This window comes from Cricetulus griseus, chromosome X (genome assembly GCF_003668045.3).
Source record: "Cricetulus griseus strain 17A/GY chromosome X, alternate assembly CriGri-PICRH-1.0, whole genome shotgun sequence".
Lineage (NCBI taxonomy): Eukaryota > Metazoa > Chordata > Mammalia > Rodentia > Cricetidae > Cricetulus > Cricetulus griseus.
In genome coordinates, this window is record NC_048604.1 from 69,764,662 (window position 1) to 69,908,840 (window position 144,179).

General features: G+C 42.0%; 2 protein-coding genes across 4 annotated transcripts; both read right to left on the bottom strand.

Moving 5' to 3' along the window:
* Window positions 1–18,785: 18,785 nt before the first annotated feature.
* Window positions 18,786–51,703, bottom strand: Dgat2l6 (diacylglycerol O-acyltransferase 2 like 6). Of its 2 annotated transcripts, XM_027431717.2 has the most exons (8): window positions 51,163–51,703; window positions 41,354–41,416; window positions 24,667–24,777; window positions 24,338–24,408; window positions 23,772–23,976; window positions 22,296–22,470; window positions 19,922–20,133; window positions 18,786–19,481 (listed from the first exon to the last, which is right to left on the bottom strand). In XM_027431717.2, the coding sequence occupies exons 1-8, from the start codon at window positions 51,239–51,241 to the stop codon at window positions 19,327–19,329; spliced, it is 1,071 nt and encodes a 356-aa protein (XP_027287518.1). In that variant the 5' UTR covers window positions 51,242–51,703; the 3' UTR covers window positions 18,786–19,326. The 2 variants fall into 2 exon arrangements, with proteins under 2 accessions (XP_027287518.1, XP_027287519.1); XM_027431718.2 differs by lacking the exon at window positions 51,163–51,703 and having other exon boundaries at window positions 41,354–44,131.
* Window positions 51,704–52,279: 576 nt separating this feature from the next.
* On the bottom strand, window positions 52,280–76,390 carry Igbp1 (immunoglobulin binding protein 1). Of its 2 annotated transcripts, XR_003488138.2 has the most exons (7): window positions 76,176–76,390; window positions 75,535–75,828; window positions 67,611–67,806; window positions 64,856–64,935; window positions 64,062–64,174; window positions 61,660–61,795; window positions 52,591–52,727 (listed from the first exon to the last, which is right to left on the bottom strand). XR_003488138.2 is itself a non-coding variant. In XM_027431719.2 (6 exons), the coding sequence occupies exons 1-6, from the start codon at window positions 76,364–76,366 to the stop codon at window positions 52,579–52,581; spliced, it is 1,023 nt and encodes a 340-aa protein (XP_027287520.1). In that variant the 5' UTR covers window positions 76,367–76,388; the 3' UTR covers window positions 52,280–52,578. The 2 variants fall into 2 exon arrangements, 1 of the variants encoding a protein (XP_027287520.1); XM_027431719.2 differs by lacking the exon at window positions 61,660–61,795 and having other exon boundaries at window positions 52,280–52,727; window positions 76,176–76,388.
* Window positions 76,391–144,179: the final 67,789 nt, after the last annotated feature.

A 144,179-nucleotide genomic window follows, 5' to 3' on the forward strand; every position in this document is an offset into this window, starting at 1 on the left:
TGGAGAGATGGTTTAGAGGTTAAGAGCACTGGCTGTTCTTCCAGAGGTCCTGAGTTCAATTCCCAGTAACCACATGGTGGTTCACTGGTGCCCTCTGCTGGCCTGCAGGCAGAATACTGTATACATAATAAAGAAATATTTAAACAAAATAAATAAATAAATAAATAATCTTTGTGGCAGAAATTTTTTTCTAATAACTTTTTGAGGATGGGGGAGGTTATACAGCAGAAGCCTGCAGCCAGGCTCTCTGATTCCTAGGTGTGGTGACCAGGGTGTGGTACTAAAACCATTTTAATGTAAACTCATTTCTCAGATGACAGATTCTGGCTCCAGGAAATCGGTAAACTAGGGACTCACAGGCAGTGTGTCAATAAGGTGCCTGTCAACATCTGTGAAAGAGAGAGCTGCCTGAAGTATCTTGGCTTTAGCAGCAGCTAGAGTCTACCATTACATTCTTACAGAGAGCAATACAGGAAGACACTGCCTGATGTTGACTGCTGGCCTCCACATAGGCCTATATACCTGTGTTACACACACACACACACACACACACACACACACACACACACACACAGAGGCACCACACACATGCATACACACTCATAGGCACAGACACACACAATGAAAAAAAAGCCACTCATCATCTTGACTCCTAGTTGCAGTGATATGAGCACATTTGAAGGAGCATATTTGTACTAGAATGATTTATGTGAGTTAGAGTGTAGGCTGAGTGCACGTAACAGCTCCTTTAAATAAGATAGAGATGTATTTTGTCTGTGTTATGAGTGGTAGCTTAGCTCTGTGGCTGGGCCATCTCACTTTATGGTCTCATTTTATCTCCATGACCTAAACTGGCTGTATCATAACTCTCTAGACCACTGTAGTAGTTTCCCTGCTTTAGTATTTGTTTCTTTACATTCCATTTTCTACAAGCAGCTAGAGGAAGGTTTGTAAACTCTGAGTTAGTTTTTGCCATTTCTCCGCTCAAAACTTCTTCAGGGATGAAGGTTATTTCTAGATGATGACATGGATGGATAACTTCCCAGGACATTTTTTCTTGCTGCTTTAGTTCTTGAGACAAGGTCTCACTATGCAGTCTAGATTGCACTTGAACCTGTAATCCTCCTGTCTCAACATCTTGTGTGCTGCTGGGATTTAGGTGTATACCATTATGCTCAGCACTCTAGGACATGATTAAGAAAAAAAAAAAAGGTATTATACAAAACAGCATGCAAAGTCTACATTTTGTGCAAGAAGAGGTAAATTGGAATATGTACATATCACAAATATACACAAGAAATGCATGCATATATATTAGAATTTGTATACATACAAATTTGTATATAAACAAATTCCTATGAATATATCCACACACATTCTCACGCATACATATAAATTCTTTTAATTGCTAAAAGAAACTTAGAAGGAAGAAAACAACAAATTAACAAAGATAATTAGCTGTGGGGAGTGAGTGGAAAGGAACCAGGTAGGGAAGTTTTATTAGAAATGAGACTTTTCTGAATATACTATGTCAGCTAAGAAGTGTGGAGATAATAACAGAAATAGAAAAACATTACTGTACAATCTCTGAAGAAGCAATGTATGGTCCTCATTAGTGACTGCTAGACTCATGAGGTGAACAGTATCTTTGGAATGTCACAGGGAAAAGTGTCAGCATGGCATGGTAATCCCAGTACTTGGGAGGCTGAGGTGGGAACTTTGGGGGTTTGAGGTCATCCCTAGCCCTATAGCAAATTTAAATCAAGTTCGGGATACATGAAACCTTGTCTCAGAAAAAAAGAAGGGGTGAAGAGAATACAGACTCCCACCATGACCATCTGCACTACTGATGAAGAGATAGCTTTGTGCCTCCTCGGTTGAATCTGAATCTACACGGGCCTCAGGCTGACTTCTATTTCACAAGAACAGGGAAAATGAATGAACAAGTTAAAATACATCACAAGGAGGCAAACAGACAAAGCAGAAATATAGAACTTGCTTTTATAGGGAAATTATGTGGGTTTCTTTTTTCAAGAAATCACAAACTGAACAAAGTGGAGTGAAAAGGAATAACACTAGACAAATAGTTTATATGACACCATAAAAAAAACTGGGAAAAACAGTTTGAAGGTGACTGTAACAACTCAGTTACAGACAGAGCATTAAATTATATGGAGAAATGGTTGATTTTGTTAGGTGTGATAATAGATTTATTTTTATGTAAGAAAATAGGCTTAAAATGTATTGATTATATTTTTAGATGTGACTATCTAGAGCAAGTGGTAACAGTAAAATTTGGCTAACTGCTGAATCCAGGTGGCAAGATCAAGGAGATTTATTATCCTGTCCTCCCTACTTTGATGTATGCTAAAAAGCTTTAAACTGTCCATTCCTTATTTAGATAAGAAAACATATCCAAAGTCACCCCTGGGTCTAGGAGGTCCTACTTGATCAAGCCTCCATTTACCTTTGACCTTCTGTTCCATTCTTCCCCTATATGGTCTGTTCCAGTTACTATCTGTCTGTTCCCTGACACTTTCATGGCAAAGAGACTCTTCTGGGTGTTTTGATTCCTCTCCCTGGACTAATCCTTCCCCTGGAGTAAGCTTCATGACAGTAACCGATAGTAACATGATAGTGTTGCTTTCTTGTCTGCCTGTCCAGTTATATACCAGCTCTGGGAGTGCTGGTCCTTAATTTATTTGAGCTGCCAGCCCAGGATCCTGACCAACGCCTGCCACATAGTAGGAATTCTACAATTCTGTATTTGAAGAATCTTGAAGACATGGAGCACCACTTCAGGACAACACGTCTGCTAACGTGCTAATCCTCTAGGAACACAGTGTGCTGGCCTGACCCCTATATGTCATATGGTATGGGTGATCTTGGGGATAAAGATAAGGCATCTAGCAGACTCTGCTTGTCTTCAGGGAGGATTTGTTTATACAGATGCTTTGTGCCTATTGCCTGGCTGACCTCCAGGCAGCCAGGTTTGTAAAGGAGGTGGAGTTCTCCATCTATCAGCTTAACTCCTGCTTCCTGACTCACCCAATTCCTGTCCCAGGCCATCCCTAAGATCTATTTTCTTCTAGTTACTATGGGAAACAAGAAAGCTGGTTGTCTAGAAACTCTTGGCGAGTCATACATACTACAGGCCCTAAATTCCCTTTGTGTTTTTCTGTTTTAGCGTGTCTGAAGATTGTGGTGTGGAGATTTATGCTCTGGATAGTTTTCTTCATGACAGTCTGGATCTGGGGCCTGATAGTAAGTTTGAAGTCATCTTCTAACAAGGAATTCTGCCCCCCCAACTACTTTCCCTGCAGTCACAGGACAGAATTCAACTTGGGCCTTTGGCATCCTAGGGATACCTGTTGAGAGATACCTGGGCAGAGACTCCAGTCAACTATTTTAAGCTCTACACATTCTAAAGGATATTAGCCAATAACTGTGCTGCACACATGGGTAATAGTGTTGTGTCATTGAAATTTGGAACAAGGATGTCATGATTTCCTGATAAATGTTGTCAAGGGCATTCTTTATTACCCCCAGAACCTTCCAAGTGCATTTCAGATATTTTTAATGTTACACTTTTATTTTTCGCAAATGGACATGACAAGTGGCAACTTACTATTGCAAAAGACATTAAAGAATCTCAGAGTAATAAAGTGTATATCTCATAAAGACAACAATGTAAGAAATATTATATAGCTATTAAAGAAAATCTTATTAAGCAGCTCAGCCAGTAAAATGCTTGGCAAACAAGCATGAGAAGCCGAGTTCGATCCCCAGCACCCATATAAAAAGCCAGGCAGCTGATATGTATAATATCAGAACCGTGAAGGTGAGACAGGAAGCTATCTGTAGGTGCCGGCCAGCCAGCCTTGTTGAATTGCTAATAATTCCAGGCCTTGCTTTGTGTTGTGCCCGAGTCACAAGGATGCCCAAAGAGACCAGGGAGACAGACGATGCAAATGTATAAGGTTTATTAAATTGTTTATCCTACACGGTAGGAGGGATCCCATCTAGCAAGCTGACACAGCAGCCTCCAGAGGGGGTGAAGTTCCCTGTCTATTGCTAGGTTTTAAAGACAAAAGTTACAGGTTTACATCAGTAGGTACTGGTTGATTTCTGATTAGTTGACATTTGGGGAACAATCAAGAAATTTCTCAAAGTCATATTTTGGCATGAAATACCTGTGTACCAGGTATTCTCATTGGTCAGTGCTGAGAGGGAACATTCTGTGGTTTCTATGGCTTTGTCTTGTTACTTGTAGGTGGCCTGTTGTTCATAGACATCATATAATTTTCAGAACCATATCCTGGAGACTATAGGGGAGGTTTTGGTCTCCCCTGGAGTTCCTTTTGTGGCCAAACAGTTCCCAGGAACCAAGTACCTAGGAGGCTGTGAGGTGGAGGGATCTGGAGTTTCTTTGTGTTTAGTTTTGGCTCTAGGCTCCAGGAGGCCAGAGGATCTAGAGTTTCCTTGTGTCAGAGGCCTACCTGTCTTTTCTTTAGCCTGTCATGGCTGCTAAAGCAGGGGGCTGAGTGAGGATCTGGTCCCTTTATTTTTAAATTATTAAAAGTGAAGCCTTTGAGTTTAGTTTTCCCCTTTCAGTTTGTATTTTTCAGCACTGTGAATTTGTGGTAGCATTAGGTAACAAAATGTTCAATTCAGTCTTATTGATACTTCCTTGCAAATAGCGACCTTCTTGGCCGATTTCTATTAACCTTGCCAGAATGACAGTGATCTCTGCTGGGGCCTGTGAGTACTCTTCCTCAGTTTTGATGTTCTACCCAACAAGTTCTCCTGTAGCTGTCACACTAGATGAAATGCCTTCCTTTGATAGCTTACTCTGCTTATTTTTATGTGCTCAAAGAGAAACAGTGTTTTTGCCAAAATAGTTGCTTAGCTCATTATCCACTAGTTGAGTCCAAAAATCAAAGGAGTGTATTTCAGCTTTGTCATAAATTTTGTTTATATTCTAAACTGATTAGACATTTCTCATATATTGGAAAATTGAAAAGTTGTTCAATTTGAAGGAAACTGACCAAAATGGCTGAAGAAGATTGTAAAGTGGATCAGATTTCATGACCTCTCCCATTTCAGACTTTCAGTGGTTTCCTATTCAGTAAGTTAGAATAGGGTCTGGGGAGATGGGTCAGTTGTTAACAGCACACACTGGTCTTGTAGCAGACCTAAATTTTGTTCCCAGCACAAACTCAGTCAGCTCACAACTACTTTTAACTCCAGCTCCAGGGGATCTGATATCTCTGGCCTCTTCAGGCCTGCACCACCCCCTATACGCATGCACACATATACATAATTAAAATAAGAAAATAAATCTTTAAGAATAAGGTTCCAAGCACTTGCCCAGACCTATGAAGGTTGATACAGGATTTCCCTATCCCTAAACCAGTCTCGTATCACTAGTTCACCTGGACCTCAGCTTGTAAACAGTTGCTGTTATTAGCACAAACAGGGCATTGAACATAGCATACTGTGAGGATTTTACTTGTGAGTAAAAGGGATTGCCCATAGACATAACTCTGTAGCTCATATTTCTCATTTTATCCTCTCTCTCTTTCTCTCTCTCTCTCTCTCTCTCTCTCTCTCTCTCTCTCTCTCTCTGGTGTGCGCTACAATTAGAAAAAGGTGTAAGTAACTGTGTCGACACACATTCTGTGTGTGCATGTGTGGGTGTGTACATTTGTATGCACCTATGTGGAGGCCAGATCTTGTGCAGGCCTGGTGTTGGCGACCATTAGCTGCTGTGATTTCATGAGTAAAACGACCATGTTGCGTTCAGAAGACAGTGTTTCTCAACATTCCCTCCCATCCTCCGGCTCTACATGTTTTCTGGCCCTCTCTTCTACAAGGTTCTGAGCCTTGGGGATAAGGGTGATGTAGACGTGCATTTGGGACTAAATACTCAACAGTCCTTGTTCTTAGCACCATGTGTCTTTACATTACCTGTTGCCTGTGAGGAAACAAAACTCTTTTTTTTAAAAAAGATTTTATTTATTTATTACATATATAACATTCTGCTTCCATGTATATCTGCACACCAGCAGAGGGCACCAGATCTCATAACGGATGGTTGTGAGCCACCATGTGGGTGCTGGGAATTGAACTCAGGACCTCTGGAAGAGCAGTCAGTGCTCTTAACCTCCGAGCCATCTCTCCCTCCCCGGAAACAAAACTCTTACAAAGACTGAGCAGTACTAAAATCTGTGGGGATAAATGTTATGTATTTATGAGGATGCCTGACAAGGTCTTCAATTAGGAAACCAACAGTAGCTAGCTGTCCCCTAAGGTCTATGAACTTTTGACTCAGTTTAAATACCAGGTGTGAATTCCCTCCTATGGAGCTGGATTCAAATCTAATCAGAAATATACATGCCACTATTTCAATGGTGGCCATATCTTAACTGGAAGGTTAGTATTGCTATAGAATTCAGGGTCCAACATTGGATGAGAACATTGATGATTTTACCCCCACATTGGCCTACATAGCATCTTTCAGCGCTATTAAAGCAGAAAGGAAGTTTTCAGGTTAGTTCTAAGTTGATTTTCCTTTGTCCCAAAACAAAAGTGTTTGATGTCTTCAGCAGTAGGTTCCCTTTTTGTTTTTCAAAACAGGCTTTCTCTGTGTCTAGAACTTGCTGTGTAGACTAGGCTGACCTTGACCTCACAGCGAACCACCTGCCTCTGCCTCCCCAGTGCTGGGATTAAAGGTGTCAACTACCACCACCTGACTCAAGCAATAGGTTCTTATCATCTAGTTCTAGGGGCAAGCAACAGCGATAGCCTGTATTGCTTCGGTGGTGGGAGGGCTCTGTGATCAACTGCTTATAGGAAGTGATCCATGCTTGGCACGGGGATTTTTGTTTAATAAGCCTTGGTTTCTGGTAGTAGCATTATCCACCTATCTAGGGTACCTTCATTCAAACTCCTTTGAAATATACATACGTGTGTGTGTGTGTGTGTGTGTGTGTGTGTGTGTGTGTGTGTGTGATGATATAATTTTTTTTTATTTTACTGAAGTTTACATTTTTAAAATGTCTGAGTAATCCTTGACTACGAGGTCCAGGTCCAGACATTTCAACACCAGAGATCATATTCCAGGCAAGTGGCTGTTGATCCTAAAAACCATTCAGCTCCCTCACTGGGGAACTTCTGTGATGAACTGAGAGGCCTGTTAATGGCTCTTACATGCAATATCCAATGCTTAAACTTCTGATGGTGTGCTTCGGAGTATGCCAAGAGTAGTTGCCTTTCAAATGATATATATTAATATTAATTAGCTTAACAACTTATGCGTTTCTATAGGCTTTTTGTTTTGTTTTTTTCGAGACAGGGTTTCTCTCTATTGTTTTGGAGCCTGTCCTGGAACTGGCTTGGTAGACCAGGCTGACCTCAATCTCACAGCCTCCTGAGTGCTGGGATTAAAGGCATGTGCCACCAATGCCCAGCTTTCTATAGACTTTTCATACATCCTTAGTTTTGGTTAACTCTCCCTCAACCCCTCCTCTCAAGTGTCTGCCCCCCCTCACATCCCATCCTATCCCATCCCCACTTAAATCTTTCTGTCCCCAGTATCCTCTTCTCCTTTCTTCTCTCCCTATACTCATCCCTGTCTCTGCTTAAACCTTTCTAAATATCTTTTTTGATGTCATGGAAGTGTGTTCTAATTCTAGCAATCTTAATAATTCAATTATTATTGTTTCTTTTTATTTACTTACTTTTATTTTTATATATCAGTGTTTTGTATGTCTATATAAGGGTACCACATGCATGCAGAAGCTGGGGAGGCCAGCAGAGGGCATCAAGTCTCCTGGAATTGGAGTTGCAGACAGTTGTGAGCTTTCATGTGGATGCTAGGAACTGAATCCAGGTCTTTAGGAGCAGCAAGTGCTCTTAAAATCCAAGTCATCTCATCTTTCCAGCCCACATTTAAGTATTTTTATCATTATTTAGCATATAACAAATATTAAGTGGTCAAGAGCATGTATTGCTCTTTCAAAGGACCTAAGTTCAGTTCCCAGCACCCATGTTGGGTGGTTCACAACTGAAAGGCCCAGGCCCTCACCCGGGCCCTGGCTTTGACAAAGACCCAGCAGGACATAGGACTGTGCCCCTGACCTTGCCCTAATTACTGAAAAAAACCCCACAAGATATCCCCAATATGGTAAAGAACCAACCAGAGGCTAGGCTAGCAGCCTCTGGATGCACTTACTGATAAGGAAGGAATTCAGTAATTACAGCAACCACCACCAAATATGGCAATTTTCCTGCTACTGCTGCTGACCAATCAAGTTAGGACAGGTACCCCCAGCCTGGAGGTACACCAATCCTGAGACTGTTAGTATGCAATTTGCAGACTCCCTTGCTGTACCCCAATAAATGCCCTTTCCCCATTGCAGTTGGAGGTCTCTCCTGCTCCACAGCTGCTTTGGATGGACAAGAGACCTGAGATTGAACTCACAACTAAAGAGACTCTGGTTTTTCATCAAATCTGGTCTCTTGGTGGTCTGGAATCTGGGCACAACAACAACCACCTGTAAACTCAGCTCCAGGTCTCCAGGTGACCCAATTACTACTTCTGATTTCTGTGGGTAACAGCACTAACATGGCATACACCCACCCATACAAATATTTTTAAAATATATTAGAGAGGCCTGTATAGTGCACTCTGTAATCTCAGCTGCTCAGAGGCCAAGGCGGGAGAATAACATGTTCGTGGTCTACCTGGATTATAGAATGAATTCCAGACCAGCCTGGGTACATTTGTAAAATCTTGTCTCAAAATCAATAGTAAAAAGAGGGCTGGGATTCAGTGGGAAGACACTTGCTTAGCTCGTGGGAGGCCTTAGTTAAAACCCCAATATAAAAAATTGTGCAGTTTTTCTTTGTTAGCTAATATTGCATCATAGACATTGTTTTTCTTATTTCAATAATTGGATAAGACCTTACTAGTGATGCAGAATTCTGTAAAGGACTTATTTTATCTGTATATATTAATTGTATAAACTAGTGGGTTTCTTTCTTTTTTATTTGCAGATTTTTTATTTGAATTAGAAACAAGATTGTTTTAATGACAATCCCAGTTCCCTCTCCCTCCCATCCTCCCCTACCACCACCCCCCCAACTAAAACCCTACCTATCACATATCCTTTCTGCTCCTCCTGGATGGTGAAGCCTTCCATAGGGTGTCATCAGAGTCTTTCGTTTCCTTTGGGGTAGGGCCTAGGCCCACCCTCGTGTGTCTTGGCTCAGAGAGTATTCCTCTATGTGGAATGGGCTCCCAAAGTCCATACCTATGCTAGGGATAAGTACTGAACTACTGCAGGAGGTCCCGTAGATTTCTGAGGTCTCCTCACTGAAACCCATTCTCCTTGGGTCTGGATCAGTCCCATGCTGCTATCCAAGCTATCAGTCTAGGGAGCAAGAGCTCCCCATGTTCAGGTCAGCTGTTTCTGTGGGTTTCACCAGCCTGGTCTGGACCCCTTTGCTCATCACTCGTCCTTCTTTGCAACTGGATTCCAGTTCAGATCAGTGATTAGTTGTGGTGTCTGCTTCTACTTCCACCAGCTGCTGGATGAGGACTATCGGGTGGCAAATAAGTCAGTCATCAATCTCATTATCAGGGGAGGGCATTTAAGGTAGCCTCTCCTCTGTTGCTTAGATTGTTAGCTGGTGTCATCTTTGTAGATCTCCAGACATTTCCCAGTGCCTGATTTCTCTGTAAACCTAAAATGTCTCCCTCTATTATGGTATCTCCATTCTTGTTATCTTCTATTCTTCCCGTGACTCAGCCTTTCTGCTCCCTCATGTCCTCCGCACCCCTCCTCTTCTCCCCTTCTCATTTTTCTAGCTCGCTCCCCCTTCTTCCCATGCTCCCAATTTGCTCAGGAAATGTTCACCCTTTCCCCTTCCCAAGGGGACCATGTATCTCTCTCTTAGGGTCCTCCTTGTTTACTAGCTTCTCTGGCAGTGTGGATTGTAGGCTGGTAATCCTTTACTCTATGTCTAAAATCCATATATGACTGAGTACATACCATGTTTGTCTTTTTGTGATTGGGTTACCTCGCTCAGAATGGTTTCTTCTAGTACCATCCATTTTCCTGCAAATTTCAAGATTCCATTGTTTTTTCTGCTGAGTAGTACTCCATTGGGTAAATGTACCACATTTTCTCTATCCATTCTTCAGTTGAGGGGCATCTAAGCTGCTTCCAATTTCTGGCTAAATAATGAATTTCATTATGACATCTCCATACATATAATGTATGCATTTTAAGGGGATTCTAACTTTTTATTTTTTCCCAGATTTTTTAATTTGAATTAGAAATAAGATTGTTTTACATGACAATCCCAGTTCCCTCTCCCTCCCGTACTCCCCTACCACCTCCCCAACTAAGACCCTACCTATCACACATCCTTTCTGCTCCCCCTGGAGGGTGAGGCCTTCCATAGGGTGTCATCAGAGTCTATCATATCCTTTGGGATAGGGCCTAGGCCCACCCCGTGTGTCTTGGCTCAGGGAGTATCCCTCTATGTGGAATGGGCTCCCAAAGTCCACACCTATGCTAGGGATAAGGACTGAACTACTACAGGAGGTCCTGTAGATTTCTGAGGTTTCCTCACTGAAACCCATTCTCCTGGGGTCTGGATCAGTCCTATGCTGGTATCCCAGCTACCAGTCTGGGGAGCAAGAGTTCCCCAATGTTCAGGTTGGATTCTTCCCTTTTTGAGATAAGGTTTGTCTGTGTAGTCTTGACTGTCCTGGAACTTGCTCTGTAGATCAGACTGGCCTTAAACTCACAGAGATCTTCCTGCCTCTCCCTCCCGAGTGCTTGGATTAAAGGCGTGTGCCACCACGGGCCCGCTTTAAGGGGATTCTGAATTCAACTTATTCTTACTTTGGTTTAGATGCTTACATGTTAAATATATAAGTGATATTGTTCTATAGCATCCTTTTTTGGCATGTGTGCTGTTTTTGTTTCAGACTGCCTGCTATCATTAGTGAAAACACGTGAAAAAGGATGTATCTTGGTGGCCTTCTTTGGGGTAGTTACATTGGTTTCACAGGATGATACTTTGTACATAATCAAAACTGAATTGATTCCTCATACCTTATATAATAAAGGAAAGACAGAATTAAATATAGAACATAAGACAGAAATTTTTAAGGAAAAACACATCTAAGAGAAAATTTTGGCAACCTAGAACTCTGAAGTTCACAGACATGACACCAAAAGCAAGATATTCTTAGAAGGCTGAAGAGTGACTCTTATGAAGATAGCCATACCCCAGGTCTCAGAAATGCTGAACTAGCACCTTCCCGAAAGACACACCATAGAAGTGATTCATTTAAAACTCTGGAGATTATACAGGATCTTCTGTGTGGAGGTCCTGTGTGTTATCATGTGTGTTATCACATGGGTTCATAGAACATAAAGGCAGAAAGATCAGAGTTAGAGGATATCTGATGACGATAGCAGAGGTGGAGTAATGTCTCTGCTAGTAGAAAGCCAAGAGCTGAAAGATGTGAACAACCATTACAGACAAGGGAACAGATCCTCCATAGAGGGCCCAGAAAGAATAAAGCCATCTTGATTCTATCTCAATGACATCCATTCTGAGGTTTTTGGCTTCCAAGACTGGCAGATCAGTTGTTTTAAAAGTTGCTAAAGCTGGACTTGGTGGCCCATGCCTGTAATCCCAGGAGTTTGAGGTAGCCTGATCTACATAGTGAGTTCCAGGCCAACCAGGGGATACATAGTAAGACCCTGGTTCAAAAAATAGTCATTAACTTGGTAGCAGTTAGTAGCAGCTTAAGTAGGAAACTCATACAATTCATGCAAAAGAAAAAAAATTGTAAGTGGGCTTCAACTTTTTTTTTTTTTTTTTTGCAAAAGGCCCCATTAAAATGTTGAAAAGAGGGCTGGAGAGATGGCTCACTTTTTAAGAGCACCAACTGTTCTTCCAGAGGACCCAGGTTCAATTCCCAGCACCTACATGGCAGCTCACAACTGTCTATAACTCCAAGATCTGACACATTCACAAAGACATACATGCAGGTAAAACACTGAGGCACATAAAATAAAATAAATTATTTTTTAAATGTTGAAAAAAGGTTTTTGGCGTGAAACACACCTGTTATCCCAGCATGTGGAGGAGGGGGGCCGAGACTAGGGGGATTGCCAGTTCAAAGTCATCTTGGGATACATAGGGAGCCCCAGGCCATCTTGGGCTACATAGCAAGATTCTTTGCTATGTAGCTGAAAAGATAATGCACAGACTAGGAGAAAATATCTACAAGCCATATGTCCAATGAGCAAATAGTATCTAGAATTTATAAAGGACCCACAAAACTCAGTATTGAAGAACAAATCTATGGGCAAATGAGATGGCTCAGAGAGAAAAAGCACTTGCTGTACAAGCCTGACAACCTGAGTTTGGGATCTCGAGAAACCAACGTGGAACTGACTCCTACACCACACACACACACACACACACACACACACACACACACACACACACACACACACAAGCGTGCCTGCAAGCAAGCTAAAAATAACACAATGTCTTTCAGTAAATAAATGGTTAAGCAAAGGTGGCACAACCAGGTCATGGAACAAATCCTGCTCAGTCAAAGGAAGGCTACTTTGATACATGGTAACTTAAATCGTTAGGGCATTGTGCTTAGCGAAAAGAGCAGATCTCAAAAGATTGTATATTATATGATTCTACTTGCATACTCCTCGAAATGACAAAGCTTTAGAGATGGAGAAGACAGTAGTAACTGCCAGGGAACAATAGTAAAGTTGGTATTTTACTGGGTAATATGGGGCCATTTGTCTGTGGTGATGGAACATTTCTACATTATGATGGATATAATGACTATACTAATCTATATAGAGAGCAAAGTTGTGCACATACATGTGCTCACAGACACAAATTATGCATGTGAATATACTTAAAATTGAATGAGGCCCACATCTAGTTAACAATATTGTACCATGTTAATTGCATGTTTTGGTACTGCACTACATTTCATAAGATATCATCATTGCAGGAAGCCAGATAAATGTTCAAGGGATTCTACTCCTGTGACTTCTGGTGAATTGACAAGTTACCTTAAAATAAAAAGCATTAACATTTTACTATGATTATATTTCCTTTAAGACTCCTTTTATTTTTATTTTTTTTTGCCACTAGTTGAACCCAGAACCTCATTAAACTAGTCAAGTACTGTTCTAATGAGCTACATCCCCCCAGTGGTAATACTTTTCTTTAAATAGGCCCATTTCTTTGAGACAGAATTCACACAACACAAAATTCACCATTTTATGGGAGACTAAATTAGGAGGATCATGGATTCAGAACTATCCTAGACTACGTAATGAAGTCCTTCTCAATAAAGCCATTTTTTTTTGTTTTGTTTTTCGAGACAGGGTTTCTCTGTGTAGCTTTGGTGCCTATCCTGGCACTCGCTCTGGAGACCAGGCTGGCCTGGAACTCATAGAGATCTGCCTGCCTCTTCCTCCAGAGTGCTGGGATTAAAGGGGTGTGCCACCAACGCCCAGCTGCCAAATATTTTTAATGGAGAAAAAAAGGAACTACATATAGGCTTTAAAACTTTTAAACTAAGATTTCACCATGGCTTCCTGAGCCTGTTTTCTGGTTACACTCAGGACCACCAGCCTGGGAATGACAACACTCACTGTGAACTGGTCCCTCCAATATCAACCATCAATCAAGAAAATGCATCACAGACTTTGCCCACAGGCCAGTTTGGTGGAGGCATTTTCTCAGTTGAGGTTCGTTCTTCTTAAATGACTCTAGCTTGTATCAAGTTGAAGTAAAATACATAGTAACTCAATTATTTGCTTAATTATTTGAATATAGTATTTTCTTAAAGTAACTTCATCATTTTATATTTTCATAAGCAATATCCAAGAGTTTCAGTTTCCCAACATCCCAACAAACAGCTAATATTGTGAAAACCAATTAATTGATGTATATGTGTACATTTGTTTCTATACTCTTTTTTAAAAATAAATTTGTTTATTTATTTATTTTACATCCCAGCCAGTGTCCATCTATTTGCCTTTAAGTTTCCTGGTGACATTGTTTTTAACAGCTGTGTAGTACTCCATTATGTAAAAGTACCATGTTTTCTTTATCCATGAGTGTTGATCCTCTCATTTCTTTTTTTAAAGAATTTATTTATTTATTATGCATACAGTATTTTGCCTGCATGTATGTCTGCAGGACAGAAGAGGGCACCAGGTCTCATTATAGACATTTGTCAGCCACCATGTGGTTGCTGGGAATTGAACTCATGACCTTTGGAAGAGCAGTCAGTGCTCTTGACCTCTGAGCCATCTCTCCATCCCCTTGATCCTCTGATTTCTTTCTCTATCCATTTATCATTTGTATATAAGAGGGCTATGTAGCACGAATTCTCTTTGGCCTTATTAATAAAACTCAGAGTCAGTTATCAGGGGGTGATAGCTGAGGGATCAGATTAGCTGAGTGAGCAGCCAGCAACTAGAGTGCTTACCTCTACCAATGCTCAGACCAAAGAGGCGATCCTGTCCTCAGACTGCATCTCCAGACTGCACCCTCAGACTGACTGCTTCAGACTGCCTGAGCTCCTGTCTCCTCCTCATATACCTCTCTTCGTCCAGCCATATCATTCCTGTCTCCACCTCCCTAGTCCTGGGATTAAAGGCAGGTGACTCCAAGTGCTAGGAGCTCTGTTTCTCGTTTAGATTGGATCAATTTATGTAGCCCAGGGTGGCCTTGAACTAACAGAGATCCATCTGCCTCTGTCTCCCTGTTACTGGGATTAAAGTTGTGTGCCACCACTGCCTGGCCTCTATGGCTAACTAGTGTGACTAGCTCTGCACTCTGATCTTCAGGCAAGCTTTATTTGTTATAGAATAAACAAAATTCTCACCTTGGGATTTTTTAAAGTTAATCTTGTATAGGCAACTTGATTAAGGAGTTCCCTAGTAGAATTTTTGGGGTACCTTACATATACTACTATATCATCTTCAAATAATACTTTGACTTCTTCCTTTCCAATTTGTATCCCCTTGATTTCTTTTAGTTGTCTTATTGCTTTAGCTATTTCAAGTACTATATTGAATAGGTATAGAGAGAGTGGACAACTTTGTCTTGTACCTGATTTTAGTGGAATTGCTTTGAGTTTCTCTCCATTTAATTTGATGTTGGCTTTCTGTATATTGCTTTTATTATGTTTAGATATGTCCCTTGTATCCCTGATCTCTCCAAGACTTTTATCATGAAGGGCTGTTGCATTTTGTCAAAGGCTTTTTCAGCATCTAAGAAGATGATCATGTGGTTTTTCTTTTTCAGTTTGTTTATATGGTGGATTACATTGATGGATTTTTGTATGCTGAACCAGCTCTGCATCTCTGGGATGAAGCCTACTTGGTCATGGTAGATGATCTTTTTGATGTGTCCTTGGATTTGGTTTGCCAGTATTTTATTGAGGAGTTTTGCATCGATGTTCATGAGGGTAATTCGTCTGTAATTCTCTTTCTTTGTTGAGTCTTTGTGTGGTTTGGTTATCAGAATGACTGTGGCCTCACAGAAAGAATTTGGCAATGTTGCTTCTGTTTCTATTTTGTGGAATAATTTGAGGAATATTAGCATTAGTTCTTTGAATGACTTTTTGAATTCTGTGTTAAAACTGTCTGACCCTGGGCTTTTTTTTTGGTTGGGAGTCTTTTAATGATTGCTTCTATTTCCTTAGGGGTTATTGGTCTATTTAAATTGTTTATCTAACCTTGATTTAACTTTGGTAAATGGTATCTGTCCACGACTTTTATAGTTTCCAATTTAGTGGAGTATGGGTTTTTGAAGTATGACCTGATGATTATCTGGATTTCCTCGGCGTCTGTTGTCATATATCCCCTTTTGTTGCTTCTATACTCTTAATTTCATTTAACTGACTTTTTTTGTTTTGTTTTTTGATAGGGTTTCTTCCCCCCCCCCCCACAGCGTTTCTCTGTATTGTTTTGGAGCCTGTCTTGAAACTTGCTTTGTAGACCAGGCTGGCCTCAAACTCACAGAGATCTGCCTGTCTCTGCCTCCTGAGTGCTGGGATTAATAGCGTGCACCACCATTGCCCAGCAATGTACTTTTTTTTTACTGAAAATTTTTCTTTGATATACATTGGACACAATTGTGATGGCTAATCTTACTTGTCAATTTGAGAACATCTGGAATCACTAAAACCCAAAATGCTTATCTAGCCAATGAAGGATTTTGTTAATCAGATTATCTGAAGAAGGAAGGCCCAATCTAAATCCCGTCCACACCTTCTAGTGGCGGTTCACATAGAAGTACAAGGAAGAAGGAAGCTTTTGCCTGCTTGTACTCTCTTGCTGGCAAATTTATCTATCCTATTGCTGAGGCATTCCTTCATTGGTATTTGGACTACCTTCTTTGTGATTTCAACATAGACTGAAGATCAGAAGCTCTCTAGGAATCCGAAAGGACTCCAGCACCAGACTGGGACTGCTGAGACATCCAGTCTCCAAGATTGAAAAACTGTCAGATTCTCTGCCTTCCTGTTGTTAGACAGCTAGCTATTCTATTGTTGGATACCCAGATGGTATCTTGTGAGCCAGTCTAATAAATTAATAAATCCTGGATGAATATATATATATATATATATATATATATATATAATCACACACACACATACACACACACACATATGTGTGTGTGTGTGTGTGTTTATGTACATACATTTGGATATATATCTAATAATGGAGTTGCTAGGTTATATGGTGTCTTAGGTTGATAAAATGCCTATCTATAATCCCAGTTCCTGGGAAAGAAGGCAGGAAGATCAGATTTTTCAAAATCATCTTCAGTTATCTAGTGAATTATAAGCTAGACGCATTTTTGTTCAATGTACAACAATGTATACTTGTGTAAAAGTGTTGAAGGAACCGGCTTCCCTTTTGGCAGCCATAGCGGTCGAACATGTGCTTCTATGACCTTGACCTAGTCACTAGAAAGTCAGATGCCTGTCTCGTGACAAGGAACCAATCAGAAGTTAGCTGGTGGCGCTATGCTTTACGACCCTGGGTGTGCTTTACGGACTAGCGCACAGCAATGACGTAGAGAGCATAGCAACCACCCTGGGAGGGCCTATGAGCCATAACAACCAGTTGACCAATCAACACAGGGCAAGCCCTCCAAGCCTGGAGGCACACCAATCGTGAGCCTGTGCGTGCCCCTAGACACTCCCCTTACGCTGCCCTATAAAGATCTATGCGCAGCAGCTTCAAGCCGTCTTTCTAGCTGTCCGCCATGGCGGGTGGGTGAAAGACCCGAGCTAACATGGGGTTAGCTCGTTAAATTACAATAAAGCCTCGTGCAATTTGCAGCAAGCTCTCGAATCCGCCTGGTGATTGGGGTGACCATGAACGTGAAGGAACCAGCTTCCTTTTGGCAGCCAAAACAGCCGAACACGTGCTTGCCATAAACCTGCCTTGGTCATGTAGAGGTCAGATGCCTGTCTCGTGACAAGGAACCCATCAGAAGTTAGTCACTAGAAAGTCAGATGCCTGTCTCGTGACAAGGAGCCAATTGGAAGTTAGCTGGTGGCGCTATGCTTTACGACCCTGGGTGTGCTTTACAGACAAGCGCACAGCAATGACATAGAGAGCATAGCAACCACCCTGGGAGGGCCTATGAGCCATAACAACCAGTTGACCAATCAACACAGGGCAAGCCCTCCAAGCCTGGAAGCACACCAATCGTGAGCCTGTGCGTAAGCCTGTGCGTACCCCTAGACACTCCCCTTACGCTGCCCTATAAGATCTTTTGGGAGCCCGTAGGAGCCATCTTTTCTAGCCGTCCGCCATGGCAGGTGGGTAGAAGACCCGAGCTAACATGGGGTTAGTTCGTTAAATTACAATAAAGCCTCGTGCAGTTTGCAGCAAGCTCTCGAATCTGCCTGGTGATTGGGGTGACCGCGAACCTGGCCTGGGACCCCGAGTTTTCGGGGGTCTAACAGTGTCATATGTGACAATTCCATGACAATGAATATATGCGATGAAATGTTTTAAAGAAAAAAATGGAAATCAAGCTGATAAACATGCCTCTGGAAAATGAGGGATGAAACTTGGTAGTGACCTAGGCATGTTAGAGAGAACTTTGCTTTGGAATTAGTGAAACATGTGTTTGAATGCTAGTTATATACAAAATCGTATGGCTTTGGACAGATTACTAAATTTCTTTTGTTTTTGTTGTTGTTGGTGGTGTTTTCAAGATGGGGTTTCTCTGTGTACTCCTGCCTGTCCTGGAACTCTCTCTGTAGACCAGGCTGGCCTCAAACTTAGAGATCCACCTGCAAGTTACTAAGTTTCCAAGGACTCTTGTTACTGGTAAATAGTGATGACAGTGAATACAGTCTCACAGGGAATGGTGTTAAGACTAGGACAAAGGGTATGAATACAATGATACGGCACACAGTAGGTATTTGACATCAAATTAAGTTTTGGCTGTTGAGCGGTGTTGTCATTAGCTCCACTGTGGCCCACTGTGGTTTCTGCAGTTGCTCTGTGGCTATCTGGCCCACTTGCTGGGTTTCTGCTCCACTGTGAAACAGTTGTGCTTCCATTCCTTTGCCCTTTATATAAAAAAAAGCATAAAGGATGGTTGAAGAAAAGAAACAGTTTGTCTGTACATTAGCAGAACTACAGAGTGACTAGGACCGAGTTGCACAGTGGTTTATTCTAGAGCTTTATTTTTGTGGGTGAAGCAATGTGATTGTACTGCCATCTGAAACACTAGTGTACTTGACAAGAGTCCTGACTGTCTCAGTTAGGAAGCCACAGTTCAGGCTCCCAGTTTACCCAGTCCTTAAATCATAAGGTAAGGGCCTGGCCTTGGGGGGATCCAAACCAGTCCTGTTCTAAGAAAAGCTTCTAAGCTTAAGCCTAAATATGAATGAACAATGCCACTAAGGTTTGTGGGGAAGCGATACAGTTTGTTGTCTTCTCATTGCCTTTATTGGGGAGTTGATGAGTGACTTACGGGACTCCTAAACTGGTTCATTGTCATAAAACAACAAGGCGTGACAGAAGTGCCCCCTCTGCTAGTCAGCCTTTGCCAGTCTTGTCCTGTCTTCCCTTTACCCAATTCATCTTGGCTATTTTGGGGGTGGGGGATTCAATTCCTGGATTGCCAATTACCAAATTCTCACTTCCCTGAGACTTCACTTGGATCTCTTATGGATCTGATTTTTAGTTACAGAGATTTTGATTTGTGTTATACAATTGTCAGCTCCTGGGTTTCAGAGAAGCCATATTTAGTTTTGTGTTGGTCAAACAGCTTTCGTAGGGCACTGATGTAAATCTCAAAGTACTTTGCCACCGTCTCCTTGTCAGGATCACAGATCTTGGGGACTGGAAGGGGTTCTCCCACTATGGAGGAGAAGAGACAAGTATCAGAGTCCCTACCCCAAGCAGGCTACCCACACCTCAGCAGGGAAGCACATTCCAACAGTATCTAAGGATGTTTCCCCGCCCCCTTCATTCTTTCCCCTTGTTGCAGCTATGTTCTGGAGCTCACTTCCTGGTCACCTAGGTTCCACCAATATTCCAGAGAATGAAAGCAAGCACAGGAAAGAGCTGAGTGAGTATACTTGAATAATGGTGTTTTCCTCACAGCTGGTGAGCTCTGGCCTACCTATGAATGGCCCCAAGTGCCATCTATTTGGTTGTCCTTCCCATCCTGCTTTCAGCGGCACCTATTGCAATTCCCTTAGTGTATCCCAGTTGTGAGCCAGATTGCCTTGGGATTGCTGGATTACTGAGAGTGGGGACCAAGAACTTGAGTGGCCCAGAAAAAGTAGAAAGCTCACCAACGGTGGTAATTGGATGATTGAAAGGCAAAAAGCCCCAGGAGGTCCGAGTGAGGCCCCTGCCATGGAAAGTACAGAAATTTAATCCTAGGATTTTTTTGCCAATTTTCTGGAAGTTTTTTTGGAAGAACCTTAGCCATGTGCCTTCAGGGAAGGTCTCTTGGTTGAAAATATTATTCTCACCAAAGGAATAAGAAGGAACAAGGTATGCCCTGTAAAGAGAGGGACAACAGTATGAGCTTTCTATTGAGGCAACGCTCCCTCAACAATGCTTTGAGGTGGGAAACACCCCCAACCTCTGAACAATCGGACAAGATTTCAAGCACCCCAACATCCCCAGCCTCATGTTTCCTTCTTTTTTAAAAAAAAAACAAGCTTTTCTCATTTTACATACCAATGCCAGCTCCCTCTCCCTCCCCTTCTTCCACTTCCCCCTTCCACTACCCCACCCCCCATCCACTCCTCAGAGACGGTGAGATCTCCCATGGGGAGTCAACAAAGTCTGTCACCATCACTTTGTAATGGGACCAAGCCCCCACCCTGTCCCCCGCCCCCACTCCAGTTCAGTGTGGCTGCTGCACCTTAGCCCATGATGGGAAGAAACTCAGTAGACTTAAGCACCTTCATTTTGCATCCAGCATGATCTCCCCAAACTGCACATGCATGCACACCACTCCTCTCTTCCAAGTTCTCCCATGGCTCCTCAATGTGGCCCTCACAGTGACAAGCTCAGTGTCCTAGCCCTTCCTTTGTGGCCACTGCTTAACCATAGTAAGTGTGCCAAGTGCTCTCTCACCTCAGCCCTATGCTCTATTCCCTCTGCCTTCTCTCCTCGCAGCAAATCCAGTACTCTGTTCTAACCACATCTCCTTAAAGAAATCTTTGATCACCTCTGATTCCCGACTGTGGGTTCCTTATCCCTCAGCTAGTGCTTCCCCCTATCCTGCTTTCCCGCTTCCATGCCCTGCCTTATAGTCATCTCCTTACCTGCCTGATCAGTCAGAAGGGAAAATCCTGACCGTTCTCACAGAATCCCTGGGGTCTGGTCTAGGATGGTGCTGCATATATCATCTAGTTCCTCACTGAATGCCTGGGTTTTCGCTTTTGTTTACTATATTGTTTTTGAGGTGCTGGGATTCAACCCAGAACCTTGCACATACCAGGTAAGTACTTTATCACTAAGAGGAAGCCCAGACCTTTTTCAATTTTTTAAGCTGGAGACAGAATCTTGCCAACTTGTCAAGGCTGGTTTTGAACTTGGGAGTCTTCCTTCTTCAGATTCTAGAGTAAGGGGGATTACAGGCAAATGCCACAATGTCTGGCTCTTTTCCCATTTTGGTCTGATTGGCAACTCCTACTCATATTTTAACTTTAGCACAGTTCAGACGTCACTCTTCAATGAAACCTCTAGTCTGGGCCAAGGTCTTTCCATAAATTGGTGTTCCCATAGCAATTTGCATGTCTCCATTATCATATGTCATTCACCCAACACATTTTCCATTGAGTTCTTTTTTATGTGCCAGAACTGGATACATCAGTGAACACAAAGGATGAGGAAAAATATCCAAACTCATGGTGTTTCCTAGCAGCATAGGAGTAGGCAATGGGGTGAATGGTGAGGAGTGAGGTCAGGGAAGTATCTGAAGATCAGTTTCTTTAAGATCTTTTGCTCTGTGTGTCATGGGAGTCATTGGAGCACTTTGAGATGTGATACAACTTGACTCATGGTTACCAGGATCATTCTATCTACAACTGGGAATAGAATCTTGGAGGTGAGGGAAGTAGGGACCTAAGCAAAAATAGCAGTTCCAAGTATTGTAATGATCCAGTGGAGAGATAATAGGTACTTAGACCATGGGGATGGTGGTTGAGATGGTAAGTAGCTGGATTCTACATGGTTTGTTATGATCTGTGCATGTGTTTGTCATCTACATTAGACCGTAAATCCACAAGCACCAGGTATTGTGTATTTCTGTATTTCAATGTTCTATACTAAGCCTATCACACAGTAGGTATTTGACAACTGCTGAAAACATTCTCTGAGGGCATCCTCTAAGCATCCATCCCATGATAACCCAGCCAGTCCCTTGACTGCCCTCAGGTGGTTCTCAGTGAATGAGTTAATATAGAACAAAGCCACTCTCTCCTAGAGCCCTAGACTAATGGACTTTTTCTGCTCTTCTTTCCCCAACTTCAAGATCTAAAAATGCCCACCATGTCCAAATACTCACTAGGCATAATGTGAAGGGTAAAAGGAAGTAATCAGAGGAAAGAAGGGTATCTAGCAGGTTTCCCAGAGAGGGTGTCATTGTAGATAGAGCTCCAGAAGGACTAAGGCACCATGACAAGAGAGTCCCCCAACCTAGGGACCCACCCTGTCTTGAGTGCTAGCTTCACAAAACCTTTATGATTTTTGAGGTAGACTGTGGAGGCTCCTGGGCGGCACAAGAGGGCTTCAGAAGCTCCACCCACCACAATGATCACAGCATTGCCTGAGCCTTTCTGGGTCAGCTTGTACTTCAGGGCCAGTTCACTCACTGGACATATACCTGTGAAACCAAAGAGTCAAGTAGATAGAATGAACTTGTTGCCTAAGTGTGGGAGAAGGGTTCTCCCAGGGTCTTCCTGCTGGAGACAGCTAGTACCTTCTGTCTTTGTTCTTCATGGCTTGGGTTAAGCCTGTGAAGATAACCTTAATGGCAGCTGCTTGCTTGCCTTGGTAGGACTCTGGGCTTCTACAGTAAGGGCTATACTGATTTTCTCTGCCTGCCCATTCATAGTCTCCTGTCTTCCAGATGAAACTTTTTCATTTCTACCCACAGACTGTAGAGCTATCTTTCTCTCTCTGTCCAGGATGACCACTCTGGAAACCCTCCAGAGGTATTTCTTCTGGAGGTCATCAGGCTAGCTACCACCTGTGTGCTTCCTCTCTAAGATCAAGATACCAAAAGGATCCAGTGACTGGGATTTTGGGTGAGCAGGCAGACCAAGCCAAATTGAAATGTAGATGAACAATGGGATGTGGATGGCATCTGTTGTTCAACAAAAGCTGCAGATGTTCATCACTTTGAAATCCCATTTTTTGCATTGAATTCATCTTCTGTTCTTTACTGGGATGGCAGAATTTGCATACAAGGTCTAGCCACTGAGAGAAACCCTTGCTCCATGGCCATACCAACCTAAGAGGGGAACTGAAATGTCATCTGGGATTCCCCTCAAGATAAATGTAGCTTACCTTTAGTTTTCCTTCGGTTGCTTTCTGATGTTCAGAGAGATAAATATTCATCCAGAGAGAAGGGAATCTGTCACAGTGCCCTGGTTTGAAGCCCGGCACTGGGAAGTTGTCGTCAATTCTGATAGATGATTGTCCTTTACCCTTTGGCATATTTAGCAAGGATGAAGAGGTTCCCAGGAGATGAAGGGTATGGACCAAGACTGTATGCACTAACTGGTATGAAAGACTTTATAATGTCTTAAAAGGTGCCTTGAAATGAGAGCTGAACGGAGCCAATCGCCATCCCAGAAAAGAATCTGGCATGATTTCCCTGTACTCATGTTTAATATGTTGCTTTTACTCCCTGCTTTCCATTTAGGTTTGATTCTGCACTTGGCCTTCTGATTACCCCTTGTAAGGAATCCTAGCAACTTGTGAATGTCTGTAACTTGCTCTGCTGCCAAATAAAACTGCCTCTCACACTTTTGTACAGAGACTGATGCTAGGACACATACTCCTGATACTGGCCAGTCTCTAAAAAAATCAATCAAGTTTTCTAGCACAGAGTGTCTGTTGGGACTTATTGGGTAGGCATTTTGAGTTGGATTTCAGAAGGGGATGATTTCTTGTACTCACCCATGGACATCACATAATCTCGTACAATTGGGATCCAGAAGATCCCTTCCAAGGTTGCTAAACAGGGAGTGATAGATGGGAAAATCCTGGAAAAGCCAGTGGCTTCAGTAGCAAAGTTGATGAAGGCACCATGAGCGAGAATACCATGGGGGTGGGAGACAATGATGTAGTTGTGTTTGGGAGAAAGGTCATGGGTCTTCACCAGCTGTTAGAGGAAGATTGAGGGAAACTGAGCAAGCAGAAGAAAGAAATGATGTGAAAACCTAGATCCAAGCCAACAGCCTCTAGATCCTTGCTCATTAGGATGTCATTGTCATAGAGATCCCCAGGGATCATGGTACTAAGAGATGTTGGCCTGGGTTTGACACTGTGGAAAGGTGTTGTTCATCTGTCTCCCAACCTGCACATCTATTTTGGGTTTCTGTTCTACCTTTTCCTGCTAGGCCTTCTCCTTAACTGTTGGCCATCAGAGTCTTTGAAAACCTGGCTCTCAATAGGGAGTGGGAGCTCAAGCAATAAGGAGCAAGGGCATCCAGAAGAAAGAAGGACACCCAGAGGAAAGGTACCTTTACTGGGAAGTAACTTTGGAAATACTTCCAGAGGGTCCAGTTTCGTATCCAAGCTGAACGCCTACCATCTGTGGACAGAGGAAAAAGAGAAGAACAAGTAGGCCATTGCCAGTCAGTCCCTCTACCCCTCCCAGAGGTGAAGAGACTGGCCTATGCTCTGCAAGCTACAGAAGCAGTGTCCTTCTTAGTCTTTTAAAGCTCCATGGGCAGTCAGCCAGAGACCTTTTTGCTTTTCTCATCGCTCCATCCACCTCCCTCTTCCCTGTCTCTATAACTCCACCCTTACTTAGCACAGAAGGGACCACAATTCTGCTCACATCTCTTACCTTGACTGTGCGTGTTCCAGTCATAGGCAAGCCAGATTAAGGGGAGCACAGATAAGGGCCACAAGCTACTGAACAGCAGGCAATAGGGTATACCAAGGATGGGAATCGCTCCTGAGGAGACACAACCGATATATGCCCTTCAGTTTCTTTCGAGGCTTGTACACATCTCACAACCTCATCTCACCTCTGCCTCTACACTAAAGGAGTAGGCAAGGATGCTATGGGGACCTTCTTTTCCTTTCCCCTCAGCCATTGCCTATCTCTTGCTCTGGCTTAGGCCGCTGTCCAGGGTCTTGGATCTGGGTCCTCCTGAAGTCTGAGATCTTATCCAAGGAAGCAGCAGAACCATGAAGTTCTCAGAGTAGGCCTTCAGCTGGAGTCAAAGGGCAGAACTGCTTGGCAAAAGGAAGAAGAAACACATTGGGCTGGTGGCTGATTAGCTTCACCCTGGCAGTTCAGAAGGTTTCTTATAAAAGCTAGATTTTCCTTGCTTTGTTGAACTGATAAGACCATACATTCTGAGGGTAGAGGCCTACCTGCGGTGTACAGGCAGTTTGATGCTGAGAAGAAAGTGTAGATTAGAAACTGCTTCATTGTATTTATTTTGTCCCCTTCAAAGGGTTACTAAATGTCCAGAAGAGGGAAAATGTGACTCTATTAGCAAACAGACATGGCAGACTACAAAATGCAAACATGCTGTGTCTTACAGTAGCAAGGTAACTATTAACTACCTAACTAACTAAATAAATAAATAAATGATTTAATTATTTATTTCTCCTGGGATGGGACCCAGGGCCTTGTTCATACTAGACAAGTGTTCTACCACTGAACTACATCCTCAGTAATGGGTTCCACTTTGAATCAACAAAGTCTTAGGACAGTTGCTCTGAGTACCTCCAGTGTGAAGCTCACAGAGGCCCTTATGTTATCAAGACATCAACACAGGCCTGGCTTAGCAGTACATGCCTTTAATCACAACACTCAGGAATTAGAGGCAGACAGATCTCTGTGAGTTTGAGCCCAGCCTGGTCTACAGAGCAAGTTCCAAGACAGCCAGAGCTACATAGTGAGACCCTGTCTCGAACAGACAACAAACAAAAAAGACACTAACACAGCAAGGGTGTTCTGAGATGGTGTCTTGTTTTTTGGGTTTTTTGAGACAGGGTTTCTCTGTGTAGCTTTGGAGCCTATCCTGGCACTCACTCTGGAGACCAGGCTGGCCTCGAACTCACAGAGATCCACCTGCCTCTGCCTCCCGAGTGCTGGGATTAAAGGCATGTGCCACCAACGCCCGGCCTGAGATGGTGTTTTAGGGTTAGTCGATGAGTGCTGAGCAGTATGAAGAGGAGAGGGTTTTCTGGTGTTTCCTTCAGCTAGTGCTGCTGTGGTTTGGAATACAGCCTTTCCCACTCTTCAAAATGTTCACGTGGCGCAGATTTTCTAAGCCTCCCTGATTTCCACAGCACTCTGCTTCAGTGTTCCTACTCACAGGGAATGGGGAGCTCCCTAGATCACATCAATCCCTCTGATACAGACTCCAAACTACCTCCGCTGCTTTGGGAAGTTCCCTATTTGACTTTGCTGTTTAAGCTAGAACTACCAGGCACTGTCCACCTCTTCTGATAGCTATTATTTAGCTTTCTCCAGTTTCCTATCTTCTTGTAGACTCTAGCAGACCATGTCTGCATGTTACCACTGTCTTCTGACCACAAATGTGGGATTTATAGAGGTAGAAGAGCTGGTGTGGTGGTGTGCACCGGTGATCTTAGCAACTGGGAGGCAGAGGCAGGAGGACCAAGAGTTTAAGTGCATCTTTGGATACTTCATGAGGCTGGGCTACATGAGACTCTATCTCAAGGAGAGAGGGGAGGGGGAGAGAGGGGGAGAAGAAAAGGGAGAATATGTGAAAATGTGGAAAAGCTAAAGATCATGGAACAACAAGTTCCAGGACATAGGGTATCTGAGGAAGTGATGATGGATAATAAGTGTGTGTATGTGTGCATATGTGCACATGCATGTACAGACACGAGAATGACTTTTGGGAATTCTCTACCACTGAGGAACACTCACATCTCTGTTTTCATTTTAAAATGAAACATCTTTAAGTTGCCAAGGCTAGCCTGGAACTCATTCTGTAGCCTAGGCAAACTTTGAACTTGTGATCCTCCTGTCTACAGAATGGGTGGGATTATAGGCCTGCACCACCAGGCCCAGCTCTCTACTGAAAACTGATAATTTTCTTTTTCACATTTAGATCTATGGGCTATTCCAAGTTGTCTTTCACACATTGCACTGTGGTACATGCTTATCTACATGCACAAAACTAAACTTTTAATAATAAAAAGACAGTGTCTGTGCATCACCACTCTGTGAAATTTCTTACCTATATGATTTCTTCCATCTTGATTTTGTTTAGTAGACAAAAGCTTTTCTGGCTGGCTGTGATGTCATCCACCTTTAATTTTAGCACTTGGGAGGCAGAGGTAAGAGGATCTCAGTGAGTTCAAGGCCAGCCTGATCTACGTAGTAAGTTCCAGAACAGCCAGGGCTATGTAGACAGACCCTGTCTCAAAAACAACAAGCCAAACAAACAAACAAACAAACAAAGCTTTTCTAAAACTCTGAATTCTGTTCCTCTCATACTTACTAGGGATTGAAGCTAGGGTCCATATGCTATATAAGCACTCTACCACTGAGCTATGTCCCTAGGCTGAAAGTCTGAATCTTCTAAGGATGGCTCATCTCCTCCCTAAGAGTTAGAGCACTCCTCCTACAGTTAAAAAATGTGATTTACAGCACCTTTCAGCCCATTTCAACACACAAGCCAAACAAAATCTCCAAAAAGTAGCTAGAGGCCAAATTTTCCAGTCTTCTCACTTTGTAGAGCTGTGGTATCAACCAGATTTCTCTTGACATGAAACTTTTGGTAGCCTTTGATGGGCATGACCACTGGTAGTTCCCCACCTCAACCAAATCAGGATCCATATAGGCCCTGGCTTACAAAGCCCTCTCAGGAAAAAAGTTACGTGCAAGAAGCAAGTACTACCATGCGACAATGGTGTGATCCAGGAGCAGCTCTCCTGCAGCACCCAGATATCCTGCACAAAATCCAGGGGCAGGCTACTGAGGATGTAGGCATGCTAGGTAGTCAACCCAGTCAGTGCTATGAGGGCACATCTGGGCTCTGGGTTAACCTCTCTGGTTTGGGGAGACAGAAAAGCAGGCCCTGGGCAACTGCACTGGTATACCCACTTCCTGGGAGGCTTCACATCACCTTTTATTTCCAACTGTATTTTGTTGGAAATTTTAGAGTTTTCTCTAGATAAGATCATGTCATCTACTAACATACAATTCCACTTCTCTTTCAGTTTTGATGTCCTTTATTTCTTTTCCTTTCCAGTTGCCCTAAAAATTATAGTACTCTGTTGAATAGAAAGGATAAGGGTATAAAAAGAATTGCCTTCTCATTGTACATTGAGTATGATTGTAGCTGTGGGCTTTTTATATGTGGACTTCACTATTCGGAGATATATTCCTTCTGTTATCCAGGTTGGTGAAAAATTTTACCTTGAATGAATATTGAATTTTGTCAAGTTCTGGTTTCTGAATTTATTGAGACAACTCTGTGATTTTTATTTTTCTTTGTGTTAATGTTGTGACTAGCATTTACTGACTTTAACATGTCAAGTAATAAACTCACATCCAAGTAATAAATCTCACTTGGTCACGGTGAATAGTTTTGATTACTATTGGCTTTGTTTGCCGATGTTTGCTGAGGAACTCTGCTTCTGCGTTCATCTGGGATATGGGCTTCTACTTCCCTTGTAGTATCCTATGACAGTGAGGCTTGTAGGGAGTCACCCTAGCCCCGCCCAATACCTGCCCCAGGGCTATTGGGCGGGGCTAGGGTGACTCCCTACAGAGGCTGACTTAGTAAATGAGTTGGGAAGAGTTTTAAAATGTTGAAGTAACTCTTCTTAAATGTTTGGTAGAATTCAGTGACAGAGTCATCTGATTCTGGGCTTTGATTTGTTGAGAAGTTTTTGACTACTGACTCAATCTATACTTTATTATCATATGCACATTTTCTGATTGGTGTTTATATTTCTGTTTTCCCATGATTCCTACTTGCTAGAGATTTCTCCACTTCATTTAGGTTATACAGTTTGTTGTTTGTATGAGACTTTTCATATTAGCCTCTTGAGATCCCCGCTCTTTCCCTGGTGGCAGTTATGACACTTTAATTTTTAAATTTCATTTAATATTCTCTTTGTTGTTACCATTTGTTAATTTTATTTTTATCTTCAAGATACTAATGTTTTCTTTTGCTGATATTTTCATTTCATTTATTTGTGCACTGATCTGTTAGTCCTTCTTTGTGTTACCATCAGTTAACCTGGCTGGCTCTGCTTCCAGCTCCCTTGAGGTATAAACTTAGTTTTCTTGTTATTTGAGATCTTTATCTTTTTCTTTCGGTAGGTGCCTATCAACATAAACTTTTTGTTGGATTTATAAGTATTTGATTTGAGGAAGTATTTAATGCTGTTGAGTTTTAAATGTCTATTTTCAGCTGCTTCTTATTTTGATTGGCCCTCCCTCCTTGCCTCCTTTCCTCCCTCCCTCTCTCTTTGTTTCTCAAATGGGATCTCATTGTGTAGTCAGTCTAGACTGGCCTTGATCTCCCAATCTTCCTACTTCAGCCTGATAATGGCTAAAAAACAAACAAACAAAAGAAGAAAATCAAAACCAAAAACATACAACTACATGAATAGGTCACAAATTCTTTAAGAATTTTTTTTCTGAGTAATCATGGTATCTGCAAACATTTTACTATCTTGTTGCATTTGTTAGAATTTTTAGTGAGTTGATACAAGTACTGAAGGTACTTTTCCCCAGTTTTAGAGATCGGGTTCTGTCTTTCATCAAGTGTAGTGATGATAGCTGTGGGGGTTCTTTTTCTTTAGTTTGACAATGTTCCTTTCTATTCCTACTTTGCTGAGAGGCAATTTTTTTGTCTTGTTTTTTTCTTTGTGTGTGTGTGTGGTATCCATGCATGTGCATGCATTTTTACATGTGTACAGGTGCAAGTGTGTGTGTGTGGTGTACATGTGTGTGGGTGCATGTGGGGGTGCAAGGTTGATGTCATTTTTTTCTTCCTTGATTGGTCGAAGGGTTTCTCTCTGAATCCCGCAATGTCTAGTCTAGCTTACCAGTGTACTCCAGAGACTTCCTGTATCTGTTTCCTGAATGCTGGGATTTCAGGCAGCTGACACAACTGCCTGGCTCTTATGTTGATTCTGGGGATCCAAGTTTTAATCTTCATGCCTATGCAGCTAATGCTTTATCCTCAGAACCCTTTCCCCAATTCCTTTGTTTTACTTGTTTTATTTATTCCTTAGATTTTTTGAGACTGTAACTATCTATAATGACTGAGTTAGAATCATAGCTTCCTGTAGGGGACAGTGTAAGCCATGCCTGCTAGAAGCTGGCTACAGGTGTGCCTGACCACTCCTGTCAGTGGTCAAGATGAGGTCAGGATGACTCACGTTAGGGTTTTAAGGGGCTGCAAGGCACAAGGGAGCCCCTTCTCTCTGGCCTCCCTGACTTGCTGCCTCTGGCTGGTGTTTTTCTTTTTTTCAGATTTTTTATTTGAATTAGAAACAAGATTGTTTTACATGACAATCCCAGTTCCCTTCTCCCTCCTATCTTCCCCTACCACCACCCCTCAACTAAAACCCTACCTATCACATATCCTTTCTTCCATTCTTCCCCTGACTCAACCTTTCTGCTCCCTCATGACCTCTGCATCCCTCCTCTTCTTCCCTTCTCATTCTCCTACCTCCCTCCCCTCCTTCCTGTGCTCTCAATTTGCTCAGGGGATCTTGACCCTTTCCCCTTCTCCAGGGGACCATGTATGTCTCTCTTAGGGTCCTACTTGTTTCCTAGCTTCTCTGGCAGTGTGGATTGTAGGCTGGTAATCCTTTGCTCTATGTCTAAAATCCACATATGAGTGAGTACATACCATGTTTGTCTTTTTTTGATTGGGTTACCTCGCTCACAATGGTTTCTTCTAGTTCCATCCATTTTCCTGCAAATTTCAGGATTCCATTTTTTTTCTGCTGAGTAGTACTCCATTGTGTAAATGTACCGCATTTTCTCTATCTGTTCTTCGGTTGAGGGGCATCTAGGCTGCTTCCAGTTTCTGGCTATTACAAATAGTGCTGCTATGAACATCGTTGAACATATGTCCTTGTTGTATGAATGTGCTTCTTTTGGGTATATGCCTAAGAGTGGAATTGCTGGATCTTGTGGTAGACTGATTCCCATTTTCTTGAGGAGTCGCCATACTGATTTCCAAAGTGGCTGTACAAGTTGGCACTCCCACCAGCAGTGGAGGAGTGTTCCCCTTTCTCCACATCCTCTCCAGCATAAACTGTCATTGGTGTTTTTGATTTTGGCCATTCTGACAGGAGTGAGATGGTATCTCAGGGTTGTTTTGATTTGCATTTCCCTGATGGCTAAGGATGTCGAACACTTTCTTATGTGTCTTTCAGCCATTTTAGATTCCTCTACTGAGAATTGTCTATTTAGTTCTGTACCCCACTTTTTAATTGGATTGTTTGGTGTTTGGGGGACTAGCTTCTTGAGTTCTTTGTATATTTTGGAGATCAGCCCTCTGTCAGATATGGTGTGGGTAAATATCTTTTCGCAGTCTGTGGGCTGCCGTTTTGTCTTGCTGACTGTGTCCTTTTGCCTTACAGGAGCTTCTCAGTTTCAGGAGGTCCCATTTATTAATTGTTGATCTCAGTGTCTGTACTACTGGTGTTATGTTCAGGAAGCGGTCTCTTGTACCAATTAATTCAAGGGTGTTTCCCACTTTGTCTTCTAATAGGGTTAGTGTGGCTGGGTTTATGTTGAGGTCTTTGATCCACTTTGACTTAAGTTTTGTGCATGGCAATAGGCTTGGGTCTATCTGTAGTCTTTTGCATGGGCTGGTGTTTTTCTAATAAAGGATATCCTTACCGTAAGCTCCTTTTATGTCTCAATAGCTTCCCTTGAGTCAGTTAATGATTTCTACCAGTTCTAATATCGCTCAAATCATTCTGCTCCTCACTTCCAGGCTACCATCTGGTCAAAGCCATCATTATCTCTCTAGGTGAGTACCAGTGTCTTTGAAGCCAACTTCCTACTTTCACTTGGATCTGGGTGCAGCCAGTACAGTGAATTTTAATCTGATTCTGTCAGTGTGCAGTACATAACAGGGACATGTGTCAAAAGGCATGTCTGACTCTGTGAGTACTCATTGGCTCCCACTTAGTTATAAATATAGAAAGTTAAGAGACTAAATGGCCTAGGCATGGTGGTGGTATGCCTATAATTACAGCATTGGGGAGGCAGAAGCAGAATTTATGAATGTGTTAGGAAAGTGTCCATTCTGAAGGAAGCTGGGGCTCCTGAGTTCAGTCTAGAGGGCCCTTTGTCCTTTGTGATGCAGTCCCTGGCTTTTCCATTACCGTAAACTACGGTTTAGGCCCTTCAGTTCATCGTGCTACAGAGCTTCTAGGCTTCTGTGAATGCTGGCTTCTTTGTCAGCATGCCATTTCCTTATCTGTGTGCCTGGCTAGCTCCTAATCACTTTTTAGACCTCAGGATAAATGTCATATGCTCAATAATTTGAGTCTGCCTTTGACATTTTTCCTTTTCCTAAATAAAACTCTTTGTGACTGCTATGCTCTAGGAGCTGATTGCTTCCAGTCTCCACTGTGGTCTTCTGTCTGTCTTCAGCTGCTGGTAACCCCCTACCAGTTTTCTGAAGCTGCTCTTCAACATTTTTGAAAAGCACATTCCCATGTTTGGCTTTTCCAACAACGAGCAATACTTTCCCATTGCTGAGCAAATCAAGTCTCAGCATATTTACTGAGTTCTCTCCTGATTAGCCCCAAGTATTTCCTCCCCCTGCCTCTCAGTATCTGCCCTCACACTTCCTATGTTTTTTCTCAGTGTTTCTCAGAGTGTAGTTCCCTCACCACTTGCAGGGACACTGGGTGATATGAGGTGGTGGTGTATGGATGGGATGGGTTTTTTTTGAACATATAATGACTAAAAGTGAACTCATGGTAGCGTTATAAAGACTTCAGTTAAAACAAATTATTCAGACCACAGAAATCGTTCATTTAACAAAAGCATTATGTTAAGTAGCATAGATAGTATACATAGCTGTGGAAAGAACCAGAAGGCTGAAGTAGAGGAATCAGGTGCCCAACCACCTCAACCCATTTCTCATTCAGCCTTCAACTTCCCAGATCATTCCACATTTATACGTGTGCACCCATTGTGTTCTTTTATTTTGATTACCTTCTCCCCAACTTCCTGCCCATCAAACTTCCTTACAAGATACTTCCTTGATGATATCTTTGATGATTCCCCAGGCAGAATAAAGTTTCCTTCTCTGCACACTTGCAACGTAATACTTGTGCCTCTGTTTGTTACTGCTTTATTGTGCAATTAGTACCACATCTGTCTGGCCCTCTCCCCATTAGACAGTGATTAGCACATTACCAAGCATGGGGCGATGGCTCATGATCAACTGTTGCTACATAGAGTTGTATAGTATCACCTGGATTTCCACATTCTCCAAGTGGCAGGTGAAAGTTAACAGGATGAAAAACACCTGTGACCTTATTCTTACAAGGAAACACTTTCTGTGGCTTTGTGTGCTTGTCAGGCTATAGCAACCGGCTATTCTTAGTATTAGCCCAAAACCCTTCTAAGGTGGAAACATTATGCTTCAGGGAAATTGCCAAAGACTGAGTGTTGGTGGTTGGCTCAGTGCTTTCAGAAAACCAAGAATGTAGTTAGATTACCCGAAAGAAAATTCTGTGCTTTAGATTTTTTTCTTCTTCTTCTTTTTTTTTTTTTTGTTTTTGAGACAGGGTTTCTCTGTCAAACACTCCTGACTGTCCTTGAACTCACTCTGTAGACCAGGCTGGCCTCAAACTGACAAAGATCTGCCTGTCTCTGCCTCCGGGAATGGGGAGTGTGCCACCACCGCCCCGGGCTTCTTTAGATTTTTTTATTGGAACTAAATTAATGATAAATACTCTATGTGTCAGAGCAGACATGAATAAAATAATTGAACAAGCATTGGCTGAGCCTACCCCTTAGGAAATCTCTGTGCTAAACATCAGGAGGCATTTGTTGGGGACAGGAAGAGAAAGGTGAGGACCAAATGTGGAAGGGGAAATGAGCATGGTCTGAGATGCAGAGTGCTGATTAGTGATTAGAAAACAGAGTGCTATTTGGCATCCGTTGTGCATTATTTTATTTAATCTTCTCACTGCCTTGGGAGGTAATAACTTATTATCTTATTACAATAAATGAATAACTTAGAACCTCGCTTCACAGATGAAGGAATGAAGGCTCAAAGAAGACACATACCTTCATTCTAAGTCTTGAGAAAAAAATGAGATTACATTTGTCAGGTTTCTATTAAGTGTCTGACACTTATGTGACAAGAGCTATTTTAAGTACTTCTCTGTCTTAACACATATCAATAGACATAGAAAACAAAGTTCCTGCCTCCCAGAACCTCTAGTTCTTGTGTGGGAGACACCCCCAAAGACAACCTTCAGTTGGTAGAGGAAATGAGCAAGGAAGAACTTGAGTAAAGTACTGGAAACAGTAATGTCCTAACCTGCTGAAGTACATAAAGGGGCCATGGAATGAGTTAGATCTGGGAAGAAGCTGGAGAGATGAGTCCTGACGCTCAAGGGCATATGTCAGGAAAAGATAAGCAGAGGAATAGTAAGGATCTCATTAATTTCGAGAAGAGTTTGGGATAACTGTGGGAACAGGAGAAACTGTAGGCAGGGAGTTGGGTGAAGGGGTTCTGTGATTCATATGACTGGGAATGGAAATCTGAACAAGGCTATGGTTTCTCCAACCAATTTGAAAACTGCCAGGGAAGTCAAATGTGATGATTCATGCCTGTCATCCCAGTGCTTGGGAAGCTGGGATTTATACTGAGTCCCTGTTTCAAAATAAAACAAAAAAAGAAAAGGAAAAAAAAGGTGCCATGGAGATTGAGAATTTTCAGCCCAATGCAGTTAATTGGATGTAGGAATGCTAGGGCACAGTGAAGGCTATCTTGTCTGGGCCCTCGGGAATGCATCAAATGTGCTCTGTTTTCTAGGACCCCATTATCATTCTTGAAGGTACAATGAAATCAGTCTCAGTTGCTGTGTTTGAAGCACTCATCATGTCTCTGTGGATCAAATGGCAAGGCTGACAGTCTTAAAGAGGCCATACTGTGGTCTGAAGGTACGCCTGAAAGTTGGTGTGTTGGAAACTAGATTGATGTACAGGTCTTAAGAGACAAGGCCTTTAAGATAGATTAATGCTATTATTTCTGGAGCAGGCTCCTGATGAAGATTTTACTTTCTCTTGCTCCTCTCTTTCTTGCATACTCTCTCACTCTTCTACTTTCCACCAGGGGATGATACAAGACTGCCCTTTTCCAATGCTGGCACCTTGATATTGGGTGTTCCACTCTCCAGTACCCTAAGCAAAATACTATTATGCATGAATTGCTCAGAATGTGGTATTTTGCTATAGCAACAGAAAATAAAGACAGATGGGAGCTCCAAATGATGTCAGTTTCTATAATAAAACGGAAGAAAATTAACATGGATTGAGTTTTTTCTCACCTTGTTGATTTTCGGAACAGCCATAAGAGTCAGGAAGTAGGCATTGTTCTATGGTAGAGGGGACTGTCTGACTCCCTTGAGGTCATATAGAAAATGACAGTCTTCCACACATGGGATCTTGTTGCAAGTAAATGGCAGAGCTGATCTGTCTGACACCCAAGATTATGTCCTATTTTTTGTAGTATCAAAAACCAGAAGAAGATAAGCACCCACACAAAAAGGATGACTAAAGAAGGGCAAAAACATGGAGTTAATGGTTTCTATCGGGGAAGATGAAATCTAGGAAGATAATATATTTAATGTCACATTTGTTTCTATGAAAAATAAAAGAATCAGTTCTTGTTCAGAGCTTATTGAATAGAGGGGTAAAACTGGGGTCTGCACCCAGTAAAGTCCTTGCATGTCACAATTTAATGGATAAAGGGTAGTAGGTTCTGGTTAAACACTACATACCTTAGTAACTTATTCTTTAAACAGTATCTTTGTTTTGAGACAGGGTCTTGCTATACAGTCTTAACAGGCCTGGAACTCATAATGTATCCCAGATTAGACTCAAACTCATGGCTCAACTGTCTAAGTGCTGGGATAACAGGCTTGTGCCTAGATGGGTCACAACCTTTTGGAATGTATTGATTTGGACATCATGCTTTTCAACTTCAATGCCCTGCAGAATGCCATAGTGAGAAATGGGGTTTCCCTGCTCCTTGTTTTAAAGTTAATTCAACTTCTAATAACTAAAATAGAATGTTGTAGGGTTAATTTTTTAAGATATAAGAGATGCTATCCAGTTTATTCTTGAAAAGTACCTTAGGCCTTCAGAAGTGGCAGTCTAGAAAGCATCCCAGAGAAGACATGAGTCAAGTACTTTCCCTAAGTAGAGGCACTGACAGTCTAGGAAGGACATTCATCATCCAGTCAGGGAACTAGGCAGAAGTTAAGGGGTATGGATGGCCTCACCCCATGAGTAGATTGCTTGAAATGCACAAGGTTGACAAAGGGAGATGAGCTGATGCAGGGTCAGAGCCAGAGAGTGGAGATGGTCAAGGATGCCCAGGTTACTAAACTTGTACATCATCAAGCTAGCCACAGGAAACCATTATTTTTGAGCAGGAAACATATATGATCAGTTTTTTTAAGGTTCTTGGCACTAGGAATCTAGTTCAGTATGATCATGAGAGAGAGAGACAGCCAGACAGCCAGAGAGAGAGACAGAGAGAGAGAGAGAGAGAGAGAGAGAGAGAGAGAGAGAGAGAGAGAGAGAGAGAGAGAGAGAGACAGACAGACAGACAGAGAGACTTGTGGTAGATTCAGTAGGATAGATTGGAGACGGTGGAGACTAGAAACTAGAAGGCCAGAACTATTTTTCATAGCTCTGAGAGATGGCAACTCCAAGCCCAGAAGTGGAGTGTTTTTTTTTTTTTTTTGTACTCTTTGCCTCTTTGCTTTTTACTCTTTGGGGACCCACTACCCAGCTCCTAAATAAATATGTAGAGGCTTATTCTTTCCTATGAATGCCTAGCCTTAGCTTGGCTTATTTATAGCCAACTTTTCTTAAATTATCCCATATATCTTTTGCCTCTGAGCTTTTGCCTTCCTATATACCTTTCTTTTTACTCTGTGGCTTTCTGCGTAGCTGTGTCACTTTCCCCTGGAGTCCTCCTCTCCTTCTCCATTCACTCCCCAATCACCTTCTTTCCTCCTGTTTATTCTCTCTGCAGGCCAGCACTGCCTATCTTTTCCCCTGCCTAGCTATTGACCGTTCAGCTCTTTATTAGACAAATTAGACAGGCAAAATAACACAGCTTTACACAGTTAAACAAATGCAACATAAAAGAACACAACATATATTTGCATCATTAAAACAAATATTCTGAAGCATAAATCAATGTAACACATCTTAAAATAAAATTCCACAACACAGAAAAGACACAGAGAGCAAGCCTCAGAAAGAAAGCCGGACCTCAGAGGGCTGTCAGAGCTTCCATCTTCCCTAACTCATCTTCTTATCCTCTCTTCTCACTCTCTCCATCCTACTTGTCCCTTTGCCTTTCTGCTCTCACTTTCCCGTCTTCCCTATTCTTCCATCTAACATCTCACAGCGGTTGATATTGGCTAAGATTCTGCATATCATTCAGAGAGAAGCACTGGGGAGGCTCAGAGCACAGAAGGAACAAAGGAAAGAGAAAAAGAGGAAGGAGGGAGACTTTTTTCATGCAGAGCATTGCTTGTGAACCCAGCTAAAGTGATGATGATACTAAGTCTTATAGGAGTCCCAAAGTCACACAGTGAACTCTAATCCCACTCTGATGGACTCCAGGACTCATGACCTGCTCACCATGCCAGTCTGCTTCCCTTTTCAGCCTCCTCAACCTGCAAGATTTTCTTTATCTGGCCTCATATTTCTTTATCATGGCTCTTTCAATTATTTTTTTTATTAGTTCAAATTAGGAACAAGCTTGCTTCACATGTCAATCCCTTCTCCCTCTCCCTTCCCTCCCCCCAACATCCCACCAGCCCTCCACCCCATCCCCACTCCGCTCCCCAGGGAGCATAAGGCCCTCCATGGGGGCTCCCCAAAGTCCACCACATTATCCTGGGCAGGGCCTAGGCCCTCTCCCATGTATCCGGCTCTTTCAATTATTATAGTCCATGTTACAGCATAGTGATTTGGGTCTCTGCCCAGCCCTAGTATGTGAAATGTGTACAGTGGCTGAAAAGTTTGTTAGTTGATTGAAACACATGAACATATGCTCAGTACCATTAGTCATTAGGAAAATGCAAATCAAAACTATGGTGAGGTTTCACTCCACACCCATTAAGATGGTAATAAACCCAGAAGTTAAGGGTATTGGTGATGATGCAGCGAAATCTGATCCCTTGTGCACTGTTGGGAGAAGAAAATGGTGCAGCCACTGTGTAAATCAGGTTGGCAGTTTTTCAAAACATTACCAAATAGAATTGCCATACAGCCCATAAATTCCTCTTTTTTTGTATATCCTAAAGATTAGAGAACAGGGTTTCAAAGAGGGTGGTAGACACTCCTACTGAAAACAGCATTATTCCTAATAGCTGAGAGGGAAGTGTGCTCATTAAAAAACAAACGAATACACAACATTCAGTATATCCATACAAGTGATGTTTGATTTAAAAAGGAAGGACATTCTGACACATGCTACCATATGAATAAACTTTAAGGTTTTATGGTATATGAAATAAGCTAGTGACAAAAGTGACTATGACATAATCATCTACAATAGGAAAGTTCATATGAACAGAGATTAGAATGGTGGTTTCCAGAGCTGGGGGAGAGGAACCTACGAATTCAAGGCTTGATGGGTACAGAGTTTCAGTTTAGGAAGATGAAAAATTTGGGGCATGGCTGTAGAACACTACAGAACACTGTGCAACACAGTAGTTAATGCAACTGAACTGCTGCTTAAAACAAGGAATTATCTCTATATTTGTCATAATAATAAAAAAATTAACAATGCACATGAAAAAAATCCACATTATGCTTATGTGTTTTCACTGGTGACACAATGGTGCCATCATGTGTCTCTAGCATTCCCATTCCACTCCTCTAACTCTTCCAGGATGACTGGGAGCCAGTGAGCTTTCGTGGGGAAGAGGCTGCTGCCCCTTGCCTTCTTGATTCCTTACATACGGCATTGCCTGATAGACCCTCTACTCTAGTCCTGCTGAAGACCGTGTCCTTTGAAAGGGAAAAAGGAGTAAGAAAAAGAAAGCCCGAGAGTTAACTTCTAGAAGCAAAGTAAAACCACTGTACTGAAAATAGCTGTCCAGAGTAGCCAGAATGATAGGAGCATGTGTGTTCAAGTGTCATACCAAGGTGACCTCAAGCCTGAAAGCACCCATGCCCCTACCTCTCCCCTCCCCCTCTTTTCATGGTGCTGGGGTTGAAGCCAGTGCTTTACACTGAACCATACCTGGTGCCCACAGCGCTTCTGCTTTCCCTACTTCCTCTAATCTTTCCCTTTCCCTTTCCCCCCTCACCCTTTCTGAGATCTAGACTGGAAACAGTGGCTGTCAACCCAACACTACATCTCTTTTGACCTTCCTCTGTCCTGTATTTTTCTACCAGAGGGGAAGAACTTACCCATGGGGGTCATTTTGAGAAAGTTAAATAAAATGCAAAGGAAAACAGAAAGAAACTATGAAGGAATAAAAACAAAAGTTCTGCCAAAAATAACTTATTTTTCTTTCCTGTCCCATCCTCCCTCCCTTTGTCTCCCTCCCTCCCTCCATCCCTTCCATCCATCTATCCTTCCTTCTTTTATTGTTGAGAAAGGGTCTTATAGATCATGTTGGCTTATAACTCATGAGTCCCTGTGTAGCCCAGGCTAGCCCGAAAATGCAATCCTTCTGCCTAGGCCTCCTAAGTGATGGAATTACAGGTGTGGGCCACTAGGCCTGCTTGTTTTTAACTTCCTTTTCTTTAAAGTGTATTTATCTATTATTATTATTATTTACTATCATCATTATCGTTACTTGTGTATGTGTATGATGTGTGATGCACATGAGTGTAGGGGCACATGTACCATGTTGTTTGTGTAAAGATTAGAAGACAACTTGAAGGAGTCAGTTATTGCGTTCAGCTCTGGGCTCTGGGGATTGAAGTCAGGCTTGATCAGCAAGACCCTTTTACCTGCTGACAAAAAAACTCACCAGGTTTAACTTCCTTTTCCTGAACAGCTAAAGTTAAACAGATGATGAGCTCAGCATGATTTGATTTAGTGAATTTTTTTCAAGTCTGCACCTTCTAGGGACTATGGATCCCTTCTGACAGTCTGATGAAGTATACAAAACCCTTCTTTGAATAATATTCCTAAGTCCCTCAATAACATACTCAACATACAATGGCAGGACACTATATTAAGACACAGCTATTACATTACTCACAACGTGATACAGTAATTTCTTGCTCTATGAATTAAGAAACTAGCCTGAATGGCAGTTCTAATAACTACTGGAATTTGGAAGTAATCATCAGCATAAGCAAAATTTTGAGATGGCTTTAACAAACAACTAGTTGAATGAAATGCAAATCTCTGCCATGTCTGCTACTGACAAAATCAGAGGTGCTGTTATCACGCCTAAGGCTTATTGCTTCCATTCATCACGGAGGGAATGGCTACATCTTACCTAGAGATGAATGACAGTAAAGCCACACTTCTTTCCACAAAACTGAAAGTTCCCAAGCTACCCATGAATTCTTAGTCTACAACCCTCTGTTAAGAACCTCTGTTCTCATTTGGGAGGCAGATGCAGGCAGATCTCTGTGAGTTTGAGGCTAGCCTGGTATACAGAGTGAGTCCCAGGATGGTCAGAGATACACAGAGAGACACTATCTTGAAGACAGAACAGACAAACAAAACAAAACAACCCCTCTGCTCTAACAGGTCATACAGTTGGCTGCAATTTGGCACTAGCTGTTTCCTACCCATCTCATCACTCAGGGTGCCATTACTTCTCCCCACCCAGTTTCTAAGCTTGCCTCTATAGTTGGCCTCCCAGAAAGCCTTGGCTTTTGACTTGATTCTGTGAGCCCATTAGCCCAACACTGATCATCGAGTCCACTGAACATCAGCTAGCTTTTCCTGCAGATCTAATATCACTCACATAGCCCTTGGACTTTACAGAATTCTTTCACAACATTCTGATAATAGGGAAATCACCATACATCTTTCTAGTAACACCAACCTATCAGGCAACCACCACTCTGGCCTACTCTCAAATACGATTCTTTTTCAGATAATGTGTAGGGGACAACTCCTGAGAAGACTGGGATAATCTTTAAACTAGCACAGATATAGGCTCCCTCCTCGCCTCTGGCCTCCACTCCAGTCCTTCCCACAGAGGGGGTGGAAAGGACCCAAGCAAGTGCTGGCACCAGAGCCTTCCTAGTGTGGGATGCCTGGCCTCTTTTTGGATCTGTTCTCTGGCCCTTGAAGTTTACTTACCTAAAATCACATAGACTGGAATCCACTGTAAAACGGAGAGTGTTCGGAGGCCTTCCTGCAGGTCTAGTCGGGAGAAAAAGGCCATGGTCTCAGTGCTGCTCCACTGTGGCAAGAAGCCCAACCAGAAGCCCCAAGCCACTGAGATGCAGCTGATGTCAGATGCTTTGCTTTAATCTCTTATTATCAGGACTGCTTAGCTGCTGAGCTTTTGTCAGACTTGACCTAACCTTTCCTCCAGTTTTCCTGACTCCCTGCTCCGCCCCAACTTCCTACACGAGTAAGGTTGCACATTAGACTGATACATTTCCTTTCTGTACATGAAACACTGATTTTGATGAGGCAGCAGTGACCTTAGGTAGATTTAGCTGTTGGATGGCTTCTAAGTAGTTGAGGAGAAAAGAATGGCTTTGTTCACCTTACCTAGAAACTCTGCAAAGCAGCCTGCTGATAGGACCTGCTTCAGAAAAGGGACCTAGAAGCCACATTTGTTTCTGCTCTAGTGGCCAACCTGGCTCCTTCAGCTGACAGCTACCCAGCCCAATAGAGCTGTTTTTCAGCATGCATATCTGCACTTCCTCAGTTCCTCTTTGTGCATCTGTTTTCAGGGATTCCAAATCAGTAGCCAGGCACCATACAGCAAAGCAGGAAAAACACTGCTTGAAGTCCCAGTGCCACCATACCCCATGCCCCCTTTTGAGAATTCATGTTGGAAGGCAGTAGAGTGGGTAGAATCACAGACTTCAGAGCAAGACGATAGGAGTTCAGATCTGAGCCCAGACACAAGTTAGTTACTCCCCATGCCTTGGTTTACCCATCTGTAAAATGAAGACAATGAGAATGCCTGCCTCACAATGTTATTGTGAGGATTAAATGAGTGAATGATCATGACCTACTCAACACAAGGCTTTTCCTTCTAATTAATGGCTGTTTGTTTCTGGTTAAGGGTCATCTTCTGCCTACTGGTCTTTGCAAAATCAAAGATGATTCCAAGGTCCAGACCTCAGAATTTTTTTTTTCTGTCATTATCTATTGAATGATATTGCTTGTAAGTCACTGTGGTTATGTACTGGGAGTTCAGTGAGGAAGAAGACAGACATAATTTCCGACTTCAATAAGCTTAGGGTCTAACAGAAGAGACAGACATTAAAAAATTCTCAAAAATGTGTATATACTTGGATTTGGAAAAGATCAATATTCCCTGTGTAAGGCCCTGAATACAGAAGGTGGTCAAAAATTCCCGCTGAGTGTAACTGAAAGTTACAAACAAAAACTGATGTCAAATGTCCCACAAGTGTGAGAGTACTGATCCATCTGCCCTGCCTAGGGGAATGTGCAAGCTGTCACTGCCGGTCTGACTAATGTGACCCTTCAGAGGTGAGCTTAGGGATGCTTTCTGCTAAGCTAGGAGTGCTTTCATTGTCGGTATACCTGGAAGCCCCCCTGATATAGCAGCCCTTTCTTTCTTTTCTTCCTCCTGAGCTATCTGGGGTTCAAGCTGCTTGGAGCTTCCTGGTCACACCAAGGGAAGACCGTGTCTATTGAGAATTTCCAGGGGAGGAGAGAGAGGTAAGGGAGGAAAGCCTGGCTCTCTTGGGGAAAGCAGATGTGAAGGGGCCTGGAGAGCCCATGACAGACAAGACCCACACCATGAAGAGCTCTGAGGCTCTTACTGATCATGTCTTTGCTCCTCTCCACTTTTAGATGGGGCTATGGAGGAAATTTAGGAAAGTCTCAAGGTCACACATAGAATCAGAACAAGGGCAGGACCAGACTGTCTCCCATCTCTGTGTCCCTAACTTATAGCTCAGGGCCACCCAGCACAGGGTAAACTTTACTCAAGTAAATGCTGCTGGAACCAATGAGGGAGGTTAGAACTTCTGGTCTCCAAGGAGGTAAAAGTATCTCAATCATGGCCACACAGCTAAGAGCCTTCTCTTCCATCTTCTTTGACTTCCCTGGTGGTCCTAAACTATTTACTGGTGATATATAGACTCCTATTCATTCACCACCCTACTCTTGACTCAGAATACATGTTGTTGAAACCCAGGGAAATACCAAGCATATAGTACATATGACCTTAATTAAAACGTACTGTATAAACGTAGCATGGTATCTCTAATGATGTAGTAGTAGCAAGTATACCTTGGCGGTAACCAACATCTCTCTAATTGGACTTAAGACCAATTCAACATGAGGGAAACTATGTCTGATACTGGAAACCTTGCCACCTATTCAGTGCTAGTGAAGTCATGGCTATTGGAGGTGAATCTACAACCTCCACTTTACTAAACCAGCACAATCCCTAAGTACATTCTAGACATGTTGCCTGACACCCACAGTTAAGTGTAGTCTTCACCCCTCATCAAGGAAACTTCTCTTTGCAACAGACAAGAGACCATTACACAAAATCACAACCAATCAAAATGTAGAGTTGTGGAGCTCATTCCTAATGGATACATGTACAAAATTCTCCCACACCTAAGGCTTAGGGAACACTGTGGAAGAGGGTGTGGAAAGATTGTAAGAGCCAGAGAATCATGGAGTTTGCTGTGAGATTGTGTCTCTTAATTTCAGAAGCTCTACCCATAAAGTCTCTCCAACATGACTGCCTAAACATGAGTGGAACGACACCAATGCACACGCCAAAATGGACAGGGGAAAGCCCAAGAGGCCTCAACCCTACACAGAACTACAGGCAACCAAGGAAAGCTTGGAGTCGGAAAGGTGCCCCCCCCCCCCCGGGGGAAACCAATTAGTTGTCTAGGGTCAAATGGTCAGCCCTGAAAACATACATACAAGTAACATTATATGGACTAAGCAGGTTATATTTAGGAATATGTATGTACATACATACATACATATATACATATATGCATGCAATAAGAAATAATGAAAAAGAGGTCATGGATTTGAAAGAGAGCCAGAGATGTATATGGGAAGCTTTGGAGAGAGGAAAAAGAGAAATGATGTTGTTATATTATAATCTCAAAAATAAAAAATTAAAATGTGTTCAATAAAGGGATTATGTATATACTCCCTGTGTCTTAGTTTTTTCATTTGGTAGAAGATATTAATCACACATAGCTGGGTGTGATGGCACATGCCTGTAATCCCAGAACTTGGGCAGGAGAATTAGGAGCTCAAGGTCATCTTTGACTACATAGTGAGACTGAGGCCATCCTGGGACAGGTAAGACTTTGTCTCAAAAAACAAAACAATAACCAAACAACTAAACAGAAAAGATTGCTTGCATTTATTTGCCTTGAGGATTTGTTGTGCGATCTGGAAAGCCCCTTAGATGGTGTCTTGAGCCCAAAATTGTTCTGTGGTACTGGAATTTGGCAGGGAGGAGTGGCATGTGCAGGGGGATCTAATAGGCTTGGATGTGAAGAGCCTGGCTTCTTAGAGTATAGAGAGATCTTACACAAAAGTGCAGAGATTTGCTGCCATGTAGGGAGCAGTTGCCTCTGAGAGAAGCTTCAGGCTTAGGGAACAGGAGAAAAGAGAAGCCTGGAAGGTGGATAAGCAGAGCTGTTCCTCACGAGTCCCTTTGTGTCTGAGGTCCCTGGGTCTAGAGTATAGTAAAGGAGGCTCAGGAGGGGTGGTTGAATAAGGGATCTGAGAGGGCAAAGGGCAGCCTAGATGGGGTTCTCAGGATCCCTGGAGGCATGAGTCACTGGGTCACTTATTACAGCAGGCCAGCACAGTGGCTTCTAGGGCCTGGTTTAGGCAATAAAACATTCCTGTTGCCTGAGACTGAGTAGTCATCCAGGATCAAGAGCTTTCCGGATGAACTTGCTATGACCTGGGGCAAAGAAGAACAAAGAGTCCTTCCAGCTTCTGTTCTTCCCCTTGTTTCCAGTACTTCAGGGGCTGGCTGTCCACTGGCCTCCACACTACCTTTAGAGGGATTTCGGTCAAAGACTGTTCTTACAAAATGAAAACCAAAGCAAGCAGATAGCAGCACCCAGAAAGCTGGGTCAGGAGAATTGTGAGTTTGAGGCCACATAGTGAATCCCAGGCCAGCCTGGCCTATCTAATGTGATCCTGTCACACACAAAAAATAAGAGAATAAAAACAAAACAAACAACAAAACCACTCTTACTGTATCTCTAGCCTATTTCAAACTTTCGAAGATGCTGTTGCCTTGGAGATCAACTCCAAGCCCCAGAGACTGGGTTTGGACCCCTTTTTACAGTCATTTCTGTCCTTAAACGTCTCATTAGCCAAGTTTGGTGATACATGCCTGTGATCTCAGCATTCAGAAGGCTGAGGCAGGAGGATCACTGCAAGGTCTAGGCTATCCTGGACTACATAAGGAGACCCTGGCTTTTATTTTTGTAAGGGTTTATTTTCCGTACTACATATAGCCCTGTTCTTCAATGTGCCCTAAGCTAGGCCTCTTTTTGTCCATGGAAGTCTCAGATCAGCCTGAGTCCTATCTATCTTTCAAGGTTCAGTGAAAATGTTATTCCCTGAGAAAACTGGGCTCTCTGAGTCTCTAAGGCATTTTTAGGAGAGCACATACCAAAAGTTAGGCTGTGTGTCTTAGACCCCATGTCAACATCCAGGGCCTAGTGGCACACTTGGTAGACAATAAGCTCTCAGCACATGTAATTTGAGTAGCTAGTATGCTCACAGGGCTCAGAGTACAAGAGGGCATTCAATAGAAACTCCCTTCTCACTCCTGCTCAGCAGCATCCCTATCATCCTTCCCCCTTCAGTGCTACTTTCTCCATATATAAGCTAATCAGGCCATTTGATTAACTGAATAAAATTCTGTAAGCAATCCAAATGTTCAAAATCTGGGGATGGCTACATAACAATGTATACTAACATTATAGAGTATCCTGTGGTAAGGCAAGAAAATGACCTCAAAGTGCACTGCTGTATTATTTACTCAGCTTTCAAAAAGAAGGTAGCGTGAGCTCCATTTAGTGGGAAAGCAGTCTCCCCAGAACAGGCTGCAATATGCTCATTAGTCTGCCAGCTATGGAGATGACTGCAGCTTTAAGGTAAAGAGATTCTGAGTTTTCTTTTATGCAAAGTTGTTTGAATATGAAAAGAACGAGGCTGGATTATTGTGAATCTTCCTGATGAAGCAGTGTGATTCATGATAGGACTCATTCATTCCCTGATCCATTCAGCAAATGTTTGAATACTTGCTTTCTCAGTAGGGAGAAGACAGAAACAATGGTGAGCTTTTTAGAATGAGGACAAGTCGGTTATGGGGACACAAGAAGCCTTAATGGAGAGAGGACTGGGAATGAACGAGTTCATTTCAAGGCTGTCAAGTTCTTGTTCTGGTTGTACGGCAGGAGAAGTGGTGGTGCACATGACAGGAGACAGGCCTGGAAATCAGGTGGAATGGTCGGGGCAGGTAACAGTCATAGGCTGAAATAATCTGGTACACAGAAGGCAGGGTGGAAGACATAGGCCAGGAAATGAAAGGGGACATTAATTAAAGCTGGCAAAGAAGTCTCAAAAATATTTCTCAATTCTTTGGGGCCAGAGCCAGGAGCCAGAGCCTAGGGCAGCAGATGCTGAACGTCCCCTTTCCTCCTCTGTAGGATGCATGCACTCATAGGCAGTGTGTGATGTTTGTTGTTCTCTATGGCCTGGTAGATGAAGGAGGCTTTGACTGGCTTACAAAATATGCAGGAGTCCCAGACTGAGGGGCTGCCATAGAATGCTTACAAGCTTTCCGTTAAGCAAAGATCAGCCAGGGCTGGACATACAGAGGGTATGTCAGAATAGGCAAGGGGCAAGAATACATTTCCATGTAGGTTGAGGAATGAGGACATGGTAAAAAGGCTGTGTGTGTGTGTGTGTGTGTGTGTGTGTGTGTGTGTGTGTGTGTGTGTGTGTGTGTGTACACGCACGAGCACGTATGTAGGAATTTTCCAGTGAGTAGATGTCAGATGTGTCCCTGAGAGATTCAACAAACAAAACTGATCGAATTGTTGCCTGAAACATGAACAGAGAGAAGTTTGCTACTGGGATATATTCTCTGCCTTCACATGTCTTACTTGCTGGGTGCTTCCTGGAGACAGTGCAGCCCACTGGAAGTTCTTCTGGAATCAACTGACCTGGAATCCAGGCTCCTTAGAGCTAAGTTATCTTTGGACACTCATTTATTTGAGCCTCATCTTTTCATCTACATACTCAGGCTCTGGTAATATGTTACTTGGGCAGTTTTAGGGATTAGAAATGCTCTGTACAAATCCCCTAGTACATAGTAGGTGCTTATTATAAGCAGGCATTAGCATTATTGCTATTACCACACTGGAGGAGGGTGACCTAAGACACTGCTCAGTTTTACTGTCATTGAGGGATGTTACCAGTTGGGACAAAGAATGAGAAAGCTAAGATTTTGTTCATTATTCTTTCCCATTTGTCAAAGGCAGCCTTAGAGCTAGGTATGTGAAACTCAGTTCTCAGATTCCACTACCTACATCTCCCTTGGCAGTTATTTTGGCACACAAAGAAAATCATGCCACAAACCTTTTGTCTGCTGCTGATCTACAGAACAGCTTGAGAAAACATTGATGGTGTGACTCTGGGCATCATCCCACCTCATCTCTATGTATCTCTGAATGATCCAAACTCCCCTTTCAAAACCTGTACAATCTGGGCCTGGTGGCACAATGCCCATAGTTCCAGCCCTCTAGAGGATCTCTTGAGTCTGTGGATTTGAGAACAGCCTGGGATACAGAGTAAGACCTAGACTTTTAACAAAAGTATCATAGCCCAAAATGAACAACTCCTTGTATCATAAAATCTCAGTGTTGCACCTACAGGTTCAGGAGGACGGAGGTATGGAGGAAGGTCAATAATGAGTTGGGGGAATCACCCTTGAAGCTGTCTGATAGCAAATGAAACTTCATTATATCCTCTCATTCACTATTTTGTAAATACTTACATAATTTCAAATTGAAAGTTTCTTTTAAGCAAATGATGCTGTCAAGCACTGGATTAAAAACAAAGGATCATTTGCTTTCATGTGTTTGCTTCTGTTGCTTCTCACTCCAGTCTGTGGGGTAAGTAGGGTTGTGTCTCTGAGGGGCTAAGGCAGTGACAAGCTGGGGCTAGAGCTCAAATATCCCTGCTATGGAACCAGAGTGAACTGCCTTGCTTAAGGCCAGCTAGGCTGTGCAGTGGGTAGAAAGGAATCTGGGAAAACACTGTGCAGGTGTTGGAGAGTGCTGTTTTGCAAGGAGACCGTGGTAACAATGCACCATTGCTGTAGGATGACCCACTAGGATGGGTGGTAACAGGCCAACTGTGCCAAAGAGCCAACCGGAGGCCAGAAGGAAGTGGAGGCTCTTTTGGAGTTCAGATGCCGTTGAACTAACTTTAGTTCTAAAAGTCCCTTTTTTTCCCCCAAGTTGCTTTAAATGACAAAAGTGAACATTTTGCTTTGGGTGACAGATTCCCAAAAATTGAAACTAACCCAGAACACTTATATTTCCGGTTTTAAATTATTCCTTTAGCCTCCTGCTCTGTATATCTCAAGATGGTCTTGAGAGGAGCAAAAGTGGAAAGGACATTTCAGTGTGGAATGCCTTGAAAGGAAGCATTACTTACTCCACACTGGTGATAACACACACATCTGGAATCCAGTGCTCCGGGGAGGCATGAATTTAAGGCCACTCAAGAATAAAAAAATTTGGAAAAAAGATGAATGTAAACTCCTCCTTGCACCGTCTTTTTCTTGCCTTATCTTCCTTGTGGTGATATATTATTTATGATTTATTAAAGCTTGCCTGAGGATTCAGAAAGCAAAACCAGCCTCAAGCTATAGAGATCAGGTGGTGGTGGCACTTGCCTGTAATCCCGACTCAGAAAGGCAGATGATCTGAGTCCAAGACCACCCTGGGCTACCAGGGAGTGAATCAGAACTCATACCTTTAATCCCAGGATTTGATAGGCATAAAAGGTAGAGGCATTCAGTCTAAGGACTTTCTTCAGCCATGCTGAGGAGAGGCAGCAAGCACGCTGAGGCTTGGTGGAGAGCTCATGGATCAGGCCTTTCAGCCTGAGGTAGAGGAAAGAGCTAGTGGCTGGCTGTTTTGCTTTTCTGATCTTCAGCTTGAAGCTTGAACTCCGCTATCTGTCTGTGGGGCTTTTATTTTTTGTGCTACACTTCCTCCCTCAGCACCTCTGTTTTCCTTTCTTTTGACAATGTTATGTAGCCTAGGCTGGCTTCAACTGGCTATGTCACTAAGGCTAGCCTTAAATTCCTGATCCTCCTGCCTCCACTTCCAAGTGTTGGAATTGTCCTTGTGTATCAACACACTGGACTTTGTTTCTTTTTTTTTCAGTCAGGATCTCATTATGTAGTTCAGGCTGGCTTTGCACTTGAAATCCTTCTATCTGAGCCTCCTCTGTGTTGGGATTATAGGTGTGTACAGTGCACTGGCCCACCATTTGCAGACATAACTGCCCTTTATGTGAGAGCCACAGAAGGCAAATGCTTTCATTCAACTTAGGCATTTGCATGCTTTGCTTCACTGTGTGACAGTGACAAGCCACTGATTCATCTCTCTGAGGCAGTTTCTGACACTGGAGAATGGAGATATATCTTGCCTGACAGGATATGAGAACAAAAACAAAAACAGCATATGTATGAGTGCAGAAATGTAGGCACACACACACACACACACACACACACACACGATAAGCAGAACTGAGAAGCAGTATTGCTACCTGTCAAGTGCATCAAGAAGCCCTAGTTCCTGGAATTCACCCAAACCAGCTGCCTCCGGGACCCTGGAAGGCCTTGCTCTGGTGGGAGTAGAGAAGGTGGTGCTTTTTTGGTTTCTGAGCAGTGAAGCATCAGGCACAGAGTGCTGAGGAGAATGGAGGAAGATGGGTTGCTCACCACCTCCCTCTGGCTTGAGCTGAGGGAGTAGAGGCAGGAAACTGGCACAACCTTTTCTTTGCTGAGTCAACTAAGAAGGAGTCTATAGACTTCCAGTGGTGTTTAAGTGGCAGGTTTACTTTTAAGGATGCTCCCACCAGGAAGCTGCCCAAAGACAGGGGACTAAAAGCATAAGGAACCCAAAAGCACAGGCTTAGTCCATCCTGCTCTGTATGTAGCATGGGGGCAGTATTGCTGCCTTTGCAAGGCATTTGTGTTAATAGTGGAGAAAGTGCCTCACACTAACGGCCTGTTACCTGCCCATTTGCTTTCCCTTCCTACTGGACAGACCAGTCATGGCCCTGATACCAACACAAAACCCTTATTCTCCAGCTGCCTGACTTTTTTGTTGGTTTTTGCACTTATTTATTGATTTTTATTAATTTATTTTTTATATTCCAATCCCAGTTCCCCCCTCCTCTCTTCCTGCTCTCCCCACTCCCCCTCCTCCCATCTGCCCCTCAGAAAAGGTAAGCCCCCCCAGGAAGTCTATTAAGTCTGTCCCATCATCTCGTTGAGGCAGGGCCAAGGCACCTCTCCAACCCCCCACACCCCTGTGTCTAGGCTGGCAGTTGCCTGACTTTATTACAGTAGTTGCCATGATTCACTTAATCATCTCAGACCTAGGAGACAACATCTACACCAACCGAAAAAAGACACTTTTGGGTTTTACTGCACGAACTCACACAGGTTCCACTTGTCAAAGCCAGGATTAGAACCCACTTTGGTGGTCTGCCTCTTAGGTTTTCATGTGTATGGAGGCTTAATGAAGTTAGAGTTTACAAAAAGTACAATCTCATAAAGACTCAGACCAAGGTGTAACTCAAATTGCCTAGTTTGTAAATAAATAAAGGTCAGGGTGGGGTTCTAAGGGCAGAGGACAAACCTGTGGCTAGAGGTAGCCTGGCAACAACTGGAGGAGGGCTGAGAACACTGCTTCTAGCTCTGTAGGAAATTTCATCCATGTTCTACCAGTTTCAGGATCCTCTGTGTGAGGGGGAGATGGATCCTTTATTAGGAAGTATACAAATATATTATTGGTAGCCTTCTTGCTGTCACCACCCACGAAACAACCTCCTCCTCAGCACCTGACAGCCCTCCACTTCCCACCCCATAAACAAGAGGGAATTGAGTCTCTGCAAAGCCTTCTCCTTAGCTAGACTGCAGGAGCTGGAATAGGAGGGCTGAGTCATCTTCCTCTTCAAAGGAGACCAAAGTGGACTGGAGCCACAGAACAAAAGGATGTTCTCTAAGTGATCATAGGCTGCTCTTAGAGGGTACCAACCCCTCTATCCTACTTCCAGCATCATGGGTGCCATTCCTCTCCTCCACATCTACTTATTAATCAGTAGGAATGTACTAAACAGCCAGCTAACAGAGGCATCCATTCCCACCGTACCAGGTATGGAGCCAGCCACATAGACAAGGAGGTCCAATGTGGCTGGAACTGGCTGCCTTTCACCTTAAGGCTTAGGCTAAGGTTCTCAGGAGGGTACAGGATGAATCTTCAGAGCATCCTCTCTGGAGCTCTCATTTCTTGTGGTCAGTGCAAGAACTAGTTGGTAGGAATTTTGTAACAGAGGCTTTTTATTTATTTAGAGACAGAGTTTCATGCAGCTAAGACTGGCCTCACTCATTATATAGTTAAGGATGGCCTTGGACTTCTGAGCCTTCTCTTTCTACTTCCCAAGTGTTAAGATTATTGGTATGAGCCAACATACTCATGAGACTAATTTTTTAAGGGTCCCTTTACCCACAGCTCTAATTTCTGAGCTGCCTTGTAGCAGAGGCACTTTTCTGCCATCTCTTCATGTATAGCGTTATTCCAGAGCTGGGTGCTGCTCACAGGGCTCATACCATGCCTATAGGGAAGGAGAAAGTATGGGCAGTTCAGACTCTGGGCAATTGTTGCTCACCATGAAGGCATATGACAAGGATTTCCAGACATTCAAAGACCCACAACCAAACCCTACTGCTCCCCCACAAACAACAAAACCAGCTGATACCCACATTTGTGCACAGGCACACATAATAGAGGGGGTTTTATTACTTTTTAAGAGAATGAATTCATACTGTCATAGGTTATATAGAGCCATTTCTGAGAGCTCTTTTCTACCTAAGAAATCAGAATACATGATGAAGAGAATTAATGAAGTCAAACAAAACCTCTGGTCATTACCTAGGGTACAGCAATTATTTGACACTATTGAATGCAAAGCAAGACTCTGTCTGCTGCCTTCACTGCACCCTGCTGAGGTTGTCCTTGGTGTGCATCACGTTATTCTTTCGCCCTTCAGGAAGATTAGCCCATGTTCTGTCGGTTGCCATAGCCCCTGGGATGGGTGTCCTTCCAGTCATCCCACTCTCGCAGTCTGTGCAGAGTTTTCTCTTCACCCTCGTCATCGTTTTGTTCTTCATCTTCCTGCTGCTGTGATGCTCTTTTGAAATCAGCTAACACAGGAAAATGAGAAAGAGGAGAGAGAAAGGGAAGAAATGCAAACAAACAACATTGGGGAGTTCAGCTTTGCTTGAACACAACAGACAAGGAGAACAGAGTACAGCTAGCTGCCCAGGCATGGCATGAACGCAGAGAATGTGTCTATTCCTGAATATATTACATGCTATGCAATGGTAGCAAGTAAAGATGCCTCCAGAAATTTTCACAGAAGCCAAGATCATAGAGGCATTCTCTACAAATGGATTCTATTTTGGGAACTAATTCTTGCTAAATGACCATCAATCCCTTCATGAAAACAAAAATCGAGCAAAACCAACTCCCCATCCCACACACCAGCAACAATAAAAACCCCTAGAAATCTGAAATCACAGAAGTTAAAAATATATATGATTTGGAATTTCTAGGGTTGTGGCAATCACAGGTGATTATTTCTCTACCAATTTGCTTTATTCATTTTTTTAAGATTAAAGAAATTAGATATATGTATCTCTGTTAAGACTTCATGAATACCAGGAGCCCTCAGAGGGCAGAAGAGAGCAGAAAATCCCTTGGAACTGGAGCTACAAGCTATTGTGAGCCACCACATGGGTACTGGGAAGTGGATCTGCTCTTGCAGACAAGAGCAGTGAGTGCTCTTACTTGGAGAGCCATCTTTCCAGCCCCAACTTCCGTTATTATAGTCACACAATCGTTCCATGTATTTACTTTTCCTTGGATTTGTTAATACTACAGAATTTTGACACTGTCAACCACACTTAAAGAATCAAATGAAAGAAATGGTGCCATGGACAGTCTCTTCTACTCTGATATTTGATTTGTGTGCGTTTTTCTAATTTCACATGCTTTGAGAAATTTTTAACAAGAGTTAAAATGTAATTGCTGTAGCTCTTCAGTTTTCCAGTAATTTTGCATTAAATAAACTTCCTCACATTTATCTCAGGTCACATCTCAATAACACAACACCCACAGAATTTTCTGAGAAAAATATATATACTTGGGGCTGGGGAGATGGCTTAGTCAGTCAGTGAGTGCTAGCTGCACAGGCATGAGGACCTGAGTTCAGATCCCAGTACATGACCACATTTCCAGCAATGGGGAAGTGAAGACTGGCAGATTTCCGGTGCCCATTGGCAAGCCAGCTTAGCCAAATTGATGAGCTGAAGGTTCAGTAAAAGATCCTGTCTCAAAAACTAGACAGTGATTGAAGGAGGCACTTGATATCAATCTCTGGCCCCCACTTAAATGCACATCCACATCACAAACATATCATACATACATAGACACAGACAGAGACAAGCAGAGACAGGGACAGAGACAGAGACAGACAGACAGACACACACACACCAAGGCCATAATAACCAAACTAGATACACAGACTAAAGGAATGAAATAAGAAGAGATACTAGAAGAAATTCAAGAAGCTATGGCCAGCAGATTTTCAAAAAAGGTGCTAGGAACACACCTGGGGAAGTTTTTGCTGTGAATGGTATGAGAAAATTGGCTGTCTACATGCAGAAGAATGAAACTAGACCTCCATCTTTCAGTTACAAAGATCTAGTTGAAAATTTTCAAACATTAGACTGAAAATATGAACTAGAAGAAAACCTAGAAGAAATCACCTCAGACATTGGAAGAAGTAGGGGCTTTAAAATTGACCTCTTTGGTTTTTGATATTTATTTATTTATTTAGTTAGTTAGTTTCTGAGGGGTTGGCATGCCATAAAATGACAGTTTGTAGGGGGTGTTTCTCTCTGTCCTCCATGTAGGTTCTGGTGATAGAACTCAGGCCATCAGTCTTTTGTGGCAAATGCCTTTACCAGCTGAGCCATCTTGCTGGCCTACAAAATTTTTGGATAAAACTCCCAAAGCATTGGAAACAAAACAAAAAATAGACAAATGGGATTACCTTGAACTATAACAATAAGTTTCTGTACAGCCAAAAACAAAGGACCAACAGTAAAGAGATAACCTACATGTTTAGAGAACAATCTATATCTAATAAGGGGTATAAACCCAGAATATACAAGGAACTCTGAAAACTCAATAGCAAAAAACCAAACAAACCAAACCAAACCCTCTGAATAATTTAATTTAAAAATGGGCACTAGAATTAAGTAGACATTTCTCACAAGAAGACATACACATAACCAACAAATATATGAAGAAATGGTTAACATTATTAGTTATTAGAAATGTAAACCAAAACCACATTGAGACCTAGCTTCATTTCAATTAGAATGCTTATCATCAAAAAGGGAAAAACTAAGTTCTGGAAAGGATGTGGGAAAAAAGAACCCTTGTGCATTGTTGGTGGGTTATAAATTAGTATAGTCAGGGCAGAAAGCAGTAGGGAAGTTAGCTAAAACTTAAAAACAGAACTACCATATGATCTAGAAATCCTGCTACTGGGCAAATATCCAAAAGAAATGACATCAGAATGCCAGGCAGTGGTGGCACACACATTTAATCCCAGTACTTGGGAGGTAGAGGCAGTCAGATCTCTGTGAGTTCTGAGGCCAGCCTGGTCTACAGAGTGAGTTCTAGGACAGCCAGGGCTGTTACACAGGGAAACACTGTTTCAAAAAACCAAAAACCAAAACAAGACAAACAAAAAATAAACCAAAAAGAACATCAGTCTGTCAGGGAGACATTGGCACTCTCATGTTCACTCAACAGTGTGAAAAAATGCAATCTACCTAAGTGTCCATCATCAAAAGAATGGTTCAAGGAAATATGTTACAGATACATAAGGGAACACTGTTCAGAGACTTAAAAAGGATGAGTGTCTTATCATGTGAAGCAACATGGATAGAACTGGAGGGCATTAAATGAAATAAGCTAGCCATAGAAAAGAAAGTACTGCATGATCTCACTCACACATAGAATCTAAGAGGTTGATAGCATAGAAGGTGAAAGTAGAATAGTGGTTACCAGAGGCTGGAAAGAGTACAGGAGGGCGGGATGGATGGTCAATGTGTACTAAGTTACAGTTACACTGGAGGGACAGTTTTGGGATTCTATTGTATAGAATGGTAACCTTAAATAATGATAACACTATGGGTGGCCTGGAGGTTAAGCTCGGTGTAGAGTGCTTACCCAGCATATGTGAAGCCCAAGGTTCCATCCTTACAGCCACAAAAAGATTAGGGAAAAGCTAGGATTTTGAATGCTTTCTTTTGGATATCTGCCCAGTAGTGGGACTGCTAGATCATATGGTATTTCTATTTTTATTTTTTTAATTAAATGAAATGATGTTTGTTGAGACCGTTATGTTGATCCTGATTTGAAAACATTATACAATATATCCATATACTGAAACACTGCATGATACCCATAATTTTGTACATCTTTTTTCTATGTCAATAATTGCCATTTGTATATGGGGTGCTGGGGAATGAACTCAAAGCTTCATAAGCACCGAGCAGGTACTCTACTCACTGAGCTCCACTTGCAACCTCCTTTCTCTTTTTCTTCTTGTGGTCCTCGGGGTGGGGGCAAACAGAGGGCACTGCACTTCCTAAGCAGGAGCTCTATCACTGATCCCCAATTATCCTTTCTGAAGCCAAACTGGCTACTGGAAATGAAAGCTTCCCAATCTCAACACATTATCTAGCTTTATCTTGACTACTTCCCTTCAGAATTAGAAACAGTCATTTCTTTAAGATATTCTGCTTTCTTTTGATAGGAATGTTTTTTCTTTTCTTTTAGACAGGACCCCACTGTATAGACCAGGTTGGCCCTGACCTCACACCGTGTTTACCTGCTACCGGAGTGCTGGAATTACAGGCCAGTGCCACTGTGCCAGGCTGAGAATGGTACTTCAGTGCCACAAATTTAGGCTAGTAGGTATGCTTACTACTAGGTTACTGTTCTAGTCTTTTCAGTGGCTAAAGCAAAGGTGTGTGCATTTATTATGAAATATGCATTTTCATGTGTTCCTATCAGGATTGCAGCATTGCTTGCTATTACTTCCTTTTTAAACTGAAACTCTTTGGAGTTACACCTGCGTTGTTAAACACCAACAGCCCTAGTTCTCAAAGACAGGACAGAGTGAGAATATCAGACAATTACTCATTTATACTCCCTTATATCGTACAGCCTTGAATAATTACACTAACACTGCCACCAATGTAATCACTGACAACTGTTGACACTTTTTGCACACATTTTCTTATTTCCTCATTTTAAGAAATAGTTGCATTTATATATGTACATTATCCAAGCCTGTAAGTATTACATATTCACCCACCTCTTAACTCTCTTTTAGTATTGGTTCTATGAATAATTGTTCTCCAGTCACGGCCAATGTTGTCCCTCACTGCAGTAGTCTGAATCTCATTTTCTAGGAAATTCTTCAGGGAGGGATCACGGGAATAGTATTTCTTAGTTCCTGGATTTTGAAAACTATCTGTACTCTTTATACTTAAAAGTTTTTTTTTTTTTTAATCAGATACAATGTTCTTGGCTCCTATTTTTCCTCTTTGGGGATTTAAAAATATTTGCTACTTTATTTTTTCACAGTATGAAGCATGCCACAGTTCACAGGCAAGCTAACAGTTTCCTTTAGAAGTAAAGCACACGCAAAATGTTGAGATATCTATGACATTTAAAATTTAAAAAAAATCTAGTAGCTTTATTTCAACTAGTCTTAGTCATTCTGGGTGAAAAATTTCAGGAATAAAATGTTTTTTTTTTTTATTTGAGTTTTACTTTTTCAGACAGGGTCTATATCCTACAGGCCAGGCTGGCCTCCTGCCTCAGTCTGAATGCTAGGTTCATAAGAATGTGATATCACGCCCAGCCTTATATTCAATTTCCCTCCTTGCCTTGGTTTTCTTGTTTGGATAATCCCATCAACCATATGGCAGCTCTTCTTTGCTGTCTTTAATAGTTGTTATTTTATTCAGAATCCTCCCTATCAGTTTCTTTAGTTTATAGTTTTGCTTATTTAAAAAATATTTCAAGCCGGGCGGTGGTGGCGCACGCCTTTAATCCCGACCCTTGGGAGGCAGAGGCAGGCGGATCTCTGTGAGTTCGAGACCAGCCTGGTCTACAAGAGCTAGTTCCAGGACAGCCTCCAAAGCCTCAGAGAAACCCTGTCTCGAAAAACCAAAACCAAACCAAAACAAAAAAGATTTTAATCTTTTTTATACAATATATTTTGATCACATTTTCTTCTTTCCCAACTCATCTGTTTTGATTTTCATCTTTTTTGTTGATTTTCTTATTTTTTTTTCTTTTCTACCTGGTAAGACATTTTCAGTTTTTATTCATTTTTCTTTCCTTCTACATTAGCATTTCCAAGTCTCACTACCCTACTTCAGATGGTCCCTCTGTGGTCTACGATACTTTTCAAACAGTATAATTCATTTTAAATATTCTTTCATACTTGTTCTTTCATTCTTGTTTTGTGTTTTGAAACAGGGTCTCACCATAGCTGAGGCTGGTCTGGAACACTGTAGCTAAGGATGACTTTGTACTCTGGTTGTCCTGCCTCTGCCTCACAAGTGCTAGGGTCGCTCCTGGATTTTGCTGATCTAACCTTATGGAGTGCTTGCAAATAGGTCTTTTAGCCCCTTAATTTTGTGTGGGATCTTTTCATGGTGATTTTCCTTACAATTGTGAAATACATTATATATATCACACAATTCATTTACTTAAAAGTATAATCAGAGTTTTGCAGCCATCACCACAATCTATTGCTAATTTTTGTTTGAAGTTTCTCTGAACTTTTAGAAAGATGGTTATCCCAATCTCACAGGGGCTCCATTCCGCTGCTTTCACAAATACTGTTCAGTATCTACATTAGATACCTGGTCTGGTTCTTTCTCACTTTTATACAACCCTTCTCTTTCTTCTCTATTGCTCTTGTCCTCACTAATTTTGATTTTACTTGTAGCAATGTAACCACACACACACACACACACCTTAAACAATGCTTTAAAGTGAGTTGGGAGATACTATTTGAATAGTGTAGGTCCCTGCCCTGGGAGACCTGGTGGGTTAATTCCAAGAGCTGGACCACCCTATACCTTTCAGATTGCCAAATCATGGATGCTTTTGACTTGCTTGGTTTTTACCCACTGAGCCATATCACCAGACTGGCTTAGATTTTCCTGGATAGCAAAACCTGCCCTAGTTTCAAGTGCTGTTCTTCAATTGGACTCACTGCTGTTGTTACTGAATAACACTATTTTGAAACTCATTATTGTCTGCTTTTCCTGGTGTCTCTGCACTGATGCCAGTAACCTGCTCATATGAAGCAGATTATCTGCCTTTTCCTATCTTTACTTTGTGGTTCACAGGGATTCACTGTCATCTATCCGTGTTGTAAATACTGTCCAAATTTATTTTGTATTTTTTAAGTATAAACACATGTAAAAAAGTTAAAAAATAGAGTATAGCTCAATGAATTGCCATATACTTGACAAGTTCATGTAATTGGTACCTAGATAGAAATGCAAACCCCCTTAGGTCCAACTGCATTTCTGATGTCCCACTAAAGGCAAATACTATACTGGCTTTTAATCAGCATGCACATGTTTCACCTGTTTTGACCATTATATGAATGAATCACACAGTATATATGCTTTTGTATTTTGCTTTCCATACATAATAAATTAGGTATGCTTTATTGAGATTACTTACAGCTGAAGAACTACAGTTAGTTTAACCTTACAGCTACACAGCAGCTCTTCATATGACTATACTAAAACTTATTTACCCATTATGGTATGTATCCAAGCATACTGTATCCACAGTGGGCTACTTAAAAAAATGATGCTATGGCTTCACAGTTATATTATGGGTGCACTGTTTCTTCCTCTTGGGTCTATACCAGTGGTTCTCAACCTGGGGGTTATGACCTCCTTGGCATCACATTACCAGATATTCTGCATATCTGAAGTTTACATTATGATTTATAACAGCAAAATTACAGTTGTGAAGCAGCAATGAAATAATTGTATGGTTGGGGGGGGGGTCACCACAACATGAGGAACTGTATTAAAGGGTCACAGCATTAGGAAGGTTGAGCAGCACTGGTCTATACTAAGAAGTGAAACCATGAGGTCATAGAAGTATACCCGTATTCAACTTTTGTGGAAACACCAACTCCTCTCTTAGATCTCCCATTTGTCTTATTTCCTTCATTTGGGCTTACTTTTTGTTTCCTTGTCTCCCAACTTATTGAAGTAGGATCTTAGGTCACTGGTTTTATTGTCTTTCCTCCCCCAACACTGCATCTTCAACATTACTTGTATCTCCCTCTCAGCACAGCTTTGATTGTATTCTTTAAATTCTGATGCTCTCCCAGTGTAATTTTCCTTTGACTTGTGAGTTACTTAAAAGTGGGTTAATTCCTAAACATTGGGGGACATATCCCAGATATGTTATGGTCTAAGAACACATTCACTGTGATTTCAATTTCTGAAAATTAACTGAAAGTTTTGTAATGGCCTATACTGTATGTTGAATGTGTCATTTGTACTTGAAAATGTTTTATTTTGCTGTTGTTGGACATAGTTCTATAAATGCCAAATAGTGTGTGATGACTGACACTGATGATCAGATTTTTCTATAGCCTTACTGGCAAACGTAATTCTATAAATTTAACATTTTCAATTGTGTAGTCTGGCTTTCCACTACTGACAACATAGCTAAAAAAAAATTGGAGGAAAGTCTTCCTTTGGTTCATTGTTCCAATTCTTTATAATTTGTCACCATAACTTTGGGTTCAAGGTGAAGTTGGACATCACGGTGAGGGGCACGTGTTAGAGCAAAGCTATCTGCTTGATGGCAGCCAGGGAACCAGTGAGCAAGCATGAGAAAAGATCCCCTTAAGACCTACTCCCTTCCCCAAGACCCTCACCTCCTAAGTGTCTATCACTTATTAATAGCCCATCAAATTATAAACCTACCAATAGTTTAGTCCACTGATGAAGTCAAAGACTCCAGGATCCACTCACTTTCCTACCTGCTGTCCTGCTTTCAACATGTGGAATTCAAAGGATAACACCAATTGTGACTGTAAGTTTGTTTATTTCTATTTTATCTTCCTGTAATCTGAAGCTTGTTAAGACAGTTACAATTCATGTATCTTCCTGAGCAACCACCCCTTTCTTTCATCAGAATGAAATGATCTTTTAAACTACCCCTTTCTCTTGACATCTACTTCATCCAATATCACTGTAGCTACTGTTAATATGGTACATAGTTGTAGTTTTTTCATTTTTGAGAATATTTAATTTTTTATATTTTAAAGTATACAGTTTCCTTTTACTTGTAGGCAATTGTGCTAAGATCACCAATCCTTGATATATCATTTGAAAGTTTGTTCCATTTACATTTAAGGTGTTCTTGATTTTCCCATAGACGAGTACTTGCATCATCTCAATTTACATTATCTAAATGACACAATGTGGAATATCTGTATATCTTCTTTAGTGCAGTATCTAATTAAAATCTTTTTTGGTCAATTTTTTTCATCTGACTATTCATTTCTTATTATTGACCTTAAGAGAATATTTTGGATAACAGTCCCTTATCAGATCTATCTTTTAAAATATTTTGTATCAGTCTATGGCTTGTTTTATTGTGTGTGTGTGTGTGTGTGTGTGTGTGTGTGTGTGTGTGTATGTGTGTTTACATGTACTCACACGTGTCTGTAAAAGGCTCTTTCTCCTCTCATGGCCCGGTTCAGTCTGCTGGTCCTGTTCAGTCTACTTCTCTCCCTGCTCTGGACTCTTTCAGATGGCTGCACTTTCACTCATAGATACAATAAAAACCTGCATCTTGACACCTTGGAGCAGTCATGTCCTTATTTCATTTCATGTCATGTCATGTCATTTCATTTCATTTCATTTCATTTCATTTCATTTCATTTCATGTCATTTCATTTCATTTCACAGGGTTACAATTTCTCACCTTCCCACAGCACTTTAAGATGCTATCTTTGGCTCCTGCTGTTCCTAATGGGAGTCAACAAGAATTCCTGTCTTTGCTGTCTGTGTACTTTATTTCTGCATGCTTTCAAAATTTGCCGAGTGGGGAATATACGTATCTGTGTGAAGAGATCAGAGGTTGACATTGACTATCTTCCTGAATTGCTCTACCTGATACTTTTCAAAAAGGGTCTCTCCATAAAGATGGAATTCACCAATTTGGCTACACCTGCTCACCAGTGAGCTTCAGGGTTCCTGTCTTTACCTCCTCAACACTGGAACTACAGAGTATGCAGCACCATACTGGCTTTTTCTAAAAACGTGAGTTCCAGGGATTGAACTCCAGTCTTCATGCCTGCATGGAAAGTAAACATCCCCGCATAGACACATATAACTAAAAAAACTTCCTTAAAAATAAAAATGTTTTAATTATCTGTCTGTGTATGTATGTGTATGAGAGCACACGCACCACATCATGTTTGTGGAGACTAGAGGACAACTTGTGAATTGCTTCTCTTTCCACTATGGGTCATGAGGATGACAGTCCACAGCAGACACCTTTACCTGCTGAACCATCTCAATGGTATAAGTACACCTATTTTATATACATATAGACCCATGGTTATATAAAAACTTTCTGGGTAAAAGGGTGTTGTAAGTGCCCCATAATGTGCTATACTGCTAAGCCATGGTGTTCAGTGGGCTAAATGTATTAAAGGCATTTTTTACATGTGTGTGGGATGTGTGCACATGTGTGCATGGACAGGCCAAAGGTTGATTGAGCTGCCTCATCTTATATACTAGAGTGAGGTCCTTCATTTGAGCCCATAGCTCACTGTTTTAGCTAGCCCAGCTCATTAGCTTATTCTGGGGAACCCGTCTGTGCCTCAGGAATGCTGAGATTACAGGCAGACCACCACATCCAACCAGCGTTTACATGGGTGCACGGCATCTCATCACCAGTTCTCACATTGGTGTGACAACAGGCTTTACCTGCTGAGCCACCTCTCTAGCTCCTAAAGCTTTCTTTGACAGAGTATTTTCAAAATACCATGGGTTAATCAGGGTGTAACCCTGTGCTAAGCTGAAGAGCATCTGTATTATAGAGCATTTGAATTTCTATCCTCTAGAGAATAGTAAGTTTTACTTTTACTTTTACTATTATTACTATTATAGACCATGAACTATTTGGAGCCAAAATACCTGTTTATCTCTCCTTCATTGCTAAATAGTTAAATTCTCCAGTTAATCAGGGATCTTCCTGTGTGGTTCTCTCCTTTCTAGAATATCTTCCATCACTTTGCGGTTGCTATGGTCACCTTAAATTCAGTACTCTTATTCCTCAGCCAATAAATCTACAAATTTCTGAGTTTTAGTTACTCTATGTCACGAAAGTACAACATGCCCAGAGGTAGAAATCTATAAAAACAAAAAACCAAACAGGATACCTTTCAAATGGCCACTGGCTTTTTTTTTGGTGTGTGTGTGTGTGTGTGTGTGTGTGTGTGTGTGTGTACTATTGGAAAAAGCATTAACACTGGAAAGTTGAAGGCCTGAATTTGGCTTTTTTTTGGTGTGTGTGTGTGTGTGTGTGTGTGTGTGTGTGTGTGTGTGTGTGTGTGTGTGTGTGCGCGCGCTATTGGAAAAAGCATTAACACTGGAAAGTTGAAGGCCTGAATTTAAATCCCAGCCTGCAGTGTATTAGTTAAGGTTAGATAAGTCAGGTCTTACAGACCATTATCTCCATCCTAAAATGTAGATATAACTAAGAGAGTCAAAGGAAACTAAGGCTCAGAGGGTAGACAAATGTCTATCTGTTAAGTGACAGAAATTGTATTAGTCATCTCAGGCCTGTTTGTGACTTTCGTCCTGCTGCATGATGCACATTGGTCCTTTCCCTTATCTTTCCCTTTCAAAGAAGCTGCTGAGTGCTCCCTATAGCCTCACTACCAAACTGGGGACCAAGAATACAGAACATCAAAATCCCTGCTTTCAAGGAATTTTAAGTTTCCTTCACTCCTTCCAAGTATGCCCTGCCCTCCAGTTTATATTTGTTTCTCGCCACTTCCCAAGAACATGTAGGGAATTGTTCTTTTAAAAACATTTTGTTCAGTTTGTAATTATTGACTGTCTAGGGACCAGCATGATATAATCTGCTCTGTCATTACCACAAGTGGGTTTTTTATTTTGCTATCTGGTTGCTGTTTTCATGTAATAATTGGAGACATCAAAAAAAAATGACTCTGTTCAGAATTATCTGCTATTTGTTGTAATGGTAAAATGACACTGACTGGAGGATTCCTGTTGGACGGCCTCTGCTCAGCTTGAAATTGTGAAGGGGTAAGAAACCAGCAGTACAACCATTTTCCTCTTACCACATCATACCTGATGGCGGCTTGGCTATTCCACGATCTGGTAATGCTCCATATTTCTGATGCTGTTCATACCAGTCACTCACTGTCATAGTTGCCAGGCTTGGATAACCAGCTCCAAATACGCTGCAAAAAACACATTCCATTTAGAGAATTAAATGAATATAGTAATATTGAACAGCCTCCTGGCTCTTTAATGATGGGTATCTGTGTCGTTCCCATTCCATTCCATGGCAATCTTTTGAAGACTTGTACAACCTCCTCCAGCCGTGCAGAAAGGGGGCACCCAGAAGGAAGCATTAAAATCAAGAGCATTCATGAGAGTGAGAGGGTAGATATGCCAGGGTCATTTCCCAGTAAGCAATCCCAAGGGCCAGCACACCGTGAATTAGCAATTAATAGCTGGCATTTCTGAAGCGTGGAGAATACTTACCTGCAACCCTGTGGAATAGCATCAATAACTCAGAATTAAATCGCAGGTAGGCAGAAACGACCTTCTGAGAACTGCTCACGAAGGCAGAAAGAGTGTCAACCACAGCGGTAAAAAACCATAGAAAGCATTCTGCATTCGCCTCACTGATTTCTTTCTGAGTTATGTGCTTTTTAAAAATTTGATGTGAAGGGAATTTCTGAGGACAGACATGGAGAAAGTATCAGGAAAGCTTTAGGCTCTTTGCCGAAAGAGCACATTCCTGGCTGAAGCCATGCCTTTTTGCAAAAATGGCCATTTTGTATTTTACCCAAGCACTGCATGGAACCATCCCAACTGAGGCTGCGAAGGCAGGTCAGTCCTGTAGCACTACCTACTTGGCTTGGGCCTTGTTCCGAGTGAGTATGAAGGGTTTCATTGGAGGCTTCTCTGGAAGAGATGAGCGAGAAGTTGATTCCTAAGAAGAAAAGTCATTTTAGAAGTGCAATTGCCATTTCACCCAATTTAACACATAGGCTTTCAAGTCTTCTGAAAAAGCTCTGGGCTCAAAATTCACTCCCTTTCTGTTATCAGTGATCAAACTTTATGCTTTTGGTTTACATGTATTTATTTCTTGTGGGTGAGAGTTAGATATGAAGGGCAGAGGATGATTGGCAGGAGGCAGTTCTTGCTTTCCATCATGTGGCTTTTGGGGAACAGACTCATCTTGATGGCTCCTTCTATTTATCAGTCTGAAGGGGTATGAAGTTCTAAGTACTAAGTAAGAAGTTTCCTCTCTGGAAAATGTCCTTAGAAAAAAAAGAGACCTAAATACTGCCTTCTCAGGAAACCAACATCACTATAAATGCTTCTTTGGTCTTTAGAAGGCTCTCCTATGGGGAACCTAGATTTAAAATTGTGAGTGTGCAGGTGTTTATATCCATGTGGACATATTTGTGTGTGCAAGTGCAGGTGCGTGCATGCACCCACACAAGTTACAAAAGTAAAAAGGAGGGCCTTAAGGGAGGTGGGAATGGAGAGGGTAATGGGATACACTAACTGGAGGCAGAAGGACAAGGAACTACTTGGGGGGAAAGGGAACAAGCTAGAGGAGGGGACGTCAGTGGTGGGAGAACAAAATAAGAATGAATAAAGTATAACAATCTATATGCAAAATGTATCAGGAAACTTCTCTCAGGAAACTTCTTACCACAAGGAAAAGACTATTTGGTTTTAAGGTAGGCCCATCCTAAGAAGGAAATTCTAAAGCCTACTACCATGTTCCACATAAAGCCCCTGAGCTGAGTCTGACATGCCTAGCCTTCTATGGAAAAGATTACTGAGGTCTTTCTTCCAAAGCCCTTCCCAACATAACTATGCTGTTAATTTTCAAGAACCTCTAGGATATTTTAGAAATTGAAGTCCATCTGGAAAGCGTGGAAGGGCACACCAGTGGTTTTTATATAAAGGTATACAGGCATGTTGCAACAAAGTATGGTTAAGTAGCAGGGTGGTGGTGGCACACACTTTAACCCCAGGACTCAGGAGACAGAGGCAGATGGGATCTCTGTGAGTTCAAGGCCAGTCTGGTCTACAAAATGAGTTCCAAGACAGCCAGGGCTGTTACACGAAGAAACCCTATCTCAAAAAACCAAAAACAAAAAAGTATGGTTAAATAGAAGGTGCTCATTTGGTCTTCACTATATCAGTTCCAGAGCTCAACTCAATACCATGCAAGAGGTAAAAAAACAAAACAATCCAAAAGAAAACAAACACACACACACACACACACACACACACACACACACACACACACACACACACACTGGATGGTGGTGGCGTACGCCTTTAATCACAGCACTCAGGAGGCAGAGGCAGGTGGATCTCTGTGAGTTTGTGACCAGCCTGGTCTACAAGAGCCAGGACAGCCTCCAAAGCCACAGGGAAACCATGTCTTGAAAAACCAATACACACACACACACACACACACACACACACACACACACACACACACACACACACACACAGAGTCTAAGCTCGAAATGCTAGGAAACCATTCCCCTAGGGAAATGCTCAAGGGGCTTTATGATCACGGAATAGTAAAAGTTCATTCTCTGTCCTTTAACATGAAGGACCAGGCTGGTGTTTTCCTCAGGTAAGAGCTCCCAGGCTCCTTAGGAAAAGCCAAATTCAAAAGCAGTTGTGCCGAGGACTTGAACCAATAATTGTGGTGGCTGATCAACTCAATTCATGCTGAATCCTGTACCACAGAGCAAGTGATAACTGAGCATATATGCTTTTGAAGCAGCTCCAGAAGAGGGCTAGAATGGCCAAAGACACTCTAAAGCTCTCTGCAAGATTTTTTAAAGTAGTCTTCTGGGCATTCTGTATGTGAAGATGCCGTGCTGCAGTGTCTCCTATCTGGGTGATTGACTGGTCTATGAGTGTGACTGTGTTCGCCTAAGTTCTAAGTCTTTCCCCAATCTAAACACACTCCCTGCTCTTTTGTTTCATCTTCCTTGTTTCTCTTTCTCTCCCACTCTACTCCCCACAGTTCTGCTTTTCTTACTCATTCTAATCCTGGTCTTTCCCTTTTCTACAATAATTAAGTAGATTATAAACGCCCCCCCTTCCCTCCTTATGCCTTCCTTTCACAGCCAAAACCAATTCAAATTTTAAGGAAAAGTATTTCCTTGATACCACGCAGTTACAACTAAGTGCCTTAGATTCGAAAGTATCAAGGAAGGTTGCTATAATAAACCAGAGTGCTACCCTGGTGAACCACCAGCCTTTCTCCACTTTCCTAATGTGAACAATACTTTTATGGAGACATACAAAGATTTAGTGTTTGCAATGCCGAGGATTAAAATGAGGGCTCTGCCCCTGCTGGACAAGTTCTCCATCACTGAACTACTTTTCCAGTGCTTTATAATGTTTGTTTTGCGATCTTTTTTATCTCAAGTCATTCCTTCAGCTTTGAACTCACTACGTAGCTCAGACAGACGTCAGACTTGTGATCTGGCTCAGCCCCCTGAGTAGCTGGAAATCTAAGTGTGCATCACTCTATCCAGGTAAGGTTTTTCATTTCACTCCTGAAGAATGTTTGAACTTCTAGTAGCAGCTTTCCATTGCTAGGACAAGGACAAGGCTTACCTCTCTTGGAGAGTCTTTTTCTTTCAGGATCTGTATTTCCTGGTCAATGCTCTCAATCTCTTCTAAGCAGATACCAATCCACCTCCGAAGTTGAAGGAGGTAATATTCACGAACACGTTCATCATCTGCTTGACCACTTTCCACAGCAGATTTCAGTGCAGACAACCTATGCTCCAACTCCTTCTTCTGCTTGTACCTGTTCCAGGGAAAAGCATTACCCATGGACTTAAAAATATAGATTTCTTCAAAAGAAGGCTACAGTAAGGTCTACCTTTGCAAATGTCCAGGCAGTATGTGTGCCAATTTCTACCTTGGAAATAGAGTCTATGATCTAGGAACAGATTCTATAATCCAGAACCAATCCCCAGACTACAAAGCAAGAAAGGCCCTAGGCATATGTTGACCTTAGTAAGACCTATCATCTTTCAGGATGAGATGCTCTAGCCATCTGGCCATATCAGCCCTCACTCTGCTGGATGTTAAGAAAGCCAAACCTTAGAAGTCACTGTTTACCTGCCCCTGATGCAGGACTTCTTATGAAACTGTGGAAAAACTGGTCATCCTTTTTCTTTCATGCAAAATATTCTAGAGGTAGAGCTTCTGACTCATCTCTACCTAATTTTAACAATCAATGATCTTCGCTGCCATTTTCCAGGATGCATTCTAGCACCTCATCTACCATTCATCTGTCAATTCCCTCCAGAGTGTGTCAAGCACTTTTAGTGCTAGGGACAGTTTATAATAGACAGTCCTTGCTTTCAAGCAGCTTCATTCTAGTGGAGGAAGACAGATCCAAAGGACTAGATGACAAGTTGGATGAGGATACATGCTATGAAGCAGTAAGAAGCAGGGCTAATGGATAGGACAATGGTGTGGAAGCAGGCATGCTACTATACACAGAGTGAGCAGAAGCGACCCTTCCGAAGAGATGGCCTGAGCAAAGTCATCAAGAAAAGAAGGCAGGAAGTGATCCTGATACCCAGAAGAGGAGTCTAAAAGGGAAAAGCAAATGCACATGGAGGCATGTCTAGGAACAGACAGAAAGTAGGAAAGGAAGTAAGATACCAAAACAACTTTAGGGAGACAGCAGTACAGGTGGCAAGAGATGGATGCATTCAAATAGAAAAGGGCAATATTTGCTGATGTGTTGGATAAGAAGGCTTGTAACACACAAGAGCCAAATAAAAATGTCATGATTTCCAAGAGAAGTCTATCAAAACCCCTCTGCCTGGAATCCCCATTCCCCACTTCCAGAATAGGAAGCTCCTCTTTGGGGATACCTAGACTAGGTCTTAGCTTCAAGTTTATGGAAAGTTTAAGGTGAGGGGTGGAGTGGTCCTTGAACTCCTCAAAGTTTATAGAGAACTCTACACGGATGCATTCTCTTCTTTCCTTCCTCTGCACACATGCCTTCTTCCTTTTGTCTCATCTCCCCACCCCCTTGCTCTCCTTTTCCATCTTATTTTCTCAAGAAGAGGTTTGATCCCCAAGTCAAGGACCATTGCACTGTAGACACAACTGTTATAAAACTGTTTAGACTAGGCCGGGTGTTGGTGGTGCACGCCTTTAATCCCAGCACTCGGGAGGCAGAGGCAGGTGGATCTCTGTGAGTTCAAGGCCAGCCTGGTCTCCAGAGCGAGTGCCAGTTTAGACTCCAAAGCTACACAGAGAAACCCTGTCTCGAAAAAAAAAAAAAAAAAAAAAAAAAAACACCAAAAAAAAAACAACAAAAAAAACTGTTTACATTCTTCTTTGACCCAACAAGAAAGCTTCTTGCATGTTACAATATCACCATATGTAGCCTTCTGGGTAAAACAATACAAAGGCCAATTCCTAGCTCAGGCTCCAAAGCTACACAGAGAAACCCTGTCTCGAAAAATCAAAAAAAAAAAAAAAAAAAAAAAAAAAAAAACCCCAAAAACAAAAAACTGTTTAGACTCTTATTTGACCCAACAAGAAAGCTTCTTGCATGTTACAATATCACCACATGTAGCCTTCTGGGTAAAACAATACAAAGACCAATTCCTAGCTCAGGAATGTTGCTACTGTTATTTGAAATGTTTACTTTGTTCCACGGACAGCTACTCATCCTCATCCATGGAGGTGCCTATGTTATAGGAAAACACATAAGGGTCCTAGGATGTATATACTCCAGGGTGAACTCTGGGTGAGGCTAGTGGTCCTTTAAGTAAAGCTGTTTGGCTTTTCTCCTTCTCCATGATCATCTAACCCATGCACTCTGTTCTGTTCCTTGCTTCTGACTTAGCTCTTTTCCATCCTTTAGACTCCTGGCTCTTCAGTGCCTGTTCTTTTAGGCCAGTGGTTTCAAAACAAAAACAAACAGACATACAGAAACTTTTCTCTTAGATAAGGAACTTTCTTCAAATGAGAATTTGAATAGGACCCCAGTAAGTAATATACAAATAAAAATGTGCCTTGGAAAAAATTAGAGGAAGGCTCCCAACATAACTCACTGGTGGAACTATAAGCCTCTGAAGGACAGACTGTCAACCACTGTCTTAGACTATATCAGTGTTCTAGGCTCCCCAGGGTGGACCAACTATTGCCTTAGAATCCCTTACTCCTATAACCACCCTGACCTTCCTTGTGCTGTTTCCAAGAACAGTGCTAAGGAACTGCAAATCTGTGTCAAATGAGCCAACCACAAATGTCTATTACCAGACATTATCTTTTGAAGATTCCATACCAGTATCATGCTTGTTTGATGGCCAGGCAGTTATAACACAATTTCCCCCTCTATCTTCAAATCTCTGCTTCACCCTTCATTCCTCATCTATCCTTTCATCCTGCTTTTTATCAATCTTGTCCCTATCCACTCCTTTCAGGACTGTCAGTTACCCGCCTTCATTATTCATGGCTGCAAGTTTTCACTCTGCTGTTTTCTCCCCCCATTTTAGAATCACCTTTCTATAACCTACTTCCTTCGCCTTCAAGTAACTACTCTTTTATGATTGAGAAGGAACAGCACTAGAACTGAAAATTTGAAGACCCAAGTTTCAATTCTAGCCTGACCACTTACTAGCTATGCAATTTAGGTCAGGGCAACCTGAAAAGCACATTCCCCTATCTTTACAATGTGGATCTACTTCATGAGGTTGTTAGAGGATCAAATGGAAAAATGCTCAAGAAAATTCTTTGTAAACAGCAATACAAACACTATTAGCAGATAAGAAAACTGAGCCCAGGGAGGGGATGGGGACAGATCATGCCCCATGCATTAAACGGTAGAAGTTAGTCACCCCAAGATGGTCTGATTCCAAAGAATCAGTTTTTGTAATGCTGTATAGCTTCTATCTTTTGGAATACTACTCTATCTGTCTCTCCAGACACCTCCAAGCTTTAACTATGATCCAATTACTGATCTGGGTATCATGAGATACAATATATATAGCTAGAGTACTAATACATTACTAGTCAAGGGCTCTGACCTTAAGAAGTTCTAAGGCTAGAGACTGAAATAATTATACTATTCTAAACAGCATGAACTAAAGTGCTAAGGTGTGTGTGTGTAGGGGGGCATGTAGGGAGAGGCCTTAGAATGGGTATAACATTTTGCTTCTGTAAATTCTTCTATTTGTACTTTGTTGGGTCTCTTCTGATGGTTATTTCCTTCCTTTTTCTCTCCTAGCTTGCCCCCAAAGTGTAATTCTTAGCTTGTTTTTCTACGGAAAACACATCTATACTCACCGAGGTAGAGAGCTCCTAAATTTTTTTGTATCAGTCGCAACACAGACTCTTAAGGCATATTTCCATTTGCCTATGGAAGTGGCCACCTAGTTGTCACTTAAGAACCTAAATTTACTATGTCTTATAGTCTTATAACTTACCAGGCTTCTTTTATTTCTGTTAAAAGAATGGAGGTGCTGTTAATCAACCATGGTCATACTTAGTTCTGAAAGATGATTAAGAGAATATGCACAGGGGAGCAGATATGAAAAGACATGTCATTTAGGTGTATTATTTAGGATAGTCTCAGTATCTAGATCATGGGCAGAAGGAGTTTTAGAAAGGAAGAGCCTGAATAATTTGGGGGTTTTGTTTGTTTGCAGTATGGGAGATTGAGTCCAGGCCCTCGAGCGTTCAAGGAAAGCACTCTTATCATTTAGCTACTAAATTTTGCCTGAATAATTTTTCTAGTCATATAAGTGCTTTTTACAAAAGTAGTGTCTATGATAGCTATAACTTCCCTTTTATCATTTCATTGCAGTAGGACTACTGGTAACTTGTGGCCCAACTGTTTCTTTTCAGTATTGTTCATACAGCCCTTTGTGTAGACCTCTGCTCATACTACTCTTAGAGCGTCTGCCAAACCAGACTACTATTTGTTCCCTGGACATACTTCGGTCTACTTCTGTTTGGGATATGCCCATGTTGTTTCTCCTAGTTGTCAACAGTAAACATTGCTAGAGTACGTGGTACATGCCAGGCCCTGTGCTAGGCATACCACAGTGAACAAGAGAGAAATGGCTCCTACCCATATGGAACATATATTCTAGTAGGAGAGAAACAAGCCTGAGAAGATGGACACATGACATAACCACATGAGCTACATGCCATGAAGAGAGAATGATAGATGTTAACTACTTAAGAGACTGGTATGCTGAAGAATAACATTTAAGCTGAGACCTAAACAACAAAGAATTGGCCATATGAATAAAATTTAATATAAAAAGAACAGCACATATAAAGAAGGAAGGAGCTGGTCTGTTCAAAGACCTGGATGACAGCCAATGTAGCTAGGATCCAATGAACAAGTGAAGAATGACATGTGAAACTGGAGAAACAGACACCTGATTACACAGGACCTTGGCTACCCAAGGTTGGGAGGTACTGATGGCTTGGACCAAAGTGTGCTAGTAGAGATGGAAGACAACAGGATAAGACACCTTCTGTTGCTAGAATTGACAGGCCTTGCTAATGGACTAGATGACGACATCCAGAAAAGGACAGGTCTTGAAGCCACCTCATAGGTTTCCTGCTTACACATCCAGGTGAATGGCAGTGTATTTACTGGAATAGTGAAGACCTGGATATGTGGGCACACTTGGAGTGAAAGGCCAAGGCTTTGACATGGAGATGTAGGAACTGTACAGTTTCTATTCTTAGTCATCTTTCAAGACTCACCTCACAGGCCATTGTGTGCTGCAACCTTTTCCTCAGTCCTCCACCAGATGTTGTCACTCTCTTACCCTCTTTCAGTCTTTCTGGGGTAATTATCTGGACATAAGTGTCACTCATTATCTTAGCTTCTGATCTATGCCCACAGGGAGGCAGTTCACGGTGTCAAAGAGAGGATTATGGAATCCATTTTGTATCACTCTAGCTCACATTTTTAAAAAAATACTCACTGTGACTCACTGCTCCCTACCTAACTACATTTTATCATTCTTCATGCCCTCAGCACCTGAATTTGAAAAATTCAAACTTCCCTTCTGTCTCTTCTGTCTCTGCTCTCTCTCTCTCTCTCTCTCTCTCTCTCTCTCTCTCTCTCTCTGTGTGTGTGTGTGTGTGCGCGCGCGTGTGTGTGCCTGTGTGTGCATACACTGTAATTGTCTCTTTTATGTTTGGCTAAGTTTATTTACCAGCTTACTGTCTGGGTCTACCACAATCAAAGCTTCATGACAGCACTGGCTTTGGTTGGTTTTCTAATATCCAGACCAGTTCCTAGCATTCATGAAGGGCTTCCTAAGTATTTGCTGACTAACCTAACTAATTCTCAACCCTCTAGATACCTCTGAGCTTCATGCTATCCAACATCTCTATTTAGATGTCTTGTAGGTACCTCAAACTCAACATACCTCAGTATTGAATTTATGCTCTCTGCATTCTTCTTTATAACTTAAATATATTTTTACAAATTATTTCAGAATTTCACACACACACACACATTCAGTGTGTTTTGATCATCTTCATCCCCAACTCCTCCCAGATTCACTCTAACTCCCTCCCAACTCTTTGTCTTTTTATTTTTTACTTATAACCTAATTTGTGCTATTTATTTACTCATGGGTGCTGGACCAAATTCTGCTTCTTAACCATATTAAATAGGTTCCAAGTTATTTAATTTCACATAGGATTGAACCTGAGGGTTAGATATGTAACATGAAAAATAAAAGACCTAGAGACAGATGTTGGGGTTCAAATTTCAAGTTGAACATCAGAAAAGCAAAGCAGCTGTCACTCTACCTCAGACTGAAAGGCAATCCTGGCTCCACCAAACCTCAGACTGCTGCCTTTCCTCAGCATGGCTGGAGAATCCTGAGACTTCAATGTCTTCCTATTCTCAATTTGGCTGGAGAATGAGTGCCTGATACTGACTACTGAAGACCCTGTTCCATCTTTTATACCCCTCTAGTGCTGGGATTAAAGGCGTGGGATCCCAGGTGCTGAGAACATCTTTGTGTGAGTAATTTCTACTTAGAACTGGATCAATCTTGTGTAGATCTGGGTGGCCTTGTTTTCACAAAGATCTGTTTACCTCTTAATCCTGGGTCCTAGGATTAAAGTTGTGTACCACCACCACCTCCTAGCTTCTGGCTGATCTCTATAGCTTGAGGCTGGCTTTGTTTCCTGAATCCTCAGGCAAGCTTTAATAAACCATAAATAATATATCATCACATAGATAGGTTAAATAACTTACCCCAAAGTCCAATGACACATAAGGAAAGCTGAAACTCAAGCCCAGAGCTCTGATTCTGCAATCTTACTTTTAACCACATATACATAACTACACCCAACCTTGAGTGCCTACTGTGTCAGCTACTGAGCTACGCTAAGAGTTTTATATGTACTTCTGTTAGTCCTCCCATAAAATACTCCACAAACGAGTACTTACTATCTCAATTTTATACCTGGGGGAATTAAGTAATTTGCCCTAAATCACTGATTAAGTAATGATGGACACCTTTTCAAACTTGCTCCTTGCCCATCACACCCCAAGTTCTCTATGATGTCAACCTGACAACATTCTTCATCATAATTCCTTCCCCTTCTCCACCACCATTTTGTTCTAGCCTTATTTTGTTGCTTGGGAGGGGGCACTTTTCTCTTCCCACACAACACCACCCCAGTCCTGTTTATTTAATGCCTCTCTGGGCTAATCCCCTTCTCTCTTCTTCCTCAGGCTAACATTCCTATGTCTCTTAAACACCTTAGAACAGAAACTCCCCTTCCTAGGAAGCCTACTCTTCTCCCTTTTCCTTTGACTGTTTTCACAGTACCTCATGCATCTCTCTTTATACTGTCTTCTAATGTCACTGTTTCTATGCCACTTTTCCTCACCAGAGCACAATGATCACCCACATCCATACGAACACCCAAACAGGTTATATCCCCAGTGCCTAACTTTATTCTTAGACATCGAGCAGTCATTGATTTTTTTAAAACTAAAAATAAACAACATCAAGGTTACATGATGCTGTACTAGGGCTATGATTAATTTAGGATGTCATACATCTCCACCTGTACTCCTGAACAGAATTATTCAATAAATAGTATAAAATACTGTGTACTTTTGAGGTATTTAGCCCATATAGATAGCATTATGCACTGAAATGGAAAAAGTTAGAATATTCTCTGCTAATCCTGAATGTCAGGATAATAAACACTATTGCTATTAGCAACCATAAAGTGTGTGTTGGGGGGTGTGGAGATCCTTAAGTTTTAGTACAACCTCCTCAACAATGGCAAAGGCCTTTCAAGACTCAGGAAAGTTTGCTTCCACCATGGCCTATGTTCCATAAAGAGCCAGGAAAATGACATATACTATTCTATAGTACACACACACACACGCACACGCACACGCACACGCACACACGCACGCACGCAAGCACGCACGCACGCACGCACGCACGCACGCACCCCCAATAGCACTGTAGCCCTCAAATTACAGCCATTGACCCACCTCTCTATTTTAGCCTGTCTTTGCGATGCCATAGCAACGAGATTTGGATAGGCCATGGAAGAGCTAGCAGTGTTATTTTCAGCTGAGTTATTCTTGCTTTGGGGTAGCTGAAACTCAGCCACATGATAGCAATGACACTGAGTTAAGAAATTTATGAAGTGTTCTCGAGCCTGCTGCAAATGATCTAGACGCTTGCTGGGGTTGACTTGTTTCATGGTGAGAGCTCCTTGCAACGCTGGCACCATCAAGTACTTCAGGTCGGTGGAAGCAATCTCTTCTAAATCTTCATTTCGGCTGGAAAGAGCAAAAAGGAGGCCGTGAAGCCTGGTTGAGCATTAAATTGTGGCCCTTGCTTGTGGGGGAAGAACAGGAGAGAGTGTCGCAAAGACAACACTGGCCAGATTAAAAGAAAGGGGCTGCGTTTGCATACCCAAGGCCTAGGCAGTCAGCCGCACACCAGGGAGCATTGTCCTGGTATATTAACCATCTCAGAAGAGAGGTGGACAATGAAAAGAATGCACACAGAGTGAGCAAGCAGGAACTGCGTGAGTTTAGCCTTAACGGTCCTTTCCACCCAGGAGCAATGGCTCCACCGTTGCTAACCAACCATTTTTCTGCACTTACTACCCTCTCCGCCATACCTGAACAAATCAAGTTCCGATAACATTCCAGCAGCCTTCTCAAGGAGATCCAGTCCTTTGGACACCTTATCCTGGACTGTCCCGGAGCCGGTGGGTTCAGTCGTTTCTTCCACTTCCTCCAGAAGTTTCTTGCTGGTTTCGAAGAGCTCCGGCAGCCGCGGCAGCAGCAACCCGTCATCAGACGCCGCCATCTTGTGGAATAAAGAAAACCGGAACAATTCCGACCGAAGTCAAAGGTAAATTAGAAAAGAGCCCAAAGCGCTCATGACACAGGAAGAGGTACCTCATTGGCCAATTGCTTGTTACCAAAGTGTCCCAAATGACTTCTGGGAGTAGTAGTTTACTGGCCCCGGCAACCGTTTCCATGGATTCATTTTAGGCAGGCATCCTGTTTTAAAGTTGTAGGTGCTGTTTTTCTGAAGATGGGCTCGGCGAGGCCAGAAGTGGACTACCAAGTTCCCAGGAGTCTGAGACCCAGGAGTGGCGGGGCTAAATTCCGAGCTTTAGCCAGTGTGAGACAGCGAATGCCGGCCCTTCCCCCCAAAGCCAAGTGCTTCCAGAAGTAGAGTCCTAGTGGCCAGGGGCCACTCTCTCGGTTCCCGGGTTTGCTTGCCATAGCGGGTGCGCGTTCCCGGCTGTCTTCCATTGCTCACCACTCTTGCTTGCTCCTAACTGATCCTCACCCGCCGGGTTCCTCTTGCTGCCACACAGCCTTCTGTCCCCACACGCTCTACTCTATGAAGCCTCTCTCTTTGATAACAAACATTTGGAAACTTGCAACTCCCATCTGCCAACAGCCAGCTAGCTGCCTTCCTTTTTTTGTCACTTTTCTTCGGAAGTCAAACTTCACTTATGGGCAATATTCTGCTTTCATTCTCCCTATTCCAAGCATTTCAGCCAGTGGTCAGGGTTTCTTTTATGCCTGCCTACAACACCGACCACACTAGCATTAATAGCTAGTGATTTGCAAATCTATCTACCGTACCAGAATGAACCTGATACATTCTAGTTGGCTTGAGTACTTAATAAGTTACTCAGAGTCATGATATGAATAGAAAATAAAGGGATTTTCTTGGAAAACAGAATGGCGCTGTTTAATAGGTGGCTACCTGGTACTTAGATATGGCTATTTTAAATTGAGATGTGTTGTAAAAAGTAAACTACATGTCACATTTCAATGACATAATCAAAATGTAAAATATCTCAACACTTTCACTACATGTTGAATGATATATATATATATATATATATATATATATATATATATATATTGCAACAGAGTCTCAGCTAATCCAGGCTGGCTTCGAAGGAGGATAACTATTAATCTCTAGTTCCACGTGCTGAGATTGTAAGAGTGTGCCACCACATTCGGTTTGTGTGGTGCTGGGGATCAAATCTACAAAACACTCCTGTATCCTATACAAGCATTCTACTAACTGAGCTATATATCCATTGTCCCACCCCCAATAATATTTTCATATATTCAGTTATGCATTCTTAAAAGTAATTTTTTTCTATTTGTTTTAGAATATGTGTGCCAATTGGTTTCTGTCTTTCTTTCTTTGAAACATTCTCAAACTAGCTATGTAGGCAAGGATGGTGTTGAACTTCTAATCCTCGATTTCCACCTCCTGAGTGATGTTTACATCTGCAGAGTAGTGCAGAGCACCGTCACACCTGTTTTTTTTTTTTTTTTTGTGCTGGGAATTGAACATCGAGCCTTGTGTATACTACATGACACTCTACCAACTAAGCTACCTTCTTAGTCCAATCAACAAGAAAATTTAAAGCAGATATATAATCTATTACATTACTAATTATTGTACCTATGCCTGTAATGTACGTGTGTTTGGGCACACATACCATGGCACATGTGTTGAGGTCAGAAGACAGCTTTGTAGAGTCAGTTCTCTCTTCTCACCTTTGTGTGGGTTCCAGGAATCCAATTCAGGTTGCCAGGTTTGTGCAGCAAGTGCCTTTGTTGGCCATTTGGCTGTCTAGAAATTGAAAGTTACATTTGTGGCTTACATGTTCTGCCATACTGCATTGGTGTAAGATATAATTTGAGAGCTTTGAAGGAAAGCATATCATTGCTTTGGACAAATAGTTATAAGTACATATTGATTAGCTTTAGGCACTCTCTGAGTTGTCCTAGGAGATGTAAGTTAAATAGAAGACACACTGCCTGCCCCCTGAAAATAAGTCTTTTAAATCAAATATGGATAAGAAGGGATTTTTTTCATAAAAGCAACTGGAAGGCAATATAAGGCAGTATTGTATTGCAAACAAGACATGACAAATCATTCCATGCTTAGAAGTAGTTCAGAAGGCTTCTTTAAATTTTTTCATCTTTCTTTATTTGGGGGGGGGGCGCTCACATACCATGGTGTGTGTGTGTGTGTGTGTGTGTGTGTGTGTGTGTGTGTGTAGATCAGAACAATTTAGGGGAGTTATTTCTCTCTTTCCATCATGTGGGTCTTGGGGATTAAACTCAGCTCAGCAGGCTTGGAGGCAAGCACTTTTAACCATTGAGCCATCCCACTGGCCCTTCAGAAGGCTTCTTAGATAAGACTTAAGACTTACAGTCAGAATTTGAAATCTAGAATGGAGCCTCAAAATTCAGGGGAAAATCTACATAGGAAATAGATGACTTGACCAACCCATTTGTGACAAAGCTAGGGTCTTCTGAGTTCAGATGCTTCTACTTCAGTTGGGTACAATTTGGGAAGGTGGAAAAAGGTGGAGAGATGGATGGCTCATCTGTTAAGAACACTTCGTGCTCTTCCAGAGGACTTGAGTTCAGCTCCTAGTACCCATGTCAGGTGGTTCACAACCACCTGTAACTCCAACTCCAGATTATTAAATGCTCTCTCTTCTAGATTTCACACCTGGAAAATACACACACACACACACACACACACACACACACACACACACACACAAGAGAGAGAGACGAGAGAGAGAGAGAGAGAGAGAGAGAGAGAGAGAGAGAGAGAGAAATAGGGAAAGCCTTTCATGTGAGATAGAATGAAGACCAATTGACAGCAGTGCTTTGCAAGAGTGAGAGGGAACCAGGGCCTAAGTAGAGGTTGAAAAGGTTGTCTAGTTCAATTCTAGCAACCCCCCTCTTCCCCTATTTTACAACCCAAGGCAGAGTGAAGTACTTGTGAATTCCCTATTTGATTTTCTGATACTTTGAGTCACCTTAGTAAACTGATCTTTCGGGGTTAATCTTGTCGGAAATACAGAAAAGATATATAGTATTTGTGGAGACTTGGAAACTTATTGTGTCACTAAAGACAAACTGCTTCTCTGCATTTGTTTGGATTAAGACACACCTTTGTTTTTTCAAAGAGGGAAAAATACACAGACTTTTAATTCAGCTCTGACCTTTGTAAGTCATTTCCTTTGTAGATGTTGCTAACTACTTTCAGAGTGCTTACTATATATTAGTTCTGTCATTTTAAGCATTGTATTTCATGATGATATCAACGTTTTAAAAGTCAGAAGAAGTAATAAAAATGAGTTGTTTGTTGTTTTTCTCTGCATAAAACACTTTATCATATTAAATTCCCGTTGAGGTGAGGGATTTACTACATAGTGTTCATTTAGGGAAAGTACAAAGGCCCTTAAAAAATCAAGAAAACATAATGGTACTTCAACACTAGTAGGATAAGTCTTTCTGAGCCAAATTTTAGAGAGGTCTACAGACAGGTTTGAAGAAAACAGGCAGATGCTTGCCAACTCAGTGTCTTTCCCCAGACTGCATAGTGCTATCCTAGGCACCTCCGAGGGATATGAAGCTAATCTTACACAACCCTATTGCCTTGCATAGGAGGAAATGGAAGCTAGGAGAGGTTAGATGATTTGCTGAAGGTCATGCAGCTAAGATTAGCTGAACAACAGTATACAGACTGAGTTGTAATGAAGAAAAACTGGAGTCTATGAGACTAGCAGAACATATTTTAAGCAATCTGTGAATGACCATGGAAATGAAATTATCTTCCAAGGACTTTCCCATGTGACTGAATAATAGAGATGATGGATGGTCATTTGTTATGTTGAATCTTACCACAGACTTTTAAAAAATTGGATAACAGCTTGTGTGATTCATGAGAGGAATGTTCTAAAACAGCTCTTCCCTTGCTTGTGTGAATTTATGTGTCTGGCAGTTGAGAACTTCTTGGACTTTTGAAAGTCTGCTGCTGTTTTGTCCTAAGTGAGTAATAATCAACAGTGCATAGTAGTTCTCTGAAAAAATCCTCACCTGGGCTGAAAAAGACAAAGACTACAGAAACATGATCTGGAGCGGAAGAAATATTATAGATCAATAGCCAAATGATTCAGGGTGATTGTTAGTTCTCTTAACTTGAACTAATACCTTTGTGACTATTGGCTAAGCAATTGGAATGTATTGTTTAAATTAGCTGAACAGTAGCTACTACCAACTTGGAAAGCTATGGCTATTATAAGGAAACACCTCTGACACGTATAGACTGCATTTTCTCACTCTGTTGTGGGGAACTCACCTGCCTGATATCCCTACCAATGTATTTGATAAATGCATCTATTTGTGACTTACTTTTGCTCTTTGGCAATTGACATTCATGTAACATCTTCATAGTGGACCATGTCATTAAGGGTAACCTGAACTTCTTTTCTTGTGTCATGGCCACTTATGTTTAATTCAGAATAAACTATCTCTTACTTCCTTTGGAGCAAGAACTGTGCTTTGCCTCAGCACTACTAATATTTGTACCTGTAATGCCAGCAGTAGCAGTAAATTAAATCTAATTGTGTGCAGTGTAATGCCAAGATCCCAAACGAGGTTGTAGCTTTCTCAAAACAATTATTCTTGCTTACTTCACAAAGTGTTTTCTGAGATTTGAAGCTCCCTGCCTAGTGGAATTTCATGAAAGGAAAAAAATTACCCAATTCAGTAGCAACTGCATTAAATGACATTCTGATTCTACATGTAACTCTGAGAAACATGATACATCACTCAAACTACCCCTTTGATCTGGTTGGGGACCCACATCTGCTGTTGAATAGCTGTGTTATCTTGGAAAAGCCTCTTCCCTATTTCTAGACTTGTGTGCTAATGGAATGTTAGGCATTGTGGTTTTGAAGAACATCACACAAAGTGTGGGCCCTAAAAGGGTCTAGACTTCAATGGAAGAGTTAAAAGTAATTTGCTAAGTATTTGAATGAAGATATGTTAGAAAAATGAGGCAAGCTCTGACCTCCTCCTGCTGCCTGAGGTGAGTCTGGCCACTGCTTGCCCCCAACTTCTGCCATCACCCCCTCCTCCCTTCCTCCTGAGCCTGCCCCTTGCCAAGAGTGGACCTGCCCAGACAGGAAGGCCCACCCTGAGTCTGGCTACACCTCACTCTTGTCCCCCCTCTGCCCTCTGCCCTTCGCCTGCTGCCTGAGGTGAGTCTGGGAGATGCTCTGCCCCCAACGTCCCCCATCATCCCCTCCTCCCTTCTTCCTGAGACTGTCCCTCACCAAAAGTGGACCTTCCCAGACAGGAAGGCTAACCCTGATTCTGGCCACAACTCACGCATTTCCGCCCCTCTCCAATCTCTGCCCTTTGCCTGCCACCTGAGCCCTCTGATTGAGGAGACTAGAAGAGAGGGAGAGTCCCCACCTGCACCCACTGGAAGAAGGGATGGGAAGACCACAGAATAAGAATACACTCAACAACAGAAAGACCGATATGACAACACCAGAATCTAGGGACTCCACTCCAGCAAGATCTGAAAAGCCCAATGGAGAGGATGAAGAAGAGATGGACCTTAAAAGTTATCATATGAAGATGATAGAGACCATTAAAGAGGAAACAAGAAAATCCCTTAAAGAAATAAAAGAAAAAACAAGCAAAAATTACATGAAATGGAGGAAAAGTCAAACCAAAAAATTCTAGAAATAAACAAATCTCTTAAAGAATCTAAAGAAAGCCAAGAAAAAACAAGTAGAAACAATTCAAATAGTTCATGGTCTGAACGCAGAATTAGAAACAATAAGGAAATGCAAACAAAAAACAACTCTGAGGAACCATCTCCTGTCAGAATGGCCAAAATAAAAAACACCAATGACAGTTTATTCTGGAGAGGATGTGGAGAAAGGGGAACACTTCTCCATTGCTGGTGAGAGTGCCAACTTGTATAGCTATAGTGGGAAACTACCAATATGGAGTCAGGTAGAAATATAAGGATATTTAATAGGGAAAAGCCTTACTTACAGAGTGACCTAGCCAGCTGGTGGCAGCAGCCTGTACAGCAAGAAGCAATGAGAAACTGAAACCACAAACGCAGTCACACTACGTCACTCTGACCACGCCCTCACAAGCGTGGTCAGGCACACCTGTAGCCAGCCCCTAAGAAGGCGCGGCTACAGCTTCCCCTACATATAGCCACTTTGGAAATCACTATGTGGACTCCTCAAGAAAATGGGAATCAGTCTACCACAAGATCCAGCAATTCCACTCTTAGGCATATATCCAAAAGAAGCACATTCATACAACAAGATCATCTGTTCAACGATGTTCATAGCAGCACTATTTGTAATAGCCAGAAACTGGAAGCAGCCTAGATGCCCCTCAACTGAAGAATGGATAGAGAAAATGTGGTACATTTACCCAATGGAGTACTACTCAGCAGAAAAGAAAAAAACAAAAAAACAATGGAATCTTGAAATTTGCAGGAAAATGGATGGAACTAGAAGAAACCATCCTGAGCAAAGTAACCCAATCACAAAAAGACACACATGAGATGTACTCATTCATATGTGGATTTTAGACATAGAGTAAAGGATTACCAGCCTACATTCCACACTGCCAGAGAAGCTAGTAAACAAGGAGGATCCTAAGAGAGACATACATGGTCCCCTGGAGAAGGGGAAAGGGTCAAGATCCCCTGAACAAATTGAGAGCACGGGAAGATGGGGGAGGGAGCTACGAGAATGAGAAGGGAAGAAGAGGAGGGATGCAGAGGACATGATGGAACAGAAAGGTTGAGTCAGGGGAAGAACAGAAGACAACAAGAATGGAGATACCATAATAGAGGGAGACATTTTAGGTTTATAGAGAAATCAGACATTAGGGAAATGTCTGGAAATCTACAAAGATGACACCAGCTAACAATCTAAGCAAACAGAGGAGAGGCTACCTTACATGCCCTTCCCTGATAATGAGATTGATGACTGACTTATATGCCACCCGATAGCCCTCATCCAGCAGCTGGTGGAAGTAGAAGCTGACACCCACAACTTATCACTGAACTGAACTGGAATCCAGATGCAGAGAAGGACGAGTGAAGAGCAAAGAGGTCCAGACCAGGCTGGTGAAACCCACAGAAACAACTGACCTGAACATTGGGGAACTCTTACTCCCCAGACTGATAGCTGGGATACCGCATGGGACTGATCCCATAGATCATGGATTTCATTGAGGAAATCTTGGAATTCTACAGGACCTCCTGTAGTAGTTCAGTACTTATCCCTAGCATAAGTGTGGATTTTGGCAGCCCATTTCACATAGAGGGATACTCCCTGAGCCAAGACACACAGGGGTGGTCCTAGGCCCTATCCCAAAGGATATGATAGACTCTGATGACACCTTATGAAGGCCTCACCCTCCAGGGGGAGCAGAAAGGATATGTGATAGGTAGGGTTTTAGTTGGGGGGGGTGGTAAGGGAGGACGGGAGGGAGAAGGGAACTGGGATTGTCACGTAAAACAATCTTATTTCTAATTCAAATAAAACAATCTGAAAGAAAAAATAAAAAATAAAGGAAAAACAGAAACAATAAGGAAAACACTGAATGAGGGGATGCTGTGAATAGAAAAGCTGGGTAAATGATCAGGAACCACTGATGTAAGTAGAATACACGAGATGGAAGAGAGAATCTCAGGTATTGAAGACTCACTAGAGGATGTGCAGTCATTGACCAAAGAAAATCTCAAGTTCAACAAATCCCTAACACAAAATATCCAGGAAATATGGGACACCATGAAAAGACCAAACCTAAGAATAATAGATATAGAAGAAGGTGAAGAAAATTCAGCTCAAAGGTACAGAAAACATATTCAACAAAATTATAGAAGAAAACTTCCGTAACTTAAAGAAGGATATGCCTATGAAAGTACAAGAAGCCTACAGAACACCAAATAGAGTGGACAGGAAAAGAAGTCCTCTCACCACATAATAATCAAAACATCAAACTTACAGAATAAAGAAAAAATATTAAGAGCAGCAAAAGAAAAAGGCCAAGTAACATATAAAGGCAGACCTATCCAAATTACACCTGACTTCTCAATGGAAACTTTGAGAGCCAGAAGATCCTGGATAGATGTTCTACAAACGCTAAGGGAACATGGATGCCAACCCAGACTACTGTATCTAGCAAAACTTTCAATCATTATAGATGGAGAAAATAAGATATTCCATGACAAAACCAGATTAAACAATACATATCCACAAATCAAGCCCTACAGAAATTACTGGAAAGAAAACTCCAACCCAATGAAGATAACTATGCTCAAAAACCCATAAGCAATAGATAATCTCACTTTACCAAACACCAAAGAAAAAAAAGGGGGGGAATCCACACATAATAACACCACCACCACAAATCCAAAACAAGCAAGGATCAACATCAATGGCATTAATATCCCTCAATGTCAATGGTCTTAACTTGCCCATAAAAAGATACAGGCTAACAGAATGGATACAAAGACAGAATCCATCCTTCTGCTGCATACAAGAAACACATCTCAATGTCAAAACTGACGTTCCCTCAAAGTAAAGGGTTGGGAAAAGATTTTCCAATCAAATGTACCCAAGAAACAAGCTGGTGTAGCAATCCTAATATCTAACAAATTAGACTTCAAACTAAAATCAATCAAAAGAGATGAAGAAGGGCATTTCATACTCATCACAGGAAAAGTCTATCAAGATGAAGTCTCAATCCTGAACATCTATGCCCCAAATACAAAGGCATACACATTCATAAAAGAAGCATTGCTAAAGGCCAAATCACACATAAACCACACACACTTATAGTAGGAGACTTCAACACCCCGCTCTCACGACTATATAGGACCACCATACAGAAACTTAACAAAGAAACAGAACTAACAGAAGTTATGACCCAATTGGGTTTAACAGACATCTATAGAACATTCCATCCAAACACAAAAGAATATACCTTCTCAGTGCCTCCTGTATCTTATCAGACCACCATGCTTTAAAGTTAGAATTCAACAACAAAACAAATTGCAGAAATCCTACAAACTCATGCAAATTGAATAATGCGCATTTGCACCATTCCTGGGTCAAGGAAGAAATAATAAAAAAAGAAATTAAAGACTTCCTAGAATTTAATGAGAATGAAGACACAACATACCCAAACTTATGGGACACTTTGAAAGCAGTGCTAAGAAGAAAGTTCACAGCACTAAGTGCCCACATGAAGAAACTGGAGAATAGTCACACTAGAGAATTCACAGCACAATGGAAAGATCTAGAACAAATGGAAGCAAACTTGCCCTGGAGGAATAGACGACACGAAATATCAAGATGAGGGCTTAAATCAATAAAGTAGAAATTAGGAAAACTTTACAAAGACTCAATGAAACAAAGAGTTCGTTCTTCGAGAAAGTCAACAAGATAGACAAATCTTTATCCAAATTAACCAAAAGGCAGAGAGAGAGCATGCTAATTAACAAAATCAGAAATGAAAAGGACATAACAATGAACACTGAGGAAATCCAGAGAATCATCCGGTCATACTTTGAAAACCTGTACTCCACAAAATTCGAAAATCTAAAGGAAATGGACAATTTTCTGGATAGATATCACTTACCAAAACTGAACCAAGAACAGATAAGCAGTTTAAATCATCCCATAACCCCCAATGAAATAGAAGCAGCCATCAAAAGCCTCCCAACCAAAAAATGCCCAGGGCCAGATGGCTTCACTGCAGAATTCTACCAGAAATTCAAAAAAGAGCTAATACCAGTACTCCTCAAAATGTTCCACACAATAGAAGCAGAAGGTACATTGCCAAACTCTTTTTACGAGGCTACAATCACTTTGATATTCAAGCCACACAAAGATACAACTAAAAAAGAGAATTAAAGACCAGTATCCTTCACTAACATCTATGCAAAATATTCAACAAAATATTGGCAAATCGAATCCAGAAACACATCAGAGAAATCATCAACCATGATCAAGTTGGCTTCTTCCCAGGAATGCAGGGATGGTTCAACACACTAAAATCCATCAATGTAATCCACCATATAATTAGACTGAAAAAGGAAAACCACATCATCATTTCGCAAGCCGCTGAAAATGCCTTTGACAAAATCCAACATCCCTTCAGGATAAAGGTCTTGAAGAGATCAGGAATAACAAGGATATACCTAAACAAGATAAAAACAATATACAGCAAACCAACAGCCAACATCAAACTAAATGGAGAGAAACTCAAAGCGATTCCTCTAAAATCAGGAACAAGACAAGGCTGCCCACTCTCTCCATAGCTCTCCAATATTGTACTTGAAGTTCTAACCAGAGCAATAAGACAACAAAAGGAGATCAAGGGGATACAAATTGGAATGGAAGGAGTCAAATTTTCACTATTTGCAGATGATATGATAGCTTACATAAGCGATGTGTGTGGGGGGACTCTACCAGGGAACGCCTACAGCTGATAAACACCTTCAGCAAAGTGTCAGGATACAAGATTAACTAAAAAAAAAAAAAACCCCAGTAGCCCTACTATATACAGATGATAAATGCTCTGAGAAAGAAGTCAAAGAAATATCACCCTTTACAATAGCAATTAACAACATAAAACATCTTGGGGTAACGTTAACCAAAAAAAAAAAAAAAAAAAAAAAAAAAAAAAAAAAAAAAAAAAAAAAAAACCGTGAAAGACCTGTATAGTAAGAACTTTGAGTCTTTAAAAAAAGAAATTAAAGAAGATACCAGAAAATGGAAAGATCTCCTATGCTCTTGGATAGGTAGGATCAACATAGTAAAAATGGCAATCTTGTCAAAAGCAATCTATAGATTCAATGGAATCCCCATTGGAATCCCAACACAATTCTTCACAGACCTTGAAAGAACAGTACTCAACTTCATATGGAAAAATAAAAAGCCCAGGATAGCCAAAACAACTCTGTACAATAAAGGAACTTCCGGAGGCATCACCATCCCGGGCTTCAAGCTCTACTATAGAGGTATAGTCCTGAAAACAGCTTGGTATTGGCACACAAATAGATAGGTTGAACAATGGAACCGAATTGAAAACCCTGCTATTAACCCACACACCTACGAACACCTGATTTTTGACAAAGAAGCTAAAATTATACAATGGAAAAAAGAAAGCACCTTCAACAAATAGTGTTGGCATAACTGGATTCAGACATGCAGAGGACTGCAGATAGATCCATATCTATCGTCATGCACAAAACTTAAGTCCAAATGAATCAAAAACTTCAACATAAATCCAGCCATACTGAACTTCCTAGAAGAGAAGTTAGGTAATACCCTCGAACAAATTGGCACAGGAGACCAATTTCTGAACATAACACTAGTAGCAGAAACATTGAGATTGATAATTAATAAATGGGACCTCCTGAAATTGAGAAGCTTCTGTAAGTCAAAGGACAGTCAGCAAGACAAAATGGCTGCCCACAGAATGGGAAAAGATATTCACCAACCCCAATTCTGACAGAGGGCTGATCACCAAAATATACAATGAACTCAAGAAACTAGCCACCAAAGCACTAAACAAGGCAATTAAAAAGTGGAGTGCAGAACTAAATAGAGAATTTTCAGCAGAGGAGTCTAAAATGGCTGAAAAGACACTCGAGAAAGTGCTCAACATCCTTAGTCATCAGGGAAATGCAGCTCAAAACCACTCTGAGATACCATCTTACTCCTGTCAGAATGGCTAAAATCAAAAACACCAATGACAATCTATGCTGGAGAGGAGGTGGAGAAAAAGGAACACTCCTCCATTGCTGGTGAGAGTGCAAACTTGTACAACCACTTTGGAAATCAGTATGGTGGTTTCTCAGAAAAATGGGAATCAGTCTACCTCAAGATCCAGCAATCCCTCTCTTGGGCATATACCCAAAGAATGCACATTCATACAATAAGAACATATGTTCAACTATGTTCATAGCAGCATTATTTGTAATAGCCAGAATCTGGAAGCAGCCTAGATGCCCCTCAACTGAAGAATGGATAGAGAAAATATGGTACATTTACACAATGGAGTAGTACCAAGCAGAAAAAAAAAAACCAAACAAACAATGGAATCTTGGAATTCTCAGGCAAATGGATGGAACTAGAAGAAACCATCCCGAGTGAGTTAACCCAGTCACAAAAAGATAAACATGGTATGTACTCACTCATATATGATTTTTAGACATAGAGCAAAGGATTACCAGTCTACAATCCACACTGCCAGGGGAGTTAGGAAACAAAGAGGACCCCTAGAGAAGATTTCATAGTCCCTCGAAGAAGGGGAAGGGGACAAGAACCCCTGAACAAAGTGGGGGCACAGGGCAGGGGTGGAGAGGAAGGAGGTGGGAGGGGAAGAAGTGCAAGGGGAGGAGAACAAGAGGACTGTAACAAACTGGGCATTGGTGGCACACGCCTGTAATCCCAGCACTCAGGAGGCAGAGGCAGATGGATCTCTGTGAGTTCGAGACCAGCCTAGTCTGCAAGAGCTAGTTCCAGGACAGCCTCCAAAGCCTCAGAGAAACCCTGTATCAAAAAACCAAAGAGAAAGAGAGAGAGAGAGAGAGAGGGAGAGAGAGAGAGAGAGAGAGAGAGAGAGAGAGAGAGAGAGAGAGAGAGAGAAAGAGAGAGAGAGAGAGGGAGGAATAGAGGAGGGCAACAAAGATGATAGAGGGAGACAGTACAGGTATGGAGAGAGGTCTGGCATAGGGGAAATGTTAGGGTATCCACAGGCATGACCCCAACTAAGAATTCAAGCAGTGGTGTTGAAGATGCCATTGATGCCCTTCCCCTATAGTGAGATTGATGTCTACCTTGGTTACCATTCCTAGAGCCTTCACCCAGTAGCTGTTCCAAGCAGAAACAGGAACCCACAGCTAAACACTGAACCATACTCCTGGAATCCAGTTGTGGAGAGCGAGGAGGGATGAGCAAAGGAGTCAAGATGGTGCTGCAGAAACCTGCAGAAACAGTTGACCTGACCTAGTGAGAGCATGGAGACCCTAGTCATAAAGCTGGGGAAGCAGCATTGGACCGAACCAAACCCTCCGAATGTGGGTGCCAGTTAGAAGGCCAAGACAGTCTATGGGACCTCTAACAGTGGAGCCAGTCTTTAACCCTAGAGCACAAATGGACTTTGGGAGCCCATTCCCTATGGAGGGATACTATTGCAGCCTAGACACAGCAAGGAGGACCTAGGCCCTCCCCCAAATGATATGACAGACTTTGAAGATCCCTGGTGGAGGGCCTCACTATCCCTGGGGATGAGTTGGGGGATGGGTTGGGGGGATGCAAGGTGGAGGGAATGGGAGGATGAATATGTAAATATGAGTAGTAATTAAAGAATTTAAATGAAAAAAAAGAAAAAAATGAGGCCAATATGTTCGGCTGTAGTAGACATTTTGTTAAAGGGCAGACATCCTAACATCACTTAAAGGATCTCTCCTTTCTGACTTTCCTTTCACTGTGTTTCTTCGTGGATACTATGCTGGATCTATAGAAAAGTCCTAATTCCCTCTCATGTTCTCTTAGGCCTTCAAGCATTCATATGGGGTGTGCCTTTTGCCTTCAATATTCTTCTCCTCTAGACAAATTCCTATTCACTATTCATGACTTAATTCAAAGATTACTTCTTCTCAGAATACCTCTTTACTTTTCCTCTCTCTGTAGATCAGGCAGGTCTTAAACTCGCAATCCTCTTTCTTCAGCCTCTTGAGTGTTGGGATTAGAACAGAAACATTTGTGTTGGTTAGTTTTATGCCAACTTGACCCAAGCTAGTTATTTGGGAAGAGGGACTGAATTCTGAATTCGAAAATGCCCCATAAGAATTGCCTGTAGGCAAGTCTCTAGGGCATTTTCTTGATTAATGATTGGTGTGGGATGGCCCAGTTCACTTGGGAGCAGTGTTACCCCTGGACAAAGAGTTTTGGATGGTATAAGCAAGCAGCCTGAACAAGCCAAGGGAGTAATCCAGTAAGGATTGTTCCTGCCTCCAAGTTCCCGCCTTGAGTTCCTGCCCTGACTTCTCTCAATGATGGAGTATGATCTGAGAGTTGGAAGCGTTGGAAGCAGAGATAAACATGTTTTGCTTATGGTGTTTTATTGCAGTAATAGAAGCTTTAAGACAGCCTTTCTTGATCTTCCTTCTGCAGGTGAGGTCTTGCTCTTAGCTTCCTCCTACACCTTCTATACTGGACACTGAATCCAGGACCTGAATTCCTAGCTCCCCCTCTTAGCTCTTACAGCATCTGATTCTGCTCCCTGTAATGGTACTGTATTTAGTTACAACTGTCTCTCAGTAGACCTAGAGGTCCTGGAGGCCAGAGAGTATATTCTTCATCTTGATTTACCCCAACTTAATACCTGCCACCTGTTAAGTAGGGACACAATGAAGAATGAATGACTTTGCATGATAATAGTAATACATAACCTCCAAGTGCTCACTCTTTGACAGTGATTGTGCTAAAGTACTTCATTCACATTTTCTCAAGTCTCATCAGTACCATAAGATATAGATGCTGGATCTTGTGGTAGACTGATTCCCATTTTCCTGAGAAATCCAGGATTTCCAAAGTGGCTGTACAAATTGGCACTCCCACCAGCAGTGGAGGAGTGTTCCCCTTTCTCCACATCCTGTCCAGCATAAACTGTCATTGGTATTTTTGATTTTAGCCATTCTGACAGGTGTGAGGTGGTATCTCAGAGTTGTTTTGAGTTGCATTTCCCTGATGGCTAAGGATGTTGAACACTTTCTTATGTGTCTTTCAGCCATTTTAGATTCCTCTTTTGAGAATTGTCTATTTAGTTCTGTACCCCACTTTTTAATTGGATTATTTGGTGTTCTATGGAAGGCCTCACCCTCCCTTGGGAGCAGAAAGGGTATGGGATAGGTAGGGTGTTAGTTGGGGGGGCAGGGGATGAGGGGAGGGAAAGGGACCTGGGATTGACATGTAAAACAATTTTCTTTCTAATTAAAATTAAAAAAAGAAAATAGATTTTTGGTATTTTTTCCAGTGCATTCAAGAGAAACTTTATAACAGAATAGTTACTGAATAGAAAATATAAGTGAAGATGAAAATTAATTTAGGTAAACCAAAAAGGCATTTTCACCTAAAACCATTTCAAGAGGATTAAATTAACCTGCAGCCAGGCTTGAAAAGACCACTGTATTTCTTGTATATGAAACAATACTTACCATTTGGTAAAACACCACAGGCCTCTACAAGAAACAATGGGTTTCCCCTCTCACCCCAAGACTCTGCAGAGTTTTCCATGTGATAACCTTGGCCCCTAAAAAAAGATATAGATTTTGTCCTACAGGACCATTTGCTCAACTATATTCATAGCAGCATTATTTGTAATAGTCAGATCTTGGAAACAACCTAGATGCCCTTCACCTGAAGAATGGCTAAAGAAAATGTGGTACATTTACACAATGGAGTACTACTCAGTGGTAAGAAACAATGCCATTCTAAAATTCGCAGGCAAATGGACAGAACTAGAAAAAAACATCCTGAGTGAGGTAACCCAGAACCAGAAAGACAAATATAGTGTGGATATACTCATAAGCGAATATCAGACATAAAGCAAGAGATACCCAGCCTACAATTCACAACCCCAGAGAAGCTAGAACCATCTTCCAGAAACGGATGGAAGCAGATGCAGAAATCCACAACTAACCAATGGACCAAGCTCCTGGAGTGAGGGAGGAGCGATAATATAAACAAAGGTGTCAAGACTGTGATGGGGAAACCCACAGAATTAGCTGACCCAAGCTAGTGAGAAATCACTGACTCAGGTCTGACAAATGGGGGATCTGCATAAAACCGAACTAGACTCCCTTAATACAGGTGACTGGAACAATATATGAGGCCACTTGCAGTGGTCCAAAATCTAATACAAATGCATAAACTGACTTAGTGGAGCCTGTTGTGCCCAAGTCACAAGGATCCCCAAAGAGTCCAGGGAGACAGACCACCGATGCAAATGCACAAAGTATATTATATTGTTTATTCTACACCACGGGAGGGACCCGGTCTAAGAAGCTGATTCAGCAGCCTCAAGAGAGGGTGAAGTTCCCTGTCTACTGCTAGGTTTTAAAGACAAAGGTTACAGGATTACATCAGTAGGTACAAGTTGGCTTCTGATTGGGAACAATCAGGAAATTTCTCAAAGTCATATTTTGGCATGAAATACCTTTGTACCAGGTATTCTCATTGGTCAGTGCTGAGAGGAAACATTCTGTGGTCTCTATGGCTTTGTCTTGTTACTTGCAGGTGGCTTGTTGTTCATAGACACCAATAGTTTTTAGAACTGTATCCTGGAGACTATAGGGGAGGTTTTGGTCTCCTCTGGAGTTTCTTTTGTGGCCAAACAGTTCCCAGGAACCAAGTGCTTAGGAAGCTGGGGTCGGGGGAGGCGGGCTGGAATTTCTTTGTGTTCAGTTTTGGCCCTAGGCTTTGGGATGCCAGAGGATCTGTAGTTTCCTGTTGCCAGAGGCCTACGTGTCTTTTCTGTACCCTGTCATGGCTGCTAAAGCAGAGGCTGAGTGAGGGTCTGGTTCCTTCATTCCTAGAAGTGAAGCCTTTTTAGTTTAGTTTACCCCTTTCAGAGACCATTCTATAGGAGAGATACCTTGCTCAGCCTAGACACAGGGGTGTAGGGGTAGAGAGGTGCCTTGGTCCTGCCTCAATGAGATGATGGGACAGACTTAGTAGACTTCCTAGGGGAGACCTTACCCTCTCCGAGGAGCAGATGGGAGGTGGAGGGGGGAGAGTAAGGGGAGTGGGAGGAGAAAAGAGAGGGGAAACTGGGATTGGAATGTAAAAACTAAATAAAAAGGAAATAGGTGCTGTTAACACCCCTGTTTGACAGACGATTAAACTGTGGCTCAGAGAGGTTAATGTCATTGGCTCAAGAGTGTTACCTTCAGGCAGGATCAGTTCCCAGATCTGACTCCAGAGCCTGTGTTCTTAACCACTATGCTCTACTGCTGAAGTGAAGGACAAAGGAAAACAATGAACATTTACTAGGCATATAGAAAGTAAAAGGAAGTAAGACTGAATGGTTAGGGTGACTCATGTTAGGGAAGGTGCTTGTTAGATCATGGGCCTAAATCAGGCCACATTCCCTGCAAGTATTCCAGGCTTGCTCAAATTGCTTTCTTGTAAGTGCTGGAACCACATGCCCTTACTTGGCACCACTCACAGTGGGCTGAGCCTCGTCACATAAATGATTAATTGAGAAAACGCCTTGCCTACAGGTCAATCTGATGGAGGCATCTATTCAATTTGGAGTCCTTTCCCAGGTAACCAGGGCAAGGTGTTTAATTTGGTTAAATATTTATTGTGAGCCTTTTATATTCCAGGCATTGTGCTATATGCTAGGTTAGAAATAGGTATGGGCTTTGCTACCAGAGACTGTAACAACTAGGTGAGGGGAGAGACTTCAGCATTGAGTTGGAAATGCTTTTACAGTGATACCCAGAGCTTGGGATGGAAACATCCATGAGGAGTGTTTGAGGGGGTGTGGTAATGGAAGGCCTTTCACCAGAGATGATACCCAAACTAAGTTTTGAATGATGGCAGTATGCTGAAGAGAATGTGGAGCATTTCAATAGTGTGAGACTTACTGATGGCAACAGCAAGAAATAGATGAGTCATGCACTTGCCATACATTTATTGAATGTCTGCTATGTTCAAAACTCTGTTCTCAGCCTAGGATGAATAGAATAGGCAAAAATTCCTGCCCCCGAAGACTAGGAAAGGTAAGCAGAAGCTACGGTATCTCTTCTATTTGTAGAGTAATTTTTATGGCATTTAGATAATGTCTGGACTGCTTCAACCAACAGTTCTGAAAGAGTTTACAGTGGAACTGCTAGTTCAGTTTTCCTTATGTTGCTAGCAAATTCTACCAGAGAATGCATGGACACTTGTAAAGCTAAATAGAAAATCTGTATTGCTGGCCAGCAACTGGATTGAGAACTCACCCAAATCATGCAGCCTTGAGCCTGACCATCCTTTGTCTTTTATGTACAAATGAACATAATGTATGTAAACGTCCTGATTGACTCACTTTGCTTAGCAAGAACAATTAGTGAGAAGCAAAACTGGTGAAGCCAAAAACCAGGTTAGTACATTTAGGACTTTCCTGGATCTTGGAACTATGGGTTAGGTCTTTGATACATTAGTTCTTTGTTCCCATTTTTTTTCTTTTTTTCTTTTTGGCAGCTGTTGGGGCCTCTGTGATGGGTTCTAAATTCAGCATGGTGCCTCCAGTTTCTAGCATCAGAGATAAAAATCTTACTGACAGCTGTTCCCTGGAGGACCCCACCCTTTCCTTGTCTGTTGCTACGGAGATAAGTTGTTTTACTTCTCCAATTACCCTACCTCCCCACCTTTAAGTTAGTCTCAGATAGGCCCCTACCCATCTCTATCTATGGAAATGATTTCATGAACCCCAACCATTCTTCCAAGTCACATCCTTGCTCCTCAGGCTGTCACCATAGAAACAGAAAGCCCCTCTTCTCCAGTCATCTCCATGGTGACCCTCTTAGAGGGTAAGCAACCTCAGATAGCACTAGGTTCTAGAACTCTCTCTCTCTCTCTCTCTCTCTCTCTCTCTCTCTCTCTCTTTCTGGGGAGGGTAGAAGATAGGGTGGCTCCCTGTGGTACCTGCAGTTTTATCTGTCCATCCCAGCTGTGAAGGTATAGCACTCCCTCTCTCAGCCAAGGGGTTAAGGAAACTATTGGCTTAAAGAGTACTGACTATGTACCAGGTTCTGGGCTAGGTACTTAGCATGCTGGAGTTCATAATTAGCAGTTCTGTGGAGTTTGAGGATCTGTAGAGTTTGAGACAGAGGTCCCTGCTTGCCCTTGTTCCTTCAGAGTCCCTCACAGAAACAGGAAAGCAAGCAGATTTTATTTCTACTATTTTTTGCCATGTGACCTTGAACATGTAGCCTCTTATCTCCGATCCTTATTTTTCCCACTTGTAGAATAAGTGTTGGAGGAACTGTCATCTTGAGTATCCTCTTAAAGTCAGATCATAAGTAGCTCTCCGTGAGGAACTACTTTTGCAGGCACAAATGCTAGCAAATCTGTAGAGTTTTTTCCCCACTTGATTTAAAAAACTGAGATAGTGCAGGTCTTCACACTGTTTTTTTTTTTTAAATCTAACATCCTAAGTTTCTTGTTTAGAATTTCTCATGGTGCTTTGTTTTTGTGTAGGGAGCAGAGAAAGCCCCAAGTGAGTAAAATCCTGATTGAATGTGTGTTTTGACATGGTTACGGTTGTTGAGGACTCCAAGACTGATTGGTGCATGGAAATTGGTAAAGTTGTTACCCATATGGGCAGGCTCAAGAGAAATGGCAAAGCTTTTCTCAGGAGTCAGATTACGAATGTTTGATCAGTGTGTGCAAAGAGTAGAAACTGTGGCTTTCTCCTCTCTGATGTTTACAGCCTGAGACTGCTCACTTACAGGAACCTCCTCCTGAGACCAGCCAATCTCACCCCCTGAGTTGTATCTAATAAACAGGGTGGGGCTCCAGGTTTCGATGGTAGGGGTAGTGCTAGCATTATTGGAAATAGTATTGGTATCGTTAGAGAACCCCACCTGATTCCAGTTTCACTGTATCCCTGTGCCTGTTCTTTCATTCCCTCGCTGCCCCAGCCAGGGTTCAGGGACCCAAGCCCAGCTGATGCAGAATTTTCATCTTAAATTCCTATTTGAAAATAGTTCACAGAAAGTTACAAAGAAATCCTGTCCTTACCCTTCTCTTGCCAATATCAAAACTAGTCTACCGACCTTGATACAATCCATAGAGCTTGTGGCAATTATATCAGCTTTATATTAACTCACTCATGTGTGTGGGTTAGCATGCTGGTGTGGTTCTGTGCTGTGAGAGCCACTGGGGGGAACCAGGAATGTTAAACACACAATGTTGCTCTTTCAAAGGGAGAGATTCATAACCTGGTATCCACCCAGAAGGCTGGGAGCAGACATGGGTTAATAGCCTGGTGACTTTTGCAATATCTGTGTGGCTCACACCACACCAGATTCTCCCCGAGACCCTTACTGTGAGCTTGTCAATCTATAGAACCTATCTTTATAGAAGATGTCACATGTAGTCCATCTTTAGAACTCACCTTTATGGAAGGTGACACATATACTTCACAAAGAGTTTTGATGTAGTCAGTCTTCAGCTTTATTGTGCACATGGGATTGAGTTAATTATTTCCACCAAATTGTGTTGTGCTTGAATACGCCTACTATAAACTACTCGAGGTCAGACTCACAAAGTTTGAGCCTACACCAGCTAAGTCATGTTGAACCAAAATATCTTCTTGCAGTGGTGGTTGCAGAGAGCCCTGTACTGTGTGATCATACCATATCTGGAGATTCAAGTATCTACAGGCCCAGTGAAGAGGCAGAACTGAGTTGTAACAAATATTTCTCGTCCGCAGAGCTTCATCTCTGGCTCTTTATTTTTTATTTTTTATTTTGAGATAGGGTCTCACTAAATTGCCCCAGCTGGCTTTGAACTTGACATTCTCTTGCCTCACCCGCTGAGGAGATAGAATTGCAGGACTGTATTACCAGGCTTGGTTTCATTTTTTGCCCTTTAGTAACCTTACTCACCAATTTCCTTCCTATCATCCTTAATCCCTGGCAACCAAAATTCCTGTCTCCATCCCTATTATTTTGCTATTTCAAGAATGTTGTAAACAGGGGCTGAAGAGATGGCTCAGTGGTTAAGAGCACTTCCTGCTCTTCCAAAGGTCCTGAGTTCAATTCCCAGCAACCACATGGTGTCTCACAACCATCAGTAATGAGATCTGGTGCTGAACACTGTATACATAATAAATAAATAAATAAATAAATAAATCTTTAAAAAACAATGTTGTAAACAAAGTCATGTAGTATGTAACCTTATGGGACTGCCCCCCACACCCCAGCACAGTGTTCTGGGATTTATCCAAATCATTGAATGTACCAAGAGCTTGATCCATTTTTTATTGCTGAGCACCATTCCATGGTATGGATATACCATAGTTGATTGACCCAGTCATCTGATGAAAGACATCTTGGTTGTTTCCAGATATAGGGTATTAAGAATAAAGCTGCTATGCTTCTCTGTGGTTTTATAAAAACTTAGCAAACGTTTAAAATTCTTTTTTGAGACAGGTCTGACTATATATAGCCCTGGCTGTCATGGAAATAGCTATGTAGAGCAGGCTGGCCTCAGCCTCTCAGAGATCTGTCAGCCTCGGCCTCCTGGGTAATGGGATTAAGGGTGTGAGCCACTTTGTCAGGAAACCCCTTTTAATTTTGATGAAATCTGGCATCAAAATTTCCTTTTATTGATTGTGCTTTTGATGTCGACTAAAACTTTGCCCTGGGTCTCAAAGCTTTTTTTTTCTGTTGAAGGAACCAGCTTCCTTTTGGCAGCCATAACAGCCGAACACGTGCTTGCCATAAGTTATTAAAGGTCAGAGAAAAGGTTATTACTAGTCAAAAAAAATGTAAACTGCTATGGTTTCTCATGTCTACAAACAGTAAATTTTAAAAATGGTAATATAAGCTAAAATTTTAACCATATTAAGCTAATTCTGTTTTAAAAAGTCCTGTTTATTTCTCAAGTAAATTATGTATACTTGTTTTAAAATGTTCTGTTTCCTGGTAGCCAGCACATGGCCAACTGATCAAATGACTTGACTGGTCGACATTTTGCTAAAGTTAAAAAAGAATACTTAAACCGCCATCTTGACTAAAGGTGACCGCATGGAAATTAGAGGTACCATCTTAGAAACAAGTTTTTCAATTAAGATTTACAATGTTAATGCTTCTATATATTACAGAAAGACCTTAAGGGAATTTAAATTTCTTTTTAAAACCAGTTTTTTAATGTTTGTTTTTATTAATGTTTGTACTTAAAGAGCTTCAATTTAGAATTATTTTTAAGCAAAGCCTGACAATGTAAAGTTCTTGTTTTGTGATGTTTTTAGAAATTGAGTTTAGGATGTTGGTAGCACACACCTTTAAGCTCAGGGTGTAGATGGCACACGCCTTTAAGTTTAGGGCGTTGGTGGCATACGCCTTTAATCCCAGCATTCGGGAGTAAGAGGCAGATGGATCTTTATGAGTTCAAGGCCTGCCTGGTCCGACAGATCGAATTCCAGGACAGGCTCCAAAGTCACAGAAAAACCCTGCCTCAAAAAGAAGTTAAGCTACTGTTTAAGGAATATAAGGTAGCTCTATACAGTTTTAAGTTCAGCTGTGCTGTTTCAAACATTTTACTAAGTTAAAACCAGTTACAGTCAGACTAAAAAATTAATTACAAAAAGAAGACTTTACCTAGCCACCTGTGTGCTTCTTGTATGCTTAAGGCAAGTAACTAAAACAGACCTCTAATGCTTCAGAGATCTTCAGAATATGGCATTTAAATTGTTATCTTTAAAGTTTATAATGTCAGACTGCCAGATCCGGACAGTGACCCAAAGTCGATTAAGAGACAACCCAGTTCCTGCACCTGGACCAGTGAGCGAGATGCTCAGATGTGTTACCTACCGCCTGCCAGAACCTGGCCGAGACTGTGGACAAAGCTGCTGGACACTGGAAAATTGATTGTACCCCCTTTGCCTAGACAAAACAAGGTCAGTTTTTTCCATGCCCGTCTTCCACAGAGAGGAAAAAAACTCTCACAGTATAGGCCTGGCGAAGATTGCTGTTCTTTGAGACAGCTGCTCCAGCGGTAATGGAGAAACTTGGGTATGGCTAACTGTATATGGACTGGCTTCTAACTGGCTTCTGTCACTTTTTAGTAGATTCGGACAAAATATACCCTTCTCTGATCTCTGAAATATTACTGGTTGTCAGCTTGACAGCATCAGGCAGTCAGATCCACTATAGACTAGTCAGTATGTAAGCTGATAAAATAGTGACTATTTACTGTTCAGACACAAGCTCAAGGTTTTTAAGTTTATTTTGGTTGTCATCTAAGTACAAACTTAAAGGGCTTTTCATCAGGCCAAAGGCACCTCTGTCCAATCCATACCTGACTCTCTGGACAAAAGAGAAATGTACATACTTATAGCCCAAATCTGTAGTTTTTGCTAGGACTCAAAGTTATAAATATGTTCCTGCTGTTTAAACAGATATCCAGATATCTGCTTTTTCTACACTGTGGACTTCAGTAAATAAGTTTTAACCTCTGTTCCTAGTTTAAACATGTCTTAAACAGGTTTCTGCTTCTGGCAGACATCTGAGTATCAGTTGCTGACTACAGGCTGTTCTAAGTAGACTGCGAGCCCTGGACTTGCTGTGGATGTGAACCAGTCCAGCTGATGTGGACACCCCCTGTCTCTGCAACAGTGTCTGCTAACCAGAAGCCCCTGATGAATTCCCCATTGCCTAAATTCCTTTTTGCTTTTGACTAGCATTTCAACCTTCTGGGGTCCCTAACTTCGTCCCAAAGTCAGCAGGAAGCAGTTTGGAAAGAATTTCGCCGTCCATTTTCCCTGGTTAAAATGCTAAGTCAAAAGGAACTCCCTTGCATGGGGATGCCAGTATCTATCACTCCCTGATGGGGATGCTAGAGAGACAGCAATTCCATGATTGGAATTTACAAAAAAGAAAATGGGGGAATGAAGGAACCAGCTTCCTTTTGGCAGCTATAACAGCCGAACACGTGCTTGCCATAAACCTGCCTTGGTCACTTAAAGGTCAGATGCCTGTCTCGTGACAAGGAGCCAATCGGAAGTTAGCTGGTGACACTATGCTTTATGACCCTGGGTGTGCTTTACAGACAAGCGCACAGCAATGACGTAGAGAGCATAGCAACCACCCTGGGAGGGCCTATGAGCCATAACAACCAGTTGACCAATCAACACAGGGCAAGCCCTCCAAGTCTGGAAGCACACCAATCGTGAGCCTGTGCGTAAGCCTGTGTGTACCCCTAGACACTCCCCTTACGCTGCCCTATAAAGATCTATGCGCAGCAGCTTCAAGCCGTCTTTTCTAGCTGTCCGTCATGGCGGGTGGGTGAAAGACCCGAGCTAACATGGGGTTAGTTCGTTAAATTACAATAAAGCCTCGTGCAGTTTGCAGCAAGCTCTCGAATCTGCCTGGTGATTGGGGTGACCGCGAACCTGGCCTGGGACCCCGGATACTTGAGTTTTCGGGGGTCTAACACTGTAAATTTACATTAAAATTTATTTGTTTATTTTTATGCATGTGCAAGGTGTGTGTGTGTGTGTGTGTGTGTGTGTGTGTGTGTACATGTAGATGCTTGTGCCACAACATGTGGAATTCAAAGGACAATTTTATGGAGTTGGTTGTTTCCTTTTACTTTCCTATTGGTCCTGGTGAATAGGTTCAGGTTGTCATGCTTGTTTGGCTCATGTGTTCACCTGCTGAGCCATTTAATTGGCCCGCATTTTACTTTTAAGTTCTGTTCCATGCTGAATTCATCTTCGTATGAAGTATGAGGTTTAAGTCAAGGTTTATTTTTTATTTTTTTAAATATTAATTTTATAATATTAAATTAAAATGTACATGTGCATGCACGTTTGTGCTTGTGTGTGTACCACCTGTGTCCCAGTGTCCTTGAAAGTCAGAAGATGGTGTTGATATCACGGAGCTGGAGTTACAGGTGCCTGTGGTCACCCACCCTATGTGGGTGCTGGGAACCAAACTTGGGTCCTCAGGAAGAGTAGCAAGTGCTCTTGACTCCTGAACCATCTCTGTAATCTCTTTTTTGACTCTGGTTGTCCAATTGATCTAGTTTCATGTTTTTGGAAAGCCTATCCTTCATGGAATTGCTTTTGCAGAAGACACAGATCAATTGGGCAAAAGTGTAGAGGTCTGTTTCTAGGTTCCCTTTTCTATTCTACATGTGTGTCTATTATCACTACTACAGAACACAGGCTTTTGAATCAGAGTGCCATGTGCTAAAGTGAAATATCAATACAGAGTCAGGTATAGATATAAGGATATTTATTTAGGAGAACCCTACTTAGAACAGTCTAGCCAGCTGGCAGGGAGCGAGGTAAGTAGAAAATTGGGCTCCATGTGCATGTCCTTCACTCTTAAACCTTCCTCACGTCACCCTGACCACGCCCAATAGGGCGTGGCCAGACACACCTGAACCAGGCCCCAGGCAGGCATGGTTAGGGTGTCTCCTACAACGAGCCAGTTGCTAGATCAGGTGACCCTGAGTAAATTACCATCCACAGCTTCCTGTATTACTCAGTATAAAAAATGGGCCTCCAGAATCCCGCATGATCTAACCTCTGCCTACTTCATTGGGTTCCTTTACAATCCTATTGCTTGTCATTTTGTTCCCTCTGCTCCAGTCACACTGGCTTCCTCATTGCTCTTCAGTCACATTACACTTGCCGCTACCTTCAGATCTTTCCTGGGCTGTTTTCTCACCCACAGCCAGTTTCCTCCAGGCATCATTGTGGCTGCCTTCTTTACCTCCTACCAATCTTAGTCTTTTTTTCTTCTTCAAATTGCAGATTCTCAGCATGTCTTTATTTAGAATGGAGAAGATTTTGCCTTTCTCCTTTCTTTTCCCCCCTTCATAGCATTCACCATCTAACACAGCATCACCTAGTATATATATATTAGATATGCCTAAAGGCACACTTTATTATTGAACTGCACCACAGCTCTCTACTTAATATTTCTTTGTCTGTCTCCCACCTGTACAATGTGAGCTCATTGAGACAAGGCATTTTTCTTTGTTTGATTCACTGCTGTATTTTTGGTTTTCAGAATATGTCTATTATAAAACACCTTTGTTGAATAAGGAAAAGAAATAAATGGACAGATGAATAAGTGAATGAATAAATGCATTGAGTCAGGGCCCATTTTCTCTGGCTGATTCCCTTAGACCCACTCACTTGTTTCTCTAATGCTGACCACCAGGTGGCAGTTGGAGCCTGAACTTCTGAATCTCCACCCTTTGCTTTGCTTATACACCAACCCTTCACTCCAAGCTTTCTCCCAGCACCAGTCAGTCCTGTGGTGCTCAGGACGGTTTCTTTGTTTGTTTTCTTTTGTTTTGTTTTAGCTTCCTCACCCTAAATTTGCTTACTGCTTTTATGCAAACTCCCAACTTAGGCACCACCAGTACGTGAAGCTTTGTAATTTTTTTTTGTTGTTCTTTAGAAAGATTCTCATTATTTTTTTCTGTTCCATCGTGTTCTCTATTTCAGATGGAGGAAGCTACAGATACTGGCCACTGTGGTGTCCCCATTGTTTGTGTTCTCTAGGATAATAAGACAAGTGTCCCTAAAGAGATTTGACTTCCATTTTTTTCAGCAGGCTCCTCGGAGAGTTACTGTACCCCTCAAATGAGTAAAGATTGAGTACCTTAGCACTATGATTAAAGCTTAATTAAGTTCTACACCATGTCACTTACTAACCTTGCATTCTTGGTGATGTTAACCAACTGATCTAGATCATCAAGCCTTGGCTTTCTCAGCTGCAAGATGGGGATAATCATAGCACCACACTCACAGAGTAGGTGTGAGGATTCAACATTGGCAGGATGCCTGGTATAGAATAAAGTTCAATTCAAAAACCCTGGAGAAGGGATAAGAATAAACAAGATGAGACATGGCAGGAACTGGCCAGGTACTATATGTATGGTGTCAGTAAGATGAACAGAACAGAGAAGCCCAGAAAAGGTGAGAGACCAAGGAATTCTGTCCCCAAACACATTACCTTTCAGCTATCTCTTGCAGGACAGGTCAGATTATGTCAGATAGTCAATCTGGAAAGATTATTCTGGGAATAAAGCATAGAGGATGCAAATAGAGGTTTGGAACTATTGCTGCTTACAGCCATTTTAGCAATTGTAAAATTATGACTGAAATGAAAGTTTCTCGTTATTACGGGAGGCATGACAAAAGTAAAGACAGGAAGACATGTAGGATCCAGATTGTAAAGGTCAGGTGAAAGAGGCAAAATTTGATCAAGCTGTGGTGGAGAGTTATCAAGTTTTAAACAGGGAAACCAGTGTTTGCAACTGGTGGCTTGGGAGTCCAGCTGCCTTGGAAGGAGGAAGATGGAGGCCGGGGAAAGATTAGGGGAGTCACAGCATGAATGGAGCTGAAGGACTGATGTTCATGAATTGTTTTGATTTTGTTTTGTTATCAGAGGAGGGAGTCAATAATCAAGCTTTTCCAAGAGCTTACCTGAGAAATAGACAAAAGCTGGAGTCATATAAGAAGGGGTCATGGTGCAGTGTAGGTCTTAAACATCTGGATGAGAGTTGGGGCTCTCCTGATGCCCATGGGACCTAGCACTAATTAATGGAAGTGGAGGGAGAGACCCATATGCCAAGGCCTATCCTGGCTTCAGCCTGGTCCCTTGTCCTCTAATGTCCCTGTATCTCTGAGCAATGATGCCATGATACAGGGCTGAATGACTACTTTTTAAATGCACTAATTTTTATGAGAGACAAAAGTTTTTACTTAGAGCTTGGGTTTTCTTTCACCCCCCCATTTTAAAAATTTGAATTAGAAACAAGATTGTTTTACATGTCAATCCCAGTTCCCTCTCCCTTTCCTCCTCCCCTGCCACCCCTCCCCCCCACTAAAACCCTACATTTCACACACCCTTTCTGCTCCTCAGGGAGGGCAAGGCCTTCCATAGGGGATCTTCAGAGTCTGTCATATCCTTTGGGATTGGGCCTAAACCCACCCCTGTGTGTCTTTGCTCAGGGAGTATCCCTCTATATGGAATGGGCTCCCAAAGTCCATACCTATGCTAGGGATAAATACTGATCTACTGCAAGAGGCCCCATAGATTTCTGAGGTTTCCTCACTGTTACCCACATTCCTGGGGTCTGGATCAGACCCATGCTGGTATCCCAGCTATCAGTCTGGGTATCAAGTGCTCTCCCTTGTTCAGGTCAGCTGTTTCTGTGGGTCGTCACCAACCTAGTCTTGACCCCTTTGCTTATCACTCCTCCTTCTCTGCAACTGGATTCCAGTTCAGTTCAATGTTTATCTATGGGTGTCTGCTTCTACTTCCACTAGCTGCTGGATGAAGGCTATAGGATGGCATATAAGTCAGTCATCAATCTCATTATGAGGAGAGGGCATTAAGGTAGCCTCTCCTTTGTTGCTTTGATTGTTAGTTGGTGTCATCTTTGTAGATCTCCAGACATTTCCTTAGTGCCTGATTTCGCTTTAATCCTATACTGGCTCCCTCTATTATGGTATCTATTATCCCCTGCTCTCCTTTATTCTTCCCCTGTCTCAACCTTCCTGCTCCCTCATGTCCTCCTCACACCTCCTCTTCTCCCTGTCTCATTCTCCTAGCTCCCCCCCCATGCTCCCAATTTTCTCAGGAGATCTTGTCCCTTTCCCCTTCTCCATCGGACCATGTATGTCTCTCTTAGGGTCCTCCTTGTTTCCTAGCTTCTCTGGAGGTGTGGATTGTAGGCTGGTAATCTTTGCTCTATGTCTAAAATCCATATATGAGGGAGTACATACCATGTTTGTCTTTTTGTGACTGGGTTACCTCGCTCAGAATGGTTTCTTCTAGTTCCATCCATTTGCCCGAGAATTTCAAGATTCCATTTTTTTTTTTCTGCTGAGTAGTACTCCATTGTGTAAAAGTACCACATTTTCTCTATCCATTCTTTAGTTGAGGGGCATCTAGGTTGTTTCCAGGTTCTGGCTGTTACAAATAATGCTGCTACGAACATGGTTGAACAGATGTCCTTGCTGTATGAATGTGCATATTTTGGGTATATGCCTAAAAGTGGAATTGCTGGATCTTGTGGTAGACTGAGTCCCATTTTCCTGAGGAATCGCCATACTGATTTCCAAAGTGGCTGTATGAGTTGGCACTCCCACCAGCAGTGGAGGCTTCCTCTGCCTTGCTCAGGGACACCTGAGGCCAGGGGACTGCTCATAGGATCCCATTTCAGCGTGATCCAACTGAAATTTCCAAGTCCCTGGTACCAGTCCCGATCCCATCCACTGGGTTTCCTTTCCAATGGAGGGGTTTTCTTATTAGTCTTAAAGGACTAAGGGAACTTTCGGACCAGCCAGGGACAGCATTCCAGTTTGTTCATTTCTTAATTCCCTAAGTTATGACCCTGTTGAGAAAGCCCAGCAACTTTCTTCTGCTTGCTTTGTACTTTCAAAAGTCTTTACTCTCTTACTACATCTTTTTTTTCTTCCCCACTTGAGCAAGGGTGGGGGTGGGGTGGGGGAGGTGGGTACTGGGAGAATGCCGGCCCTTACTGTTTTTTTTTTTTTTTTAAATCAAGAATCAACACTTTCTGCCCTGAAATGAGGCTTTTTAAAAGTGCCTAAGGCAGGACAGGTGAGATGGCTTACAGACAAAGGTGCTTATTCCCAAGGCCAAGTTCCATCCCTGGAACCCACAAGGTAGAAAGAAGGAACTCACACACATTGTCTTCTGACCTCCACGTGTGCTTCATGGCACAAGTACATCCCTGTAATAAATCAATGTAATGGAAAAACCCAAGACATAGTGTCTTGTGTTCACAGTTAGGAGGAAGGAGCCCAACTAGAATTCCACCTGCACTAGACAGTTCACAGGCAGCAGTAGAAAGCATGCCTTCGTGTCACAAGGCTGACTTTGTCCTGACAGCCCTGGAATTTGCCTTCCTGACCTATTCTGGGGTGAAAATGTGGGAGGTTTCAGGGGGATAGGAAAGGGACAATGATTAGAGAGGGATAGTTTTATAGCAAATGGTTTACAAATATTTGTGCTGAATCTTCATAGCAACCCTATGAAGTGGGTATTGGAACCTATATTTTGCATAGGAGGCAACAGGCTAGGTATGTCACAGAACTTACTTAAGATTGTTAGGCTAGTTGGTGATGAACCCAGGACTTAAATTTTGCTTTTTTTTTTTTTTTTTTTTTTTTTTTTTTTTTTTTTTTTTACCTCAGACCCATTCTTTACATAGCAGGTCCTACTTCATGGGCACTGGGGATAAAATGAGAAGAGAACCTCCATAGTTAGCACTTTTCCCATAGGATAGGTCTAGAACTACATTCTTTCTGCTCTGGGTAGATGCCCAATCTCCAAGGAGACAATGCTGGTTGGCATCATTCACTATAAGGAATGAGAACTGGAGTCTCTGTACTAGTGGTATCCTTTCCCTCCCTCAGCTGGTAAGCTACCAGAGCACACAAACTCAGCTTTGCTCACCCTGTGGACAAGCCCTCTCTGACCCTTTTGTTGTTCCATCAGTAAAACGAGAGACCCATCAGAGAGAAGTGGCCTCTGAGGCCATTTCCAGCTCTGTCACTTAAGGATCGTATTAATTGTGTTGCACTGTAGGATCACCTGATTCATTCATTTATGGATAGAAACAAATTTCCTGTTGCCATAGGGAACAAGAGCTTTTTGAGCCAGAAAAAGATACACTCAGAAAGGCAAGATAAATAGTCGAAAGGGCATAGCCATTGAATAAGCTGGGCTCCGGTTAAAGTCCTCTACACTAGCCATGCCACTTAGCTCCTCAGAGTTTCTGTTTCATATATGAGACAAAGCCCAAATGCTACCCCTATCTCTTGGAACATGGAAGTGGGAGGTGATCAAGGCCTTTCTTTTGTGTGAGCTAAGCTTCATTGCTTCCTCTTTGATTCTGCTCCACTGTTTCCTAGCTCAAAGATACTCTTCTCTCTTTCTTATCCTAACAGCCAGGGTGAATATTTTCTGCTGGGGTGCTGGCTTCCACACTTCTCTGGCAGCATTTCTATGGTGTATAGAACAACACAGCCTGTTTAACTCCTATCAAGAGTAAGGGGAGGTCACGCCAAGCCTTCGGCACTTGAACATCAGAAATAACCAGCTGGAGTTTCTAGTCTCCGAGGCCCTTCACCAGGTTCATTGGCTCTGATCTCTCATCCCAGCACCCAACTTTCTAGGCCATCTATTCTGGCTAACCACAGAGCAGCTTAGATCTTGTGTCACCTTTGAATTCTAGACCTCTCCCCAAACTGCCTTGACGGTGACTTGATTACTGAGTAGGTGGCTAAACCCGGTTCTTTGGAGAGTGTAAATCCCTCAGACCATCACCTGACGGTCTGGTGCCTGGGACAGTTTTGAGCTTGGCTTTGCCATTGGACAATAAGCACATTCTGCAAACTGAGGCAGGGACCTTAGATGGTCTTCCCATGCTCCACAAAGTTTCCTGGGACAGGGATTTCATCTCTGTCTTCTGCCTCCCTAACCTGTGGCAGCTCCATTGGAGCCCCAATGTCCTGTAGTCACCTTTAGTTGAGAATTGGGATGGGTCATACCAGTTTCTAGAGCCATGCATGAGTCAGAACTGGCTTCTGAACACCTTTTTACCTCTGTCCCCACCAACCATCTAGTTCAGTTTAACCTGTCTGATGACTACTTGACCTCTAAAATCAAATCCCCTATCTTTACCTTGAGTGATTGCCAGTTGGCTCCCAGAGGTGACTAAGTGGAATTGGACTGGGAGCAGTCATGAGACAACATTCAACTTGAGTGTCTTTATCTTGGCATATCCAACTTGACCTAAAAGAAAACAACTGGCAGCAGTCCCAAGAGACATTTTTGGTAGGCTTCTTGCCCTTCAGCACCTGCTCATGGCCTGGAACTGTCTCCAGAATGTGACAGACAACTACCTCATGGCGTCACCAGTTCTGAAGCCAACTTTTACCCCTCCACAGTCCTTCCTTGGTATCTCTAGATCTCCAAGACAGTCTTATATCAGTTTTGCCTATCTGGTTCTTTGAGATTATGTTCAGGCTAGGAGCTGTGAACCCCTCCGGGGGGGGGCACAGAGATTGCATCTACGCTGGGAACATGGAGTATGGAGAAGAGCCCTTCTGTAGTACCCCTCCTCTTCTAGGCCGTTAGGGCAGTTTTTCTAGTGAAGCAAGCTAGGGTTGTAGAATTCAGACATATTCCCAATATGCCACTGCTCCCTGGATCTCTGGCAGCACTGGTCCGATTTAAGCCCTTCAGAGGCATATAGCTCTTTGTGTAGAAGCTCTCTTGGTAGAGTAGTGAGTTGAAGAGCTCTCAAGCATAGCTTCCCTGTATGCAGAAGTCCAATGCTGTGGACTAGGCTGGCAACCTGGGGAACTTTCAGTGGGGCCATTGCCGTTTTCCCTGCCAGAATCTAGGTCTTTGCTCCAACAGCCTGTAGGTGCTGAGGACAATGTCTGGCCACACAAGCTTGGTTATTTCTAGCAATATTTTCACCACTGTTCTGCTAAGTTCCAATATGGATTTGTGAGTATGCCAAGCATGGAAGAAGGACAGATTATGTACCTTGGCAGTTGGAAGGGCTCCTGGGCCCAACTAATGGGTGATTACAGTCTACCCTGTATGAGGCATGAACCCTTAGGCTACATTGATCTTGCCAGTGGTGACTGGCCTATTGGTTATCTGCTGCTGTCTGAGCACCCCACTAAGAAACAACCATTGCTAATCTCTTGGTTTACAGTTCTACAGCAGTAAGATCAGCACTAGGCCTAAGCAGGAAATGAGGAGGAAGGCTGTGAGGGGACTCTACAAGGTAGGGCCTAAAACTCCTTGGGAAGCAATCCATATAGAGGGATACTCCCTGAGCCAATACACACTGGGGGTGGGGGGTGGGCCTAGCCCCTATCCCAAAGGTTATGATAGACTCTGATGACCCCCTATGGAAGGCCTCACCCTCCCTGGGGAGCAGAAAGGATATGTGATAGGGTTTTAGCTGAGGGGGTGGTAGGGGAGGGAGAGGGAACTGGGACTGACATGTAAAACAATCTTGTTTCTAATTCAAATAATAAAAAAATAAACAAAGTAAATGTTAGTTTGCTAACAGTTGGCAGTTTCTTACAAAATTAAATATATACTTTTCACAAAAAAAATCTCCTTGGGAAGGGAATACAGGAAGAGAAATAGGAAATATACACCAGAAGAGGAGCATGAAGAGATCACGTGCTTTCCTGTGCACAGAAGTGGGTATGCTTATCTCTGGCAGTCAATGTATGGATGATGCCTAGGGTATGTTAAAGGGGTTCTTATGGTGTGCCACCAGAAAATGGAAATGCTCTAATGGAGTAAATGTACAGATCCTCAGAATGCACAGAGTCCTTTGACAATATTGTTTTTGTCCTCTTCCCTTCCTGAGTGGCCATCCAGCCTCTGCTTTAGGCATCCCTCTCGATCCTGGCAGCCTGGTCTAGCCACACACAACATTGACTCCTGAGGCAGATTTTTTCCTCTTTGCATTAAGTCAAGACCAGCTTCCAGTCTTGGGTCCTAGCTTTGTTACCCAGGAATCCATTTGGGAATAGATTCCCAATGCAGATACATGCATTCTTTGGACTCTGATAGAAGACTGAGGGCAAGGAACTCAACATTCCTTTGAATGTTCTATTCCAGGCATCCCCAACTCTTTCATTAGTCAGTCTTCATGGTATTATGTTGTTAACAAATGTCACATTTCTGTGGTTCAGTTTTCTCATCTGTGAAATGGAGATTAAAACAAAGTAACACATACAAAAAGTTTTGAGCACTGTGTGACATATGGTAAGCACTCAGTAAATGGTTAGTATTAGACTCAGATTTCTGGAATTGGTCACTCAACTGAGTTCTTGGAAATCAGAAGTCTATATCTCATTAATCTGTATGCTTAATATTTGTCTTGATATCTAGTATATAGTGGACACTTAATTCATGTTGATTTTGAGACAAAGACAAGGTCTCCAGCCTTTTCTGCATCCTAGTCACTTTGACTTGGACTAGTTCATTCTTCTTAGTGTATAATGCTCACAATGGATTCTATCTGGTCATTTCAGGTTCGTGAATGTCAAAATCATAAAATCCTAGAATCTAGAGATGGACCTGAAAAGTTGTCCTTACCATACTACTCTTCCTCCATCTCTTGCTAGAGGCCTGGCTAAATTATCATCTTTCTCATGAATAGGCCAGCAGTGCTTTTGAGGAGCTGGGGGCTGGAGCCCTGAGACCCCAGAGTACATGGGAAGAACAGAGGTGGTGAGACCCCAGCATCCATGGGAAGAACAGAGGTGGCTTGGGCTAGTATCCAGACTGAGGCTGACATGTGTCATGTTACTTTTTCCTTTAAAAATTGAAAAATATTTAATTCTTTTATTTAATGTACATATGTGTTTTGCCTGCATGCTTATATGGGCATCATGTTTGTGCCTAGTTCCTGCTCAAGTCAGAAGATGGTATTGTATCCCTCTGCCAGAATTGGCATTATAGATGGTTGTGATCCACCATGTGGGTTCTGAGAATTGAATCCAAGCCTCTGAAAGAGCAGCAAGTGGCCTTAGAGTTTGAGCCAGCTCCCTAGCCCACCTTTTCCTAATTTCTAAGTGAAATTACCTTTCTAAGTTTGTGGGTTTATCAAAGGAACATGCACATTTCTGTATCTGAGCACATTGATGGACAGGAGAAAGAAAGATGAGCATGAGAGAGGAAACACAGTGTGGCCACAGGGGTATTTGTGGGGGTATAAGATGGAAGAGTGAAAGAGGAGGAGACACAGATTGACACAGAGGAAAGAGGATGAGAGGAGGAGGCTAAGACGAAGAGGTGTAGTCAGAGGTGACAGTCATAGGGGGTTAGAGAAGGCAGAAACAGGTACACATACACAGAGAGTGAAAGGGTAGGAAGGGGGAGATAGGGAAGGACAGGGAGAGGGAGAGGGAAGGGGAGGGAGAAAGGAGGGGAGAGAGAGGAAAGAAGGGAGAGAAGGGAGGAAGGAGGGAGAGGGGGAAAATGAGAACACACCAAGACCAAGCCAGCAAAAGTGGGCATGAAAGATGACAGTCGGGCTGTCTGGAGTGCTTTCTGACCTAGATGATAATGTTGACACGTCCTAGGCAAACCAGAGATCAAAACCTAGATTTCCTAGTGGGAAGATCTTCAGAGGCCAGTCAGTTTCTGACCTTGGAATTAGCCAGACAGCTCTGGTAATGCTGGCTTCTGAAGAGCTCCAGACCACTCTGGTAATGCTGGCTTCTGAAGAGCTCCAGGCAGCTCTGGTTGTACTGGCTTCTGAAGAGCTCCAGACAGACTAGTCTTTGGAAGCATGCTGACTCCAGAGCACTGTCCACGTAGAAGTGACTTTACATCTGAGTTGGGAGAGAGCTTGGGTTTACTTGCCACACCATTGTCCCAGCACATACCCAGTTTGGTCATGGATCTTTGAGCTTTCATTTTTAAATACTTCCTATTTGGCACCTGTCCCAGGCAGGGATGGGATAAGCCTGCCACAAATGGAAGCCAAGGCCAAGCCTTGCTCATAGAGATGTATTGGAGCGAAACAGCCAAGACACTGCTCAGACATCATGGGAATGTGAAGAATCAAGTGAGCAGGTACAGAGCAGATGTGCACAATGGACAGTGTCCATAATGTAAAGAATGAGGCTGAGAGTGTACGGGACAGTGTGGCGTGGACAGAGGCTAGGCAGGGAAGAGACCAAATTGGCCACTCTTCTAAATAATCAGGGAAAGCTCTCTGGATAAGGTGGAATTTCAGATTGCTGAGCATGTCTGCCCTCTCTGTAATGTGATTAAAATTGGTTTAGAAATTTGTGCTATATTTCAAGTGAGTGCTGTGCTTAAAATGTAATTGCATTTGGCCGTGTATTTGACATTCTTGAAATTAGAGCAGCTTGCATGCACTAAGGAAATTTGTCCAGAATGGAATTTAGTTTTTAAGCCAATGCATAGAAGAGCAGTTGCAATCCGAGCCTCTGAGGGATGGTTCCTTCAGGGCTACCTCTTGGGCTGGCTGTCTCTTTGTACTTTCTGTTCATGCTGGAACTCTTCTCTGGCACTCAGCAGGAGGGAGACTGCTTGACTCCCCAACTTCAGAAACCACATTTCTCCTGGCAGTCAAAGCCAGAGTCCCCAGTCTAGGCCTCTTCCACACATCTGCCAACCTGCGAATATATATGCCAGACTGGGGCTATTAGGGACTTTGTCTTTGTCGTCCAGGATTTAGGACCTTTTTGATGGGATCAGAATCTCCTGGGGCTGGTGTTCTGTTCTCACTGGCTTGCTTTCCTTTGTCAGAACCCAAAAGAGCTGTCATGATTGCTAGCTAATTCCTTTTTTCACTGCTGTGGAAGCCAAATGGCTATTAAGGATTCTGTCACTACCTCGATAGGGCTGTACTAAGGAAGGAGAGAGGAAACAGAATGTGACATTTCAGTTTCTTAAGGCCTTTCCAGACTTGACTATGGTTGGTTAGTTGTAGCCGTTCCATTGGGTGTGAGAGAGCATAGCCTGTCCTTGTTACTCTAGAAACCCAGAGTTCAAAGTGACTGCCAAGGTTATTTAGTCAGTCAACAAATATTTTGAGCACATACCATATGCTAGGCACATGATATAAACAAATAGTCACTGCCCTTCAGCCAAGAGCTTTCGGTCTAGTGGGAAAGGGTTTGGTTCCAGGCAGGTGTGCGCAGTGCTGAGACAGAGCCTGAGTATCCAGCTTTGTTTAGCAGTCTGAATGGTGTCCTGCCATTTAAGTTGCTGGCATGTAGAAGTTGGCCAGGTGAAGGGCAGGGAATAGGAAAGGACCAAAGAACAAGATCTATGAGGACTCAAGGTGTGCAGGAGCAGAGCTGAAAACATTTCAGGGCCTAATTGAAAGTGGGAAGATGTCCTGGGGCAAGCTGCCTTGCAAATGACTTCTTTTGTTCACATGAAAGACTATAAAGAACCTGATATAGATATCTGACCCCTACCCAACCTGCTCCTGAACCGATAAGACCAGCTGTTTGTGACAGCACACTGTCACGCAGTGAAGCAGGCAGAGAGAAGTGTTTTGTTGTTGTTGTCTGTTTGCTGTTTTGTTTTGTTTGAGAGACAGGGTTTCTCTGTGTAATAGGGCTGGCTGTCCTAGAACTCACTCTGTAAACCAGGCTTGCCTCGAACTCACAGAGATCTGCCTGCCTCTGCCTCCTGAGTACTGGGATTAAAGGCATGCACTGCTATGCCTAGCTTCAGAGAAAAGTTTTATCTAATCTTCTGGCCTTAATATTTGTTTCTTGGGCATGGCATCTAGAGACCCCCAATTTGGCAATTGTCCAAACTTTACAACTTAGCTTTCTGTAATAAGTGGATTTTTCCATGTCAAGGGAAAGAACACATACAAAGCACATACATACTCTATGACAAGTGCATTCATAAATAGACACAGCATTGCATCCTTGCAATGCAATTAGGAAACAGGTTGCAGATGGGGAAACTGAGGCCTGGAGTTGCAAAGGTTTCTTAAAGTATCAGCGCTACGAAGTGGGGGAGCTGTAATTCTATGTTTATCTGATTAATTCTCCAAGCAAGCTATTGCTAAAATTCATTACAACCTTTCATTGACAGCTGTGATATTCCTACCAAGCAGCAGTCACCAGAAAGTCCTGGCATTTCTTCATTCCTGTGTCTACCTTCATGCCCAGCTAGGGCTGCCATCACCACCTTCAACATATCTATGATGGACCACCTGACAGAGGGCTTGGCATCTCTAAATTTTAACCAGCCAAAGGCTTGACCCAGCCCAGAAGTACAATGTGAAGGGGACACTACTGAGAGGTTCACAGGGGTCTCATTATAGCCACTTCAAGAAGGACAAGTCATTGGCTTGGGGCAGGGCACCACTTTTCCACATGTGCAGAGCATAGCATGAGGGAATGCTGTCCTGGAGCCTTCGGTGTAGCTCCTCCTCCCCCCCCCAGGGATGCAGCTAGTTCTCAGAAACCTTTTCCCTCCTTGAGAAAGCCACACCAGGCTTGTTGGCTTTGAGCCCAGGCTATGTGCAATGATGAGGTGCCCACTCTTGAAAGTAAGGACAATTGTTTCTGGGGAGATATTGTGCTTCCATTATGAAAGAGAACAACAGAGTAGGAGACAATGAAGTGCAATGTCAATCTTGCTATAGAATAAACTGGGATTTACTCTCCAAAGCTACTTTTATAGGCTAACAAGACGATTCCATGGGGTCCCTATCAAAATGATAAACTCGGGCCTAAGTTGTTTCCAGTACCACTATTTTCCTTATTGAATGGGCCTCTTGTAGAAGTAAACTTCGGTGTGGGATTGTCCCTATAGCCTACTAGTCAATAATGACTACAGCAAATGCTATTTGGTGTATTTGTGAGGAGGAGGGTTTGAGATAGCTGCTTCCCGAGTGCTGCTGCTTATATTGAATGAAGAAAAACCATTTGTTTTGAAGGGGAAAACGTGAAGGAAGTTAAGGAAGCCTTCACTTTGGCAAGTGGTGGGGGTGGGGAGATGGGGCTGGAATGAGTTGGGGCCTAGGGAGTCCAGAGGCACTTGGGGAGCAGATAACCCTTTCATCACCTTCTGAGAACCCCCGAGCCTTCCCTCACCTATTTATGCTACCCCGCATGAGCATTTTACAATTCTGCCACGGCACAGTGAATGATAATCACCATGCTAACTATAGCAGCCATAATGGCCCTGTTATTGATGTGATTCAGATTCATGGACCAGCAGCATCAGCATCGCCTGGAGCTTGTTAGAAGTGCAGAATCTCCAGGTCCTGAATCAGAATCTGCATGGTAATGAGATCCCTGGGCAGTGAAATTTAAGAAGCAGCTGTTTAGTGCATGGACAGCTGCTCTGGGAACTTGGTCAGAGTTCTCATTCCTCTGGATTACCTGCTCATGGTGGCTTTCTTGTCATCTTCTATTGATGACTCTGTATCCTAAATCCTAATCTATGGCTCTGTTTCATGGACAAGAAAGCAGGGAACTAGAGCAATGTGTCCTACTTTGTAGGCAGTCTGGGAGTGAAGAGGTGATGGTAGCAGAAAGGAGAGACATGTTTGGACTTAATTGGGGCCTATGGGAAATTCAAGAGTGCTCCCCAACATCTATTTCCTAGTTATATTTAGATGTGACCTGGTTACCAGATGTTAAAGTAGCCTGTTAAGGCCCAGGGCTACAAAAGCCAAGGATTATGGAATGAAACTAAGCTGCTAAACACAGGGAATGAACGTTTGAGCTACAAAGTTTAATGGGATGCTTAAATGTGCCTTGCTATAAAATTGTCATCCACCTCAGCTTATATGCCTCCAGAGGTAAGGACCTCTTAATCTCAAAACAAGTCCATTTTGATTTATGGTCCATCGATTCTATTAGAAAGTAAATTTCCTGTATTGAGCTAAAATGTCTCCCTATAATGTCTATGTGCTTATGGGTCCTGATTCTGTGCCTTGAGCATCCATCACACACCATCTGATCTTCCTGACTTCCACCACCCCTTCATAGCTATAAGAACCACATTGCTTTGAGTCTTCAAACAAAACCAGCCCAGATGCTTCAACTGTTTCTAATGAGACCTGGGTTCTAGCTCCTCTAGCCTGGCTACATTTCCCCTGGAATCTGGAACAAGATTAACTTGTAAAGATACAGGAAAAGAGACCAAAAGTCTCAACAGCAGTTCCCTAAGCTATTCTTTTATCAACCAAGTCTTTCTTGAATATTTTAGTCTCTTTTAGTAACCAGTATCAGATCATCCCAGGGGAGGGGCCCAGCAACAGTGTTGCCTATCTTCCCAGCACTTGGGGTTGCCTTCCTTCATTCACACTGCCAGATATAGCTCCATACTGCAACATTCCCTGTCAGTGACTGTCTTTACAAACCAGAGACCCTACATAGACCAGCAAGGAAGTGAGGCAACTGTCACTTGGTCCCTTTATTAGGTTTTAAGTCTCCCTTCTCCTTTCAACTTGGTAATAAGACCATCCCAACGTCTTGGGTAGCTTTTGTTAATATGCTTAAATACTCCACTGTTTGACCTACTTTTCATAGGTCATACATTTGGTGGCTCTGTACGCCCAACTATGGGGAATAATATAAGTAGCAACACTAATAACTAATACGTATTAAGTATTGAGTGTTTCTGGGTTTTTTTTTTTTTGAGACCATGTCTCACTATGTAGTCTAGGCTGGCATGGAACCCACAATCCTCCCACTTAGTCAACTGGGCAGTAGAATCATAGGCATGCACCACCATGCCTTCCTCCCAGACCCTGGATTAGGCACAAACCACACCCAAACACCTGTTTTCACAGAGAGGTCCTTGACTAGGCAGGAAAGAAATCTGTGAGGTTCCATGTTGTTGTGCCATAATTGGTGCCACTCTATTGAAGTGCACATGGCCCACCTGACCCCAGGTTTTCTGTACATGTGTCTGTTCTTTCTTTCCTCCCTTGCCACCATAGTCAGGTTTCCAGGACCAAGCCATGCAAGACATGGTGACTGATCATTAGTAACTAAAACAACACGGTCCTGTCACATAAGCCCACACAGCCACAACTAAATCATTTTTGATGAAGTGAGAAAAAATGGAGAAAAGACAACAGCTTTATCAAATGATGATGAGAAAACTGAATGGCTACATGTAGAAAAATGAAGCTAGATCCCTATCTCTCATCTAAAATCAACTCAAAATGAATCAAAGACATTATTGTAAGATGTGAAATGTTGAAACTGCCAAGGGAAAAAATCAAGATATAAGCATAATCATGACTTTCTGAAAAGGACTGCAATAGCACAGGAAATAATTTTAAGGGCTAAAATATTCGATTGCATGAAGGTCAAATAGCCTGTGAACATGAAAGGGAACAATAGAGTGAAAAGACATCCTACACAATGGGAGAAAAATCTTTCGTAGCTATACATGCAATAGGGTATTTATTGATAGTTAGAATCTATACATTAAAAAAGAAAAATATCATCCAATCAATGAATTAACACATGTGTCTCATAAGAAGTAGTACAATATAAATGATCAATAAATATGTGAAAAAAATTTCAACATGCTTAGTTATCAGGGTAATGCAAATAAAAACTACATTGAGATTTCATCTTACTCCCATCAAGATGGCTATCCTTAAGAGAACTAATAGTAACAAATGTTGGTGAAGATGAGGGAAAAGGAACCGTCATATGCTGCCAGTAGGGTTGTAAAATATTACAGCCACTAACTATTATCTAGCTGTACCACATCTGGGTATATTCCTGAAGAAATACAAATCTGGATATCACAGAGATATTTGAATATCTGTGTTTCATGTGGCACTATTCACAATAGTGCAACTTTGTGGAAGAAGCCTATGATTCCATCAACATATGAATGGAGAAAATGTAATACACACACACACACACACACACACACACACACACACACACACAATTAAAAATAAAGCCTTACCCAGATGTATGCCTGGAATGTTATAGTAATGGCTGGCCTGGTAAGATATGCCCCACTGCTGCAATAGTGGCAAGGATGTTATGGGGAGAACTAAGCACTTTCTTATGGGATTTAAGGTCCACTCTACAAGACAGAACTCATGTCTTGTACTGTTAACTAGTCAAAAACCTGTGATTGTCTAGGTCATAGGTGTAGTTGTTTTTTTTTTTTTTTTTAATCTTTGCTCTTTGAGGGGTCTTCCACCCAGCTCCCAAATAAATCACACTGAGTCTTATTATTACTTACAAATTCCCAGCCTTAGTCTCCTCTGGGCTTTTACCTTTTTCTAGTTCTGTATATCTTTTCTTTCCTTCTTATTCCATGTCTGGCTGTTGTGGCTGTGTGGCTGACCCCTTCTTTTCTCACTCCTTGATCCTCCTGCCCTGCCCCTCAGATTTGCCCTCCTGTTTATTCTCTCTGCCTGCCAACCCTACTTATCCTTTCTCCTGCCTTGCTATTGGCCATTCAACTCTTTATTAGACCAATCAGGTGTTTTAGACAGTCACAGTAACACAGCTTCATAGAGTTAAACAAACGTAACACACAGGCCTTAGGGGAGACCCCAATACTGTTATTCTGCTAAATGGACATATTAATAAACTGCCATTAAATTCTTTTCATTAAACCCATAGATCAGTTCATCCTTTCATTCTCACCAAAGAAGCTTCCTTTTAAAAACCCATATATGTTATTTTTTAAAATTAAATCATAATTATATTGTTTTCCCCCACTCCCTTCCCTCCCTCTAACCCTTCCCATGTGTCACCCTTTGCTCTCTCTCTCTCAAATTCATGGCCTCTATTTCTTTAATTGTTGATATATATATATATATTTATATATATTCATAAATATATAAGAACAACCTGCTCAGTCTGCAAGTTATTTGTATGTTTATCATTTCAGGGCTAATCACCTGGTATTGGATAACCAGTTTGTGGGGCTCTTCCTTGGAGAAGAGTATTTCTCTAGCTCTCTTTTCTTAGTGCTTGTAGTTCTTTGTCTAGGGTTAAGACCCCATGAGATTTCCTCCTTCCATGTTAGCATCACTATTGGTGTCATCCTTGTTCAGGTCTTTTGTAGGCAATCATGTTGATGAGACTTCGTAAGTGTAGTTTTCTGACATTTGTAAATGCCGTAAGGAATGACATTATTTATCTACCTAAATTATATACAACATACATAAATGTGTGTGTACATATACATATATAGTTTAAATGAAAATTTCCTTTCTTGGCTGACAATGCTCCCTTAAGAGCCATAGACTGTTTAACAAAAACTCCAACACCAGGCACTAGGCACGAGAACCTCTTTTTTTGAGTTGTTGGTCAGAGTTACCCAAGAAGGTCCCAAAACATTGTAAGTTATTGCAGTTGCCCCAGGTTGCCTCCAAGAGGTAAAAGGTAAGTCTCTACTGCTAAAGACACCATGCACTTTGGATACAGGACCCAGAGAATCTGAGCTGGTTCTGACCCAAATGCCTCCTCCATGGGGACTAACTTTCATGGTACTAGAAGTGTCATAATAACTTCCAAGGGAGGTAAGCAATAAGTAGTCCTACACAATTATGATGATCGTGGACCAAAACAATGATTAGCATGGCAAACTATCCCTGATGGTGCAATGGCACATATACCTTGATAGATAGTAACCAACAGCTCTCTAATTGGTCTTAAAGCATGTTCAACTAGAGGGAAATCATACCTGGTACTGGAAACATAGCCAGCTATTCAGAGCTAATGAAGTTATAGATCTTGGAGGAGAAATTACAACCACCACTTTACTAAAAGAACATAATGCCTAACTACATTTTAAGTATTTATCCTTATACCAACAGGCAAGGTTGCCTCTCACCCCTCATCGAAAAATGGCTCCTTCCAATAAACAGAGACCATTATAGAAAACCACAACCAATCAAAATGCAGAGAACAAGTGACTGTGTGGTGCCCAGCCCCAGCTGATAAATCTACAATACAATTGCTGCACCTAAAGTTCAGGGATCATAGCAGAAGAGGAGACAGAAAGATTGAAAGAGCCAGAGGCACAAGAAGTTTGCTGTACTATTTCATCTGCTAGAATTGTCAGAGAAGCTCCTTTTACAGTATATGGTGATAGATACAGTGACTCACACAACTGGTCAGCATGAAGAAAAGAAGAGAATATGGAGTGCTCAGGTTGAAATGGAACAGTTATATCAAACCTCCTTCCCCCAGGCTCAGATCATTGGGAAATCAGAGGCAGAAAGATTGTAAGAATCAGAGGTAGTGGACGTCTGCAGTTAAAGAGTGCTTTCTAGACATGATAGCACCATTGCACACATGAACTCACAGCAACAGTGACTGCATACACGACCTAGTCAGCCAAAATCCCAGCATGGATAGGGAAGGGTCTCATGAAATTCCACCACTAGCCAAGGAACTAATGGCAATTGATGGCTTTTTGAGGAAGGAGAGTCAGTTTTCCCCAGGGATGGCAGCACCCCAGAGTCTACTCCCCTGAGAGGCTATCCATAGTCCAGTAGCTGTGTCCTTCACATACATACAGGCAGCACTAAGGGTACTCATTAAGTTTTTTTAAGTGCACATGAAATTGGGAAACAAAAGTAATTGGGGGATAGGGGAGGAGTTGGAGGGAAGGGAAGGAGGGTGTAGTTGATCGAAATGTATTACATATATGGATGAGATTCTTAAACGATAAAGCAGATGGATAGTTACTGACTAAACAGATGGGTTAAAGCCAATAACCTCTAGCCGGGCAAGTGTCATAGTAGTTTAGTAAAATAAAAATGGATTTAAAATGTTATGATAATGTATTAGAATTAGGAAAAGGAAACAAAGGAGATATCTTTCTCTTGGAAAAAGCTATTCTCTCTTTGTATTCTATATAAACTTCTTGAGAGAACAGTCTATAACTCCCTTGGGCCAATTACTTAATCATTCCATACACCAGCTTCTTTATCTGTAGGATGGGGATTACAATAGTATATTATATATTATAATGTATAGCATACAATTACATCATGAATATTATTATGTAATACATATATATGAATTATTATAATAGTATATTATGGTACTCATTGGACTAAGTAAAAATAAAATTTAGTACTATATTCAAAGGGCTTAAATCAATGTTTAGCAAGTCAGATATTAAACCCTCCCCCTCAAGGCTTAGGGATCTATGTGGAACAATAATTGGAAAGAATTTAAAGGCCAGAGGTGGTAGATGACTCCAAGAAAACAGTGTCTTCCACACACAATAGGCCTGATAACACACAGGAACTCACTGAGACCATGACAGCATGCATAAGACCCCCACAAGTTCAAATCAGACAAAAATCTCAGAATGGAGACAAGGAAGTAAGCACAACCCCCCCCCCAACCAAGAAGTTATTTGCAATTAATAGCTGTTGAGAGAAGGAAAAACAGTTTTCTCCAGTGTACTGACACTGAATACATCAGTTATGTCCCAGATCAGTCGTTTTATGTTCAGGAGTTGTTGACCAACACAAAACAGACTTCATATTTTTGTGTGTGTTTTCTTTTCTTTTTCTTTTTTTGGTCATTGTTTGGTGATTTTTCTTTTTTTTTGTTTTCTTGGAATGTTTTTAGAGAGAAAAATCATGAAATTGGGTGGATAGGAATGTAGAGAGAATCTGGGAGGACTTAAGGGAGGGGACATAATATTATCAAAATATATTGCATGAAAAATAAAAGTAATAAAAATGTAAGTTAATTTTGCAGAAAAATATAATAGCTTCATTTGGCGAGTCTCATATGACACAATGGTTCTTCATACTGATTCGTTTTTATTAAAATAGAATACAGAAGAAAATGTAATATATGATCACTATGATGATCTGGAGAAATTAATTCCATGCATTATTTCAGGAACGAAGAGAAAACCCTCAGTCAGCATCTGTTGTCTATTTCTACAGCATCTTTTCTATTCTCCCTGCCTTGGTCTCTGGAGACTTCTTTTCTATCTTCTAAGTTCAGGGTAGGGGGGTGGAATGACAATGGCTTTACTTTCAACATTTTCAATCAACCAAAGTTTGATGCTAAAATTAATTACTACATGAAAAATTACTGCAGAATTCACATTTTTGGAATTAATTTTGTTACAATTTATTATTAACTATTGCTAATCTTTTACCACACATAAATTATAAACTCTATCACAGGTGTGGATAATAGCCTAGTATATCTATCAGGTTCAAGTATCCACTGGGGGCCTGGAAATGTGTTCCCCATGAATAAGTGGTGGTGGGAGTTAGTGTACCTTTATGCTAAATGTCTGACCTGGCCCAAAGCATACAAACAGAAAGAACATGGAAAAAAGAGCAAAACCAAAAAGACACTGACTTTCCTTCTATTTGTTTGTGTTAGTGGGGTTTCAGTTCTGTTTTTAGATAAGGCATTGTAGTGTGGGTCTCAGGTCTCTGCATCAGTAGAAACAGAAGAAAGGAACTGCTGTGTAATATGCTATAAAATTCAGAATTCATTGTGAGTCTGAATTCAGGGGAAACTAATATTGCTTTTAAATGTGGATTTTAGACTTTATTATTGCTGAGACTTGTAGCTTTCCTTGAAAAGGAGTGGGATGTGTACATGAAAACAGAGGGAAGCTATGCACGCAGTTAAATAGCTATTTGCTGGAGAATTACAGGAAGAAGGACACAGTGCACACTACATTGCAGACAGCATTGCCAGAGCCTTCCCTGAATTGTACTGTTGAAACTCCTGGCTTGTGATCATCAAGCAAATATTCCGAGTTGGGTAACAACACTGTTAAAGAGTTTACTGCTGGCTGACTGTCCACCTGCTTGGCTTGCTACTGACTTCATTGCAATGATGTATATTTAAATTTTAACTGCATTTATATTTTGAATAATCTGTGCATTCACACTTTGTCCCTTAGCCACTGATTCCTTTTCCTTGTAGTTTCCTATTTTATTTATTTTTCTAGGATTGTCTATATGTCTGCCACCCCACCCCCACAAGTCTGTTTTTAGTTTATCTCAGTGGTAAAAAACATAAAATTCTAAGGTTGCAATTTTACTTGATGGAGAAATTTTTGTTTGTTTTTGGTGGGGAGGTTGGTTTTTTTTTTTTTTTTCGAGACAGGGTTTCTCTGTGGCTTTGGAGGCTGTCCTGGAACTAGCTCTTGTAGACCAGAACTCACAGAGATCTGCCTGCCTCTGCCTTCCAAGTGCTGGCACTAAAGGCATGCACCACCACCGCCCAGCTTGATGGAGAATTTAAGGGATGTTTTTGTAGTGCTGGAAACAGTACTCAGGATTTTTGTACATGTTGGCCAATCACTCTACTACTGGGCTTATTCCTAGTCCAAAGTGAGGGATAATTTTTAAAAATATTTACTTTTACTTATGTTGTAAATTTGTTTTATTAAAACAATCTTTTTATTTTACATACCAATCTTAGTTTCCCCTCCCTCTCCTCCTTCTGCTTCCCCACCTTCCCCCCACCCCAGCCCATATCCACTCCTCAGAGTGGGGAGTCAACAAAATCTGTCACATCATTTGGGGCAGGACCAAGGCCCTCCTCCCTGTATCTAGGCTGATCAAGGTATCCCTCCGTAGGGAAAGGGCTCAAAACAAACAAACAAACAAACAAACAAACAAACAAAAAAGGCCAGTTCATGCACTAGGGATAAATCTTGGTCCCACTGCCAGTGGCCCCAGCTTTACGACTGGGGTCTATGTGCTCTCACTTGGTCAGGTCAGCTGTTTCTGTGGGTTTCTTCAGCACAGTCTTGACCCCTTTTCTCATCCCTCCTCCCTCTCAAGAACTGGATTTCAGGAGTACAGCTCAGTGCTTAGGTGTGGGTGTCTGTGTCTGCTTCTATCAGCCCCTTAAGAGTAAGGTTCTAAGTTGTTAATACTAAGATGTTTTTCTTGCCAACTTGAGCAAGTTTCAGAAACATTTCTTATTTGAGTCTTGGAGTGGTGGCTGGGGCAGGGTCCTAGTGGACAGCCAGCTCATAAAGCTGTTGTACTGGCTGGTGTTTGGAGTCCCTTGCATAACTCCTGTATGCACAGTGATGCTTGCACTCCTGGGAATGGACAAACTCAGTTCACCTGAGATGGACAGAGATTCCATAAGTCTAATTTACTATGCTTTAGAGAAGCATTCAATACGGTACCAGAATACACTGAGTATTGGTTTTCCAGTAGCTGAGAAACTTAGGTAAAGCTGCTTCATTAGCATAGAATCAGAGTATGGGGAAACACTGTTGTTGCTACCTGTTTCTTTCCTTCTTTCAAATAAAATTCTGATTGAGCTCTTCTAAGAACTCTAAATGCATTTCCCATCGCAGGAGGGTCTTAATAGCCTCTTTCTAGGCACTGATTCAATTTGGTTACTTTCCGTCGTGGCTTCACAAGAGTCAACCATAGAAAGTGCAGCCAACAGATAATGGGCATGAGATGGTCCCTGTTCCAAAATAGCAGTTAAGTAACAAAGTGCAAGTATTCATCAAATCCTTGGCTTCATCCTGGGTGGGTGGACCCAGGCCGGCGTACTTTGATTGGTAGGACTGAAAGGGGAAGGCTTTGGTGGTATACCCCTTTCATTCCAAGAGGATGACAAATAGATGGCCCTAAAAGCAAAGTGGGACATTTTTGAGGGTGAAGGAAAGCAAATTCTGGAAATCCAAGCTCTGCTACTCTGCGTGCTTGCTTAATGGTGTGCTCACTCTCTTTCTTCAGTGTTCCTTGCAGAAATCTAAGCAGATCTTTCAAGACTCCCCATTCCCTTGTGTGCCATCCATCTTCCTTATCTTTACCAGACCACATGGGACGGGGAGGGGTCACTCAGTTCTGTAATGGTTTCACCTCAGGTTAGGCCTTCTTGGAAATGGCAGTTTTAACGACTTTGGGGCTCCTTGATGGATCTTCTCTAGACCCTGCCTAGCAAGTAGTGCTAGAGATACTCTGTTTGGTTGAATTGAAAAGGATGCTCAGGAGAACAAGCTATTTGCAAGTCCCTCCCCCAACTCAAATATTGCAGAGCCACCGTTCACATATTTGAAAATGTGTTCCTGCCATTTTAGATATTCATTAGAATGGGCCCCTTGAATGATTCTCCAACCTAGGCTGAAGCAGCACTTTTGTAATTCGGAGGAAGGCTGAAATGAACATGGTAGTGCTGGGGCAGCTGCTTCTTCAGCTCCACCAAACTCAAGACTGGGCAAGACCCGGGAGAGGAGTCGCATTTATGGAGTCCCAGAAAAAGCACCCAATGGGATCAAGGAAGCCTAGAAAACCTTCTCCTAACCTCAGAGATCTCTGTTTTGTCTGCTTCCCTTTATGTTAACTGTACAAAACACAGGTTTTATTATGCCATGTTCACACCTGTGTATACTGTACTTTGATCATATTCACTCTTCAATTACCCTCGCTTGTCTGCATTCCCTTTCTTCGTCTTCCCAAGTAGTTCCCCATTTACTCTTATGCCTCTTTTTCTATTGGAAAACAATTCAAGATATACGAATAAGGCAGTAACTTTTTGAATAGGATTCTAACAGCGCAGGAAAAATAGCAAGAATTGACAAATGAGATTGTATGAAATGTAAAAGCTTTTCCACAACAAAGTAAACAATTAGGGTAGAAGAATGGGAGAAAAATCTTTTCCACCAATACATTTGACAGGGGATTAATAGCCACAATATATAAAGAACTAAAAAAGTAATTAAAACACCAAATCACTAAGTCATCTAATACATAAATGGCAAGTGAATGGAACAGACAGTTCTGCAAAGAAAAAGTACAATTTCCCAAAAAATACACAAATGTTCGGCATCATTAGCCATCAAATGAAACTACATTAAAAATTCATCTTACTCTAGTTGGAAAACAACAAACACTTGCCAGGATGTAGGACACCCTTACACACTGTTCGTGTGAATTTATTTTAGTGAGTCCCCATGAGGGCCCTTTAAAGACTAAAACCAAAATTACATACGGCTTTGCCATATTTCTCTTAGAAATGTATCTGAAGGAATCAAGGGCAGAATATAATAAACGTCTGTGCTTATCCATTTAAAAATATTTTTCTAGACTGATTCTTGCCTGTATGGCTCTGGCTGGTTTAGAATTCCCTTTGTAGACTAGACTGGCCTCAAGTTCAGATAGATTCTCCTGTCTCTGCTTCCTGAGTGCTGGGATTGAAGATGTGCACCACCTTGTCCAGATAATGCTTACCCATGTTTATTGAGGCTCCTTTCATAGTAACCAAACAGTAGAATCAGCCTAGATGCCCATGAGTAGGTGAATAGAATATATATATGTTATATGTTATGTTATAGGCAGGAAAATGGATGGAACAATAAATCACCATGTTAAACAAAATTGCCCAGGTAAGAAAGACAAATACTGAATCTTTTCCTGTTCATTTTCTGCCCTCAAACTGAAAAAAATCTCTCTTGTTCTTTTAATTTCTCAGGTAAGAGGATTGGGATGCTTCTAAGGCCCGGCTGGGTGCTTGAATGACCTGAAAACCTCTTTGTGAGATGCTGAGTAACAGCTCCAGTAACAGAGAGATCACCTCCTCATGAGATGGTTCTGTATAAATATGATTATCAAAATGTTCCATTTTATGTCAAAACTGCTGTCCTATTCTATCCTGTGTAATTGTGGGGTCACATATAACATTTAGAGGCCTATTTTAGGTGTGTGTGTGTGTGTGTGTGTGTGTGTGTTGTGTGTGTGTGTGTGTGTGTGTGTGTGTGTGTGTGTGTGTGTGTGTTGTGTTGTGTGTGTGTGTGTTGTGTGTGTGTATGTTCACATGTGTTGGGAGGGATCATAGAGAATAATCTAGACTAGTATTTAATTTTTCCCCAAAATTAATTTATAAGCAAAAGACATATTCAGGAGATGTATTTTTTAGTTCACAGTCAAAATGGGACTTGATGGTAAATGTAGATTTGCATAATTCTTCTAGGTAAAACCCATTGAAAATGAAAATGGACAAAAACTAGAAAAGAAGGCAACTTCTGTTTCAGGGCTTCATAACCTTTCCTCACTTATGATCCTCTCCAGCCTAAGGCAATTTTACAAGACCCCAAGGATATAGACATATAAAATAGGTATACAGATCAAACAATTACTGATAGCAAATCCTAAATATTTGAAAACAAATCTTTGGTATGCATAATTTTATCATCTACTAAAGATGAAAGGAAATTTGCATTAATGAGATTGATGTTACTGTTTGCTTTTACATAAAGAATTAAATCTTGGGGCTGGATATTTGGCATTGTAGGACTTAGAGCACCTTCAACATTTTTCAGAGTTTATCGATATTTTGACTTTATAATTATCAATGTTATGAATGCTGTTTTGTATAAAATAGCAGAAGTATGTTTAGAAATTGTTGGAGATTCTGTTCTAATCCCAGGCCAAAAGTCATCTAATATTTGTTAGATTTAGTTTTATATTTATTTATGATTTTGTGTTTGTGTGAGTATATGCCACATGTTAGGTACCCTCTGAGGTCAGAAAAAAGGGTTTTCAGCTCCCTTTGGAGTTATAGGCAATTGTGGGTCACCTGACATGGGTACTAGGAACCAAAATTGGGTCCTCAGCAAGAGCAGGAAGTGCTCTTAACCTCAGAGACATTTCTCCATTCCTAACACTTTTTTAAAAAGTGAAATTCAAGTCAGCAACTCAAATAGCAATTTTTAGAATCACATATTCTGACACAGTATTTTCGAAAGATATACTAATTAGATAGATACTCACATGCTGAGAAATGATGATAGAAAAAGATTACCTTTGGTTTCCATAATTAAACCGTTGTATTTCTGTAGGAACAGAAAACTTTCTATGTGCAGTAAAAACACTGCAATTCATGGCATAGGACGAGTAGTGTTGAGTTCAAGTCTCAGGGCTTCAGGGCAGTGCTTATAGTGTGAACGGTGTGACAGCATGTACTGTGCAGTGTGCACATGTCATGTGTGCAGAAACACGGCTGTACTGAGGTTGATGATTCAACAGGGCAGAGCACTGCTAGAAATACCTTGGATTCATTATGTGCTTGAGTTTAAATTAAATTTTGATTCTTTCTTGTTCAGAAACCTCTTATTATTGCCACTTTCTTTTTACAATCCTCATGGTTGATTATGAGATCCTATATGGAGTCATGACCCATTGTTTAAGAAGCTATGTCTATTCAAAACTAGGTGCAAGCTACAGCATACCAGAGCCTCGCCATTTCTGTGTGCAAAATAATTTAAACCAAAGTAAAAATGAAAACACCAGAAGAAAATACACAGCCTAAGTGTTCACCCCCCAACCCAAGAAGGCCAGGAAACCATTTTCTGTTACCTTGCTTTTCTATTTGCTGCTCCAAGTGCTGGGTTTTCATACCTTTTCAAACAAATCTTTTAAATGAGAGAACAGGGGCCAGATCTTTGCTCTAGCTGCTACTTTTCTGATGTTAAGCAACATAATTCTCCATAGTGCACCTTCCAAAGGAAGAGGTTATCTAATTTACCCTCTAAGAGAAAAAATGTCACTTTGACCCTTTCTTTCCTGATTTTTTGTTGTTCATTTTGAAACCTTAATCTCTTTTAAATGGATTATGGTGGTTTTTTTTATACGGCAAAGCTTCTCTTCAAAGAATTATACCTATCAGAGAGTCTCAGTTCCACAAAGGTCCAGGACCATATTATATATATATATATATATATATATATATTATATAAATTTAAATTAGAAACAATCTTATTTTACATATAAATCCCAGTTCCCTCTCCCCCACCCTCCCATAGCCCCCAGCGACTCCCCCAGCCCATCTCCCATCCACTCTCCAGTGAGGGTGAGCCCTTCTATGAGGGATCATTAAAATCTGTCAAGTCATTTGGGGCAGGGCCTAGGCCCTCCCCTGTGTATCTAGGATAAGAGGGTATCTCTCCATGGGAAATGGGCTCCTAAAGTCCATTTGTGCTTAGGGATACATCCTAGTTCCACTGCCAGAGCCCCCATAGACTGCCCAGTGCTCCTAACTGACACCCACATTCAGGGGGCCTGGTTTGGTCCTATGCTGATTCCCCAGCTGTCAGACTGGGGTCCATGAGTTCCCACTTGCTCAGGTCAGTTGTTTCTGTGGGTTTTCCCAGAGTGATCTTGACCCGTTTGTTCATCACTCCTCCCTCTCTGAAACTGGATTTCAGGAGTTAGGCTCAGTGCTTAGCTGTGGATGTCTGCTTCTTCTCAGGACCATTTTTATAAATAAATTGATTATTTATAACTTCCAATGAGCATATAAGTCCCATGGTATTTAAATATTTCACAGGAAAATAGTTTAAGAAACCATCCCAGGTAACTTGGATTTTGTTTGTATGTTGTGTTGGGGAGTGTGCTGGAGAAGCCCCAGGATTTCCTGAATGCTAAGCAATCCCTTTTTCTGGTCATCCATAACCCTGGCACTATACTTTTTTACTTTGAGAAAGTCATGCTAAGTTGCCCAGACTGGTGGTAAACTCAGTGTGTAGCACAGAAGCTCTTGAACTTGTGACCCTCCTGCCTCGGCCGCTCACATATTGTGATTACAGGCCTGCACTTCCAGGTCCAGGTACAATCTATTTTTTCTTTCATTTTTTTTCAGATAATTAAATTTTTAGTATTTTTCAAGTTAGAATAGAAAGTGATGAGTTTCATTATGACATATTCATATATTATGCTGTGATTTTTTTCTTTCTCATCTCCTACTGCCCTCCATCATCACTCTTGCTCTCCACACCTTTCTGGTCCTCTTCCTCCCCCTAAATAATTATTCTGCTGTCATGTCATGAATTCTATTACCTTCTCTTCCCTTCACACCTTATCCCAGTGTTTAAATTTCATTCTTTGAGAGTTTCATTCATATATCTCACTCATATATATATATATATATATATATATATATATATATAATATCAACCCCACCCCCTTTCAACCCCTCACAGACCACTGCCTTCTCCTAACTTCACGTCTTCTCTTCATAGCCCACTAAGTTCAGTCAGTGCTGTGCAAATGTGCAAGGATGTAGGCCCACACACTGGAGCATGGGGCCAATTCTCTCAAGAAAATGGAATTCCCCATACTCCAGCAGCACCCTCCTGCCAAAGCTCCTCAGTTAGTGGTGGGGCTTCCTCAGCCTCTCCCCTATCTATGTGGGATTTTGACTGATATTGGTTTTTGTTTTGTTTTGTTTTGTTTTTGTTTTCCAAGATGGTTTCTCTGTGTAGCCCTGGCTGTCCTGGAACTTAATCTATAGACCAAGCTCGCTTTGAACTCAGAGATCTACCTGCCTCTGCCTCCTGAGTATTGGGTTTAAAGGCATGTACCACCACCCAGTGATCTTGTGTAGGTTTTGTCAGGCAACCACATCCACATTGCTATGCCCAGATGACACTGTTTTTTGCAGCAGTCTGTTGCTGTATTTTATTCTTATTACTTTTACTATTTTGGGGTGCCTGCCACCCAACTCTCAAATAAATCACACAAGGAGACTTATTATTGCTTGTAAATGCCCAGCCTTAGCTTGTCTTATTTCTAGCCACCTATTCTTAAATTATCCCATCTACCTTTTGCCTCTGGGCTTTTTCCTTTTCTTATTTCTGTATATCTTATTTTCACTCTGGCTGGGTGACTGCCCCTGACTTCTCCTCTCTATGTTCTATCTTGCTCCTTCTCCCCTGGTTCCAAGATTTCTCCTTCTATTTATCCTCTCTGCCTGCCAGCTCTGTCTATCCTCCCTCCTGCCTCCTCTATTGACCATTCATCTCTTTATTAGACCATCAGGTATTTTAGACAGGCAAAGAAAAACAGCTTCACAGAGTTAAACAAATGCAGCATAAACAAAAGCAATACATCTTTACATTGGTAAACAAAATGTTCCAGATCACAAGCAAATGTAACACACCTTAGAATAATATTCTCTAACAGCAGTCCTCACTGACTTCTGGCTCTTAAGAGTCTTTATGCTCTCTGTTCTGCAATATTTCATGTGGTGATGGGCATCTGTGATATAGATGTCTCATTTAGGGCTAAACACTCCACAGTTATGTCATTCTCTGAACTCTGACACACTCTTTATATGTGTGTGTGCTTCCATATATATTTTTCAAATATCGTCAGTGTTAATTATCCTTCCTTCATCCATCCATCGTAGTTTTCCAAATTATTTTTTAAGACTGGGAATATCACTCAGTTTTAGAGTATTTGTCCAGCATGTATGAAGCCCTATATTCAATCCCCAGTACCATATATGAGTGTGTATATATATATATATATATATATATATATATATATATAATATATATAATATATACACATACATACTTTTTTGTTTTTTGAGACAGGGTTTCTCTGTGTAGCCCTGGCTGTCCTGGAACTAACTTTGTAGACCGGGCTGGTCTCGAACTCATAGAGATCCACCTGCCTGTGCTTCCCAATTGCTGGGATTAAAGGTGTGCACAACCACTGCTCGGCAACTTTGCTATTTTTTCGATAATATATAGGTATACACTTATGTCTAACAATATAATGATAAACCATATGTGGCATAGGCAAATAGCAAAATGTTATATAACAATGGTTCTTTCAACCTGAAATCACCCAAGGAACTATAACTTCAGAAAGGGCAGTAACTTTTCTTTTTAAATTGCTTAATTAAAATGTATTTATTTATTTTATTTATTATTCGATGTGTGTGTATGATGCATGTGTTTGTGTGTGCCATGGCATGTCTGTGGAGGTTGGAGGATGAGAGCTTTTTTTTTTTTTTTTTTTTTTTTTTTGGTTTTCGAGACAGGGTTTTCTCTGTGTAGCTTTGGAGCCTATCCTGGCACTTGCTCTGGAAACCAGGCTGGCCACGAACTTACAGAGATCCGCCTGCCTCTGCCTCCTGAGTGCTGGGATTAAAGGCGTGCACCACCAACGCCCGGTGGAGGAGAGCTTTTGCCAGTCAGCTTTCTCATTCCATCTTATGGAGACAGGGGCCTCTCTTGTTTTCGTGACTCCACTCTAGGCTCGCTGGCCCACGACTTTCCAGGTGATCCCTCCCACATAATTGATGCTGGAATTACAGGAATACAGCATCACATTTGGCTTTTTACATGGTTCCAGGTATTGAAGTTAAGACATCAGACTTGCACAGAAAGTACTTTTACTGATGGAGTTACTTATCTCACTGTCCCTGGGCCTGTCTTTTCTTACGGGCAGCAAGCCATAAAGAGTCTTTTGGGAGATGTGTCCTCCCCAGAGGTGGGAAAATGGCTTTGCTCAGCAATGTATGGACATTGGAGTTATGACAAACTTAAATAGATGACCTTATTTGGTTCAATATCTCCATCTTCCATTAGCTTTTTACATCCCTTACATATCTCATAGTGACATCTCTAGAGTTTCCATTTGTCCTGTCATTCCTTCACAAATTTATGTTTCTCATCTAAATAGAGCAGCCATATTTTGCTTTGGTCATATCATCAGACTTTATTCTCTGGTGAAGATTCCTATATGTAAATTTTATAAAGCATGTATACCTCCCTCTTTAGTTAGTCTTGCATTAATTTGGGTCCTAGGTCTAGCTGGAGTCTTATAGCTTCTAAGGAACTTAATATCGCTTTCCCTCCCTTATACTACAATTCAGATAAAAACATGAGAATTTTGGGCTAAATAAAACAAGGTAGATACAAAAACACAAACACTGTGTGATTTCACTTATATGACGTTGCCATAATATTGAAAACCCCAGAGATAGAAGGTGGAATTCTGATTACCAGGGGGAGGGACAGTGGGGAGGGAGCTGGTGCAATGGATATGGAAACTGAGTATGGTGGCTTGGCTTGTAGTCCCAGTTACTCTGTAAGCTGAGGCAGAAGGATGACATGAGATCAGTACAGGGACAGCTGGGACAAGAACCCCATCTCCCAGGAACAACAAAGTGGCTTCTAGAGATCAATGGTGGCAATGCTTGCAAAACAACGTGAGAGGACTGGGGGGGGGGGTGGAGTTGAACTGTAATGGGGTGATAATGCTGTTCAGCAGAACACTGATTGATTATGCAGCATGGGTTCAATCCCTAGGACCACAAAAGCACACACACACACTCACAGGCACACACACACACACACACACACACACACACACACACACACACACACACACACACACATCCATGAACAAGAATGAAATTTTATCAAATTGCTTATAGCTAATAAAATGGACAGAACTGGAGACCACATTAACCAAAAGAAGCCAGATTCAGATCAATATTGCATGTTTGTTTCTCATATGAAGATGCTATATTTTATATATTAATAAACACATATAATCATATATATAAAATAATGCCTTATATGAAAGTAGAAGTTAGACTATTTGGGAAAAGGAAAGGCACCCATGAGAAGAGCATGGAGGGAGAAAAGAAAGGGCATGGGGGCGTCTGTATGGTCAAAGCACATGATATACCTGAATGAAAATGTCTTTCAGAAGTCTATCACTATGTACAATGAATATATACTAATAACATCAATAAATCTCATTTAAATAAAATCCCAATCAAAAGTAAACACAATTATGAAAATGGTAAATTTTATGTTTTATATATAGTTCACCACAATATAACAATTTGGCTATACAATACAGTACTAGATGACTTAAAAGTAAAAGCTGGGCCTGGTGGTGCAGTACATAGCTTAGTGATATAGACCGTGTCTATTGTGTACCCTGGGTTAATTCCCCCAAAATGCAAAACAAAAATACAAAAGACAAAAGAGAAAAAAAAGCAAAAGTTTACTGTTTTCCTCCTTTCATCCATTTCTTCCTCTCTCTTGAGGTAATAATTCATGTGACTTTTTAAATTTATCATTTGCTATGGTAAACAACACTGTGATAAACACCATGGAAAGATAACCTGGTACAGTACATATCATCTGAAGTGTACTGCTATGTCAGAAGCCACATGCCTTTTATTTTGTTAGTTAGGTTTAAATTAATTAGTAATATTTTATTCATATGGTTCAAACATATCAAATTCAAAAGACTGCACACTGAAATTTCCCTCCTGTTTCTCCCCAATCGACTATCCTTTCTCAAGAGTAAACAGTTATCATCTCTAAGATTTATTCAAGTCGTACACTGTTTATTTATAACCATAGAAATACAAATAATGGTGGCTTATGCAGTTTCAACTTGATGGCTAGTGCCGAATTGCCCTTCCGAGTCGGTACCTAACTGTGCTATCAGCAGTGCTTCCACACCAGGTCTGAACAGGCCTTGAGCACAGCAATTATCACGCTTTACTTCTTTGCCGATCTGACTGGTAAACATGGTCTCTCATTTCATTTGTATTTTTAAAATCTGAATTGTTATGAACAAAACAAGGTTCACTTACACTGAGAGAGTGCGCCTGCTTCCCTCTGCATCCTCTTTCATACTATCTCCTCACCATCTGGTTAGACTGAACAGGGAGATTGACTCCTTCCTGGCTGCTCTGGTCTGTGCTTCTTTCAATCACTCCAGTGACTATGTTGCCTTCTATTTCTCAGTCTGTTACCTCCATGATGCTGAGTGCCAAGACTGCAGCTTTTATCTTTCTAAGCTATTGTTTGTCACTGTGCTCTTCAGTAAATACAGAATGAATGGATGAATGGGCAGCCAGCAATTTCAGACTCAGGTCATGGAAATGCAGCCATTCTGTGTGAATGATTGAAATCTCTCTATTATGTCATTATCTTCTAAGAATGCATTATATGCAGAAGATAGCACTTCAAAATCACTGTGAAATGATGGATTCTTCAATAAATAGTGTTGGGCTAATTGTTAACTACTACATTGGCAGGGGAAGGGTGGGGAGAGGACTGTGTCCTTACCTTAAAACCAAATAACACAGGTAGATATATTAAGTATAGCTGATGATAAATAGAAAGCATAAAAATGTGAAATACTCACAAATGTGGATCTCTCTCTATCACCTCAGGATGGAGAAACCTTCAAGATAAAAACCTTAAAACTGACAAATTTTATTATATTTGAAGAAGTTAGCATACCAAGACAAAACCAAATCTGAATGGCTAATAATGTATGCCAAAACTATCTTCTAAAACAACCAAAGGAAAAACTTCCAGCCATTAAAAAGAGGAACAAGAAAACTTAGCACTTGGAACACAGGAGCTTGATGCCAGCAAGGCTACAAAGTGTGTTCTAGGGCAGTCTGGGCTACAGAATGAGACCCTATCGCAAAACACTCCTAACAGGAAAAGACTCCAAGGAAAGGACAAACATCCACAGAAAACTAAGGAAAATTTAAGACTAGACAACACATACACATCCCTGTAGCCATCAGACAGACATGCCAACAACTAAAGGTTATTCGATCTCACTAGGAATCCAGGAAGGTCAATTCATACTGTTTTCACCTATAATTTAGCCAAGGTGATAATTTTCCCTGCTGGCAACTACATGGAAGTAAAAATTGGTAGCATCTTTCTTGAGGGCAATTTCCCAGTATTATTAAAAGTCTTTCCTTTTGACCTAGATCATTTGAGAACTAACCAAAAGGAAATATAGAAAAAGATTTACTACAAGGACATTACAGTGGCATATTTATAGTAGTGAGAAATCGAAAGCAATCTAAATGTCCAACAACAGAATTGGATAAATAAGTTTCACTGAATTCATAGTCAAGAATTAAAAGCATTAAAAGCATCATATTGGACTGGCTTGACAGCTTAGGAGGTAAGGGCACCTGCCACCAAGCCTGTTGTCAGGAGTTCAACCCCCAAGACTCACAAGGTAGAAGGAGAGACTAGACTTCTGCAAATATGCTGGGGTACCCACATGTACACACGTGCACAAGCACACAAAATAAGAATTTAGTAACATTTTAAAAACCATCATATTGAAACTATTAAGAAAACAGGGGAATGCTTATAATGTAATGTTTTTAAAAAGCAAGTAATAATAGAACAGTGCCGATTTTGCTTTGTAAACATATGGGTTTATTATGTATTTGTATAGAAAAAAACCTGGAAGGAAGGATTATACTCAGGCTATCTTGTTCCTAGGCAGGCTCCAGTGGAAGTTGTGATGGCAATCCCTAGGAAAGATGACCCTGTGAGGGGTTTTGTCTGCATGGCAGGACCCATGGGAAAAGGTCAAGTGGCTCCAAAATGACACTATGGAAAAAACCAAGGGGTGACTGCTGTCAGAGCTGATACTGTCATTTCTTGGGCACCTATATAGAGATTAAAACTAACTAGCACCTACTGGATAATTTCTATGTATATTCTCTAACATCCTCAAGAGGCATAGTTCAGGCAAGTATTAATCATGCCATGTTATCTAGGAGGAAACATGTCAAGAAAGATTAGGTAACTTATCTAAGATCGCAAAACTAGAAACTGGGTAGGTGAGTTAGACTTCAAATCTGAAAACCTGCCTGCCATCAGAGCCCAAGTATGCATAGTTAGTAAGGTAAGAAGAATGAAGGTATGGTGATATGTCAAAAGAAAACAGGAAGTAAATCAGCAAATAAATAAGTGAAAGTTAGTTCTGGAATTGGGTCCCTTTGAGATTACTGTTTCATGTATACTGCATATACAAAACTGTTAACAATAGTCTTGGTTATAGGAGATGAACAGAATACAAATACCTCATGTCCTTCCAGATTACACAGTAAAGATCCTTGGTTTGAGGCATCACCATCCCTGATTTCAAGCTCTATTATAGAGCTATAGTCCTGAAAACAGCTTAGTATTGGCACAAAAATAGACTGGTAGAGCAATGGAATCAAATTCAAAACCCTGATATTAACCCACACACCTATGAACACCTGATTTTTGACAAAGAAGCTAAAATTATACAATGGGAAAAAGAAAGCGTCTTCAAGAATAGTGCTGGCATAACTGGATGCTGGCATGTAGAAGAATGCAGATAGATCCATATCTATCACCATGCACAAAAAACTTAAGTCCAAATAGATCAAAGACCTCAAAATAATTTCAGACACACTGAACCTCTTATAAGAGAAAGTAGGAGGTGCCCTTGAACGAATTGGTATAGGACACTGCTTCCTGAACATAACACCAGTAGCACAGACACTGAAATAGACAATTAATAAATGGGACCTCCTGAAACTGAGAAGCTTCTGGAAGGCAAAGGACACAGTCAACCAAGACAAAATGGCAGACCACAATGGGAAAAGATATTCACCAACCCCACACCAACAGAGGGCTGATCTCCAGAATTTACAAAGAACTCAAGAAGCTGGTCTCCAAAACACCAAATAATCCAATTAATAAGTGGGGTACAGAACTAAATAGAGAATTCTCAATAGAGGAGTCTAAAATAACTGATAGACACTTAAGAAAGTGCTCAATAACCTTAGCCATCAGGGAAATGCAAATCAAACAACTCTGAGATACCACCTTACTCCTATCAGAATGGTTAAAATAAAAAACACCAATGATAGTTTATGTTGGAGAGGATGTGGAGAAAGGGAAATACTCCTTCACTGCTGGTGGGAGTGCCAACTAGTACAGCCACTTTGGAAATCAGTATGGCAATTCCTCAGGAAAATGGGAATGAGTCTACCACAAGATCCAGCAATCCCACTCTTAGGCATGTACCCAAAATATGCACATTCATACAGCAAGGGCATCTGTTCAACGATGTTCATAGCAGCACTATTTGTAATAGCCAGAACCTGGAAGCAACCTACATGCGCCTCAACTGAAGAATGGATAGAGAAAATGTGGTACATTTACACAATGGAGTACTTACTCAGCAGAAAAAACAATGGAATCTTGAAATTCTCAGGCAAATGGATGGAACTAGAAGAAACCATTCTGAACGAGGTAACCCAATCACAAAAAGACAAACATGGTATGTACTCAGTCATATATGGATTTTAGACATAGAGCAAAGGATTACCAGCCTACAATCCACACCTCCAGAGAAGCTAGGAAACAAGGAGGACTCTAAGACATACAAGGTCTCCCAGAGAAGGGAAAAGGGAACAAGATCTCCTGAGCCAATTGTGAGCATGGGGGGAGGGAGATGGAGCTAGGAGAGACTGGGAGAAGAGGAAGGGATATGAGGACATGAGGGAGCAGGAAGGTTGAGTCTGGGGAAGAATAGAGGAGGGCAGAGGATAAGAGATACCATAATAGAGGGAGCCATTATAGGTTTAAAGAGAAATCTGGCACTAGAAAAATGTTCATATATCCACAAGAATGACTCCAATTAATAATCTAAGCAATAGTGGAGAGGCTATCTTAAATGCCCTTCCCCAATAATCAGATTGATGACTACCTTATATGCCATCCTAGAGCCTTCATCCAGTAGCTGATGGAAGCAGCAGCAGACAACCACAGCTAAACACTGAACTGAACTCCTGGAATCCAGTAGCAGAGAGGGAGGAGTGATGAGCAAAGGGGTCAAGACCAGGCTGGTAAAACCTACAGAAATAGCTGACCTGAACAAGGGGGAGCTCTTGGTCCCCAGACTGATAGCTGGGAAACCAGCATAGGACTGATCCAGACACCTTGAATGTTGGTGTCAGTGAGGAGGCCTTGGCAATCTATGGGGCCTCTAGTAGTAGATCAGTACTTATCCCTAGTATATAAATGAACTTTGGGAGTACATTCCACACAGAGGGATACTCTCTCAGCCTAGACACATGGGGGAGGGCCTAGGCCCTGCTCCAAATGATGTGACAGACTTGAAGATTCCCCCATGGAAGGCCTTACCCTCCCTGGGGAGGAGAAAGGGGATGGGATAGGGTGTCAGTGGGGGGCAGGGGAGGAGGGAAGGTAGAGGGAACTGGGATTGACATGTAAAACAAATTTGTTTCTTATTTAAGTAAAAAATAGAAAAAAAGGATCCTTGGTTTGTGTCCTGAGAATGATTAGAATCTGGGCTGAGTTACTACTTCCCACTCACTCCTGCCAAAATCAAGGTAGACACAGTGGCAGTGGGTGGTAAGCCAAGACAGATCCCAAGGTTTCCCAAGATAGGAGCAGTTATTCCTTTTGTGTTGAGGAACAAATCATAAAGTGAGAATTTATCATCTTTGGTGACACCTGTTGTAGAATTCCTTGGGTAGAGGCTGGGCATGGTGGCACATATCTGTCAATCCATCACTCTAGAGGCTGACAGGAGGATTTCAAGTTTGAGGTCAGCCTGGCTGCCTAATGATTTTCAGGCTTCACTGGGATATACATGATCATGTCTTAAAAAGGAAGAAATAATCTGGATTCATGGTGACATCCAGGCCAGAGCCATGTCTGGGTCTATAGTACTACCACAGCCAGGGTCTTTGTGGACATCCATGGCCCATGTTGCCACAAAAGCCCATAAGGATGCCCAGTGTTTGGGCTGCCATCTGTGACCATATAGGTGTCCAAGGGCCATATGGCTGCCAGAGATGCTGATCTGGGTAGCACATGCTGCCACCTGGGGCCATGGTATTGTTCAGGCCCAAGCTGATGCCAAGGACTATGTCTGGTTCTGTGGCCCTATAGCAGCCAGGGTCTGTGTTAATATTCATGGACCTTGTTGTCACCAAAGGTCACACTGAAGCCTGGAGTTTGGGCTGCCACCTGTGGTCTTGTTGGTGTCTGAGGGCCATGCTGCCACTGGAGCCATGCTCGTCTGTGTGGCCTATGCTGTCACCAGGGGCCATGGTGTCATCTAGGCCAGAGCAGCTGCAGAGGGCCATGTCTGGGTCTGTGGCCCTACTACAGCTAGGATATGTGTTGATGTCCGAGGCTTCTGGTACCATTGGAAGCCATGTTGATGCCCAAGGTCTGGGGCCATGTTAATGTCCAAGGGCCATGCTGTTGCCATTTGGCTATGCCAATCTGAGTGGCCTGCACTGCTATCTGGGACGATAGTTACATGTAGTCCTGGCTGCTGATGAGGACCATGTCTGGGTCTGTGGTCCTACTGCAGCGGGGTTTGTGTTGAAGTCCAAGGCCATGTTGCCACCAAAGGTCATACCTAAGGACAGGCAGGGTTAGGGCAGAAATCTATGCCTTGTTAATGTCCAGGGGCTGTATCCCCACCAGAGGCATCCTTATCTGAGTGGCCAGTGCTTCTTCCTGGAACTAGGATGCCATCCAGACCAGAGCTGCTGCCAAGGGTCATGTTTGTGTCTGTGGCCTGTGTCACCTCAGGGGGCCATAGGAACCATGCACGATGAAATCAGGGCCATGCTGAGTCAGCCCATTGCTGGACACTGCAGCAAGAGAGCTGCCTCCGCCCACCCCCCAAAGTTGGGAGAGATGTCTCCACCCTTCACCACCTGCAAGGGAGAACTGACCCTGATGGCATGGGCATAGGGGAGTTGGCTCTGCCCCCTTGCCTGACAGGGGTGGCCCCAGTGGCCCACACTGACCAGCACAGCTACTACCCAGGGACACCACAACCAGGCCTTGGGTTGGCCCACCCTAACATCTACTCTGTATAAGACCTGCTGGAGCTCCTGATGGGAGTGGTCCTGAGGAAGGATACTTGCAGGATCTCCATGACTTGGGGGGAGTTTTGGTGAGGATCCAGTGATGGTGGTATACTAGAAATCAGAGGCCTCGAACCAGATCAATGACTCATTGCAATGAATATTTGCTAGTAGAGCTGATTGTACAAAAAGGTATACTATATGATACACTGCTCCCAATGCCACCAGGATGAAGAAGTATTAGAGAGGGTGGAAAGATGGAGGAGCAAAGAGGTTTTGTTTGTTTTTTGTTTCTACTTGTTTAGATTTTTAAAATTTTTTCTTTTGGGTGTACTGCAGGGCTGAGGGGAGGATATTGGGGGGACTGGGAGGTGATCAAAGTCAGGATGCATTATGTGAAATTTCCAAAGAATCAATAAAGAAATTATGTTAAATTTCAAAAAGAAAGAAATATTCCTTGGGCAGCACTGTTCCTTTGCCACCACATGGCAGTGCCTGCTGGTGATATATTGTCTATAATTTAATAAAGCTTGCCTGGAGATCAGAATACAAAGCTAGTCACGTCTGGGCTAAAAGCTGGGCAGTGGTGGCACACATCTTTAATCCAAGGGCTCAGGAATCAGAGGCAGATGGATCTCTGTGAGTTCAAGGCTACCCTGGGCTAAATGAGACTGAATCATTCTAAAAGAGAAACAGAGCTCACAACTTTAATCCCAGCACTAGAGATAACATAAGGAGCTCAGTGCAGTCTCAGGTGCAGTACAGTCTGGAGACGCAATCTGAGGCTCAGTACATCACCCTTTTGGTCTGATCATTGATAGAGGTGAGAGCTCTCTAGCGGCGGCTGCTTTGCTTCTCTGATCTTCAGCCTGAACCTCATTATCTGTTTCTGAGCTTTTGTTATTCGTGTTACAGTGCCTTCTTCATCAACCTATGTTCTCTTCCCCAGTTAGTGCCCATACTGGGCCTATGTTTTTTTTTCCCAGCCTGGGTATCCTTCTCCGACAACAGTGTCCAACCCTTTGACTCTGGCCACAGTTTGTGTGTTTGTTCCCCCAGAACCTCTTGCCTATTAAGTGCCTGCTTCCTCTAATCAGGTAGTCCCTTCCCCTTCAAAAGCCAGGAATTCCCTTTTCATCCTAGGCCAACTTGTACTCTTTACTAAGTAGGTACCTTTCAGCCTGTCTTTTACCTACACCCACAGTCCTTAGCCTGCTTGTGCTCACTCCTTTCCTCACTTCCTCAGCCCTTACTTAGTGAATTTGCCTTCTTTATGCTTTCTTCCACAGCCAAGCTCCTTTCCTAATCCCATTCTCAACCTAGTCTCTCTTTCTGCTATGTATATACCTTCTTATACACCCTTCAGTTACCAGGTCCCATTCCTCAGCCCTTATGGGGCAACCCAACTTAAGCCTTGTAACACATTTATTACTCTTCCCTGCCCTGTGATCAAGGGTCAGGTAGACCCTGTAGCAGGCTTTCTTAATGTAGCAGGCTTTCTTAGACTGCCAACCCCCAAATCATGACATGGAGACTTATTACTAGTTATTGGTCTTACTTTAGGCTTGTCCCAGTAGGTCTTATAACTTATATTAACCTGTTTCTCTTCATCTATGTTTTGCCTCAGGGCTTTTCCCTTTCATTCATTCTGTATATCCTATTTTTCTTGCTTCCTTAGTGGCTGGCTGGTAGGTGGCTGCCTGGTTAGCTGGCCCCGGGTGTCGCCCCATCTTTTTCCCTCATTCTCTCTTTCTTGAGCCTTGATTCCTCCTCCTATTTATTCTGTCTGCCTGCCAGTCCAGTGTATCCCATCCTCTGCCTACCTATTGGTCATACAGTTTTTATTAGACCAGGCAAGGGAAAGCAGCAATACATCTTTACATAAACAAATGCATCGCAAACAAATGCAACACACCTTTACATAGTTAAAGTAATCCTCCTCAACATAAACAAATATAACACACCTTTACATAGTTAAAGTAATCCTCCTCAACATAAACAAATATAACACATCTTTACATAGTTAAAGTAGTATTCCACAAGGCCCTCTTTTGAACCAGGTAACCTTCCTCAGTTTGAACTAACACCTCTAGCTTGCACCACTTCAACCACAGAGGAACTTTACCCCAACCAGAATCCTTTCATCTTCCAGGAACTCTTAAGTTGGATGTGCTGGATAGTTTTATGTCAACTTGACACAAGCTATAGTCATGAGAGGAGGGAACCTTGATTGAGAAAATTCCTCATGGCTATATCCATGAGAACATGGCCCACAGAATCAACTAAGCAGGGCTTAGAGAGGCTCATAGAGACTGAAGCAATAGTCATGAACTCTGTATGGGTCTAAGCTAGGTCCTCTGCAAATACATTATGGTTGTGTAGCTTGGTGATCTTGTGGGACTCCCAACAATGAGAGTGGGTGTATCTCTGCCTCTTTTGACTGCGCTTGGGACCCTTTTCCTCCTACTGGGTTGCCTCGTCCAGCCTTGGTATGTGGGTTTGTGCCTAGTCTTACTGTAATTTGTTACGCTGTGTTCAGTGTTCCATTGATATCCCTGGGAGGCCTGCTTCTTCTTCTTTCTTTGAAGGGAAACACAGGAAGAGTGGATTTGAGGGGGAGGGAAGGTGGAGAGGGGGAGTAACTGTGGTCAGGATATAATGTATGAGAAAAGTATTTTTAAACATTTGACTGTAGGCAAGCCTGTAGAACATTTTCTTAATTAGTGATTGATGGGGGAAGGCCCAGCCCATGGTGGGTGGTGCCATCTATGGGCAAGTGGTCCTGGGTTCTATAAGAAAGTAGCCTGAGCAAGCCATAAGGAGCAAGCCAGTAAGCAGCACCCCTCCATGGTCTCTGCATGAGCTCCTGCCTCCAAGTTCCTGTCCTGCTTGAGTTCCTGCCTTGGTTTCTCTCAAACATTTTCCTCCCAAGTTGTTTTGGTCATGGCATTTCTTTTTCTTTTTTGTGGGGGAGGGGTTCAAGGGAGGGGTTCTCTGTGGCTTTGGAGGCTGTCCTGGAACTAGCTCTTACAGACCAGACTATTCTTGAACTCACAGAGATCCACCTGCCTCTGCCTCCTGAGTGCTGGGATTAAAGGCGTGCGCCACCAACGACAGGCTAGTCATGGTGTTTCATCACAGCAATAGTAATCCTAAGGCAGCATCCATTCCAGTCTCCAAGTAAGCTTCCTGATACTATTTGAGTTCCCTTTCCTAACTTGTGTCTTCTTGCCTAGCTTGACCCATTTCTCCAGGACCCCCATTCCTATTCTGTGTTCTCCTCCACTGTTAGGTCCTCTTCCTCCTCATCTATATGCTCTTCCTCAGCCAGGGTCTCTGTAGATCCCGACTCTCTGTACCAATAGACATTCCATTTACCTTCTAGGATCTTTTCTGCAGGCTTTTTCTTCTTTAACAGTCAGGGTCACCTTCCTTGTCCTTGGGCTCCTAATTCAACTAAGAATTCTTTTGTTGTACAGCTTTGACTAAACCAGCCGTCTATCCCCACCTTATGATCCCTTTTCCCAGCTAAGGCCTCCCCTACCTCGAGCTATGGCCCTCTGCTTCCCTACCCAGCTGGGTCCCTCCCCTCATCTATCACTTCTTCCCTCTTGCTTCCTCCATGCTCTGCTACTTCTGTATCCTGGCTCCTCTGGCCACTTGGGCCTGCATCCTTATATATACCCCAGACTAAGACAGACTCTTTTCTACCTCCATGACCTTTCACAGGCTAGTGACTTCCCAGTCTGTGTCCCTTGCCAAACTAGACATCCTTCCTAACCCAGGCCCAATTCTCCAACAGGGACCCCAGATACTTCTATCCCCTCTTCGGCTAGCTTCCTCTCCCCAACACTGTTTTCCTTGTATCAGCCTGCACCAGCCTTTTAAACCTTGTGGTGCCTTTACCTGTCAGGCTCCTTTATCTAGTCCTCCTCTTCCAAGCTGATTGGTTCCTCAGCCAATGCCTCTTTACCCAGGAAGGCCTCATC

Excerpts from the sequence above, each read along its gene's own strand:
- Dgat2l6 (XM_027431717.2), bottom strand. The coding sequence starts at position 51,241 with ATGGATGAAATTTCCTACAGAGCTAGAAGCAGTGTTCTCAGCCCTCCT. Across the intron at positions 24,778-41,353 it reads TCCAGTCTATGTGATTTTAG|GAGCGATTCCCATCCTTGGT; the intron begins GTAAGTAAACTT and ends GTGTCTCCTCAG. Across the intron at positions 20,134-22,295 it reads AAGCTAGCACTCAAGACAGG|GGCATACCTTGTTCCTTCTT; the intron begins GTGGGTCCCTAG and ends CTCTCTTTACAG.
- Igbp1 (XM_027431719.2), bottom strand. The coding sequence starts at position 76,366 with ATGGCGGCGTCTGATGACGGGTTGCTGCTGCCGCGGCTGCCGGAGCTC. Across the intron at positions 67,807-75,534 it reads AGACAGGCTAAAATAGAGAG|GTACAAGCAGAAGAAGGAGT; the intron begins GTGGGTCAATGG and ends TCCCTGGAACAG. Across the intron at positions 52,728-64,061 it reads AATAGCCAAGCCGCCATCAG|CTGATTTCAAAAGAGCATCA; the intron begins GTATGATGTGGT and ends TTCCTGTGTTAG.